The sequence below is a fragment of the Callorhinus ursinus genome, unplaced genomic scaffold, assembly GCF_003265705.2.
Source record: "Callorhinus ursinus isolate GAN/ISIS: 27379988/994484 unplaced genomic scaffold, GSC_fseal_2.0 scaffold59, whole genome shotgun sequence".
NCBI lineage: Eukaryota > Metazoa > Chordata > Mammalia > Carnivora > Otariidae > Callorhinus > Callorhinus ursinus.
The window spans coordinates 7218306-7355716 of NW_027397121.1; the positions used below are offsets into that span (position 1 = coordinate 7218306).

General features: G+C 49.5%; 9 protein-coding genes and 3 pseudogenes across 15 annotated transcripts in view; 5 read left to right on the forward strand and 7 right to left on the reverse strand.

Moving 5' to 3' along the window:
* The window catches only part of B3GALT4 (beta-1,3-galactosyltransferase 4), a 1960-nt gene extending 1460 nt beyond the window's left edge, over positions 1–500 (reverse strand). Inside the window, exon 1 of one of the 2 annotated variants that reach the window (XM_073884892.1) lies at positions 304–500. The gene's annotated coding sequence lies outside the window, so the exon portion shown is untranslated. Of the gene's footprint in view, positions 1–170 lie in introns of both variants that reach the window. The other variant, XM_025862589.2, reaches the window with a different exon arrangement.
* Positions 501–994: 494 nt separating this feature from the next.
* On the reverse strand, positions 995–6719 carry RPS18 (ribosomal protein S18). 2 transcript variants are annotated; one of them, XM_025862592.2, is made up of 6 exons: positions 6567–6719; positions 5990–6088; positions 1641–1727; positions 1452–1553; positions 1253–1344; positions 995–1113 (listed from the first exon to the last, which is right to left on the reverse strand). In XM_025862592.2, the coding sequence occupies exons 1-6, from the start codon at positions 6567–6569 to the stop codon at positions 1038–1040; spliced, it is 459 nt and encodes a 152-aa protein (XP_025718377.1). In that variant the 5' UTR covers positions 6570–6719; the 3' UTR covers positions 995–1037. The 2 variants fall into 2 exon arrangements, with proteins under 2 accessions (XP_025718377.1, XP_073740994.1); XM_073884893.1 differs by lacking the exon at positions 1641–1727.
* A 60-nt stretch (positions 6720–6779) lies between these two features.
* VPS52 (VPS52 subunit of GARP complex) lies at positions 6780–25483 on the forward strand. Of its 2 annotated transcripts, XM_025862416.2 has the most exons (20): positions 6780–7098; positions 7935–8019; positions 8169–8221; positions 8404–8479; positions 8670–8737; positions 9041–9216; positions 9822–9972; positions 10269–10369; positions 10482–10614; positions 10758–10815; positions 11168–11301; positions 11766–11921; positions 12384–12502; positions 12899–13022; positions 13304–13399; positions 13515–13622; positions 13846–13911; positions 24392–24503; positions 24709–24827; positions 25029–25483. In XM_025862416.2, exons 1-20 carry the CDS (start codon positions 7009–7011, stop codon positions 25173–25175), a joined length of 2172 nt encoding a protein of 723 aa, XP_025718201.1. In that variant the 5' UTR covers positions 6780–7008; the 3' UTR covers positions 25176–25483. The 2 variants fall into 2 exon arrangements, with proteins under 2 accessions (XP_025718201.1, XP_025718202.1); XM_025862417.2 differs by lacking the exon at positions 8169–8221.
* Positions 25484–40384: 14901 nt separating this feature from the next.
* On the reverse strand, positions 40385–41517 carry LOC112816134 (very-long-chain enoyl-CoA reductase pseudogene; annotated as a pseudogene).
* Positions 41518–49192: 7675 nt separating this feature from the next.
* On the reverse strand, positions 49193–53757 carry RING1 (ring finger protein 1). The gene is made up of 7 exons (XM_025862471.2): positions 52985–53757; positions 52728–52872; positions 51785–51945; positions 51469–51684; positions 50377–50766; positions 49920–50193; positions 49193–49618 (listed from the first exon to the last, which is right to left on the reverse strand). Exons 2-7 carry the CDS (start codon positions 52803–52805, stop codon positions 49517–49519), a joined length of 1221 nt encoding a protein of 406 aa, XP_025718256.1. The 5' UTR covers positions 52806–52872; positions 52985–53757; the 3' UTR covers positions 49193–49516.
* Positions 53758–54822: 1065 nt separating this feature from the next.
* HSD17B8 (hydroxysteroid 17-beta dehydrogenase 8) lies at positions 54823–57010 on the reverse strand. The gene is made up of 9 exons (XM_025862369.2): positions 56922–57010; positions 56519–56736; positions 56300–56416; positions 56096–56188; positions 55929–56014; positions 55730–55814; positions 55478–55520; positions 55206–55280; positions 54823–55016 (listed from the first exon to the last, which is right to left on the reverse strand). The coding sequence occupies exons 1-9, from the start codon at positions 56965–56967 to the stop codon at positions 55000–55002; spliced, it is 780 nt and encodes a 259-aa protein (XP_025718154.1). The 5' UTR covers positions 56968–57010; the 3' UTR covers positions 54823–54999.
* Positions 57011–57195: 185 nt separating this feature from the next.
* On the reverse strand, positions 57196–60875 carry SLC39A7 (solute carrier family 39 member 7). The gene is made up of 8 exons (XM_025862368.2): positions 60719–60875; positions 59995–60409; positions 59736–59904; positions 59520–59573; positions 59223–59387; positions 58936–59076; positions 58540–58736; positions 57196–58095 (listed from the first exon to the last, which is right to left on the reverse strand). The coding sequence occupies exons 2-8, from the start codon at positions 60403–60405 to the stop codon at positions 57823–57825; spliced, it is 1410 nt and encodes a 469-aa protein (XP_025718153.2). The 5' UTR covers positions 60406–60409; positions 60719–60875; the 3' UTR covers positions 57196–57822.
* An 83-nt stretch (positions 60876–60958) lies between these two features.
* Positions 60959–67689, forward strand: RXRB (retinoid X receptor beta). 4 transcript variants are annotated; one of them, XM_025862365.2, is made up of 10 exons: positions 60959–61418; positions 62097–62344; positions 62853–63009; positions 63353–63532; positions 64629–64801; positions 65225–65354; positions 65553–65685; positions 65789–65892; positions 66204–66309; positions 66407–67689. In XM_025862365.2, exons 1-10 carry the CDS (start codon positions 61181–61183, stop codon positions 66552–66554), a joined length of 1617 nt encoding a protein of 538 aa, XP_025718150.1. In that variant the 5' UTR covers positions 60959–61180; the 3' UTR covers positions 66555–67689. The 4 variants fall into 4 exon arrangements, with proteins under 4 accessions (XP_025718150.1, XP_025718151.1, XP_073741065.1 ...); XM_025862366.2 differs by having other exon boundaries at positions 65801–65892; XM_073884963.1 differs by lacking the exon at positions 62097–62344 and having other exon boundaries at positions 60961–61418.
* Positions 67690–68600: 911 nt separating this feature from the next.
* On the forward strand, positions 68601–98248 carry COL11A2 (collagen type XI alpha 2 chain). The gene is given in 68 exon segments (XM_025862391.2): positions 68601–68666; positions 69035–69182; positions 71827–71976; positions 72113–72323; positions 72774–72936; positions 74400–74591; positions 75483–75560; positions 76211–76273; positions 76931–77110; positions 79271–79330; positions 79432–79473; positions 79945–80007; positions 80341–80415; positions 81094–81180; positions 81444–81500; positions 81669–81722; positions 81811–81864; positions 81961–82014; positions 82201–82254; positions 82461–82514; positions 82597–82641; positions 82761–82814; positions 83259–83303; positions 83480–83533; positions 83725–83769; positions 83903–83956; positions 84204–84248; positions 84482–84535; positions 84646–84690; positions 84901–84954; positions 85286–85369; positions 85371–85394; positions 86436–86489; positions 86787–86840; positions 86941–86985; positions 87070–87123; positions 87250–87294; positions 87439–87492; positions 87595–87648; positions 87863–87916; positions 88296–88403; positions 88551–88640; positions 88834–88887; positions 89122–89229; positions 89368–89475; positions 89618–89671; positions 89775–89828; positions 90044–90151; positions 90356–90409; positions 90655–90708; positions 90921–90974; positions 91140–91193; positions 91533–91640; positions 92034–92087; positions 92278–92331; positions 92464–92517; positions 93063–93116; positions 93383–93490; positions 93604–93657; positions 93817–93870; positions 94168–94275; positions 94421–94474; positions 94784–94819; positions 95014–95067; positions 95181–95448; positions 96039–96151; positions 96525–96731; positions 97488–98248. Coding segments are annotated over 67 exon segments (5211 nt in total). The 5' UTR covers positions 68601–68666; positions 69035–69100; the 3' UTR covers positions 97629–98248.
* Positions 98249–107415: 9167 nt separating this feature from the next.
* Positions 107416–112410, forward strand: LOC112815988 (gametocyte-specific factor 1 pseudogene; annotated as a pseudogene).
* Positions 112411–118308: 5898 nt separating this feature from the next.
* LOC112815989 (HLA class II histocompatibility antigen, DP beta 1 chain-like) lies at positions 118309–128404 on the reverse strand (annotated as a pseudogene).
* Positions 128405–128975: 571 nt separating this feature from the next.
* Positions 128976–136080, forward strand: LOC112815990 (RLA class II histocompatibility antigen, DP alpha-1 chain-like). The gene is made up of 5 exons (XM_025862303.1): positions 128976–128981; positions 131237–131360; positions 134803–135048; positions 135430–135711; positions 135932–136080. Exons 1-5 carry the CDS (start codon positions 128976–128978, stop codon positions 136078–136080), a joined length of 807 nt encoding a protein of 268 aa, XP_025718088.1.
* Positions 136081–137411: the final 1331 nt, after the last annotated feature.

The window sequence follows — 137411 nt, forward strand, 5'->3', positions numbered from 1 at the left end:
ATGAGGGCGGTTAGCGGGCGGACGCCCCGGGTCTCCGTGACCGGAGTCCCTAACCGGCCACGCCTGGGATGGAGCGGGCGGCTGGTGCGCGCGGCCAGTACCGGCGCCGAAGAGCGCCGAGACCCGGGAGACGGGGGGTGGGGGCACAGCCAGAACTGCGGGGAAGTTACCTTGTCGGGGCCCCGCCGCCCCAAAGCTCGGCTCCATGGTGGGGTTTCGCGGCGGCGCCAGCCGCCCCTCCCCCGCCCGCGGTGGCGGCTAGGTCCCGCCCCCCTCCCTGGGAGGGTGTAGGGCGGCACGCACACCCGCCTCCCCGGAAGCTGCTCCGAAGCTTCGCTGCTGCGGCGAGCGCAATACGGCAGGCAGAGCACCCGCGGCGGGGGCTGCGCGCGAGGCGGCGGGAGCGGAATCTGGAGCAGTGTGCCGCAGTTGCAGGGGCGAACGCCGAGCAGCCCGCCAGCCGAGGCCAACTTCCTCAACCACACACCCGACCCCTCGCAGTGTTGCGGAACCCAGCTCTTCCGGGTCAACGATTTAGAGGCCTTCATCCGTACCGTTAGCCCACAGCTTCCCGGCCTCGGCGCCACCCCCCCCCCTTTTTCTTAAAGAAACCCGGCGGGGGTAAGGGTGTGAAGATCTGAAAATACTCCCCGGACCATCAACTGCTTAGGCTCAAGGTACCCACACCTGCCAAGCCGTTGGGCACACCAACGCCTGGGGGCCTTGGTTGTCTTGAAACTGCCTTGGACTCCAAGGGGGAGGAGGGGTGTTTTTCCTACCTCTTCCTTTAGAGGGCGGGCACCACAGGGTTGTTTCAGGTAGGGCGGGGAGTGGTAACATCTTTGCGCCATTGCTTTAACCCAGGCGGGTCAGCTAGTCTGGGAAGCTGAGTGAGGCGATCAACGAGAGAGGAAAACCACGCACAGGGCCCAGTGTGATAGCTTCCCCTATCAGGGTCCCCAGAAGAATGAAGAGAATCACACAGAAGGAAGCCTTAGGTGTATAAACTATTTTATTAACAGACAAGGCCTACAAATTTATTTCTTCTTGGACACACCCACGGTGCGGCCACGGCGCCCTGTGGTCTTGGTGTGCTGGCCTCGGACACGAAGTCTGCAGGTGAGAAAAGAGAAGAGTCACAGGTTATACACAATGCAAAGGAAATGTCTGGAAAGAGAAAGCAGAGCATGACAAATCTCTGGGAGTCTAGGGGCAGGGCAGGGAGGGAGAGGAGACTCCCATCCCTACTCACCCCCAAAAGTGGCGCAGCCCTCTGTGGGCCCTAATTTTCTTCAGTCTCTCCAGGTCTTCACGAAGTTTGTTGTCCAGGCCATTGGCCAGGACCTGGATTTGGAAGAGAGGGTGAGTAATGTTCTACCCACTGATCTCCTACGACTAATTCTAACTAGACACCCTGCCTCTTCCCTAATCTCTCCCATCTCAGTACACACCTGGCTGTACTTTCCATCCTTCACGTCCTTTTGTCTGTTCAAAAACCAGTCTGGGATCTTATACTGGCGAGGATTCTGCATAATGGTGATCACACGTTCCACCTGGCAGGTAGGACAAAGGTCAGATACATACAGAGGGCTTCCCTTGGAAGGCAGGCCCAACCCACAGCCCCCCTTCCTTGTCCTCACCTCATCCTCAGTGAGCTCTCCGGCCCTTTTGGTGAGATCGATGTCTGCTTTCCTCAACACTACATGAGCATATCTTCGCCCCACACCCTGAGGAGAGGTTTTGGAATTTGGGGTTGAGTCTGATTTTTTTGGTTCCCTTTATAGCCCCACTATTCAAAAAGCACACAAAGGTCGGGCCTGCAACCACCCAGTGCGTTACTTTTCTAGAAACAAAACATAACCATTGAACAGGAGAAAAAAGTTTTGGTCCCCCCAACCCCCTGCCCAGGTCTCAAAAAAAAGCACTATCTTTTCACACTGCTCGGCATATACAGCTGTCAGATGTTGGCTGTTATTAAAGACATTGCAGCAGCACCCAAGAGCAGTACCTTCTCATCTCTGCACTGTGGAAAACCAAAGGCTTGATGCTCTCAAAGCTAATACAGCACCAGTGCAGCAAGACTAGGGGCTTCTGGATTAACATGGTTGATCAAGGGTTAGGACTGTGGTGCTCTGGGTCTCTAAGGGTCATAATTCTTTGGGCAGGTGACCCCATCACAATGACCACTTTTCCAAGATCACAAACTTGGATTTGGTCAGTGCCCAGAGATGACCAGGCCACAGGAAGCTAAGTGCCCAAACCCAACTGAAAAGAACTATAATGCTTACACTGGTGGCACTGTATCAGCACCAAGACCAGTACTCCTTGCCACTTGAACGTGTCAATAGCGAAGGATGATGTGCTAGGTTAAATAGCAGCCCCCCAACATATTCTAGAATTCCAGAACGCGACCTTATTTGGAAATAGGGCCATCGCGAATATAGTTAGTTAAATGAGGTTACATGGGATTAGTGCAGGCCTTGAATCCAATGCCTGGTGTCCTTATGAAACGAGGACAGAATGGAAGGCCATGGGATAGGAGCGACACAGCTAAGGAAAACCAAGGACTGCCAGTAACCACCAGAACACAGAATTCCCAGAGCCTTCAGAGGGAGCATGCCTCTGCTGACACCTTGATTTTGGATGTTTGGCCTCCACAACTATGGGAGTAAGTTTTTGTTGTTTTAAGCCAACAAGTATGTGGTGACTTGTCTCAGTAGCCCCAAGAAATGAAAAGATATTTCCTCTGTGAAGAAGTGACCTAGAGGGGCACCTGGTAGGTTATATATCTGCCTTTGACTCAGGTCATATCTCCTGGTCCTGGGATCAGGCCCCAGGTAGGGCTCCCTGCTCAGCCAGGAGTCTGCTTCTCTCTCTCTCCCCCCCTCTGCCCCCACCCCCAATTTGTGCATGCTCTTGCTCAAAAAAAAAAAAAAAAGTGACTTAGAAAATTAAATTATCAGGTTGATTCAGAAGAGTTTGTCTTGGGACACCTGGGTAGTTCATTCAGTTAAGCGTCCAACTCTTGGTTCTGCTCAGGTCATGATGTCAGGATTGTGAGATCAAGCTTGCCCTGTGTTGGGCTCCTCTCTCCCTCTGCCCCCTCCGCTCACGCATTCTTTCTCTCAAGTAAATAAATCTTGAAACAAAACAAAACCCACAACCCCACCCCCCCACCCAACAGAAGAGATTAAGGTCTCAAATGTAAACATTTACAGTTAAAATAGTTATGTATGAGATTTACTTTTGATAGGGAACATAGGTGAAACAGGATTTCAAATTTTTGCTGGATGGTGTTTCATAGGGGCGAAATTTTCTTCCTTCTACTTTCGAATGTTTAAATTTTTCCACAATCAAGTTTTTATAGAGTTGCTGTAAGCTTTTTTTTAAAGTAGGCTCCATGCCCAGCATGGAGCCCAATGGAGGGGGGGGGCTTGAATTCATGACCCCGAGATTAAGACCTGAAGTGAGATGGAGAGACAGATGCTTAATTGACAGATACACCCAAAAGCCTCTGGCTAAGATTTCTGATAGCCCTCAGGGTGACACTGACCTGCCAACTTTCTAAGTTAGATCCCTTTTCTCTTCCAAGGAGACCACCCCTGTCTTCTCCATCCAGAAGTTAAGTATACTCAGGGGACCATCACTCATATTTGGTGGTCCAAGGGCCTTGACCATATAATAGAAGAGTTGACACCAACTTAGTATTACTCTTGGAAAGTATTTAGCAGAATTACTCACGGGACAGGACACAGATTCCTCCTAAACAAGGCCAGTGGGTACCTCCCAGGGATTATGCCCAACTCCAACCCCTTCCTCCCAGGTTTCCAAATAACCTGCAGAGGGCAGTATCACCCTGATTTAGAGGAAGGGCAGAAGATCAGCCAACCTTAAAGAATACCCATAGCAAAAGTCTACAAGTAGAAACAAAACAATTACAAAGGAATCATGGCATAGAATAATCTTATAGGGTCTGTATTACCTTTCAATATCCTCTTGTGCTTGCTGTCAACTTCCACTCCATTCTTCATCCTTCCCCAGCCAATTAATCTCACCAGTTCTTTAGCCACATCTTTTGAAGAATCCCCTCCCCATACCGTACTTTCTTCCAATTTCCAAGTATTACTCCTCCATTCTGGGTCCTTAACAAAAGACCCTCTCCTATTCGAGCTTTAGTTCTCTCACCGGAGGAAGAGCAAGCTAACTGCATTTGCTGGCTCTCCACACAATTAGCAAAAAAAATCTCTATCATCTATCTCTAGGAATAACCTCTCCCAGTGATCAGCAAAGCATCAGGATCCCTAAAAGAATTACAAAGTTAAGTACCTTAAAGTCCTTTGGTTCAATCGTTTTAAATGGACTACAGAGACTTTGACACATATTTAATGAAAGTAAATACAAAACCAGTTAATTTCAAAGAGGCAGAGAGAAAGGGTTTAACACAAGCATCCCACTGACCATGACCATCTTTTATACAGGCATCCCTTGTTTAACTGCACTATGCAGGTATCATTTGTTTTGTTTACAAGCCGAAATCTTGTGGCAAATCTGGTATCAAACAAGTCATCAATGCCATTTTTCCAACAGCATTTGCTCACTTTGTGCTTGTGTCACATTTTGGTAACTCTCCAAGTATTTCAAACCTTTTCATTATTATGTTATAGTGATCTGTGATCATGACTCCTTGAAAGCTCATGACGATTTACATTTTTTAGCAATAAAATATTTTAAAATTGAGGTATGTAGTTTTTTTTAAACATAATACTATTACATGCTTAATATCAACTACAGTGTAAATGTAACTTGCATATACACTGGGAAACCAAAACATTCATCTGACTCACTTTATTGTCTGGAACTGAACCCGTTATATAGACCTCTGAGATATTAGTGTCTGTATTCACTATTCCATTTAAGCCTCATAGCGACCCTTAAAAAGGTACTAGTATATTTTACATTGCCTTCCTAGTTTTGCATAAAAAAAAAGGAAGCAATCTTTTTATGTACCATTTAAGAACAAATGAAAGCTGTGCTTCCTCCAATAGAACATGAAAAACCAATGGAAATCTGATCAATCTTGTGACCCAAAGCTAGAAGATACAGTTTTGAATGAACAAGTTATCTATACAGTATTTATGTTTCCTTTAAATTCTTTGAAACCAGGCTACAGTATCCCTGGATCCATTCCCTAACACTGTATGAGCACCTATTATGCACCAGAAACTGGGGACTGTGAACAAGATAGGACTGTCCCTGCCCACCCCCCTCCCCGGGGTTATCACTGGCAAAAAACACGTTCAGCCATATCCACAGTTATACGTATTAACAACAACAACAACAAAATACAGTAGAATAAAGTCCCCCACTGGAAGGCCAGTTCATTAGGTTGGTCAAAGAACACACCCAAGCTTGTGCTCACGGACCTAATGCATACAATGAACCAAATACTGGTTCCCATCAACTGGAAATGCATTTCATTCACCTCTGGCATTGGAATAAATGCTCTGCTTACGATGTGGTGATACCCCTCCCACTTCCCAACTATAGGTTTCTTCACACTTGGGAGTCTGTTGGCATTTCTACCCCCCACATGCAAAATTACACAATTTCTAGGGCATACAGATTTCACAGGAAGGGTTGCTGTTATGATGCATTGCTGTGGGGGACAGAAACCAAACTTAGCATGAACCTCACAGGAGGACCATGGCTTATGGTCCAGTAAAATTTTAGCGAATTCCAGTAGACGAGGCAACCCACTCCCCATCCCCTAGGAGAGAAGTATCTTGGCTTGACCTGACTGGCTTTCATTACTTACCTTTTGGGGCAATTGTGGTAAAGGGTTAAAGGAACTAGTCACTCTTTTAACCATTCTTTATTTTACCCACCAGCTAAGGTGATCTGGTTGGAACAGGTTTCCTCGACCTTGTCTCACTTACAGCTGTCTTAACTCCAGTTTCATTTATATGCTTCAGTCCTTACCCTACTTTACCTTAATTGCAGTGATGGCAAAGGCTATTTTCCGCCGCCCATCGATATTGGTGTTGAGTACTCGCAAAATGTGCTGGAACTTCTCAGGGATCACTAGAGACTGACAGAGACAGAGGGAGAAATCAGGCACTGTGAACTACCATCCAACAGTAACCTCAAAGAGGAACGTCAAGCTTGTCATACAGGGAGCAACGACCCCCCCCCCTTCAGTTCTCTCACAACAAACTCGTCAGTCTTGCACGCAGCAGAACATGAAGCGTTCAGGCTCGGGAAAACGCAACCTCTGGGAGGGGGCGAATCTTCTGCCCGTTCCCAAACGTACACTCTGAGTGGCGGGGACCTGCTGTCCCCAGTCACACGCAAGACTTTTAGCCGCTTTCGAGCGCCCTGGGAGACTCTTCCTCTGACCCACTCGCCAGAACTGGATGTCTTCAGTCCTTCCTTCCCATGGGTGCGACTCAAAGATTCACACAGAAAGTTGCAAACCCCCAGAATAGGGCATTTCTAGCCCCCTAACAGCAGACTTTCCGTATCCCGGTTCCGATGTCGCCGGATCCCCGCACTGGTTCTAGTCTTACCATGGCGGCGGCCCCAGCGGCGGCGGCGTGTAGGCCTCCTGTGGAAGAGAGACCGGAAGTGACGTAGTACCCTTATATAGCTACCAGGCGGAAGAGGCGGGGCGACCATGCTGAAGCGCTTCCGGAAACCGCGGGGGCCAGAGCCAATTCGACTTCTGAGAATCTCTATTCGTTGCCACAACTTCCGGTGCGGTCTCTTTACAGTTCGTAAAGTTCTTGAGAGGGAGAGCAGCAAAGGTTCCGGGGTGGGATTGTGCTCAAGGCGCCCAATTCCCATTTGCAGCTGGGTGAAGTGGTTAGGCTGAAAGGGGAAGGCTGGCGTCAACAACTTAATTCAAATATCTGGGAACGGTTTCGCGCTCTGCAAGACCCTCTAAGATTTGTTGGTCCACCCCAGGGCGGACTCAGCGACTGACAGCTGCCGGAAGTGAGGCTGAGCGGAATGGCCGCTGCTGCGACGATGGCGGCAGCTGCCCGAGAGCTGATGTTGCGAGCCGGGGCCTCAGATATGGAGGAAGAGGAGGGCCCGCTGGTGAGAACGCGGGGCTATTTCTCTTGCGGAGTCTTGTCCGGTGGTCCTCGCGTCAGAAAGGCCCGGGCTGAGCTAGGCACAAGGGTGGGGGGAGCGGCTGCTACCGGTGATGCTACCTGTGTGGCTTTCCATATTCCTCCTTGGGATCGGGCCTGAGTCTGAGCGGGAATCAGAATGGCCGAGAGTCAGGTTCCAGGGGCAGAATTTCAATTAACTTCCAGATTTGGGGGCGGAATAGAGAAGCAGTGTAGTGTAAAAGTTAGTCAGATTGCCTGGGTTCTAATTCCAGCTTTGCCTCTTGAACGCTGTGTGTCTTTGGGCAAGTTGACCGACTTCTGTGTCATACTTTCCACACCTATAAGGTGAAAGAAATAATAAGACTTAACCATATAGATCGTTGGTTATGATTACATGAATGATGTATGAAAGATGGTACCTGGCACGCAGGTAAACACTGTTAGCTGACATTTCTAGAAGGGCTGGTGATCTCCACAGGGATTGTGATAGAACACCTAGGATAGCAGGAGTCTGGGTATCCTACATTCAACTGTAAGTTCTGCTCTGTTCTCTGCAACCCCTGATTTTTCTCACTGGGACACCTCTACTCTCTTGGTGGCTTGCAAGTCTCTTTGTCATATTCCCTACCCAGAAGCCCCAAGTAGTAGATTGGGTACAGTGTGAAACTCTTGGAATTTTTTAACTCAGTATCTATGGCTCCCAGTAAAATCCCAGCCTGTCCCCACTTCCCCCACTCCCTGAAGGTATTTGGATCATCCCATTATATTTGTTCTCCCTCTCTCTTCCTTGTCCTTTCCCATTAACTTGTCCCTCTTCAGGGGGGTGGTCCTGGTCTTCAGGAGCCATTACAACTTGGAGAATTGGACATCTCCTCTGATGAATTCATCCTGGATGAAGTGGATGGTAAGCGATGGCACGAGGTAGATGCAGACTGCTTCTGATGTGAGAGGCGTGGGGGCTGGAAGTAATAAGGCAGGGATTGGTGTACAGATGTTCATTTGCGGGAGAGGGCGCTGTGGAGCTGGACCCTTATGATGAACTTCTATTTCCAGTTCACATTCAGGCAAATCTGGAGGATGAGTTAGTAAAGGAAGCTCTTAAAACGGTGAGGCTTTCTGCTATACTGATCTTCCCCTCCACTTACCCTCCCCTGAAAGAAGAAAAAAAGGAAACAGTCTCGCTGTTATAATATTATCCTGGTGTCTCATCTTCTAGTCCTTTGTTATCCTGTCCCAGTGTCTCTTCACTGTGATTTTGTCCTAACCTGTCGTGTTTATGTTCTCCCAGGGTGTGGATCTCCGTCATTATTCAAAGCAGGTTGAGCTGGAGCTACAGCAGATTGAGCAGAAATCCATCCGGGATTGTATCCTCCAGTAGAGAAAAAGGGTGATGTTATTAAAATAGGGGTTTTGTGGAGCATGGTGCAGGCAGCCCAGCTGGGGCTGACACCTTCTCTCTGAGGTTTCTGTCATCGCAGGGAAAAATTGGAGTGGTCCTGCAGGTCTGAGAATCTCCACCTTTATGGTGAGCCCCCTTGACTTTTTGTGGGTCAGATATTCAAGAGAGTGAGAACATAGCATCTCTGCACAACCAGATCACAGCCTGTGATGCTGTTCTTGAGGTTAGTAACCATGACCTGTGACCCCTAATAACCCTGAGTCAGACCATGGTCTCTGCTGTCATGCTTAAGGTCATCAGCCTCAGGTGGGCATAGTTAGATTCACTTTCAAGATGACCTCAGCAGCCTCTTTTGTTGTTAGTGCTATACTAATGTTACTTGCCCGTGACCTTTGGGGCACCTCTTACCTCATCACCTGCCACCCTCATGGACTGATATCGAAGACTTCACCAATAAACTTAGGTGGCCCATTTGTCCCCTGCCAACCCTGTGGCCCTCCAGCAACATCTTCTTTCCTTCCCCCAGCGCATGGAGCAGATGTTGGGAGCTTTTCAGAGTGACCTCAGCTCTATCAGCTCTGAGATCCGGACACTGCAGGAACAGTCAGGAGCCATGAACATTCGGCTTCGAAACCGCCAGGCAGTTCGGGGAAAACTTGGGGAACTTGTCGATGGTCTGATAGTGCCCTCTGCTCTGATCACGTGAGTTGCCAGTTTGAAGAGTTACAATGTCTATAGCAGGTAGATGGGCTAGGGTGACCTCCCCTACTTACCACACGGGTTTCCGGCTTCAGGTCATCGAGTTCCTTCCAGAAACTGATGGGTGGGTTGACAACTCAACCTTGATGTATGCTTTAGGCATCCAAGATTAGGAATTATCCAGGGTTGGGCATTTAGTTGGGGGGGGTGGTTCAAGGCTTATGGGCATGGGGCAGAGAGGAGGTTTCAGGAACAGAAAACTTTGTACGTATATCCTGACTACATGATTCAGCATAAGAAAGGAGAGGCGTGGGCGCCTGGGTGGCTCAGTTGGTTAAGCGACTGCCTTCGGCTCAGGTCATGATCCTGGAGTCCCGGGATCGAGTCCCACATCGGGCTCCCAGCTCAGCGGGGAGTCTGCTTCTCCCTCTGACCCTCTTCCCTCTCGTGCTTTCTGTCTCTCATTCTCTCTCTCTCAAATAAATAAATAAAATCATAAGAAAAAAAAAGAAAGGAGAGGCGACAGGCAGGATGTAAGGGTTATGGTTTGGGATCTAGCAATGTCCAGGTCTCCCTCCTAATCCCTTCCACCCACCCCTGCTACCCAGGGCAATTCTGGAGGCGCCAGTGACAGAGCCCAGGTTCCTGGAGCAGTTGCAGGAGCTGGACGCCAAGGCAGCTGCAGTCCGAGAGCAGGAGGGTAGAGGGACAGCGGCCTGCGCTGATGTCAGAGGCATACTCGACCGGCTCCGGGTCAAGGTGCGGGGTGGGAATGATACCCCAGAGATTACTAGAACCAGCCTCCCTGACACCTTCAACCTGGGTTTCCCTGGCAGTGCACCCTGTAGCCCATCCCCAAGAACTTCACCCTGCCTTTACCTGGCAGAGCTCATCATCATGTCTCTGGGTTCCCCTGAAAATTTTCAGAAATACCAAAGAGGTATTCTCCACTCTCCATCCTCCTATATATAACATCTGGCACTTCCCTGCTCTTTCCCAAACAGTCATAAGGTTGCAGCTTAATGCCCTGTATTTCATCCCCCCCCCCCATCTAGGCGGTGACGAAGATCCGAGAGTTCATTCTTCAGAAAATTTATTCCTTCAGAAAACCAATGACCAACTATCAAATCCCCCAGACGGCCCTGCTGAAGTACAGGTCACTGCCCAGAGGAAGTGCTCGGGATGGTCTCTGAGCTGTCGAGCTGCCCGTGTAGTGTTTGCTTTTTTGGGGGAGGCAGGGAGACTGACTTGTCCCCGGCCCCCCCCAGGTTCTTCTATCAGTTTCTGCTGGGCAATGAACGAGCAACAGCGAAGGAGGTCAGGGATGAGTACGTGGAAACACTGAGCAAGATCTACCTGTCTTACTATCGCTCTTACCTGGGGCGGCTCATGAAGGTGCAGGTGAGGCCAAAGAGAGAGGCATTCCTAGGCATGTGGTCTGGGAAGAGGGACCACACCTGGTCAAGACTGGACAGTGGAAAAAAATTTTCTTATCACACCATGGGAAGAGATGGTCACCAGTTCTCTCGTTTCTTTTTTCCTAGTACGAGGAAGTTGCTGAGAAGGATGATCTAATGGGTGTAGAAGATACAGCAAAGAAAGATATCCTAGAGCTGAGGAACCCACCTACTAGTCCTTGACAGTGAGGGTGCCTCAAAGACACTGCTTTTTGCCTTTTTCTCTGGGGCCTAAACCTTTGAGAATGTGATAAAGGCTATGGCCCCCCCTCCCCAGAAAAAGTCACATGCCTTTCTGACACATAGTTTTGCATATGATGTGGGGAGGGTAGAAGCTCTCTGAAGTCCATTCCCAGGTGTCAGGGGGAGTGGGACCCTGGTACTGGGAAAGAGGGACATGAAGGCTGTGTCTGGCTGCCTGCAGTTCCTGAAGGTACTGAGCCTCTGTGTTTGTCACAGTTGTGATCTTATTGTTTTCCCTGACTCTGACCCTTCACGATTCTTCTCGAAGCCTTCCCTCCGCAGCAGGAACACCATCTTCACCCTGGGGACCCGTGGTTCTGTCATTTCCCCCACTGAACTGGAGGCCCCCATCCTGGTGCCCCACACCGCCCAGCGGGGAGAACAGAGGGTAGGGGAAGGACCAAGAGTCAGTCATGAGGGGATGCTGAGCATGGGTGGGGGGAGGCCAGACCTATAGGCAAAGCTCCCCACCCTGCAGTTCCCTGTATCAATCCCCGTAGAATTGGGAGTGGCCTTCTTGGGTTGCCCAAGTGTTCTGTGATGGGCAGAGGGTCGAGACCATTGACTTCAGGACAGACAGAGGGCGAGACTGACTGAGGGGAATGTCATGAGGCAGGTGGTGGAGGTGGGTGGCATAGTAACAGCAGGTGGGGGTGGGTTCTTCTCTTGTGCCCCTCGTCCCCCTCCCATTTCAGTACCCATTCAGGGTGCTCCTTCACAGCCTGTACTTGGGTTCGATGGGAAGGGCCTCCTGAGCTCTCATTACCCAGGCTTGTTGATTTTTCCAGCGATATCTATGGGAGTCAGTGTTGGGGGTCCATCCCTTCGTCTCTCTCACCTCTCCCACCCTAGTATCCATTCGAGGCCCTCTTCCGAAGCCAGCACTATGCCCTTCTAGACAATTCCTGCCGTGAGTACCTTTTCATCTGTGACTTCTTCGTTGTGTCCGGCTCGGCTGCACACGACCTCTTCCATGCTGTCATGGGTCGCACGCTCGGCATGACCCTGGTAAGACCCCCAGCTCCCGTGCTCTCAGATCCCCTTTGTCCTCAGTCCTCTGCAGCACCGTAGTGGGGTCATAGCCCTGGTGGTACTGAAACCAGGACCCCCTCCTTCTAAAATGGCTAAGCCTAGTACAGAGTATATGAAGCCCTCAAAGTTTGGGGTCCCTGAGGCTGCCCCTACTATTGACCCACACCCAGGCAGTAGCATCTGAAAACTAAGGGCCCCCGAAATGATGCTCAGCCTTGACTTCTACTATGATGGGCTTGTGAGCATAGATCCTGATGGGCAAGGCAGCAGGACCACCTGAGTGGCCAGTGGACAGGGAACGAGGGACCATTTCCCGAGAGCTCACTCCCTTCCCTCCCAGTGCTGCATCCCCAGAGGAACATGTGCATTTGTCCATAGCCACTGGGGATGACAGAGTTAACAAACATCCTTTTCCAATACTCTGTCCCTGAATCACAGAAACACCTGGAGTCCTATCTCACGGACTGCTACGATGCCATTGCTGTTTTTCTTTGTATCCACATCGTCCTCCGGTTCCGCAACATTGCAGCGAAGAGGGATGTTCCTGCCCTGGACAGGTCACTGAGCTCTGGTCCTTGATGCCCTTGAACCCTTGGTCTTACATGACCCTGCCCTGACCCTTGGGCTGCTACTGACCCGACACCCTGAGTCTTACTCCCGTTCATCTGCCTGGGGACAATACTGCTTTCTGACTCACCTTTCATACCAGTCCTGCCTCCCCCACCCCTCAGCTGTTAATTGGGTTCCCCCACAGAAACCCGACCACCGTCGCCCCACATTTCTTTTTGGCCTTTTAAGTTTTTATTTTAACTCCAGTTAGTTAACATACAGTGTTCTATTAGTTTCAGGTGTATGATACAGTGATTCAGCAATTCCATGTGTCACCCAGTGCTCATCATGATACCCCCCCCCATTTCTTGCCAGCTGATCTCTGATTCTGATTAAGCCTGCAGGTACTGGGAGCAGGTGCTTGCCTTGCTGTGGCCACGATTTGAGCTGATTCTGGAGATGAATGTCCAGAGTGTCCGAAGCACTGACCCTCAGCGCCTTGGGGGGCTGGATACTCGGCCCCACTATGTGAGAGAGGGCAAGGGTAACAAAGGGGTTCCTGAAAGGCAGGGCTCTTAGCTTCACTGTGGGGGTTGGCCAGGTTCCCAGTTGTGTTGCGGGCCTGGCTGGATACTGGGCACACTGTGTGTGGGGGGCAGTCTAGGTTCAGGGTGATTCGGGCACCGTTGGGTAGAGGGATTGGGGGTGGGAGTCACAGAGGTTGATTGGCTAGCTCCTAGGGACTTGGGAGATTGTGTTAGTTGGGCGAGGGGGCCGGTGTGATTTTCCTCCGACTTTCTCTGCCCCAGATCACACGCCGATACGCAGAGTTCTCGTCTGCTCTTGTCAGCATCAATCAGACAATTCCCAACGAACGGACAATGCAGCTGCTGGGACAGCTACAGGTGAGGGTGGGCAGGAGAGACTTCCTGGCAGCCGGGCTGCGGCGGTGGCCTGGGGTGTGACAAGGGCCATGTGCTCCTGCCTCCTTGTGTCACCTCTTCCTTCTGGCTTTTCCAGGTGGAAGTAGAGAATTTTGTCCTCCGAGTGGCAGCCGAGTTCTCCTCAAGGAAGGAGCAGCTTGTGTTTCTGATCAACAACTATGACATGATGCTGGGTGTGCTGATGGTACAGACATCATGTCTCCCTTCCTCCCTACCCGGAGAGTCTGGCTTCCCCCACTGCTCTGTGAGCTCCGGGAGGACAGAGATGATGTTGGTCTCGTTCATGTATTATTCTTGGTGCTTGGCCCATTGCCTGGCCAAGTACAGTAAATGTGGAAGGAAAAGGATATCCTGAAGTGAAGGACTGCTTCTCCCCACACTTGAGATTTCCCTTTGTCTTCCCTTAGGAGCGGGCTGCAGATGACAGCAAGGAGGTTGAGAGTTTCCAGCAGCTGCTCAATGCTCGGACACAGGTAGGGGGGTGGGACAGTCTCGTGTGTGTATGTTTGTAGGGAGTGGCAGTTAGAGGGCTTCAGGTACACAGAATTGGAACTATTGGTCTGCTTTATTTCCTTTTGTGTTTTTTTTTAATGGTACACATGCCCCTGAACACCCCACATACCTTGGTGATAACCAGCATCAAACAATGAATTCTTCCTCCCCCATTTCCTTGCCTGTCACTCTTTTAAATCTCTCGACCTAATACTGTGTTTACCATGCTCTTGCTTTTAAAAATACGCCTTGGGCGCCTGGGTGGCTCAGATGGTTAAGCGTCTGCCTTCGGCTCAGGTCATGATCCCGGAGTCCTGGGATCGAGTCCCGCATCGGGCTCCCTGCTCCTTGGGAGCCTGCTTCTCCCTCTGCCTCTCTCTCTCTCTCTCTCTCTCTCTCTCTCTCTGTCTCTCATAAATAAATAAATAAAATCTTTAAAGAAAAATACGCCTTTAAGTATGGCAAAACAATGATTACTTAGTTTTATTTATTTCTAAGATTTTTTATTATTTATTTATTTACTTTTTTAAAGTAATCTCCATGTCCAACATGGGGCTCAAACTCACGACCCGAGATCAAGAGTTGCAGGCTCTACCCACTGGGCCAGCCAGGAGCCGCCATTTAGTTTTATTTTTGAGTGACATAAAAACAATCACAGGATTTTTTTCATGCATAATTTTTCCAACATTATCGTATTATTATATATGGCTGCAGCTTATTCTTTTTTACTTTATATAATTTTATGTTGTGTGAATATAACGTATTCTGCAGGTGGATATTTGGATTATCTAGTTTTTTGCTACTGTGAGAATTGTTTTGTGAACAGTTATGTCTCTTAGTGCATGTAGATGGAGATAAGTTTTATAAAAATTTCTCTTTGAAGTCAGCACTGGCTTGTTGCTTAGAGGATTTGCCAGCAATTAACTTTATGAGACACTGCCAGATTCCTAAGTGGTATACCAGTTTTTCCCTTACCAGCAATGTGTAAGAATTCTCACTGAGCAATATTTTCTCCAACACATGGTATTATCAAACTATCTTTACCATTCTGGTAGGTATTTTGTTGGGGGTCTTTATTTGCATTTTCCTGATTACTAATGAGATTGAGCATCATTTCAAATGTTCAAAAGTCATACAGATTTTTCTTTTCCTGTAAAACATCTTTCATAGTATTTGACCTTTTTAAAATTGGGCTATCTGTGTATTTCTTTTTGATTTATAAGAGTGTTTTTATACTTAGGAAACCAATCTTTTGATAGGTTGCAGATATCTTTCAGTGCTTTTTCTATTTACTTTTTATTTTTTTATGTTGTTTTATGGTGGACACTTTTTTTTTTTAAGATTTTATTTATTTATTTAATTGACAGAGAGAGAGAGAGAGAGAGATAGCGTGAGAGGGAACACAAGCAGGGGGAGTGGGAGAGGGCGAAGCAGGCTTCTGGCTGAGCAGGGAGCCTGATGCTGGGCTTTATCCCGGCACCCTGGGATCATGACCTGAGCCGAAGGCAGTTGCTTAACCAACTGAGCCACCCAGGCGCCCCTGGTGGACAAATTCTTAATTTTAACATGATTGACTTTACTGATCTTTTCTTGATTTTTCTGTCTCATCTAAGAAATCTCGTATTATCCCAAGGTCAGAAAAATATACTACATTTTCTTCTTAATGTTATAGAATTTTGCTCTTTTATGTTTAAGCTCTAAATTTACCTGGAATTGGTTTTGTGTATGATGTGAGGTAGGAATCTAATTTAATATTTTATATATAGATAGTAATGGGCACAGAACCATTTATAGAAAATCCCTTTCTTTCTCCACTTGATCTACAGTGTGCCTCTATCACGTAGGAAACTATAAAGATGTATGTCTTGCCTCTGTTCTATTCCATTGATCAATTTGTCTAACCTGTAGTGCAGTTTTAATTATGCTTTGCAATTATGCAAATTCTACTTTTTTCAGGAGGTTCTTATTATTGGCCTCTTGACTTTTCATATAAATTTTATTGTCAGCTTGTAAATTTTCACATTGAGAAAACTTTAAGGATTTTGATTGGAATTGCATTAATCAATTTGAATCAGTTTGGAAAAATTGATAGTTTATGATAGTGAAACTTCTCATCCATGAACATGGGCTTCCCATTTTTTAAGATATTCTATAATGTTTTTTGATAACCTTTTGTAGTATTCAGCACGAAGACATTGCAGATCTTTTGTCAGTTATTCTTAGGCAGGTGTAATATGCAGATTTCACCCCCTAGGAGTGAATAAATCCTCTGTAACCCTTTGCCCTTAATTTCTTACATCTTTGATCTCCTACTATTCTGGCTAGGATCTCTTTGACAATGTTGAGCAGTTGAGTAGAAGGGTAATATCGAGAACCCCTATCCTGTTCCTGATTTTAGAGGGAATGCTTTCATCATTTCCCCATTAGGAGTAATGCTTCTGTGAGTGTTTTCATAGATGCCTTTTATCTGGTCAAGAAAATTCTTCTCAGTCCCTAGTGTGCTAGAAGTTGTTACTGTAGGTTATTCCTATTAGGAGTAAATCCACATTTATTTAGGAGTAATTACTAGGAGTACTAGGAATTACGAGGAATAATTATCACATTTTTTCTTTCTGATTGTTCAGGCTTTGTGATCTATTCTTTTCGAATTTGTCCTTTAAATAAACTGTTGATACTTAAATATTATTATTTTAGAAAGAAATTTTCTTGTTGTTTGAATTGCCGATAGAAATGCTATTGGTTTTTGTATATCAACCATATAGCCAGCCACCTCCTTAACTTACATTTCTAATAACATTTCTGGAGATTGTGTGTGTGTGTGTGTGTGTTTCTATATAGGCACAACAGTTTTAGTTCTAACTTTCTAATCCTTAAGTCTTTAATTTCTTTCTTTTTTTTTTTTTTTTTAAGTCTAGAATTTCTTAAGTCTTTTTCTTCCTGTACTGGCTGGTACCTCCAGCACAAAGTTGAATAATTGAGTAGAAGTGATGATCGTGAGAACCCTTATCTTTTCCTAATTTTAAAAGGAATCCTTTTGTCATTTCCCCAGTAAGAGTAATATTGCTGTTTTATAGATACCCTTTCTCAGATTAAGAAAATTTTTTATAGTCTTGTTTTATAGGCTTTTTATAGATACCCTTTCAGAGGTTAAGAAAATTCCTTTTAATCCCTAGTATGCCAAGTTATTATTATTACTATTTTTTCATTACATATCAGTAATTCATTTTTTAAAATTCCAGCATAATTTAACATACAGTGTTATATTAGTTTCAGGTGTACAATATGATGATTCAACAATTGTGAACATTTCTCAGTGCTCAAGATAAGTGTACTCATAATCCCCTTTATCTATTTCATCCGTCCCCCACCTGCCCACTCTGGCAACCACCAGTTTGTTCTCTGTATTTAAGAGTCTGATTTTTGGTTTGTCTCTTGTTTTACTTCATTTTGTTTCTTAAATCCTACATATGAGTGAAATCATATGGTATTTGTCTTTCTCTGGCTGACTTATTTCACTTAGCATTATACCTTCTAGATTCATCATGTCATTGCAACTGTCAAGATTTCATTTATTTTTGTGGCTAATATTCCATTGTATGTACATACCACATCTTTGTTCATCTATCAGTGGACACTTTGTTTCCATATCTTGGCTGTGGTGAACAAGGCTGTAATAAACATGGGGGTGCATATGTCTTTTCAAATTAGTATTTTTGTCTTCTTCGGGTAAATACCCAGTAGTAGAATTACTGAATCATATGGTGATTCTATTTTCAATTTTTTGAGGAACCTCCATACTATTTTCCACAGCAGCTGCACCAGCCTGCATTCCCACCAACCGTGCAAGAGGGTCCCTTTTTCTCCACATCCTCACCAACAGTTGGTATTCAATTCCTAGTATGCCAACAGTTATTATTTATTAAAATCATTGAATTTTTTATTAAGAATGTGTTTTTTCTGCAATGGTTGAGGTAATTATATGGCTTTTGTTCTTTATCAATTTTATGGTTTATGACATTTGTAGATTTTAGAATGTTAAACCATTCTGGATTTGGTCTAATTCATTTAGAATTTTTGCTTCTTTGTGCATAGGTGATATTGGCCATTGATTTTCTTTTCTTGTAGTATCCTTGTATGGTTTTGGTACCAAAGTCATACTGGATTTGTAGGAGGGGGAAAGGAGATGTACCTTTTCTGTTTCTATTCTGAAAGAGTTAAGCTTAAAATGATCTCTTCCTTGAAAGGTTTCATAGAACTTGCCAGCAAAAGCATCCTTGAAGATTTAAAACAATGGAATTCCCTCAGATTACTGCTTTTACTGAATTCTGCAGGTTTGAATATGTAGCATTTTTAAAAATAATCAGTTCTAAAATAATAATAAAAATAAAATAATTCAGTTCTAAGAATTTGTATATTTCAGTTACTTCTTTTTCGATCTATGAGGGTTTTTTTGGAGGAGTGTTTTAAAATTTCCAGAGGTAGTTTTCTTATCTTTTTGTTATTAATGTCTAATTTAATTGCATTGTGGATGGAGAACGTGGTTTTTGGTGCTGATTTTTGGAAGTTTGTTTAGATTCACTTGTGGCCTAGTTACATGATCAACTTTTGTAGATGTCCCATGTGTGTTTGAGAAGAATGTGTATTCTTTAATTGCTAAGTGTGGAGACCCAAGCCTTTTAATTGTATTGTTCACATTATCTACATCTTTACTGATTATTTTTGTGTGGGCTTGACTTATCAATAGTTGGGAGATATGTTTTGAAATTTATGGATTTGTCACTTTTTCACTGCAGTTCTATCAACTTTTGCTTTATAGAGTTTCAGCTTATTTTATCTAAATTCCTAAAAGGTTAGAATCGTTAGATCTTATTGGTGACTTGAAGTATTTGTCACGATATAATGACCCACATTAGCCCTAATAATTTTGTCTTAAAGCCTGTTATGTCTGATACTAACATAGCTCTGTTGGCTTTAGTTTGATTAATATTTGCCTGTTAACTTATCTCCATTCTTCTACTTTCAGTCTTTTTATGTTTTTACATTTTAAGTCTTTTATAAATTGCATATAGCTGGAACTTTTAAAAAATTGGGTTATTTGCCTTTTAACTTGTGATTTAATCTGTTTATTTTTATGATGATTAGTGTTACATTTGGACTTTTTTCTACCATTTTTAGTTTTTTTTTTTTTAAGATTTATTTAATTTGAGAGAGAGAGAGCTTGAGAACTCACAAGCTGGATGGGCAGAGGGAGAAGGAGAGAGAATCTCAAACAGACTCCACACTGTGTTTTTTTCTGTTTGGATTTCATATTCCATTCTTTTAGAATTTGTCCTTTAAATACTTCTTTGCATATTTAGCTTGACATTTAAACTTAATATTTAACCGCTCTCCCAAACATATGTAGACTTTAAAACATTGAAAATACTTTAATGCTCTAGTCGTTCCTCCCCCTTCTGCCTTCTATGCTATTAGTGACCAGTATTTTATTTCTGTTGTACTTTTTTTTTTAAAGATTTTATTTATTTATTTGAAAAACAGAGGGAGCACCAGTGGGACTGGGCGGCAGGGAGGGTATAGGGAACAGGAGAAGCAGACTCCCCGCTGAGCAGGGAGCCCTACACAGGCTTGAACCCAGGACCCTGGAATCATGACCTGAGCCGAAGGCAGACACTTAACCAACTGAGCCACCCAGATGCCCCTCTGTTCAACTTTTAATTGTTGCCATTTTATAGTGACAACTTTTATCTGGATTTCCATGCATGTTTCCCAAAAAATTCAAATTATCTTTTTGGGGTCATTTTTTTTCTTCCTGAAGTAAATCTTACAGAAATATTTTGGTGAAAGTTTGTTGGTAGTAAACTTCATTTTTGTTTTTATATAAATGCCTTTATTTTATCTTTGTTAGAAAAAGATAGTTTTGCTGGCTTACTGTCACATTCTAAATTATTTTCTCTCAACATTTAGAAACGGCAGTCTGTTCCTTCTGACTGTTCTTAAAAGATCCTCTTTTCTTTGGTATAATGAAGTTTTACCACAATATATTTAGATGTGGATTTCTCTTTATTTATCTTGTTTGGTATCTTGTGTTTCCTGGGTCTTTGAATTTATCTTTTTCATTAATTTGGGAAAATTCACAGCCATATATTTTTTTAAGATTTTGTTTATTAATTTGAGAGATAGAGCAAGAGAACACAAGCAGGGAGAGGGGCAGAGGAAGAGGGAGAAGCAGACTCCCTGAAGAGCAGGGAGCCCGATGTGGGGCTCAATCCCAGGACCCTGAGATCATGACCTGAGCCGAAGGCAGACGCTTAACCTACTGAGCCACCCAAGCATCCCTCACAGCCGTATCTTTTCTTTTTTTTTTTTCTAAAGATTTTATTTATTTATTTGAGAGAGAGAGAATGAGAGACAGAGAGCATGAGAGGGAAGAGGGTCAGAGGGAGAAGCAGACTCCCTGCTGAGCAGGGAGCCCGATGCGGGACTCGATCCCAGGACTCCAGGATCATGACCTGAGCCAAAGGCAGTCGCTTAACCAACTGAGCCACCCAGGCACCCCAGCCATATCTTTTCAACATTGTTTTTTCTCCATTCTTTCTTCTTTCTTTCTGGGGTTGGGTTAGTTTTAGGTTAAACTTTCCCATTCTTCTCTCTTAGTAAAATAAACATGTAAGAAGACCAGAAAGAAAACTTGTCCTCCCCTGCCGTTAGGTGACCAGGGGGAATGTCAGCCCTGCCTTCAGAACTGCAATTCCCTTAAACCAGGGGGCTCTGCTGAGAGCAGCTGAGGTGCTGTGAGATTGGCCAGGGAGCCACCTGGCATCAGTGCTCCTGGTCCTTTTTGCTGGGCTGCTTCTAGATACTGTTTGTGGGAAAGATTGCTGGCCAAAGCCCAGTGCACTGTTTCCCTCTGGTCAGCTCCTCAGCTATCAGAACATTCTTTTTTAATGTTTTTTTCCCTAACATTCTCTTTTAGTTGATAGCATAAAGAAAGCTTCCAAGTCTAGACCACTGCTGTCCAATAGAAATACAATATGTGCCACAAATAGGAGCCACTTAAGTCATTTCAAATTTTCTAGGAGCTACCTTTCAAACAGTAAAAAGAAATAGATGGAATGAACTTACTGTATTTTGTTTAAGCTGCTGTATTCAAAATATCATTACTTCAACATGTAACCAATAAGAAGTTGGTAATTATTTAAATTTTTTCCCATGTGAAGTCTTTGAAGTCTGGCATGTATTTTATGCTTATGGCATATTTCAGTTACAACTAACCACATTTCAGGTGATTAATAGCTACATGTGAGTCGTGGCTACTGTGGTAGACAGGACAGTTCGTTGCTCTTCGCTGAACTTCCCTTTGCAGTACACTCCCTGTGTCCCTCACTGTCTATTGTTAAGAGTGGGTTATTGCATTTGGACAACTGGAATAGGTTGAATTTGGTTCTCTAATCTCTGTTCAAAGTGATATTACAAATGAAGATCCCTCAATTATAGAAAGATCCATTCTTGGGAATATCTCCCCAGTCTCATATTAATTACCTGATGTCCCTCAGTGGCAATGGATGGTTTGTGGGAAGAGTGGAAAAAAAAATTTTTGTTTTTAATTTTTAGAGGGAAAGTGGGGGGTGGGGGAGGAGCAGAGGGAGAGAAAATCCCAAGCAGGCTCCACGCTGAGCGCCACACAGGGCTCTATCCCATGACCCAGAGATTGTGACCTGAGCCAAAATCAAGAGCCAGACGCCTAACCCACTGAGCCACTCAGGCACCCCAAAGGTTTTATTTCTTTATTTTTTTTATTTTTTTTAAGATTTTATTTATTTGTTTGACAGAGAGAGACACAGCGAGAGAGGGAACACAAGCAGGGGGAGTGGGAGAGGGAGAAGCAGGCTTCCCGCGGAGCAGGGAGCCCGGTGCGGGGCTTGATCCCAGGACCCTGGGATCATGACCTGAGCCGAAGGCAGATGCTTAACGACTGAGCCACCCAGGTGCACCCAAAGATTTTATTTTTAAATGGAAGTAGTTTGTTTCACTTTCACCCTACCAGATCTTACTATCTAGCTTGGATTTCTTGTTTTTATGGATTTCTCTCCCTGCCCCCCCCCACTTTAATTCAGCCCTTCTATTTTTTTTATTTTAATTTTTAAAGGTTTTATTTTTAAGCAATCTCTACACCCAATATGAGGCTTGAACTCACAACCCCAAGATCAAGAGTCACATGCTCTACCAGCTCAGCCAGGCACCCCAATTTTAACTTTTTATTGTGGGAAATTTTTTATTTTTTTTAAAGATTTTATTTATTTATTTATTTGACAGAGAGAGACATAGTGAGAGAGGGAACACAAGCAGGGGGAGTGGGAGAGGGAGAAGCAGGCCTCCCGCGGAGCAGGGAGCTCGATGCAGGGCTTGATCCCAGGACCCTGGGATCATGACCTGAGCCAAAGGCAGACACTTAACAACTGAGCCACCCAGGCGCCCCTATTGTGGGAAATTTTAAATGCACATGCTAATATAGAGAATGGCATAGTGGACCCCCCAGGTGCCATCACAGACTTTCTTCAGTGTGTAAGTACTCATGGATAGTTCTGTTTCATCTCTATCAGCGCTCATTGCTTATCCTCCCGTACCTGCCCCCCAATTATTTTTTTTAAAGATTTTATTTATTCATTTGACAGAAAAACAGCACAAGCAAGGGGAGGGACAGAGGGAGAGGGAGAAGCAGGCTCCCTGAGGCTCGATCCCAGGACCCCAGGATCATGACCCAAGCCGAAGGCAGACACCCAACTGACTGAGCCACCCAGGCGCCCCACCCCCAGTTAATTGGAATTAAATCTTATACATCATCTCTTCTCCTGTATCAGGATGTGTTTTAAAAACCACAACATATTACACTTTAAAAAAATGATCTCACTTAAAAGAGCTAGTATTCAGGTTTTTCCAGTTATCTCATAAATGGTTTTTTGGGGTTTTTTTAAAGATTTTATTTATTTATTTGACAGAGAGATAGAAAGAGAGCACAAGTAGGCAGAGTGGCAGGCAGAGGGAGAGGGAGAAGCGGGCTCTCCACTGAGCAGGGAGCTGGACGTGGGGCTCGATCCCAGGACCCCAGGATCATGACCTGAGCCGACGACAGCCACTTAACCGACTGAGCCACCCAGGTGCCCCTCTCATAAATGGTTTTTATGGTTCAAATCAGCACCCATGTATGGTTCATACATATGTCTCTTTATAATCTATAGAGTGCCCTTCCATCTTTGCTCCCCTTCTCTGCAATTTATCTGTGGAAGAAACAGTCACGGAGTCATTTGTCATGTAGAATAACATACAGTCTGGATTTTGCAGATCACATTCCATGGTGTGGCTAAACTGTTTCTTTTCCCCATAAGTGTGTAGTTAGATGAAAAGGTTTGATCAGATTGCAGTTGGTTTTTTTTTTTCCAGGATAATTGAGAGCTAGTGGTGTGTACTTCCATCGGGACACATACGTCGTCTTGGTTCCTTTTCTGTCAGTAGCCATCAGTGCTCACTGCCTACATCCATGAATTAGATTTCTGTACCTCTCAGTGGCTCAAAATTTTCCATCTCCTTATCTCTCTGTGCTTCATTCTAAGTGATTACTTCAATTATAAATTTCAATTTGCTGTTAACCATTCTTCGGCTATTTCTAATCTGCGGTTTAACCTGTTGACTTTTTTAAAGTTAAAAACATTTAAAATTTTTAAGTCATTTCTTAAAAATTTCATTTTGTTTCAAGTATGTCCATTCCTAATCTTGAGTCGTCATCTTTGTGTCTATATTTTTAATTCTTTGAACATTTTGTACAGAACACACAACCACTATATATCTGACAGTTCTGATGTTGGCAGTCTTTGGAGGTCTAAGTCCATTGCTTATTATCTCCTGCCTCTCAGAGTAGTTTCCTTCCTTATGTGTCTGACGATCTTTGAGATCATTGCTTGATCTTAGTCAGGGGGTGTCATATGGGCCTAAAATGGGGTTGAGGATATTTATCTGTCAAGAGGATTTGCCTCTGCTTTTGCAGTGGCTGTAAGATGCAGTCCACCTCCATCTACATCAGCACCCCTTTGAGGCTCTCGCGAGAGACCCAGGCTCCGCATCTCCACTTATATCTGGCATCAGGCTCGGTTTCCAGAGAGCAGAGTTGCCATGGCCATTTGCCTCTGGCAGCCCTGCCTCTCCCAGCTGCCCACCCCTCTGGTTCCGGCCCTGATCCCAATTTCTCGTTGCTCTGCTCCCAGCTCAAGTTTAGTTTTTTGGTTTTTGTTTTTGGAGGGACTCCTTGGAGATTTCCCCCACCTCTTGTTGAGACCAGGGGTGTCTTCAAGTATATAATTTGCTCTGGGAATATTCTGAGGACTTGGTCAGTCATGATGCCAGAAGTGGGGAAGTCTGTTGACACCAGGACACTTGACTCTGTGTGTGTGTGTGTGTTTATTTCTACAGGAATTCATTGAAGAGTTATTATCTCCCCCTTTTGGGGGTCTGGTGGCATTTGTGAAGGAAGCTGAGGCTTTGATTGAGCGTGGACAGGCTGAACGACTTCGAGGGGAAGAAGGTATGAAGATGATGTGGTAGTGGTGGGGTCAGTGGTAAGGGGAGTGGAAAAGAAAAATGAGAGGATGCAGATTCCACGGGGAGGGGTAGAGCAGGAAAATGGGGTTGGATGCTGAGGAGGGCTGTGCCTTGTGGAGGATTTAGGGGTCAGAGATCACCTAGCCAGGTCCTCCTCTGACACCCTCCCTGTTTCCTCCTGCCATCAGCCCGGGTTACTCAGCTGATCCGTGGCTTTGGTAGTTCCTGGAAATCATCAGTGGAGTCTCTGAGTCAGGATGTAATGCGGAGTTTCACCAACTTCAGAAATGGAACCAGTATCATCCAGGTGACTTGTAGCTCCCGGGCCTCACTCCCCCCTCAGCTCCCGTCACTAGTGGTTTTCCCTGGGCTCAGCATCGTCCAGGTGACCCTTGATCTTCAATATCCAGCCTGCCCAAAGTTCTGGATGAGCCCTAGCCTAATTCCTAACGTCATTTTTAGCACCACCACCCCACAGCCTGATCCTTCCATGACTTTCTCTGACCAGGGAGCTCTGACCCAGCTGATCCAGCTCTATCATCGCTTCCACCGGGTGCTCTCGCAGCCCCAGCTCCGAGCTCTCCCTGCCCGGGCTGAGCTCATCAACATTCATCACCTAATGGTGGAGCTCAAGAAACACAAGCCTAACTTCTGATGTGCTGGACCCTGGGATCCACCGGCCTTCTCTATGGACTTCTGTACCCCGTCCCAGACTTCTTCACCTGGGGTTTCCTTACCAGTTTTCCACCTGCCTCCCAGGTCCTTGACATGCCTTACCCTGCCTTCATTCTCTGGACCCTGCCTCATTAGGATAAGCTGGATCCCCTTGTTTTCAGGTGTACTGAAACCTGGGACCACTTCCCCCCGGGCTTCCAAAACAGCCTTTATCATTTTCCCAATTTTACCACCCCTCACCACCCCCACCCAAGTTCTCTTCCCCCAGTAAAACCTTCACTGTCTCAATCTTTGGTTTACTCAACTCTTGTTATCGTGTCCTGAGACGCAAAGCCTCAACTCTTGGAATTGGTGGCAAGGCAAGTCATTGATTTTTTTCCTCCACTCAGTGATTTCTTTTCTGTAGCTTTTTGACCTAAGATCTCAGAAACTTGGACACTAACCAGTTCCCTCCTGGCTTGAGAGTTACTCCAAGGCCAGTCTGCAGAAAACAGTATTTAATATGACATAAAACTCTTTTCCCATCTCCTTCCTCCCGGGGCCTTCAAGTGGCCCTCATTTCTGCTCCAAGGTCACCTTTCGGCTGTGGCTACCTCCTGGGCTTACCTCCCTTCTGGTGGGTGTCCAGAAAGAAGGGATACAGATAGTAACCTTTAACCTCTCGCTGCTTCAGGCCAAAGAAATGGCTGCATTTCTTTGGCCTGGGAGGTTTTAGGGAGGGAACTAGTTCATGAGTAACCAACGTGATGAAGGAAGGTGGCCCCTGGTTAAAATGGCAAATGCCTCAAAAAATAAATAAAATGGCAAATGCCTCCAAAGGCATTTGGGGCAAATGCCCCCAAAAGGGCTGGGAACATGGCTGTGCGGCCTCAGGCACTGTCCCACAGGCTACCTTGGTTCCCCAACGCGGGCTTTCCTTGCATCCCTCCCCACCAAGCTGACCCTGGGACTGTCCCCTCTCCTTCAACATCAGCTCTTAGCTCCTCTGGTTGTGCCTGGCACAGCCCTTGCAGGCGTAGGACGGGCAGCGGTAGGACAGGTTTCCAGAATGCCTATTTCATCCATTTCTGTGTTTTGACTTGGAGCCTTCCTGCTGCACCTATACACCTCGTTTGAACTCAAGACTCTAGACCGGAGAGACACGGAGGCGCCTTTAAGTCTTTAGGGAAAAGGCGCAGGCAGTCCGGAGAAAATGATAATTTGGGGATGTTTCCTTCTCCCCTGTGGCCTGAGCATTCCTTCCCAGGTCCCAAAGAGTTACGGAAGGAGAATGAATTCTGCCCCCCCCCCCCCCCCCGCTTAGGCCCTCTGGATGCGGGCCCAGCCCCCGAGGCAGGGAGGGGAAGGGTCTTCAAAGGCGCCCGGAGTTTGCCAGGCGCTGGGTCCGGGTCCGCCCCGCGGGAGGGCGGTGAGAAGAAGGAGGTGGGCGCGTCGGGAGGCCGAGTTGGAACGGCCCTGGCTGGCAGGCTCTCCCGATTGGCTGCCACGGGGTGGGGGCGTGGCGGGAGGGGAGACTTCTCCCGCTCCCGCCTTCTTTGGGTTCCGCCCATCTCCGAGAGCCGCGCTCTGATTGGAAGCCAGACGTCAGACCTGCTTCCTCTGCTTTGAGAGCCTTGGCGCCCGAGGCCCAAGTGCCGGGGGTGGGGTGGGGAACTGGGTGATGGGGCGGGGGGGGGGACTGTGGGCGGCTCCTGACTGGCCCAGACGCCTCAGGGGCGGAATCAGGGCAGTGTCCTTAACTGACCTCACCCGCCGTCACGGCCACTCACTCCCTGCTCTCGGCGTCCTTCCAGTATTACCCTGCCTGACTCTGCCCCAGACATTCCCTGAGGCCTGCGGCGTGCTGGGTGGTGGTGTGCTGGGCTCCGAGGGCCGCAAGCTCGCTCCGGAATCCTCTGTCCCTCTGACTTCCTTTCTCGCTTCTCATTCCTCGCCCACCTACCCCCTCCCCCAGTTCTAACTTAAAACTTTGGGGGATGCAGTTCTCACATTTGACCTGACTCCAGCCTCAGCGTGAGGTGCGCAGACGGTTCGCTCAGGGTTTGGGACCTGGGATAGGGGAGGTGCACGCTGTTTTGACCGAGAGCAGTTTCCCCACAGAAAGGGGCCTCTGATACCCCGCGAGGAAGACTTCCTCAAGACAGGCGACTTAATCGAAAGTCAATGCGGGGCGCCTGGGTGGCTCAGTCGTTAAGCGTCTGCCTTCAGCTCAGGTCATGGTCCCAGGGTCCTGGGATCGAGCCCCACGTCGGGCTCCCTGCTCAACGGGAAGCCTGCTTCTCCCTCTCCCACTACCCCTGCTGTGTTCCCTCTCTCACTGTCTCTCTTTCTCTCTCTAAAATAAATAATAAAAAAAAAAGAAAGTCAACAATGCTCCTATGGGGGAAGGGCTGTGCAGGCAGGCACTTTGATTTTAGCACAGGCACTTCTGTCCATCCCGGAACGCAAATATTCAGACGACCGATAAGCGCATTATTTTGCAGGGCTCGCTGAGGGGCAGTGCTGGAGTATGGGGAGGCTCTTGTTTAGGGAACCGGAAGGCATTCACGTTTTATTGTAGCGCACAGTTTTCGGGGACATCGCTCTCGCCGGGGATCCCTAAGAACTTACCCAGCAGTCTTTCAGGACCCGATGAGACAGAAAAGTGTGAAAGGGAACCGCGATACCCCATGTCGACCTCCAGGGGGCAGCATCGACCAGGAGATGGAGTTGTTCCCAGCTACTTAGTTTTGTTGGCGGTGGCTTGCACAGCTTCTCCCAAGCTACCATCACTGAAACAGCTGAAGGAGTTTTCCTTCAGCCTATCCCCGGCCCTTTTAAAAAAGATGTTTTTAGAATGATTTTTTAGAGAGATTTTATTTATTTATTTATTTATTTATTTATTTATTTATTTATTTATTTATTTATTTATTTATTTGAGAGCGTGCATGCGGGGCGAGGGAGAGAATCTTTAGACTCCACGCCCAGTGTGGAGCCCAAGGGTGGGGCAGTTCCTTGAACTCATGTCCCTGAGATCAAGAGCTAAGCCTAGTTGGGTCTGATGCTGAATTGACTGAACCACCTAGGCGCCCCAAGATTTTATTATTTTTTAAGTAATCTCTTCACCTAAGGTGGGGCCAAACCTACAATTCCGAGATCAAGAGTTGCAAGCTCTATGGACTGCCCCAGCCTAAAAACCCTTTGGCGTAGATAGAACCTTGTGATCTTCAGCCTGAAACTCAACTTCTGGTGAACATCACCGCCCCTCAAATTTCTCCAGCGCTGCTCAGGGATCTGTCTTTTAAAGAAATAGCATTTCCCTCTATTTCTCTACCTCTGTACCCTCGGCTTGCCCTGAGTTATTTCTTGCCGGGGCTCTCTGGGAAACACTTAGTGTTTAACAGCTCTGTATTTGTGCAAAATGGGGGTGCCCATCCCAGGATCAATTTCAGGACTATTGAATGAGGACAAAAGAAATAAGGGATGTTCTCCTTCCTCCTCATCCTATTATTGACCCACCCACCCTCCACTTAAGGTAGCTTTTTTGATTTCAGGAAATCAGTCATAGGGGAAGCAGGAAAATTAGCTGGATTCCAACATAGATTTGGGGTAAAGGTTCAAGGAAAGAAGGAAAAAGCAAGCCCAAGACAAACTTTGAGGGGGAAGAATAGATGTCAGCTCTCTTTATCCTGGGAATAATGGGTACAGCAATTCATGTTACATTTTGGAGTTCCCCGAGTCTTTCAGATATAGTATTCATTAAACCAAAGCGTATTTATTGATCCCCTTCTGTGTTGTATGATAGGCACTGGAAGGATTCAGCAGAGACTAAATCAAAGTCCTTGATCTCATAGAGTAGACCTTTCATCTCACTGAATTCACACACCTGCCCCATGAGGAGGTGTTTTTTCTGTTTCATATACTTGAATAAGTAAATGAGTCCCAACAGCACACAGCCACTCAGTGGCTTGAACCTTCTCTGTCCACACTCACCTCTTGTTCCATGACTCCAGGCTGGGAGCTGTGGGCCTGTGGCAGTAGCTGTCTGTAGAGAAATAACAAATTAATTCTAAGAAGTAAGAGTAAATTATTGGAAGACATGAAGGAAAAGCTGAACAGGCGGGCTTTGGAAAAGAGAGAAGCCAGGACAGTTCCAGGATCTAGGTAGCAGGGACACAGTGTCGCAAGGCTCACGGGCAGGGAGCAACATGGTCTCCTGGCCTGGCTCCCTTTCCACTCAGACATCGCTGGTTCCCATGCAGAACCCTTAACCAAGATCCTAAAGCTCTGTGAATGAGGATCGGGAAAAATTACATTTTATTTTCACTAACGTCGAACTGACATTTAGCATTTCCTCCAATGAAAAGTGTAAGCGACAGCAATGACAGCAGAATTGGCAGTACCTGTGACTGTCATCGATAGAAATCACAGATGTTTTTATATCACATCACCTTCCAGTTGCAGAAATTTCAAAATGTCATGTGTGCTCATCATTACTTTGTTTTTTAAGGTTTTATTTATTTATTTGACAGGGAGAGAGAGAGAGCACAAGTGGGGGGGTGGCAGGGAGAGGGAGAAGCAGGCTCCCCACTGAGCCTTCATCATTACTTTATAGTTAGGATAGTGGTTATACTTACACTGAATCCTATCATCTATCACAGATTTTTTTATTTTGATAACTGTGCAATTGTTTTCTTTTGTAATCCTATGTATTTTATTTTATGCAGTTGACACTCCATAGACTTCATCACACAGCCAAAGGGGTTCCAAACATAAAAAGGTTAATAACTCCTTGAGCTCTGATGAGATGGTGTAGTGTCCTGCATTGCATTATTTTACAACTGTAGTAATTGGGAAGGTTTTCTTTGTGTTTAAACAAAATGCCCATATTTTCTTGTCTCCATTATTACTCGGTTCAATTATCCATTCATTCATCAAATATATAGGAAACACCTCTCCTGTACAAAGCTATGCTGCTCAAAACTCTGCTAGTGTGTGCAAAATAATCCTCACTTGCTATGGCTTCTCCCAGTCTGGGAGAGGAGCTGGACTATTGACTCACATGCGTCCCCCAGGCTGCAGCTTACTGACTGCAGGGCAGAGGGAGGGAGGGTTGCCCCAGTGCAGGCAGCAAGAGGGTGCGTTGCTGTAGAAAATTTTAAGATAATACTGAAACTCACTTTTTATTGTTCCCATGCACCAGCCATTCTGCAACAGTGTTAGTGACAAAACACTCCTCCCTGTGGTGCTGTCCCCTTCCACTTCACCCTGGTTAGTTGGCCACTGCACACACGGGAGTTTAGGTGTCCAGTTTACACACACACACACAACCTCAGAGCCTTTTGAGACTTCCCTTTCCCTCTCTCAAACTCCCCATCCCAAATCTCATGTCACAACCCTCAGGGATCTGCAAACTTTTGGACCAGTCTACTTCAGGGCGAGCATCCAAGCCGCCTGTGAGCCTGGTGTCCACCCTTCCTGAGTGACAATAATGTGACTGCCACATATCAAGGGCTTACTCTGTACAAGGCACTGCTTTTGCCCCCACTTTGTCAAAGTTCTTCATTTGATGTTGCTTTTTCTATTTTATTGGTGCCATCTCTTTACTGTTTCTTTGCTTTGCTGTGTTTGAGTTTGATATGCTAACCTTTTTTTAGTTGTTAAGATGAATTTCGAATCATTGATTGTCAGCCCTGTCTCCTTTTCTAACACATGGACTCAATGCTTTAACTTCCCCTCTAAACACTGTTAGTTGTGTCTCACAAGTTCTGATATCTTTGATCTCTTTCTGTTGTTACTCAATTCAAAAGATTTCCTAATTTCTGTTGTGGTAGCTTCCATAATCCAAGGATTATTTAGGAGTATATGGCTTGACATCTGAGCAGTTCAGTATTTTCTTATTTTATTCTGATTTCTACCTCCCGGGAAACATAAACTGAATGGTTTCAATCCTTTGATATTTTTTTGAAGCTTGTTCTGTGACATAGCATGGGGTAATTTTTAGTAAATAAAATTTGATATACAAAAGAATGTGGATTCTTTTGCTGTTGGGGGAAGTGTTCTATATTTGTCAAATAGGTCAAGTTGTTAATTGTGTTCTTCAGATGTTCTGTATCCTTACTGATTTTTCCTTGTGGTTTTTTTTTCTATCAGTTATTGAGAAAGGTTCGCCAAAGTCACTCACTAGGAATGTGGATTTTTCTTTTTTTTTTCCATTTAATTTTGTCAAATTCTGTTTTGTGTATTTTCACATGCTTTGGATATATATGACACTGGGTTTGGGGAAGGGAAGGCGTCATGAGTTTATATCCTATTGTCTCTAAAATGGAATTAGGATCAGAGTTCAACTTTAAGTTCAAGATCTGGATCAGAGTCAGAGGATGTTGACACTGCTCCTGGGAGATAGCTACAGATATGATCATGGAGCGTTCAGGCTCCAGGGCTCTCACCTGGGTACCTGCAGAGCCTCGGTATAGATCACCTGTAGGAGAGGGAGAGACAGCAGCTCCTTAAAGGGAATATGGTTAGGCCGGGCCTGGGGCTAGTAGTCAGGAGGTGGGACATTCCCACGTCTACACAGAGAAGACTCGAGAAGATGTTGTATTCCCATTTATAACCCAAGATCCTATGGAGGACCTCCCTATTAAGGACAGGACAGGGGACCAGTCCTTGGCCTCTGGTTGGCCTCATTAATAGTCCAGGATAAGTCCTGCAAATTTAGCATCTGTAGGCATTGTCACCAGCTCTTCCCTATGCCCCTGTGCTTGAGCCCTTTGGCCATTGCTTTTGACACCATCTGATTTCTTCCTCATCTCCACTTGTATCCTATTCTTCAAGAAATCTCTGGGTTTCCTGGTTACTCCAAGGTTTGAGTAACTGCCTTGAAGCCTTCCCTGGTTCCAAGCTTCTTTTTCCTCCTTTACTTTCTGAAGACTTCTGATCGTTTTGAAGTCTTCTAATCGTTTTACCCGGAAGATGTCACTGTCTCCATTTTTATTTCTGAGTTTTCTCTGATTCTTTGCTCTGCAGCCCCAGGGCCTCATCCAGGACCTGCAGAGGGCAGACACCTAGGCTGAGCTGCTATAATTGTGGTATGGAAGGTTGTCTTCTTGTGGTCTTTGCACTTCTATTTTGAGGCATCGTATTCTTCCTTCAGCTTGGCACTTTGCAACCTTGACATGAACTTTGCAACCCCCAATTGCATTTTTACTTGAAAACTTTAATGCAAGATTTGCAGATCCCCTCTTCAAGTAATAGCAGAGCCCATCTCCCTTAAGATCTCTTTGGTTATCTTTGCAAAGCTTGGTATCCTTGAGCTCCTTCCAAGGATCTCTCATAATAATGCAGGATTTGGAAAAGTTGTATCAATTCATCCACTGTAATGTTTGGAGGCAAATCAGACATAAAGTACATTTGTGTTTCTGTCTTCTTCAACATGCAACCATCTTGATTCTTCCTTTCTTTTATCTCTCCCCTTTTAGGATCAGTGGGTTTGGGGTTTTTCTTTGCAGAAGTTCCTCTGCATCCCTAGTATTGATACCTTTGTACAATTCCAGAAGGGCTAGACTCACCATCATTGGAGAAGCCATAATTGGCCTGATACATAGCAATATAATCTGTGATCTCAGGGAATGAAGCCTTCTCATCCAGATCCCACTTACAGGAAGTATCAGCCAGCTGCTACCCGAAAGAATCCCTTTTTTCACTGGGATTTCTTGGTGTCTCCATATAATTCTTGCATTCCCACCTGCTCATGAAACTCATCCTTCCCATCCAAGTGGTTGCTGCTTGTGTTTTCTACCTAGCACAGGGGCAGGGTCCAAGTGGGTGAGGAGGCTGGGGCGCCAGGCCTGGGAGCCACCACCAAATGTGTGTGAGGCAACTACCCAGACATTTAATACACGAAGTCATTTAATGCCCACAGCAGCCCTGTGGGGTCGGTACTCTAGTCATCTCCATTTTACAGAAGAGGAAATGGGAGGCCCAGAGAGACCTTGTCCAACGTTATAGACAGCTGGAGCATGACAAGGCTGGGGTTTGAATGCAGTCAGCTCTGCTCTAGAGGCCACATCCTTTTTTTTTTTTTTTTTTTTTTGAGTTTATTTACTGGGGCCACCTGGGTGGTTTAGTTGGTTGAGAGTCTGCCTTCGGCTCAGGTCATGATCCCAGGGTCCTGGGATCAAGCCCCAGGTCGGGCTCCCTGCTCAGCAGGGAGCCTGCTTCTCTCTCTCTCTCTGGCCTTCCCCCTGCTTGTGCTCTCTCTCTCTCTCTCTCAAATAAATAAATAAAATCTTTTTTTAAAAAAAAGTTTATTTAATTTTGAGTAATCTCTACACCCAACATGGGGCTCAAACTCATCACCCCGAAATCAAGAGTCACATGTTCTTCCGACTGAGCCAGCCAGGCTCTCCTAGAAGCCACATCCTTAATATCACCACTTTTTACCCCTTCTGAGAGACTAAATGAAATCCAGCCTGCCTCCTAACCCTGTTTTGATCATTTAAGTGAAAATGTAAATGCCCTAGCCTACCTACTCCATAACATTGTTGTTTCCATGACGCTCTGTACTCTGCTCCTGACCCAGCCCTCCACTTGCCCCCTCCCTAAGCTACCCTCATGCCCTCTAACAAAACTGCAGACCTCCTCATACCCTTAACTTAGCGTGCTCCCTTCACTTCCTGGCTTTAGCTGAAATGTAACTCTCCCCTGGGGGCACTACCTCCTTTGCTGTCTTCTGAAATAAGAGCTGTTTATTTTCTTATAGGTGAGGGTGCATTCCTTGTTCCAGATTGCTGCCTCCAAACTACGCCTCCTCCAGTCCCCAGTTTTGTGTTTAAAATAACCCCTTGCCTCTGTGGCTCAGCCATTTGGCTAAATTGCCCTCTTCCTCTTAGCTACTGTCCGCCACCTCCCAGACCTCCTTCCCTCGAGTGCAGGGGGATAGTGGCACCCAGTGGACTGTGTCTCCCCATCTCATTGTCCACATGGAGGACCCATTCCCCACCTGGCCTCTTAACAACTTGGTGACATCGTCCCAGGACCTTCTGCACTCCCAGCCAGCCACCCATTCCCTTTGTCACACCCTGGACTTTGTCATCTGAAGCAGCTCCTCTTTGAAAATCCCTCGTTCAAGCAGCCTGCCTGACTCAGCCCCCATCTTCTAACCGTCCAGCCGTCACCCCGTCTGGCCCCTCACCACCATGTCTCAGTCTCCCGGTATCTCCTGGTCAATGGTATTTCCCTTCTTCCAACCCATCAGCCCCTCCTAGCCACTTTCAGCTGCATGGCCCTTCATTTCAACAACTGTCTTGACAACATCCCTCGCTCCCTTGCCCCTCTGTATTTTCACTCTTGGCCCCTACCTTGAAAAGCCTCACCTCCCGGGATCTGTTTTCTTTAGGAGTTTACTCTGATGGCCAAGAAGTGTTGGAGGAAGTCTCATAACCAGGAAATAGTCACCACTCCTTATTTGTGGCCACCAACCCCAGCATTGCTTAGCAACCCAACCACATTGTGCTGGTCAGTGGCTACTTTAATCTCCCCGGTCCTGGACCTATGAGGCTCCTTCTCTGTCTCACCTCTCTCAGTTGATGATCTCACTTATGTTGCATAGGAAACTGAAGCCCTCCGAGGTGAACTCCCTCCAATATGTGTTACCAAATTTACACTACCCCCTTGTTCCTCACGTTAGAGTAATAGTTCTCCAATTTTGTGTGCATTAGAATTGCCTGGAGGGCGTGTTAAGCCGTGTGTTCCTGATTCATGAGTTTGAGTGGGGAGCTAGAATTTTCTTTTGTAACTAGTTGCTGCTGGCCTGGGGCCCCCACTTTGAGAACCACTAGAGTAGAGGAGATGCCTTTCTCCCACCCAAGGCCAGTTTCTACTGTGTTCTGCATCCCTTTTCCCCTCCTGAATCTTCAAACTCTCCCTTTGAGATAACCAACCCCTCCTCCACCCTCCCTCCTCCCACTGCTCCCTTCACTTCGTAATCACCTCCTCTGGCCTGATTCTCACATACAGTCAGTGTGCCTTGATTGCATCCTGGTTCAGAAAAAATACATACAAAAGACATTTGGGGGTGAACTAGGGTGAAATTTGAGTATATTTTGCATATCAGATGGTATTAGGGACCAATGGTTATTCTCTTACTGTAAGCATGGCATTGTGGTTACATAGGAGAAAGTCCCCATTTTTAGGATGTGTATGCTGAAGTATTAAAGTGTGAAGCATCACGATTTCCTAAATTTTCACATGGCTCAAGAATATGTATAAATACTGGGGCACCTGAGTGGCTCAGTTGGTTAAGCGTCCGACTCTTAGTTTTGGCTCAGGTCATGATCTTGGGGTAATGGCATGGAGCCCCGCGTCGGGCTCTGCACTCAGCGTGCAGTCTGCTTGAGAGATTCTCTCTCATTTTCCCTCTGCTCCTCCCCACTTTGTGCTCTCTCTCTCTCTCAAATAAATAAATACATAAAATCTTTTTAAAAAATATATAAATACATAAATATTGGTATGTATGTATAAATGAGAATTGTTAAATCTAAGTAAAGTAGTGGATGCACAAATGATAATTATACTATACTTTCAACTTTTCTGTATTGAAATTTTTCATGATAAAAAGTTGGGGAAAAATTCTCTATCCGCTCACTTCCACTCATTCCTCAGCCCTTTCAGGTGGGTATCCACCTCTCATGTGGCTCAACTGCTTTTGCAATGGCTTCTGTCATTAAATCCATTTTTTCATTTTTCCCTGCTTGAATTCCTACCAGTAGTCAACTGTGTTGATCAATTCTTTCTTGAAACATTATTTTCCTTTGGTTTCCAGGACTGAGCACTCTTCTGATTTTCTTCCTCTCCTTCTGGCTGCTCCTTGCTTCTTTGTGGGCTCATCCTGTACTATCTGGCCATAGTGGAATTCATCAGGGGCAGTGAGTCCCAAACCCTTCTTCTTGTCTTATATTCTCCCTCCAGGGGACCCATCACACCTGACCCATGGCTTCAACTGCTATCAGCTGATCACTCTCAAGTTCCTATTCTTCCTCTGATCTCCAGTCTTGTGTCTCTGACTGCCTACATGGCAACCCTACTTGGATGTCTCAAAGGTACCACAAACTTAGCATATTTGGCACTTAATCATGATCTTGCCCACAAACAGTATCATCACCATATCCAGACCACGAGGGCCTAGCCCTGGCCACATACTTTGGGGGCTCTTACTTATCACACACTACATTTATTAAATGACACCGAGGCACTTGGGATCTGGCCCTCAGTGCTGGCACAGCACAACCTGAAACCCTGCACATCTGCTCTCATAATTAACACTGTTTGGGCCCTAGGGAAATGCTTCTGCAATCTCTTGCCCTGTATCCTGGAAACAAAAGATGACTACAACCGAATCCTGTGAAAGTTTAGGCCATGTCTCTGCCAGATTCGGAGGCGCATGCTGGTTTGGTGTGTAGGCAGGATTTAAGTGGCGGAAGCACTTAGGTAAGAGAAAATGCAACTTAATTAATTTGTCAAATATTACCTCTCAAATGGCATGATAAAGTATCATTTCCCAGTAGTGTTGAGTGTCCGTTTTTCTTGCTTCTCTTTGTGTTCCAGAGGTATTGATTTATGTTGTGCTGCATTCACAATAGTTGCAAATGACAACTGAGGAACATTTTGCAATATTAAATGATTTTTATTACTGTTAAACTTGTATGCATGTAGGTGTAGACAGAACTTCTGTGAGGTATGACATTGATTTTGTTTGGTAAGTGGATGAACATTGAATACTAGATTATGAATAGTTTGATTTCTATAAAGCTATCTAATAAGGATTTTTAAGGTAAGCAAAAAAATAGCTTTATTTAAATTAGTTTGATTTAGAATATTAATATTTATTAATTATAATTTTTATTTTGCCTTTTTCAATACATAATTTTGAATATTTTAGAAGAAAATAACTTTTATAACATCTACTAAAATGATTTTTAAGTTTTTTTTTTACATTTTCATATTTTGGTAAAAATACATTTAAATTTTGTAAACGTTGGCTATAACCATATATATATTTTTAAATCATAGATCATTGAGAATGAGTTTGAAATTATGACAGAAATAGAAACTATTGAAATTACGGTATAAGTAGAAACTATGGGGCACCTGGGTGGCTCAGTCAGTGGTTAAGCAGTTAAGTGTCTGCCTTTGGCTCAGGTCATGATCTCAGGGTCCTGGGTGAGCCTGCTTCTCAGCCACCCACTCCCCCTGCTTGTGCTCTCTCTCTCATTGTCAAATAAATAAATAAAAATCTTTTTTAAACAATAAGTTGAAACTATGAATGTGGAACTCAAAAATGGAACATCTTCAAGGAAGAAATCTACTGAAATTTTTATTTTTATTTATTATTTTTTTAAGATTGTATTTATTCGACAGAGAGAGAGAGACAGCAAGAGAGGGAACACAAGCAGGGGCAGTGGGAGAGGGAGAAGCAGGCTCCCCGGTGAGCAGAGAGCCCGACGCAGGGCTTGATCTCAGGACCCTGGGATCATGACCTGAGCCAAAGGCAGCCGCTTAACCAACTGAGCCACCCAGGCGCCCCTCTACTGAAATTTTTAAAAACTGAGAAGAAGGACGCCTGAGTGTTTCGGTCGGTTAAGTGTCTGCCTTTGGCTTAGGTCATGGTCCCAGGGTCCTGAGTCAAGCCCTGCTCTCACTAAGGTTGAACACGGTAGATCTTCCCTTTTCCAAATCTAATGGACATTTTTCATCTTCATTTTGTTTTTTCTTCCCTGGAGCATCTGACCTTGTTGACTACCCTTTGAAGTTCTTTTCTCTGCTGGTTTTTGTGAAACCACTCTCTTGCTCTCTCTCCCTCTCATTTGTCCTCTTACCTCTCTTCCTGGCCTTTCTCAGGCTACTTTCCATGACTTGGTCCAGGCTCCCTTCTTTCCACATCTGCATAGTTCTTTAAGGCACTCTCATACCATCACTATGCTGGTGACTCTGAAATGCGTATTTTTAGCCCCGATTTCTCCCTTAACCTTTACTCCTAGATATCTGTCTCATGAATCTTTCCACCTGAATGTCCGCAGTTGCTTAAAAATTAATGTTTCAATTTAAACTTATTGAGCAAGCATTGAATATTCCCTAACTTGAAAATTGTCTTTTCTCCCAAACCTGCTCCTTCTTCATTATTCCTGGTTTCAGTAGACAGAATCACCAACCACCCAGTTGCCGAAGCCAGAATCCTGGAAGGATCCCCAGACCACACTCTTTCTTGCCTCCCCCCTCCCACTCCCATTCTAATAACCAAGTCCTAGCGAGTTTACTGTCTAGCTAATCAGAATATCATTACATTACGAACCCTGTGGCCACTGCCTGCCTACCTACCTCTGGCCTTTCCCCAGCCCTGGGCACCATGTGCCCACCCACTTCACAGATGAATCACAAGTGCTCCCTGGGCCTTGGAGCCTCTGCTTGGGACCTCTCCTGGTCATTCTTGACCTACTCCCCCAGTCTTGCTTCTTTCCAGCTCCTACCTCTAGCCCTAGGGCTCCAACCTTCATCTCATCTCTGGACTTCTGGACTCCAGGGCTAGAGCCAGTTTCCCCCACTGGATTGTGACATGGCCTTCAGTTGTCTATATGCTTCAGAGATGGTCTTTATCCTACTTTCTGCCCCTGAACCTAATCCCGAATCAGCCACTTGGCCAGCTGTGCTAGTCCCAATGAGGAAGGAATGCAGCACTGCTCGGGTGTCCCCACCCAGACCTTTGAAGACGTCTCTTTACTGGTCTTCTGCTTCTAGTTTGCCATTCCCTCTAGTCCATGCTCCTCCCAGCTGCCGGAGGGATGCTTCTGAAGTGAAAACCAGAACCTCTCACTCTCCTACTCACAATTCCTTGATGGCTACTTCTCCCCTTCAGGTAAAATCTCCACTTGTTCACCTGGCACACAAGGCCCTTCAGGATCTGACTTAAAATATGAAGTAGGGTGGAAAGAGCACAGCTTGTACAGAGTGGCTTTGAACCTTGGCTCTGCCATTTTTTGGCTCTGTGATCTCTGGCAAGTTACTCTGGACCACAACTTCCTCAGGTACAAAATGAGAGAGGGATGTTTTGAGGACTCATGATTTATATGATTTTGTGAAGCATGTATCACTGAGCCTGGTGCATGGTAAGTGCTCAAGAAATGTTAGAGATTGTTCTCTACCTTCCCTCCCACCTTTGCGCTTTATGTTCCCATCAGCAAAACTGACTTACTTGGGGGTCCTTGATTATGTCACACTTTTCATCATCCACGCTGTGTGCATGCTTTTTCCTCCTTCTGGAAAGTTTACCACTTACCGTCCACTCCCCCTCCACGAAAAAAGCCAAGGTATGCCTTTTTCAAGAATTAGCTCAAATCTCAACTGCTATGGACCCATCTCTGACTCTTCTAGGTAGAGTGAGACCTCTTTTTTTCTAATGCTGCCTGTTTTGGTTATCTATCCCTGTTCCATAAGCCACCCTAATATTTAGCATTTTAACAGAAATGTATTCTCACAATTCTGCAAGTTGACTGGGCAGCTCTGCTTGAGTTAGTGTTTGGCTGGGGCACTGAGGTGGTGGGATGTCCCAGCCTCATCACTTGGCAAGCAACTGACACTGGCTGCAGCTGGAACTCAGCCACTGCTGGCATCTGTGGGCTTCGGGTCCACCACATGTGGTTCTCTCAGCGGCTGCTCAGGCTTCCTCACAACATGGTGACCGGGTCCCAAGGAGGCACGTTCCAGGTGCCCAAAAGTGGGACCTGCAGATCTCATAAGACCCAACCTCAGAAGTTACACGTTCACTCCTGCCACATTCTGTTGGTCAAAACAGGTCACAGGGCCAACCCAGACTCCAGGGAAGGGGGGATAGACTGGACGTCTTAATGGGAGAAGGGACAAAGAATCTGCTGCCGTCTTCAATCCCCCATGCTCCCACTGCACTCTGTCACTCACGTTTACTGTAGCTCTAATTACACTGTACTTTTAAGACCTGCTCCTGCATCTGTCTCTGTGCCAGGCTCCGACTCAGAGCTCAGAAAATGGCAACCCACTCAAGTATTTCATTTGGTTCCCAGTGTGCTTTTATGATTCTTTTGAATTAATTACAACACTTAAAAATGGAGAAATTTTATAAAAAATTTGGGATTTATAGTTCTTTTAGGAAAAAAAAGTTTTTTTTGTTTTTTTTTTTGTTTTTTTTTTTGGCAGGGACAAGCAGGTTTTATTCCAAGTGCTGGAGAATGGTAGTCCCCGCTCCTCCCCCAGAATGACGTTGGCGCAGAGGGATGAGAGCCTGGCTTGGCGGACCCTGGGAGGCGGGCAGCAGCTCAGAGCAGGAAGGGGATGATGGGCATGCACAGGGGTGGGTAGTCTCGGAACTCCTTCAGGTAGCTGCGGTGCTTGCCCTTGGCCCAGATGGTCATCTGAGTGAAGCCCACCAGGGAGAAAAGGGCCACTGGGAGACACTGTGTCATGATGGCAAAGCCAATCCAGGACCCCACCTCGTAGGTATAGTTGGGGCAGGACACCAGCAAGAAGAGCCAGGTGAAGGGGTTCTTGGTGGGGTATGGGATCTTCCTGGTCTTGGACCCAGCTGGCCGCAGGTCCCGCAGGGCCATGTGGATGGAGAAGTTGCCAAGCTGGCAGATCACGAAGATGGCGAGTGCCAGTTTAACCTGCTGAGCTCCGTAGGTGGGGGGCGTGTAGAGAGGGTGGTTGATGTAATAGGCCATCCAGGCAGCGAAGCCCCAGTAGTAGGTGCAGTTCTTGAAGATGTTGCGCAAGGGCATGGTGCCGTGGGAGAAGCGGTGCACGAAGAGCGTCTCCAGCAGACGCTTGACGTAGTGGAATGAGTGGCAGATGCAGGCAAGGTGCACCACCGTGTGCCGGCTGGACGTGAAGTCGTATTTGTGGCCATAGATGAAGGGCACCCGGAAGTAGAAGAGCAGGTAAATGAAGAGGGGCCCTGCGTACTCAGTCAGGAAGACCGTCACCCAGCTGATCTGGGCCCCCAGGTCCCGGAAGTAGAGTGTGGCCGTGGTGCCCACGGGCAGCTTCTGCAGAACATCCTCATCCTTCAGGGACTTGCCCTTGGGGTCCAGGCGGAGGGACTGGCGGGCAGGGTACCACTGCGGATGGGTCTTGGTGAAGAGGTTCTTGACCTCGGCAATGGTGGCATGGGGCTCCACCTTGTCCAGGAAGCAGAGCTTCTCGCGCGTCTTCGCATCCAGAATCTCCACCTCATAGTGCTTCATGGTTCCCTCAAACGGCCCCTACTGGGCCTCCTGCCGCTGCTGTCTACCTGCGCGCGACCAGGAACAGAATCCCTCAGGAAAAAAAAAAGTTTTAATGAGGCAATGCTAGCTCTGAATTCCTACATGGCAACACCCGACCAGGAGCTGCTGCCTCTCCAGACAACCTTGCACTTGGCAGGGCACCTGGGTGGCTCAGTTGGGAAGCGTCTGCCTGCAGCTCAGGTCATGATCCCAGGGTCCTGGAATGGAGCCCCAAGTTGGGCTCCTTGCTCAGTGGGGAGTCTGCTTCTCCCTCTGCCTCCCCCCCTACTCTTTTCATGCTCACTCTCTCTTTCTCTCTCTTCCTCAAATAAATAAACAAAATCTTAAAAAACAAAACCTTGCATTTGGCACATTACCTGCCTGGACTTTACAGAAATGTGAATTTGCCACCTTCAATTTTAGTTCCTTGAAGGCAGAGTTTGGGGCATCTCAGACACTGGGCACTTTCATTGCCAGGTAAGGTTTTTTTTTTTAATTTTAACTTATTTTTAAAGATTTTATTTGTCAGAGAGAGAGCGAGCACAAGCAGGGGGAATGGCAGGCAGAGGGAGAGGGAGAAGCATGCTCCCTTCTTAGCAGGGAGCCCAATGTGGGGCTTGATCCCAGGACCCCGGGATCATGACCTGAGGCGAAGGCAGTGGCCTAACCAACTGAGCCACCCGGGCACCCCTTATTTTATTTTCAAAGATTTTATTTTTGAGTAATCTCTACACCCAATGTGGGGCTCAAATTCATAACTCTGCTATCAAGAGTCACAATCTCCACCGACTGAGCCAGCCAGGCATCCCTATCAGAGTTATTTTAAATTTTGCTGAGTTAGTATGTGTAAAATTGTATCTCATGGTTTTGATTTACATTTTTTCATTACTAATGAAGTTGAGCATCTTTTCTTATATTTTTGGCCATTTGGGTTTCCTTTTTGGTGACTTGCTTATTCATAGCTTTTGCTCATTTTCTCCTGCCTTGTCCTTTTCCCAGTGATCTGCGAGAGTTCTTTATAAATCCCAGGTACCAAACCTTCGTCGATCGCATAGGTTGTAAATATTCTCCAAGTCTGTGGCTTGTATTTTTATTTTGTTGTGATGTCTCTTATCTTATAAAAGTTAAAAAAATTAAAGATACAGTCATGTGTGTCTATATTTCCTTTTATTGTTTGTGCTCTTTGTATCTTGTTTAAGAAATCCTTCCCGACCATGATATCGTCAGTATCTTATCTTACAGTTTCTTCAAACAGTTTAAAAATTTTGTTTTTCACATATTTAAACCCCCTAAAATTGGTTTTGGGGTATGTTGTAATGTAGAGATCTATTTTTTTTTTCTATTTGGATAGCCAATTAACTCAAGACAATTTAACAGATAGTCCATCCTTTTCCACTGATTTATGTCACTTTTGTCATATGCCAAGTCCTCAAATCTTTGAAGGTCTGAGTCCAAGAAGTTCTACTCTGTAAAAATGGTCTATTTATTTGCCCATGTGCCAGGACTATACTGTTTGATCACTCTGGCTTTATAGTAAAGTTGTGATTATGGTAAAGCTAGCCTCGTATTCTTCCACTTCAAACTTGTGTTGGCTTTTCTTGGCTATTTACTTCTTTATAAGAATTTTAAGGACAGTTTCTTCTCTCTCTCTCTCTTTAAAGACTTTATTTATTTATTTGACAGGGAGAGAGCAAGAGAGCCACCCAGGCTTCCAGTTAGCTAGATTTAAAAAAAATAATAATAAATTCCTGGGGTGTCTGGGTGGCTCAGTCGTTAAGTGTCTGCCTTCGGCTCAGATCACGATCCCAGCGTCCTGGGATCGAGCCCCACGTTGGGCTCCCTGCTTCGCAGGAAGCCTGCTTCTCCCTCTCCCACTCCTACTTGTGTTCCCGCTGTCACTGTCTCTCTGTCAAATAATAAATAAAATCTTTAAAAAATAAATAATAAATTCCTGTTAAATTTTATCCAATGTGTTCTCTGTACCTATTGGGACAATCTTTTTTTCCCTTTTAATATGACAAATTGTGCATATCATAAATAGAGTTTTAAAGTACACCATCCTTGCGTTCCTTCAATAAAGCCTGCTGGTCACGCGCGCGCGCACACACACACACACACACACACACACACACTGACTTGCACAAACTCCACCAGATTCAGTTTGCTAATATCTGATTTAGGATTTTAGTCTTTCTTTTTTAAAGATTTTGTTTATTTGTTTGAGAGAGAGAGAATGAGCATTGGGGAGGGGCAGAAGGAGAGAGAGAAGCAGACAATGCAGGCTGATCCCAGGACCTGGAGATCATGGCCTGAGCTGAAGGCAGAGGCTTAACTAACTGAGCCACGCAGGCACCCCTAGGATTTTAGTCTTATAAGTGTGATTGTCCCTCTTTTTCTGTTGTCTGCTACAGTTTGTATAAGTAAATGAAAAAAATGGTTTTTGAGAGTTGGCAAAATACGGACACCGAGCTGGCTCAGTCTGTAAAACATGTGACTCTCGGTCTTGGGGTCATTAGTTCAAGCCTCACGTTAGGTGTAGAGCTTACTTTAAAAAAAATAGTTGGCAGAATAATACATCTATAAAACCATCTAGATAAGGGTGTGTGTGTGTGTGTTAACTTCTCATTCCATTTATTAGAATTTATAGATCTGTTCAGGTTTTCTATTTCTTCTTGAGTCAACTTTGTCCACTTTTCATCGATTTCCCCACCTCTTCAGGATCAAGACCTCATCTCCCATCCTTTGGTGGCTGGTAAAACATTTCTTAGTTAATAGAACCAATTCTCTCCCAGTCCCCTTCTAGCAACCGTTGCCATGGTCAACTTATTATCTGGCTTTCAGTTTTCTCTTTGATTCTAGCACTTGGGATTTTATTTTCCTTTTGAGAACTCAGTCATGTTTACATTCCCCCCATATTTTATCCTGTATTTCCAGGTGATGGTGCGTTTAGACATTCTAAGTCCTCCATCTTGCTTGATTCTGAAGTTGTTCCCATTTTATAGATAAGAAAGCTAGGGTTCAGAGTGATTTAACAGCCTGATGAAGGTTGCACCACTAATACTTTTAACCTAGTAATTGAACCCAGATATTACGGTTCTAGATCCTGTGCTGTTGTCACATTATTCCATGCTGCCTTCTGAAGCCAATGAAGCAAGACCAGAAAGGGGCATTGCAAAGTTAAAGGGAAGGAGGGTCTCATAGGCAAGATGGAGGAGGCCTGAGATGAAGGTGGAACTGTGTAGATGAACAAAGCTAGGAAATATGGAGGAAGTAATGGTGTTAAGAAAATGGCATATGGGATTCCTGGGCCACAACTGTTGGAGGGAGAATCATGGCCTCAAACTATCCTCTCTGAGATCCTGAAATATGTAGCCCTCTACCCCAGATCCTCGCATGCATGCATCCGTTAAACCAATATTTTGACTCAGTATTTGTGGAGTTCGAGGTCCCCTGTGTATGACAAGAGTGAGCATCTGCAGTCACGATCCCTGCCCTCAGGGAGCTTATATCCTCCAGAGAGACAGACCTCCATCAAATTATGAACAAATGTTGAACTGCGACTGTGCCAAGTGCCTCTAAGGAAAGGCACACCTTGGTGTGGGAGCTCAGAAAAGGGGAATCTGACCCAGGAAGGAAGGGCAGGGTACCTTTCCTGAGGACGTGGCAGAGACGCTGAGATCTGAAGAGTGAAGAGGAGCTAGCTAAAAGAGAAATGGGAGAAAGAGGCTTTCAGGCTGAGGGCCCAGCCTGCACAAAGTCTCTGCAGGACGAAGCGCTGAGTGGACCGGAAGTGGAGCCCTCCCACTGGGAGAGTAGTGGGAGAAGAATCTGGAGAAGCAGGCAGAGCCACACCTGGCAGGGCCTTAGAGGCCAGGTTAAGGACTTGGGTCTTTAACCTAAGATCAATAGGAAACCACGGAGTGGGTTTAAGCAGGGTGCCTGAAACAATCAGATTTGCATTTCAAAAAGGCCTCTTAACTCAGGTGTGTGGCGTGTCTTAGAGAAGTCCATTCTCAAGCTCTCCAGCTACCGCAGTGATTCAGAGGAGAGCCAGATGGTCCAGATGGTGGCTGGACCAGGGAGGTGGAAGGATGGAGAAGAGGGACAGACTTGAGAGCTATTGTAGTGGATACAACTGATCAGAGTAGAGGTGGATTCAGTACTGAGGTGCTCGCCACAAACACCTCTACATCACATCCTTCGAAGGCAAGGGGCCACATCATATGCCTGTTTGTAATATCCAGATCCCAGAACAGCCCCCATTAGGTGGTGGACTTCATACACACTTCCTGAAAAGGTGAAACTGACTAGCGGTCTCCCAAGTGATCCTCTTAACCTCTAAGTTTCTTTCATTCCTTCTTGAAATAATCAAGTGTCAATATTCAGCCTCTCTGGGCGCCTGGGTGGCTCAGTTGGTTAAGCGACTGCCTTCGGCTCAGGTCATGATCCTGGAGTCCCGGGATCGAGTCCCGCATCGGGCTCCCTGCTCAGCAGGGAGTCTGCTTCTCCCTCTGACCCTCTTCCCTCTCGTGCTCTCATCTCTCATTCTCTCTCAAATAAATAAATAAAATCTTTAAAAAAAATATTCAGCCTCTCTGATACATCCATAGGGAGAACTCTGCCAAATTCTAAAGAGTATACTTTGGGGGGAGTTAATGCAAGAACTAAGGTCTACCTTATCCTTTAACATGAACAGTAACAATAATCTTACTGCAAGTGTTGTCCGAGGGAGGAACTCCCCCAACAGAACCTTCTAAAAGGGTGAATGGTAACAGCACCCTCCTCAGTGCCAGGCTGGGGTCAGGGGCGCCATCTGGAGGGGATGCTTCTGTGGGACCCCCTGCTGACTGTTCAAAACCATCTGCCCAGCACAAGAAGAGGACATTAAGCAAACAATTTTATGGAAGAAGTGCAAATAGCCAGACACGAAGTGTTTATCTTGAAGCTTGACAACACGGGGCGGGGGAGGGGAGACACAAATTGAAGAAGAGATGAGTGGTCTCCCTGGCGACATTTGTACCTGAAGGCGGTCTAAGTTTTTTTGAGATGTCTCTTGTGTGTATTGTCTCACACAGTGCTCTTTTTAAAAAAAAAAGATTTTATTTATTTGAGAGAGAGAATGAGATAGAGAGAGCCTGAGAGGGGGGAGGGTCAGAGGAAGAAGCATACTCCCTGCTGAGCAGGGAGCCCGATGTGGGACTCGATCCGGGACTCCAGGATCATGACCTGAACCGAAGGCAGTCGCTTAACCAACTGAGCCACCCAGGCCTCACACAGTGCTCTTACTTCCGTGCTCAGACGCATGATCTGCTATGGTTTGGGGACTGAGAAGCCTGAGCAAGGGAAAAGTGGGAGATGGATGGGTAAGGGAGAGAGAGGCTCCTTTCCTTCTTACCCCTCCACCAAAGACTTTCTTCTTCCCTTCTCATCCATCCTGGCCCGGTCCCACCTCCTCTGTGAGGCCCTTCCCAACCACCCTACAGGTTCCCAGTGATCCCCCTGCTCCAGAGGTGTGAGGCCCCTTCTGCATGGGACACTTGCCGTTCACCCTATGCAGAGGGAGCTAACTCTCATGGAGCATCTTACTGCAGTGCTTCTCTGCCTTGGTGCACATCAGAATCACAGGGAGGGTTTGTTAAAACACAATGCACTCCCCCGCCCCCCTCCGGAGTTTCATGTGTACGGACCTTCCATTTAAGTGTCAGGGTGAAGATTGAACTCCCAGGTCTCCTTGACTCTAGTAACCTTTCTCTGCCTTGCTCCTTTGCGTAGTTAGTTATTCTCCTGCATGTACCTAGTTCCTCAACAAAATAGTCAAGTTCTTTTTTGTATACTTTGTATCTCCTGCTTTGTCTAACCTATATCTGGGGGCTTATTTGACATGAGACTGAAGGATTTGGGCAACTAACCCAGGGAAGCTCCCGGTGCAACAGAATCTGAGCTGCTCCCCATCCCACAACACCTCCTTCTCCCAGCACTAGGGAAGAACACCTGGTCAAGGAGGGTAGTTATTTTTCCTTCCTGCGCGGGTAAGGGAGACGCCTTAGGGCAACAGTTTGGTACAGTTTGGTATGTCTCCCACATGATGTCACCGAAATAAACAGGCGCATCTTCGAAGTTCAGTCATGGAGGCAGCAGAGAGGGGACAGCGGGAGAAATGTGAGAAGTGGAGAGAAGGGGAGGGTGGGGTGGTGTTGACTGGGGAGCCGAGGAGGGAGAGACGGGCCCTAGGAGGGCAGATACCGGTACCCGGGGCCGCTGGCTGTTCCAGGGTTAAGGGACAGGGCGGGGAACAGAGACAGAGAGGCTGCGGGTCGGTCAGGCCTGGAGAGAATGAGGAAAGTGAGGGGGTGACGCTCCTGGCAGCCCCTGGCACCAGAAGAGAAGCCGGGTTCATTCCGTACTCTCCAGTTCCCACCTCGGTATCCTTCCCGACTCCTCCGCGTCTATTTCTCTCTTTTGAAACTCCGGCAGCAACGCCCACCTTCCTCCCGCCCCAACGTCCCGGGAGCGCCGCAGCCGCTGGATACCTGGGGTTGGAAAGGAGGGGAGCCAGGATCAAGGGTTCTGGGGGTATAGAAAGGGGGCTCCTGCAAGGGTGAAGTGGGTGTTGTCTATTTCTGCAGGGCAAGAGGGCTCTGGGGGTGAGCTCCAGGCCGCCAGGTCTGTGGGACTTGCCTGGGCGGGAAGGTGCCCCTGAAGTCGGTACTGAAGGTACTAGGGATCAGGGGAAAAACCGAGAAATCCCAAGCGTGGGGTGGGGTGCCCTCGGGTCTGTGGATCACGCCGAGAGGCTGACTCCTCTGCCAGCGGGCCAGAGAACTGAGCGAGCCGCAGGAATTTGGGGCGGATCGGGGTGGGGGCGCGAAGGGCAACGGAAACAGGAAGTGAGGGGCAGAGAGGCTGAAGGGGGGCTGGGTAGAGGGAGCACCAGTTACTCCGGGTGAGGCGAGTCCTCCTCCCCGACCCCCGCACTGCACGGGACGCGGCGCGCAGCCGGGCATCCCTGTACCCGGGACCCGGCTTGGGGCCCAGCCCCGCCCGCGCAACTCGAGGCCGGGGGCCAGCGACCGCTTCATTTGAGGCCCCCACCCCTCTGCTCTCGGCCGCAGCCCGACCGGGAACGGAACTACACCTCCCGTGCGGCCCTCCCTCCACTCAGCCCGCGGCTCGGCGGGCACCGGCTCGCGCACTCCTGGGAACTGTAGTCCCTGGCCCTCCCCAACCTTCTCTGGGAGGCGGCCGGGATGTCCAGCAGGGAGGTGCCCACAGCCCTCTCCACGTCCCTCCCTCTTGTCTTTCCAGCTATAGAAACCAGCTTCTTGCAGTGATGAGGAATTGCTCTGCTGCCAAACATCACGGTCCCGTTGGCGTCTACAAACGTGCCTTACTCTCTGGAGTCACTTTCCTACTTTCCCTTTGATATTGAAACCCTGGATTTCAGGCTGGGCGATTCAGGTTTTAGGGGGCAGGTTTGAGGTCTGACTTGAGATGCTGCGCAGCTCTTCACCCTGTCTCTTCCAGTATCACAGATCGTTCCCCACTATTTTCATACATATTTTGGGGTTCAGAAAATTGGGACTTACACACTGTGAATAACCTTTGACATTCCCCCCCATTTCCAAGGCTGATTTCCACATGGTTTCCAGGCTTGTCTCCCCAATCTTTTTGTTTTGTTTTTCCCCTTCTAGCATACCCCTGATAAACAGAGACACAGAACTGCAGGTTTCAAAGAAGAAAAGAAGCAAATTTGTTGTTGTTGGTAGGAGGGCATGAAGGAGAGGGTTCTTCACCTTCCCCAACATCTTGTATAGACCGGAGGTTGGGGGGGGCAATAGAAAAGGCAGTAGATGGGGGCGCATACCCCGCTCTGTACAATATAGAAGAATCTGATATAGATACTTTGTATAAAAGCCACTTGTCCTCATTTGTGTCCTCTTGCTGGCTGGCTGGGTTGGGGGGGGCACTGGGGGACAAAGAAGCTGGGGGTGGTGGACCAGGACACAGAGACACCCCAAGGTCCCCATCCTCTGGCTGTCCCCTTATGGGGTCACTTTGGATCCTTGGTGGGGGCATAGCAGAGCTCCAGTGGCCGGGATACCTTCCAGAACTTCTCATTCACCAGTTCCAGGGTCAGCGAGCCATTCAGTGTCTACAGAGGGGGTGGAAGAGAGAGAGACAGGGTAAGAAAAAAGAAAGTTGGAGAAGGGGGCAAAGGATATGAATAAGGCAGAAAGTGACCAAGGGAGGAAGAGAGAAAAAAAGAGTTAATAAAAGAGATGGGGCAAGGCAAAGCAGGGGCATAGGGAGTGATGGGGGAGGAGACAGAGATGGGAGACGCAGAGGGAGAGAGGAGGGTAGGCCAGTTAGAAGGTCAGGACCCCCGGTTCTGTGTGGCCCCAGGCCACCCTCCCCCTCTCCCCTCTTACAGCACTGCCTTCAGAGGCGCTCACCGTGAAAGCTCCGCCCCCAGGGGCGATGTAGATGGTGTACTGCTTTTCGCTGACACCTTCCAGACTGGGCAAGGCAGGCTCCTCAGGGCCGTCACCTCCTCCGGTACCCCCACCCTCCCCACCACCCCCATCAGGTCCCCCGGCATCAGAGGCGCCCCCTCCAGGCCCTCCTGGCTCCCCAGCCTCCTGCTGCTGCCTCCGCTCAAGGGCAATGCGCAGGGCCAAGTACTTGGAAAGATGGTCCACTGTGGCATTCCCAGTTGTCTTCACGTACCTGAAGTGGGAAAGAGGGCAGGTTTAGGGCACAGAAAGCCTTAAATGGCCAAGGTAAGTAGGGGACTTTCCAACAGGGCCTCTGGGTTAGGGTTTCTTGCTGGGTTTGGGTGAAGCCCACTTATGATGGAAGTCTACGTGATCTCTGGTTTCTCAGAGGTCAGGGGAAAGACAGGGCTCTCACCTAGTCTGGCAGTATTCTCCCTTCTCCACGAGCAGGGGGTGGGGCCGGAACACGAGCTCAATTTCTCCACCTGGCTCCGGGGGACTGGGGGCCCCAGGAGGGCTTGGGGGGCCTAGGGTTCCCCCTCCCAAGGTCCCTCCCCGGTCTCCAGAGTCTTCAGAACCGGCGCCCCCACCCACCCCACCAGTGCCACCTCCCCCTGTCCCTACACTGCTCCCCCCTGCGCCCCCACCACGGGGTCGCTTGGGAGCAGGGCCTGGGGCAGAGTCAGGGGCGGAGTCTGAGCTCACATCCTCTCCATCCCCCTCTCCCTCCCCAGGCTCTCCTTCCCCCCCACTCATCGTGGTGGTCTGATCTGACCCGGGCATCGGCCGCCTCACACGCTGGGCCCTGTAGAAGCAAGCGGTTGAGGTTAGAAAGCACCAAGGATAAGGGGTTTAGACTTTAAACTTATGAGAGAACAAGAGATCAGGGAAATCTTACTGATGACACCTAATATTTATTAAATACTAACCACATGCTGAGCACACTGGCTAAGTATTTTGCACTGATAGCCTCACATAGTACAAATCCTAGAAGCAGGTGATTATATTCTATTTGTGGTTCAGGAAACTGAGGCTTAGAGAGGTTAAGTAACTTGTTTGCGATCACAGCCCCTTGCCTCTCCTCATGGACTCCAAGAACCAGTAGCCTAAGTTGGTAGAAATGTGGAATTTCAGGCCCAACTCCAGACCTACTGAATTAGAATTTGCATTTTTAACAAGACCCTCAGGTAATCTGGATTCCTATTAGACTGAACAATGCTGGCCTAGGAGGTCATTTAATTCCCAGCGGTGTGAATCCAGAGTTTATGCTCACAATCACTTCGCTGCTCTAACTTCTAGAGCTATTTTCTTCTTAAGAATAGTAGTGCCAAGTGCTAACTAAGAAGCTGCAATTTATGTCCCTGACTTCCCGGTTTCAACAATCAGGCTGTGGTTAGCTATTAGGATGCTAAGGCTTAGAAGCTGGCAGGCAGCGAAGACAGCACCAGGAGTCTGACCCATGCATCTGTCCCACCAGCCCCGCTACCGCCTCTCTCCTGGCCCGAACCTGTGCATGGCCTGCATGCGCAGCCCCTCCTCAATGCTGGAGCTCAGTGCCTGCTGGTTGTGCAGGCGACTGAGGCGGATGAGCACCCGGTCTTGATGGGCCTCGTATTCCTCCCGGCTGGGATAGATCTTAGAGATCAGGGCATCAAAGTTGGGGTCTGGCCGCAGAGACCGCTTGGATACCAGCTTCTTGCGGCAGGTAGGGCACTCCTTGTTCCTGGGGTGGGAGAGAGGAGGCCATGAACAGTCAGTTGCCAGGGTATTGAGGCCCCAACTCTGTACCCTTCACCCCATCTCAGACACATCCCTCCTGTTACCCGCTCCGCAGGGCCGTGACAATACAGTCCGAGCAGAATCGGTGGAGGCACTCCTTGGTGGTCATTGTATTCTTCAGCATGTCCAGGCAGATGGGACACATGAGTTCTGAATGCAGTGACCGAGGGGAAACCGCAATCTCTGTGCCATCCATGATGGCTTCCTGGAGGCATCAGTGAGTGGAAACATGATGGTGGGTTGGGGGAAAAGGGATTTTAGAAATAAGTAGTCCATGGAATGGGAATTTTGAGAAATACAGTGAAACAGCAGAATCTGGGTACCCCATGCTGGCTACTTGAGGAAGATGGTAATTCTGAGAGAGAGGAGTTTGACTTGGAGAGAATGGAAAACAGAAAGGATTAGTGTCCGTTAACTAAAAGTAGGAGCTTCGCAACAGGAGGATTTGAGGTTTGGCGAAAGATCTGGGAGTGGGGGTGGCAGAGATTTGTTGGAGTTTGGGGAGGACTTTGTCAACAGAATTTCTTAAAGTGTGGTCCAGGTTCGACCTATATCAGAATCCCCTAGGGTACTTGCTTAAACCGCAGATTCTGGGGCCCCATCTCATTATTGTATCAAAATGTTGTGGGGTGGGGGAAGGCCAAGAGGCTCCATTTTTAATAAACTTGGGAGGAGAGTCTCATATGCACTGACTTATGACACTGAGCTGGGGAACAGTGAAGGTAATTTCTGTCTGTTTACTATCTTTCAGATGAAGGCAGTGATACTTGCCCGTCTGTGGCACTAGCTGATGTGAGGATTAAATGAGATAAATGTGAAGTGCTTGGAAAAGATTAAGATGATTCAAAGGTAGGACCAAGGGAGTCTGTGACATCGGGCAGGGTCCGCAGAACAGGGCAAAAAATGGCAAAGAAGCTGTGGGATGGGGTCAGTGGATTGAAAGGTTTGGGGAAAGGGAGTAAGCTGTGAAGGGAGAGTCCCTGTCACCTGCGGGGTCCGGTGGAGCTCATACAGACTCAGTTCCCACGTTTTGCTTGCATTCTGGGCATTCGCCGGCGTCGTCATGGTGACCGGGCACAGACCCCCCACTAGGGTTCCGCAGCGGAGGAGGAGGAGGAGGAGGAGAGGTAGGCTGGGGAGAGGGGGAAGGGGGAAGGGGTGTTAGGGGGGCCGCCCTCGCGCAGACCCCGCCCCTCCGGTGGCTCCCCCCCCCCCCCTCCGCCCCGCGCCGCGCTGCCCCTCACCCGGCTCCAGCCGTCCGCGCCCCGGTTGCCGCAGCGCCTCTCCCTGGGCCCGGGCTCCCAGCCCCAGTTCGCTCGGTCCGCAGCCGCTGCTCAGACAGCAGCTCCCGCCGCCGCCGCCGCCATGGCCCGGGCGCTGGGGCCCTACGTCACTTCCGCCTGTCCCTCCACTACACCCCCCCACCCCCGCCAGCGGAGACGTCACCCGCCACTCGGGGCTCGGGTGGGACGCGACGTGGGCGCCCGGGTACCCGGCCCTCGGGACGCGCCCGCTTCGCGTGTAGAGCCGGCGTCCCCGGAGTCCCGAGCTACTTGGGGACCCCGGTCTCAGTCCCCGGGCCGGCACCGTCGCGCTGCCAACCTTAGCCACAGTTTCCTTCCCGAGGTCCCCACCCGGGGCCTCCGCTCCGGAGGGCGGGGCCTGGGATCTCTTGGACCCCGGGAGGGGACAGAAGGGTTGGAAAAGGGGCCACCTCCCCCACTCCGCGTCCCTTAGCGGCTCTGGGGAACAGCTGCCCCCCTCCCCACAACTTCTTCTCCGTAACCCCAGCCCGGCATTCCGGGGAGGGGAGGGGGGAAGGCTGCAAAGGATCCTCGGCCGCTTCAGTCCTCCAGTCCTGTGAATGCAACTAAATCCGGATGAGCCCGGGATTCCCCTTACCACCCTGGGGACTTGCTCCACCCTCCGCTTTGGCTCTCCCTAGACCCTCCGACCTGCTCTCCCCTCGAGGTTTGGGGGCGGCGGCTCGGGACGTCCAGACTCAACTCTCGGCCAGAGCCATAGACTCGAGAATTGCGTTTGGACAATCAGGAGCCGCGGCCCGGGGCGGGGGAGGGAGGCGCACGGGAGGAACGGGGGAATGGAGACACCACGCGGAAGCAGGGACACACACACAAGATGGGGCCCCTATAGGGGAGGGGGTGTGCGTGTGTGGGTGGGTGGGGGCACAAGGGGCAGAATGTCTGGAGTGGGAAGCGGGCAGGAGCCTTCTCCAGGACTTTCCAGTAAAGGAAGGGGACGGGGAGGAAAGAGAAGAGGAAGGGGCAGAGCGATCCCCATTGAGGGCAGGGGATGAGATTCGGGGCGGGGGGTGGGGGGTGGGTGGTGGGTGGAAAGAGACCATGGTGGGCGTCCTGTCTCCTCTAGCCTGGGGTTCCCGGACTTGGGCTGCAGCTGCCAGGGGGTAGCCTGTTCTGGGACAAGGCAGCAGTGGGTCCCCTCGCCCCCTCCCCCAGTTCCCCCCTACTTCCCTGTCCTCTCCTTCAGTCCGTGGCCAGTCCTTATGTGGGCTCCAGAGTCGATTAGCGCGGACCCCCTCCCCTTCCTCCTCCTCCTCCCAGCCCCCTCCCTTCTGTTCTCCTCCAGCCCCTTTCATCGCTGGTCCATTCCCCTAATCCTGGCCCCCTCCCCTAATCCCCCCCCCACCCGACCCCAGGCCGGCTGCAGCTATTGTAAGGTGGAGAGAAGGGGGGGGGACTCAGAGGAGGGAGAGGGGTGGGGGAGGGCCACCTGTTCCAAGACCCCCTCCCAAGGCCAGACTGGACACCAGGATGGGGCCATGAACAAACCACCCTTGGGGACCATAAGGACCCAGGGAATTGGGGGGAGGGGATTGGGGCTGCAGGACCAGGGGAAGGGGGTGGGGCAGAGACCCCCTCCCTCCAAAAAGACCCAGAATGTCACGCATACACAGTGACACACACACACTCTCTCCTCTCATACCCGGCGGCGGGGGTTGCCCTGGGAGACCAGGCAGTGAAAGGGAACAATCCTTCGGGAAAGGGAAAGGAGGGGGAGGTGGGGAAGGGTCTGAGGGCTTAGACACAAGAAGAACCGGAGGTGGCAGGGAAGAGGATTTGGAATTTATTAGGGTCACAAGCACCCCTGCCTCCCATATTCAGCATTCCAGAGCCATACACTGCCACCCCTTTTGTAGCCTGGGAACTCAGAGTCCTCATCAGCAGGAGGCCGGGTGGAGTGGTGGGGGAGTGAGCAGAGTCCAGGGTCCATGAGGCAGTTACATGAAAAGACCTCCTGGAAGGGGCAGAAACATTTGGATAGATGCATAGGTGGAGACAAATGGGCTGGGGGGCGCCCACTTTGGTCCCTCGCCTATGGGAACTTCTGCTCTTCCCACAGTGGCTCCAGACTCCCTTCACTTGCTTTCTCTTACCATCTGGGTTCCACTTCTCTGCCCTCTCCCTCCCCATGATGGCCTCGTACCAGTGACTTCCACTGAGGCCCCTGTGATGTATCCACTGTCTTCAGATGCCAAGAATGCCACCACATCTGCCACATCTATGGGAATGGTGGGGAGAAGGCAGAATCCTACTCACTCTCATGGACCCAAAGTCATCACCTCCCACCAGAACCCCTCCCCACCAACACACACCCCCCAACCACCACTCCTAGTGAAACCCTCGCAGATAGGACGAACACTGGGGTCTCTTCATTCGGGCCCCCTCCCTAGGGCCTCCTCCTCATTCAGCGCTCACCCTCGGGGTCCCCCATGTGTCCCATTGGGATCATTCCAGCCACCTGTAAGCAAATATAAATGGGTGAAAGTTTCTTTTACGGATTTTTTTTTTTTTTTTTGTAGATTGTCTGTGACCCTTTTGTCTTCATTCCTTGTACACTTACCGAATATCTACTATTTGCCAGGCCCTGTGCCCAGATTCTCTCTGAAGCCCGGAAAGATTGGGTAACTGAACGATTCCACCCTCTGCCCTCTACCCACAGCCTCCTACCTTGTCCAGCACTTTCTGTGGCACTTTCTGTGTCATGGGTGTTGTAATGAACCCTGGGAGGACAGAGTTACAGCGGATCCCATGTCTGTGGAAGGGAAAGTGGCTGCTGACTCTGGAGAGGACTGAGCACTGACCTGCCCCCCAGACTTCCCACACGCCTCAGCAAATCCCTCTGTACTCCCAGGGGTGTCTGACCAACCGTCCAAGCTCCCGAGCTGCCGTCTGGGTGAGCCCGATCACTCCAGCCTTGGATGCTGCGTAGTTTGTCTGTCCCATGTTCCCCACCTATAGGTGAGTCAAGAGATTTGGGATGAGTCGGGAGTCATGCCCAACTAGCTGGCTGACCTCATCCCAACTCAATCTGACCTTCCCTATGATGCTACTGATGTTGATGATGGACCCATGGCAACCACTGGACACCAGGGCTTGGGCTGCAGCCTGAGTGACTAGAAAGATGCCCTGGTGAGGAAAGAGTAACAAGGCAGAAAGGATCAGCTGGGGAGACAGTCTTCTTCCAGCTCCCTCCCCCAGGCTGGAGGAGCCAGAAGTCACAGGTTCAGAGGTCGCCACCTTGAGATTGACAGCTATGACTTTGTCCCAGTCATCCTCAGACATGCGGAGCAGAAACTCATCCCTCGTGATCCCCGCACAGGACACAACGACAGACGGCGGGCGAGAAAAGCAGGCCTATGGAAGGGGGCGGTTACACACCAAAACCCAAGTAGAACCCGGGCAATGGAGGCAATGTCGGCTCTTTAAATTTAGAGGGTGAGGTCCTGTCGCGTTCACCTGTACTTGTTCCAGCAGGCGCCTGACCGCCCCGGACTCAGACACGTCAGCCTGGAAGGCGGCGTGGGCCCCGCCGGGCGCCACCTCCTCGCTCCCCTGCCCGCCCAGCAGCCACACCGTCTTGCATGCCGCCGCCTTGTCCAGGTCGCAAGCGGCCACGGTGGCCCCCTCTCTGGCGAGGCGCACACTGACAGCCCGGCCGATGCCGCTACCCGCGCCTGAGGTGGGAGAGAACACGCGGGAGGGGGGAAAAGGGGGGCGGGCAGGGGTCAGAGGTCAACAGGGCGCAAAGTTAGTAAAACTTGGACCGGGGGCCAGAGGTCACAGCGCCTGTAGACGCCAAGGGCGCGCCCCCGACAACACTCCGGCACCCCAACCCGCCTGGAGAGGGCATCTCCTCAACCTGTGACCAGGGCCAGCGCGGAGCGGAGCCTGAGCTGAGACGCCATGTCTGGCGGCGGGTGGGCGGGCACCCAGCACCGAGCCAATCCTAGCGCAGAGGGGGCGTGGCAAGAGCAAAGCCGCGCCAATCTAAGCCTGGCCAGCGTTGGGCCATCTGCGGCCACCAGCGCAGGCTGACCTCCCACCGTGGGGGCGTGGCCAGCCACCACCACTTGGGGGCCTGGGGAGTGGGGAGATGAGGGGCCCCCATTCTTCCAAAAAAGACAAAGACCGCGTGTGGGGCGGAAGATCCGAGGACTTTATTTCCGGTCACCACCCCTACCCCTCAATTCAAACAGTGATATCAAAAGAATAGGAAAAAAAAAAAATCAGGCCAGGAGATTAGCAACCCACCTCCCCCCTCAATCACTCCCAAATCAGGACACACGATTGATGGTTAATTGATGTACATCCACAGCTCTTCCTGCTACCCCCTCTGTCCAGGGCTCTGGTCTTCCCTGAAGCTTCCACCAACAGGTGGGAGGAGGAGGCGGACCTTGGAAGAAATCTGTGTGCGGTAGCTTGGTCCTCTGAAAACAGGCTGGGTAGGGTACACGGCATAGGCTGTCATCAACTCCTCTCTTTTCCAGCCTTCTTCATGGCCCCATTTAGCCCCCAAACCCAACAACATGGTCAGCACATGACTAACACTATGGTCCCTCTGACTTCTCACTCTCACTTCTGCAGCTCCTGTAAGACTGCAAAATCTTGATGGCCCTAATGCCAAAGTCACCACTTCCCTAGAATACAACTTCCTTTGGCAGATGTCTCTGGCCAGGGCCCCCAACCTCCACAGACCCCTGACCTGGAGGACTTACAGGCTAGAGGTTTGGGGCTGGGGTTGGGGCGGTTTACCCCACCTCTCACTCGAGGTGGGCTATCAGCACCATCATGACAACTCCCCCCAGCAGCCCCAACACCTCCAGAAGTGACTGCAATGGTGATGCCTCCCTCAACAGCTCAGGCAACACGGACACCGTTGCTACGTAGATAAAGCCACCTGCAGTGAATGGCAGAATCCAGCCAGGACCTGTACCACCTGCAACTTCACTACCCACTGCCCCTCCTTCAGTTAGGAGGGCACAGGCTGTGCCTGCCAGCGCCCCTATTGCTGTCAGGAGTTGTAGACGCATCGCCTGGTGGGCAGAAAAGACAGAAAGGTACTCAGCAACATCTAAAGATGATCAGCTGTTAGGCACGTCCGGTGGGGTATAGGTATATATGGGCAGGGTGCGTGTCTTTGGGAACTAAAGACCAAGTCAAAAGAGAAGAGGATCTAGAATAGACACTGTCTGGAAAATCTTAAAATACCAAAGAGATCCTTCCTACAGGTCTTTTGATTGAGTAGGTCAGGGTGAAAGACCCTCATAAACCATTTAGATGGTTTGTGGGCCATAGTTGAAGAAATACTCAGCCACAGGACAGAGAAACAGAATTTCTTCCCCCTTACTTCTGGAGGATTTGTTGTTCGTTACAGTACAGCCTGTTTGGAACTAATGAGAGGTGATCGTGGGTTTTGGGTGGGTGAACAGGAGGTAAAGAGTTTGAGGCAATCATGTCTGATGCACAGCATCACCAACCTGCTTTTTGCTGCACCCAGACTGAACCAGGATGGCAAAGTCCCCGACTTCATGGGGCACTTCGTGTAGCAGGACGGTCATTGTGGTCAGGATCCCTAGCCCCCGACCTCCTCTAAATGAAGCACCAATGGCCAGACCATCTGTGAAGTTGTGTGCCAGGTCAGCAGCCAGATTCAGGTACCCTGATACACGTAGGTCTTGCACAAGTGGAAAGGAAGACAAAATGATTATCACCCCTAATTCCAGCCCTGGTCAGCCCTTATCACATCTCTCCCCAGAGGTCACTTCACGCCCAGCCCCTTCATGTTTCCCAGACACCTGCCATTACCCACAGTGCACATTCCATGTGAAACACGATATCCCTTGCCCATGTTTATCAATAACTCTGGCCCTCACCTGAACCTGTTTTTTCTTCTCCAGAATTCTGAGGTCTCACTGGCCCATCTTTGAGCCCTGTGCTTCCTCCTCTCCTCTTCCGAGACCCACCTGCTTCCTTTTCTTCCTCCTCTGAGCTCTGTTTCTCCTTTGAAGTACGCTCTGAGGGAAGAAGTTAGTAAAAGTGGAGAACAGAGATCTCCAAAAATGTCCTCAAAAGAGAAGTCCCCTCCCACCTAAGAGCCATAGGATGAGGGGATTCTGAGGCAGGCAAGGTGCTTCTTAAGGAAAGTTGTTCCTGGACCTACCCTGTTTTCCATGCCCATGACTTCCCTGTGTGTGACCATGAGTGTGTCCATGTCCATGACTGTGTCCATGTCCTCCTTTCACATGTCTCACAAATTTCTCCACCACAAGAAAGGCAACAATTCCACTGAGGACCCACAGTCCCACAGACAGAATGGGGCCCTGGCCTGGAAATAGAGGCATTGAGACATTGAGGGAGATGTGGATTCCAGGCTCCTTTTCCCCAAGTACAGGAGGAGAACAGGGAGGGAAAGACCTTCCTCAACATCCCAACACATCTCCATCCACTCCCTCTTTACCACTGTGAGAGTGTCCATGCCCAGGCTGCTCCAGAGGGTGGTGAGAATGAGGTTCTAGAGAAAGGGAGAGAAAAGGTCAAATGAGAAACTACCCTGCCCAAGTGGCATGCATTTGGGGGAATACTGGAAAGTCAGGGATGACAAAGGGGAAAAGAACCCTTTTGCCCAAAGAATAAAATATATTAAGATTTGCATAAGTGGCCAAAGATCACTTACCGAGGGCATGAGGGATGAGGTGCAGAAAGGCATCTCCCAAGAGCCCACCCGAAGCAAAACTGAGTAAGATCTGGAGCAGAGAGCGGTGCCGGGGGGAGTTTGATTCCACAGGGATAAGGAAGAGGACAAAAAATGGAGCTGCAGAGATCAGAATGGTGGCCCCCAGTGCCTGGTGAGGAGAGAGTCAGGGGTCAAGTGGTGCGAGGTTTCCCAAAAGTCCAGAACCGGCCCCTCTCTCCCCCATCCCTTAGGGACTCACATAAGCCCAGAGAGTGACAGTGTCCAGGTCCTGCTTGTTGCCTGGAGCCCCAGACTCCCTATTGCCTCCATGGCTGTGCTCATGGTCATGTCCATGTCCTCTGTGGTAGAGGCTCTCATGTGATTGGCCATGGCTATGGCCATGGTGCAAATCCTCATGTGAATGTCCATGTTCGTGACCGTGGGTATGCCCGTGCCAGATGCTCTCGTGAGTGTGGCCATGGCCATGAGCATGACTGTGTCCATGGTGGAAATCCTCAGGTGAGCGCCTGTGGCTGTGGCCATGGAAGTCCTCGTGCAGGTCCTCGTGCAGGTCGCCATGACCCCCGTGTCCGGCCACTAGCAGCCCCAAGGCCGCCCAGGTCAGCAGTCCCATGGCCACCCAGTGGGGGGCCCCCAGGACTCTGGCCATCACGCTGACCAGAGGGACAGAGACAGTGACTCCACTTGACCCTCAACTCTACACCTATGAGGGATCAGCTTTACTCCGTTCGTGCCCTCCGTCCACTTCTATGGGCCGCTACCCCATTCCACTGTCCCCACCCACATTGTTCCCAAGACTCGGTCTCTTTATCTCAAAACCCCTCCCGGATATAGGAACCCCGGGACACCGCTCTAGGCTTTGATCCTTCACTTTACGGACTCTCTGGGCCCTCGTCTCTATGATCCACTAGGTAGTGGGAAAGGACTGGAAAGGACGGTAGGGTAAAGCAGGGAATTCTCACCGGCTTCGGGATCCTCTCCTTTCCCGGTTTGCTCGGACGTGGCAGTCCCACCCCTGGCTCCCGCGAGAGCAGGAAGTTCCGTTCCACCTCGGTCCCGATACCTTTACCAATATGGCGGCACTCTGGTGGCGGCCTAGCCGCCCTGCTCTGGCGCGCATGCGCGGGCGTGGAGGTTATTTGAGGGGAGGCTGGGCGAGGCCCGCTAACAGGGCCGAGGAGACCGCCTCCTCCGTTTCCAACTAGACGAGGGGGCGGGAACTAGCGCGGAGACTTCCCGTCTATACCAAGATGGCTGCCATATCGGCGCTGTCATTTTGGTACAGAGCAGAGCGAAGCGCTTAATTCGACCCGGTTCAGGCCAGAGTCTTTTTCTCTGGGGCTTCCTCGTGCTCAGCTAGTCCCCTGGTCAATATTTGGGAATCCCTGGTACCTCTTCGGTATCCTTACACTCAGCCAAGAATCATGTCTTGGGCTGCTCGCCCGCCCTTCCTCCCCCAGCGGCATGCCGCAGGGCAGTGTGGGCCGGTGGGGGTGCGAAAAGAAATGCATTGTGGGGTCGCCTCCCGGTGGCGGCGGCGACGGCCCTGGCTGGATCCCGCAGCGGCGGCGGCGGCGGCGGCGGCAGCAGCCGGAGAACAACAAACCCCGGAGCCGGAGCCGGGGGAGGCTGGACGGGACGGGATGGGCGACAGCGGGCGGGGTGAGTGTCCTAGCGGACGGACGGGCGAACCAGTGACCGCGTTATCTGCGACCCCTCCCCCGCGTCCCCTGGCGCTCTTTCCCTGGCGCTCCCGCCCCCTTGTTTGTAAACATGCGTCCCCTCCCTCCCGAGGGCCTTAGCGCCCTCCCCCCCCGGGGCGGGGCGGGGAGGGGGAGCTTCCGCCCTTCTAGCTGTGGCTATTTGAGGCCCTACAATCTGGAGGTCCCGGGCGTGGGACACGAGTCCTCGAGTTTGGGGACTGTGGACGTTTGAAGGCAGATCCTGCGTCCTAGGAGGGGGTCTCTTCCGCCTCTTTTTCTTGTACAGTCGGGCTACAAGCTGGGAATGGAGGGGCCGTCAGTTGCACCCCACGTGCTGCCCCACCCACATAAGACATGACTGGCTTGGGGGTGACCAAATGCATTGCTTGGAATTCTCCCTTGCCTGAACTAGCCTGTCTTTTTTGTCAAGCCCCTCCTCTCACCACAATTAGGAGTTAAGCCCTTGTTTGACAACGGGGTGTTTCTGGACATGAGGGATGAGTGGGGTGGGTTGGGGTGGGGTGCGGTGGGGGATTAGAGAGAGAATTAAAGTCTCCAGTTGGATGATCTATGACTCATTTTCTCTTTTTGTCTTTCTGTCTGTGTGTCTCTGTGCCTGTATGTACCCCTCCCTCAGACTCCCGAAGCCCAGACAGTTCCTCCCCGAATCCCCTTCCCCAGGGGGCCCCTCCCCCTTCTCCTCCTGGGCTACCCCTACCTCCGTCAGCAGCCTCATCCCTTGGAGGTTCCGGGGCCCCACCCCCACCCCCGATGCCACCCCCCTCACTGGGCTCCCCTTTCCCCGTCATCAGCTCTTCCATGGGGTCCCCTGGTCTGCCCCCTCCAGCTCCCCCAGGATTCTCCGGGCCTGTCAGCAGTCCCCAGGTGAGAGGTCACGGCTCACTGACTGCCTCTCCACTTTCATTTCCTTGTTCTCCTTGTGACCCCAGATCCTTGTGTGAACTTCCCCATGGTCCACTGACCTTCCAGTCCTCTAATCCTGGCAGGCCTGTGGTCCTTGTGAGACCCTTTGCCCTTCCTGAGGTGACTGATCTTTCAGTGCATGCTTCCTCCCCAGCCTGTAAAAGAACCCTGAACATTCTGATGTCCCTTTCATCTGTCAGTTATTTTTGCCCTTTTTGTCCCATCTGCCATCCTGAGATACATGCCCTTCAGGGCTCCTGTATTGCACAATTTCAGGGAGAACTGTATGTCTAATCTCTTTGCGGTTGTGCTCCAGGGGTGGCCCTTCACAGACTGCAGTGTAAATAATGTCCCCTGTAATGTGCAATGCAGGGCCCTTTCTAGGTGGTAGGGGATGATTTCCATGACCTCTGAGAGATTCTCCTTCCCAATGAGTCTCCCTGTGACTTCCCTATTTCCCCCATCCCAGATTAACTCAACAGTGTCGCTCCCTGGGGGTGGGTCTGGCCCCCCTGAAGATGTGAAGCCACCAGTCTTAGGGGTCCGGGGCCTGCACTGTCCACCCCCTCCAGGTGGCCCTGGGGCTGGCAAAAGGCTATGTGCCATCTGCGGGGACCGAAGCTCAGGTATGGGGCTCATTGGATCACCAGAGAGGAAGAAAGAGGGTGTTTGTGGGATTCCCAGGGGCTCACGGGGTTGCACTGGAGCAAGTGGGTGGGGGGAAGCCTGGTGACAGGTAAGGGACCTGAAGCTCAGATATGGGATGGGGGACGGTCAGAGGAAAGCGGGGGCTAGTATAGGGTTTTTGAACAGTGAGGAGTGTGGGACTGGATCATCCCTTGTGTCCGGGTTCCCCCATCTCTGGATTTGGCAAGGGATTTAAGCTAAGTTTGCTGGGGGGAGGCTGGCAAGAGACATAGTGGCAAGGGACCCCCGTGCAGCCTTGTTGCTCTTCCCCTCGCCTTCTAGGCAAACACTATGGGGTTTACAGCTGTGAGGGCTGCAAAGGCTTCTTCAAGCGCACCATCCGGAAGGACCTGACCTACTCGTGCCGGGACAACAAAGACTGCACCGTGGACAAGCGCCAGCGCAACCGCTGTCAGTACTGCCGCTACCAGAAGTGCCTGGCCACCGGCATGAAGAGGGAAGGTAAGGGCCCGCCAGCCAGGCTTCCCTGGGCTACCCTGCGGGAGAGGAGGGAGGTGGTGGAGGGAGACTGCAGGCAGGGCGCACCTGCGCCTCTCTCGGGAGGACGGCACTGTTCCCTCTCCTCCTCCAGAGGGCGGTATTTGACTTCTCTCTCCCGTCATCGGTTCTTGGCCCTGGTATCCTGCTCCGATCTCGAAGAGTTTCCTTCTTAGTGGGGGCCTGCCCCTAGGACCCGTCCCCCCGTCCCTAGTGCTAGGGTAGGCTAAGCTTTCCTTACCCACGAGCGCCTTCTCTGTCTCCCCTTCAGTTACCTGAATAGTCCTCCTCTTTGACCCAATGGTTGCGTATCTGTGGTCGGTCCTCCAAAGTCTGGGCCTCTACTCATTTAGAAAGTTACAGACTTTACTGAAGACCTCAGGGATGCCTTCCCTTTTCTTTTTCTTATCTTCTTAAGTCTGATTCTGGAATTCTCAGACACTTTGAGGGTCTCAGTCAAGTCCCTCATTTTCAAATGCAAAGATGAGCCTGAGGCCTGGTTTTCCCAAGGTCATGTAACAAAGGAGGGGCAGGGCTGGGATCAGAATCCATCCTTGAAGACTCAGGCCAGTGATCCTTTCACTGCTCTTTGTTGTGTCAGAAGAGCAGCAGATTTCCAGTCAGGCACCCTTGGGTTTAGATGCATGACTTGCCGTGTATTGTGTGAACTTGGGCAAGCTATCTAGCTTCCCCGAGCCCTGCATTCTTCATCTTTAATAACAGAGATAAGAGCTCCCAAGATTCTTACAGTAGTGGACGGAACATTAAAATGTGTTTTCACGTTTCTGAGCGTGTAGTTGGTCCTCAGTTTAAACGTTAACTTTCTCCCTCATCCTGTACCTTCCCTTCTCCTCCTCCTTCTTGGTTTATTTATCTGCCCCTTTTATAAGCCCTGCTTCCAGACTGCCCCTAGTCCACCATTGCTAGTGACTTCCCCAATTCCTACAAATATCTCCTAAGGGCCGTGAGAACCCTGTTAAGACCCTAAGGACATTTCAGAACCCCTCACGGCTGACTGTTGACTTTCCCCCTTTTCTTTTCCTCCTCTTCCCACCCCCAGCGGTACAGGAGGAGCGGCAGCGGGGGAAGGACAAAGACGGGGATGGGGAGGGGGCTGGGGGAGCCCCGGAGGAGATGCCTGTGGACAGGATCCTGGAGGCAGAGCTTGCTGTGGAGCAGAAGAGTGACCAGAGCGTTGAGGGTCCTGGGGGAACCGGGGGTAGCGGCAGCAGCGTGAGTGATGGGGTCAATCCAGTCTCTTTCCTGATGGGGGTGGGGGATGGGAGTCTAGGTTGGTTCTGTTTCCCTCTCCTCTCCCTTTCCCTCCCAACCTCCTCCCCCCCCCCGCCCCCGCCCCAAACACGGCCTGGGACTGGAAGTGCTGCCAAACGAGGTCTCTCAAACATCTGAGGTGGGTGTGATAGTTTTCTCTGTCCCCATCCCAAAACAACCCAGTGGCAGAACCACAGGCAAGTCCTAAATACGTAATTGTTTTCACGAATGCCTGAGGAGAAGCCTGACTTACAAGGATTGGTTCAGATGGTTTTGAAGGGAGACTCCTTTAAGGAGGTGGTATCAGAAACATCTTACAAGGGGGGGGGGTGTTCCACTGTACCTCCAGACCGTCCATAACTCTTACCCCCCCATCCCCTGCAGCCAAATGACCCTGTGACGAACATCTGTCAGGCAGCTGACAAACAGCTATTCACGCTTGTTGAGTGGGCGAAGAGGATCCCACACTTTTCCTCCTTGCCTCTGGATGACCAGGTCATATTGCTACGGGCAGGTCAGTGACCTTGGATCCCCCTGAGCTCTTGACACATGATCCCTACTCTACCTTCTGACCTTCAGTGACCCCAGTGCATACTTACATACCAAGGGGGCCAAGTTCATTGACCTCACCGCTTCTTCTTCTCTTCCCCTGATATGCTTTGAATCCCATGGTCTGCTCTCTGGCTCCTGACCCTTGCTGCCCCCAACCCAGGCTGGAATGAGCTCCTCATTGCTTCCTTCTCCCACCGATCCATTGATGTCCGAGATGGCATCCTCCTCGCCACAGGTCTTCATGTGCACCGCAACTCAGCCCATTCTGCAGGCGTGGGAGCCATCTTCGATCGGTCAGTGGCCCTCGGCTGGGCTGGCCTGTAGGTAGAGGGGGTGGGGCTATAGGCTGGTCCGTGTCCAAGGCTGGCTGAGCTGTGACCTTTGAGTGACCTGCAGGTCCCTCTCCAGGGTGCTGACAGAGCTAGTGTCCAAAATGCGTGACATGAGGATGGACAAGACAGAGCTTGGCTGCCTGAGGGCAATCATTCTGTTCAATCCAGGTAAGAGGAGGATCACCCCTGTCTCTCAAGACCAAGGCAACCTTGGAGCCTCCTCTTCTCCAGAGACTCCTAAGTTTACCCAGCTATCCCCCTCAACCCGGAAATCTCCCAGCTGACCAAGAAAAACCCACATCCACTGATACATTCCCCTTTGACCCCATTCCATAACTTGCCCTGCTTCCCTTGCCAGGCATCTGGTAAAGGGCCAGTAGGTGGGGCCCAGAAGGGACATTGTGTGGGCCACATCTCCACGTTTGTCCTGACTTGATTTGTCTTCCTTCTTCTTCCTCCTCTTTTCCCTGCCATCTCAGATGCCAAGGGCCTCTCCAACCCTAGTGAGGTGGAGGTTCTGCGGGAGAAAGTGTACGCCTCACTGGAGACCTATTGCAAGCAGAAGTACCCTGAGCAGCAGGGACGGTGAGAAGGAGCTGTGGGGGTGAGGGGTTGTGGGGTGCCATGAGGGTGTGTTCAGGGCCCATGTGGTTCCATCTGTCTTCTCCCACCTCTACCTCAGGTTTGCCAAGCTGCTGCTACGTCTTCCTGCCCTCAGGTCCATCGGCCTTAAGTGTCTAGAGCATCTGTTTTTCTTCAAGCTCATTGGAGACACCCCCATTGACACCTTCCTCATGGAGATGCTTGAGGCTCCCCACCAGCTGGCCTGAACCCAAACCCAAACGTGGTGCTCCTCCTCATACCTGAGGAGTACACATCTGAGGGGGACTCCAGCCTCGGGGCATGGTGGGGAGGGGCCATGCCCTAGAATCTTGGTGGGGTGAGGAGTACAGGGCAGAGCTGAGACTGCCAAGGGGACCCATAAACCCTCCAGGGGGTTTCCATGACATCCCAAGTCAGAGGGGACCCCAGATCCTTGTGAGGGCTGGACCTCTCCCTTCAGTGGCCTTGAGTCTCTGAATTTGTCTGGGTCTGCCATGATTTGGGGTGATTTCTCACCCCCTGCCTGGAACGATCTCTTCTTCCCCCAGCACAAAGCACTGGCCTTGCTCACAGGACCTTGCTTCCTTCTCATCTTGCCTCACTTAGCTACCCATGCAAAGAGAGAAAATGGGAACTTGCCCAGAGATGGACATTGGGGGGCAGGCCCCCCAAACTGACGGACATGGGAGTAGCACTCTGACAGGCCTTCCTTGAGGTCTTGACAGTAGCCCGGCAGGTGGGGGCTACTCTGGAAGGGGGAGGGGCCCTGTCACTGTCTCCAGTCCAGAGTCCCTCTCACACCTCACCTCCTGCTGCAGTCAGACTGAAAAATAAAAAGGTGGTGGTGGTTAAGGGGTGGGTGGAGATGTAGGAACCCATCTGCTATTTTTAATTTCCTCTGAGGATAGAGACTTGCAGTTAGACTCAAAGAAGTACTGTACTTTCCCAGGTTGACTAAGAAATGCCAGCGGTGGAGGTGGTGTTTGGGAAAGGCTGGGCCTTGAGATGGTCTGTCCCTGGGGCCTTTCAAGCACTGGCCTTCCCAACCCCCTCCCCATCTCTTCTTGTCTAACTAGGGGAAGGGGCCTGGGATGTGATGGCGGGGTGGGGCAGGGAATGGTTTGGTGAGTAGTCCTCTCGGGCCCTTCCTTTCACAGCCTTCTCCCAGACCTGGGCACACACAGTGTAACCTGGGGGACACAGGGCCCTGGCCTGAGAATTGAGGGGGGACGGTCAGCCTGCAGAGATGGGGTGCTGGGGCTGCATGATTTTTGCCCTGCAGCTCTTCTCTCTGGGATTCCTTTCCCTTCTCTTTCACTCACACATAAAATAGCTTTCAAATTAAAATCGCTGTTTTCTGGACTGCGGTGACTGTATTGGGGGGGGCAGCACTGCGTCGGCCGCGCGCGCGTGCGGGGGGGGCGGGGGGGGCGGGTATCCGGTCGGGAGCTCCGGACGCGCTCCCTTGACGCCGCCGCTGAGGTTCCCTGGGGCCCGAGAGGCGGGCACAGGGTGGGGGACACAAGGCGCGCTTTGTCGGGGAGGGGGGGAGAAGGTGTGCCAGGCTGGGGGCGGGGCCGGCCGGAGGAGGAAGAGGGGGGCGGCTGATTCTCAAAGGCGCCTTGTTCGCTTGCGCCCTCCTCGCGCCAGCGGGCGGCGGCGCCTCGGCTCGCCCCTGTCTTCTCCGGCCGCGCCGCGGGCTCCGGGCAGACCCGGCGCCGTGCCCGTCCGTGGGGGCGCACTGGGCGCTGAGCGGGGCGGCCTCCTCAGGCGTTGCCCGCCCGGAGGCGGCCTCTCGTCCCTGAGTGACCCTGTTTCCCCGCATTCTTCCAACTAGCTTCGACGGCCCTCTCATCTCACCGCTGGGCCCCTTGCCACCTGGGCTCCCAGACTCCCTGAACTTGTCCCCTCGTTTTCATCTCCTTGGACCTGATTATCCTGTGTGTGTCGGGCTGTCCAGTCTCTGTCTCTCTCCGCCCCCCACGCCGGGTCCCTCTGCCTCCCTTCTAACCACCTGTCCCCCGCCCCTTGAAGCCGTCGGGTAGCAGGTCCCCAGTCGCTCTCCATAGCCTAGTCTATAAATACCCCCGCCCCAGGCCGGCTCTGTAATTACACTGGGCGGGGCGAGGGGAAGTAATTATGGAGACCCGATGGGGGGAGGTAGAGACCCCCCCAGGCCCGCCTCTCCCCTCCCACCGTGCCCTAAGTCCCGCCCAGGACTGCTGAAAAGGAGTCTCTGGGCCCCCAGGTGGGAGGGAGTTGAGGTGGGGGCTTTGAGTGGACGTCTGGGTCCTAGAAAAGGAAGGGGCAAGGGAAGAGATATCGGGGTTCCCGAAAAGGTAATCTTGGGTACAGGCTACTCAGTCTCTGCAAGGAGCAGGGGAGAGCAGTCTGAGGGTCAGGGAAGGAGGGCTCCCGCCCCCCACCCCCAACCAGGTGGAGATCGAGGGTGGGGTTTCCCCTCGGTGGCTGTGGGCGGGCGGCTGGAGGCGGGGGCTGGGCCGGGGGCGGGGTGGGGGCTGTGGGCCGCCGGGGTGGCCGGGGACACACAGGAGCGGCGGCCACCGAGGAAGGAGCAGCGCCAGAGCCCCGACGGCGCCGTGTTGCATGGAGCTGGGCTGCTGAGAGCTGTCGCTACCCGACAGCCTCTGACCTCCGCGGGACCCCAGCGTCCGAGGCTCAAAGCCTGCTCATTCTCTCCCGTCAGCCTTGGGGCGTTCTGCGCCTCTGGCCGCCCATAGATCCCTGGGACCCGGCGTTCGGGTCGCCAGCCATGGAGCGATGCAGACGCTGCCATCGCCTCCTCCTGCTGGTACCGCTGGTGCTGGGGTTGAGCGCGGTCCCCGCCAGGGCAGGTAAGAGGAATCCCGACACCTGCGTCCTCGGAGTCAGGCTGCAGCTCTCAGAACCCCCTCCGTCCCCCTTGCCCGCCCCCCCCCCCCCGCTGATGCCTGCGGCAGAGCTTCCAAATCCAAGAAGGGCTGGAGGGAAGGTCACCTGGGTCCCTGGGAACCAAGGTAGGGATCTCTTTGCCTCCTTGAAGTGACTTGGAGAGGGCAGGGAAGGCTGAAAGGTGGAGGCTCACCTTAAAGAATGGGACTGGATGCTGGGGTACTCCAGGGAGAGCCAAAGGTGGCCGGGGCTGCTGTAGTCCAGCAGATGCTGGGGTGGGGAGGTAGATGCCAGTGTTGATGGGTGAGGATTGTGTATCTTCTGGGCTTTCTATCTCTATGTCTGGGGTGAGAGGGGAGCATCTGTGGGTCAGCGCAGAACCTAGTAAGTAGAGAAAGGAGGGACGCCTGGATTATTTGTCCCACTGGCGTCCCGGACAGGATCCCCTTCCCCCTCCCTGTGCCCTCGATGCTGCCACGCGGCTGGCTCTGGGGAGCACCGGGGCTGGCTGCCAACAGGACGGCTGCTGGACAGGCTGGGATCAGGTGTCTGAGGCGGGAGCCAACTCTTTGCATTCCTGCCCCACCCCTCCCCCTCTGGCCAGCGGGGCTCCCCTGGGACCCTGGTGTCCACAACCCCACTCGTTTCCTTCTTTTTCCCAGGATCCAGAAGTCCTGGCACCTAGGAAAGGGATTTGATGCCAGACAGGAGGGGGCTGGGTGTACCTGGGTCCTGGGCAGCAGGAGCAAGCCTCCCACTCCTGGCAACACTGAAGGCTGATTTGCGTGTAACTCCACTATTCATTTCTTCTCCATTCTGGAGAGAAAATGGTCAGAATAGCAGCATAAAGGATTTAGATTAGATTACAGAAAGAAGAACTTCCAAGATGCGAGGAGCATGAGGCTGAGGGACAGGAAATGGAAGTGTGTGATGTCTGTGGACTCTTGGAGCCTTTCTTAGGGAGGAAAGGAATCTTCTAGCATGGAGGCTGAGATGACTGTCTCTTATTTTGGGGCTGAGTGTCTAGAGATGGGACTCTATAGGGAAATGGGCTAGTGTGGAATTCATGAGTAAAAAAATGGGGCATTTGGGGGCCAAAGGCAGAGTGGTGGGGCTGATGGGGCTACCAGTGAGGAGCATGTGGGGCAGACTGAGGTCGGAGTCAGTGGGCACATATGTGGCCTGAGGTGGGCAGATGGGTGGGTAGACCTGTGGGTAGGTCGTCTGTAGGATAGAACTATACTCCTGTGGTGTTTGGAGAAGGGTGGGGGCCTCTGAGGTCTCCTTGGCCTGGGGTCTCTGTGAGTCTCTGTGTCTCTGTTTCACTCACCCTTCGTCTCTCAAAGCGGTCCTTGTATGTTGGTGTTTGCGGAGCTGCCACACTCAGGGGCCAGGCTAGGGCGAGGGGGTGGTGGTGAAGGGGAGGGCAAGGCCGTGGTTTCCCGGCTCCTGGACTCAAAGGGCCTTTTTTCTGCCTGTCTGCCCCACCTCACCCACCCCACCCAGCTCTACTCTCCTGATCGCTCTGGCCCCTGCCCTGCCCCATGCTTCTATGAAAATTTTGCTGGACTTTCTTTGGGATTTTTCCAATCTGGACCTGATGGCGTGAGGAGTGTGTGTACCAGGGAGCAAGTGAAGGAAAGGTGACCTTTGTCTTCCAGGGAGTTTGAGCCTGAGGAAGCCGAATTCTAGGTGGATGGGGGGGATGGCCTGGGTCTCAAATCTTTGGATCCAAGAGGTGGGGGTAGTGGGGCAGGGTTGAAGTTCCAGGTGTGGGGAACTTGCCCGGGTTTTGGGCAAGGACTCTGATGGGATCCACAGATGTGTGGCTCAGGGCCCTGGACCAGCTCCGGCTCCTCGTGGCAGCTTCTGCCCCCCCCCACTGCCCCGCCCCCAGTCCATCTCCCAAGCCAGGGGTACAGGCTCCTGGGGTGGCTCTTTCTGCTCTCTCCTTCCTTAGCATGGTCAGAGTTGTCCCCACCTCCCCAAATGCGGGCACTGAAGCAGTTTGGAGCCCCATCCCCTTAAGATCTGCCTCTCTGCTCCCTCCCGAGTGGCCCCCCTGCACCTCCTGTGCCCAGGATGATCGATTGCCCAGATGTTGTTTGTGCTGGAGATAGGGGAAAGAGGCCAGAGACCCAGAGACCCAGAGATATGGAAAGGGAGTGAGAGAGGGAGAAAGACAGGGGAGAGAAAAGCGTAGAAAGAGCATGAGGGAGGTGGAGGAAGACAGAAGAGACAAGGAGACATAAAGATCAACAGATCCAGAGACAGGAAGAGTTAGAGAGACAGACAAGAGGAGACGGTGGAGAGTAGAGAGAAATCCATAGGTTGAAAGACAGAGATGGGGAGAGACTGAGCGAGACACATTGGGAGGGAGATGGGCAGGGGTCAGGTGGAGCTGAACACAGGGCCAGTGCTGCCCTCTTCCAGGTGACTCTGGTTTCCTATCCATTCAGGGCCCATTCAGGGGAAAGTAAGGGAGAGGTGACCTTTGCCTTCAGGGAGCTTGAGCTCCAGGAAGCTGAGTTCTGGACTCCAAATGCCCCCATATCTTGGCCCTCCTGAAGGTGTATCCCTTCTCCTGATCCTCATGGACTCTCCCAGGTGCACGCCCCGTGGATGTGCTCCGGGCCCTGAGGTTCCCCTCCCTTCCTGATGGTGTCCGGAGGGCGAGAGGCATCTGTCTGGCTGATGTGGCCTACCGAGTATCCCGACCCGCGCAGCTCAGTGCACCCACCCACCAGCTCTTCCCAGGTATGGGTGACATGCTGGAGTAGCGAGAGCTGGGGGAGGCCATGGAGTGGGGTCTAGAATCAGACACCGGAAGGGAAAGGTTTTATGGCTCTTTTTGCCTCTCATTCCACCTGGTTGTGTCTCTCTCGGGTACCAGGAGGTTTTCCCAAAGATTTCTCATTGCTGACTGCTGTCCGGACCCGCCCTGGCCTCCAGGCTCCCCTCCTGACTCTCTACAGTGCCCAGGGTGTCCAACAGCTGGGCCTGGAGCTTGGCCGACCCTTCCGCTTCCTGTATGAGGACCAGACTGGACGGCCTCGACCCCCGGCTCAGCCAGTCTTCCGAGGCCTCAGCCTAGCAGATGGCAAGTAAGTCAGTTTGCTCCTCTGGTCTGCCTGGACTGCCCTTTCAGGAGCTCCCCTCTGGCCACTGGCCCCAGAGCCCCCACTCCCTGAACTAGGAAGCCTTTTGGCCACACCTCACCTACCTACTGCCCAAACTTCAGACACTTCTGGCCCAGAGTGTGGGCTTTAGAGTTTAAATCCTTGCATGTAGTACTAGCCCGTGCCTTGGGCAAGTTAACTTTTTTAAGCCTCAGTTTCTATGGCTATAATATAGGGATGATAGAATCACGACGATCAAATGAGAAAAGTGTTGCCTGGTGCCTGGTGCTTGGTGCATTGTAAACGCTCAATAAATAGCCACCATGATTCCTACTATTATCATTGGCTCCAACCTTTCCATCATCTGCTCTCCAGCCCTGTTGATTCCCCCCCACCCCCTCAGTCAGTCAATTGAACCACTCCCCCCATGACCAGGTGGCACCGTGTTGCTGTGGCTGTGAAGGGCCAGTCTGTCACCCTCATAGTTGACTGCAAGAAGCGGGTCACCCGGCCTCTCCCCCGAAGTGCTCGTCCACTGTTGGACACCCACGGAGTGATTATCTTTGGTGCCCGTATCCTGGATGAAGAAGTGTTTGAGGTAACCAGAACATAGAACAGAGTGATTTCTGGTCGCACATCTTGTGCCTATTCTCCTTCTGGCCCCAGTACTCCATCTTCTTATAGCCTTGCCCTTCATTTGAACTCTCACGAATCTCTATTTCCATTTCCTATCCTCAGGGCTAATTTTCTCTGTAGGACAATTAGGTGCCCGCTTATATGGCAGGACAGCTGTCTTTATCAGTCTTCATGAGTCCGCCTGTCCATTCATCCCTCAACCAATCTCTCTATCTGCACCCACCCATTCATGGACTCATCTAATACCCATCCATCCATTTATGCACTCACTCACCAATCAAGCATTCAGGTTTGTATCCACTCTCCTGCCCATCTTCCTCTGCCCAGCCACTTTCTTCTTCACTCATCCATCAATCTCTCATCTTTAACCCATCCATTTATTCACTTATTCATCCACCCACCCAGCCCATCTACCCATGCATGCGAGGATGCATGTATTCATCCATCCCCTCCTTCATCCACCCATCTCCTCACCCACCCACTTTCCATCCAACCATTCACTCATTCATTCACATATTCACTTCCATCCATCTGTCTACCAATCTGTTTCCTCTACTCCATACCTCCATTTATCTACCCACCAATCCTCCCATTCATTCATTCACCACCCACCAACTCTCCCATTCAGTCAGTCATGCATTTGAGCCCCCATTCATTCACCCACTGACCAATCCATCCATCCATCCATCCATCCATCCATCCATTCATCTATCCATCCACCTGTCCATCCATCCACCCGCCCAGCCAGTCAATGTTCTCTGAATACCTGCTGTCCCAGTGTCAAGGGGAACACAGAAGAATAATAGAAGGTCTCTATTATTCTCAGGAGCTCCCAGTATTCTCATTGAAGATGAGACAATAACCCCAAACTAAAATACAAGGCAAGATGTGCTAAGTACCATGTGTGGGCACAGATAAATGCCATTGGAATTCAAAAGTGGCTTCCCTCTCCCCCATTTCTAGAGGTCCTGAGAATTCTCATCATCACTGCCATTGGAAGGTCAAAGCAACTAAGGCTGGGCCACTGTTTCCAGAAGTCTTTGCGGAAAGGTCCATGCATTACCACAGTGTGGGATTTAGAGTTGGAATGTTTGAATTCTAGTCCCGAGTCTACCATTGCAAGTGACCTTGGGCCAGTCATTGCCTCTTTGAGCTTTCCTGAATGGAATATTTGAACAATAGGCATAAATATCCTTGTCCTACTGATTTTTCCAGTTGTGGTGAAGGTCCAGTGGGATTATGGATGGGAAGGTCCTTTGAAAATGAAAAGGGCTGTGTACATGGGAGGGCTGATAATGACTTTCTCCCATTATGTCCTTTTACCTAGGATTGGCTCTTACCCTGTGTCCCAGACTTGACCCTCTGTCTCTCTCTGAAACCCTCTCTGCCTCCCTCCATTGATGTTCGTTCCCCATGTCTTTGCAGGGTGACATCCAGGAGCTTGTCATTGTCCCAGGGGTGCAAGCTGCCTACCAATCCTGTGAACAGAAGGATCTGGAGTGTGAAGGAGCTTGGAGGGAGAGACCTCAGAAACAACAGTCTCACAGGACCCAGAGATCTCCAAAGCAGCAGCCATCAAGACTTCATAGGCCACAAAACCAGGAACCTCAGCGACAGGTGAGGGAGCTGGGCGAACCCCAAACCGCAGCACACTCCAGGGAGGGAAGGTACCCGGACACCTCCCCAGGGGAATTTCCCCAGTGTTCCAGAGCTCCGCATCCTATTTTGGGCTCCCGTCCCCCCCCTTCACTGGAGCCACTCCAACCATACCTCCCTCTCCCAACCATCATTCCCTCCTCCCAGCCCTCATTCATCAACCTTTTTATTTTCAATTAAAAATAAAAAGAGTCATTATGAAAGACTTCATGGCTGGGCGCTGTGTCCCCTGCTCGCGTCTCCTTTCCTCTGCCAGTCTTTCTGGAACTGTGCCCTTGGGCTTCCCATCCCTTCCTTGAATTAAGAGATTGGGGGGCAGTGTGTGTGGGGGGGGATAAGATGCAGGGACAGAGGATGGGAGAGCAGAGTACGGGAGGGACAGAACCAGAGAGAGAAAAGTTGAAATGGTAAGACCTAGGAGGAGAAATGGGGAGGAGCAGGAGATAGAGAAAGTCCCAGAAGAGTGCTGGGTCCATGCAGTTCTGTGTTGGGGCCCAGTCTCTGGCCCCCTGCTTGTGGAGGTGCAGAATAAAGGGCTGGGTGGCGGGGGGTGGGGAGGGAGGGAAAGGAGAGTCTGGATTGGGTGGGTTCCAGATGGTTAGGGTGACAGGTAGGATCTGGGGTCAGTGGTGTGAAGGTTAGAGGGTCAATCTCTTAATCATGTCTGCTTCTGTTCCACACGTGGGACCCACGCCCCCACCTCCCCCATCTCTCTCCTGACCCCCAACCTCTCCTTTCATCCCCGACTCCTACCCCATTTCCAAACTCCCACACCATCCCGTCCTCCCCCTCTTCTCACTCTTATACCCCTACCTCTTCCTACTATGCCCACTGCCCGTTCCCGAACCCCAGCCCACTGAGTCTTTCTACTCTGACTACGAGACCCCCTATTATGATGCGAGGACTTCAGGGACGACCCCTAATTATCAGGTAAACTTGAGGGACCCCTTCATTTCTTCCCTTCCTCCCACCACTCCTTGTAAGCATCTCCTACGGCACCTTCCTCCCCTCTTAACAAGTAGGGAGAGACATCATCTATTTAGATCATGGGAGTGTCCTCACTGCCCCCTCCAATGTCTCTCTGCTACAGAGGCCACCGAGCCCCAACCACAGGGCTCCCCCTCCCCCCAGGGGGCATCGGACCCCTCCCAGAAAGCCTACCCCACCTGCTAAGAAGTCAGCAACCCGGCAGGCGCCCCCCTCACCAGGCCGGAGGCCCTCTCGAATTGGAGGTTCCAGCCCAGCACGGGGCCTGCCTCCCCCCTTCCGACGCCCAGCTCGGCAGGCAGCTCCCCCCACTGCCCGGGCCCCCCCCAGGACCAGAGGAAGCGGTTACCGGCAGGTAGAGCCGGGGCATCCAGATCTGTGCCCCCAAACCTCTATGACCTTGGAGATTTACTCTCCCCAAACTGTACCCCCTCCAAAGGGGCTGCAAGATCTGAGATTACCCCCACCCCCCCCAGGACAGACAGATACTGCCCACAGTGGGGGACAAGGTGCTGCTTTGCCTCCCCTCCCGCTAACCTCTCTCCTTCCTTTCTGCCCCACGTTACTCTTCTCCCCCTTCTCCTTGGGGTTAGGACCCCTCCCCAGGTGAAGAGGAAGGAATCCTGGAATCAAGCCCCTTGCCACCCCCTGAGGAGGTAACTCCATCCCCCACCCTCACCCCAGCTGGGGGCAGTGGCCATCTGTGACCCACTCCCCTTGCCCCCTGTCATCTCGGTGAATTAGCTCTTCCTCTGGCCGGAGGGCTCTTTGTCATATCCAGTTGTGGTCTTCCAGTCACTCCAGACCTATCGGCCTGCTTGTCTTTCTAAGTACAGTGTCCATGTCTCCTTCCATTATTCTTTGATTCTGGAACAACTTCTCCCCCATGTTGGTGTCAAAATGTTTTCATCATATTTCTGTCCCCAGGAGTTTTCTGTCCATGTTGTCACTTTTTCTGTTCTCTGTTTTTCCATCCATTTCTTTGATTATTCTCTGGACTCCTTTGTCTACCATTATCTCCACAGACTGTCTACTCTGTGTCCAGCCCTCCGGCCACCCTTTGTCCTTCTTGTAATTCATCATTTCTTCCCACCAGTCCCATTTTTTGGGGCATCCCTCCTCATTTGGGGCCTTTGATGGCCCTCCCCTTTCTGTACAACCCACTTCCCTCGCTCTTCTTGGGAGAAAAACTCCAGTCTCAGTTATCCTCAGAATCCTTTGGGCCAGAAGTTGCCACACAGTCGGGTCCAGGGAAATCCTCCTCTCAGCCCTAATGCCCCCATCTACCCCTCTCCCTCCCCATCCCCGGGAAGGAGCAGACAGATCTCCAGGTCCCCTCCACAGCCGACAGGTTCCTGACAGAGGAATATGGGGAGGGTGGCACAGACCCCCCAGCAGGGCCCTACGATTACACCTATGGCTATGGGGACGATTATCGTGAGGAGACGGAGCTTGGCCCTGCCCTGTCTGCGGAGACAGCCCCCTCTGGAGCCGTAAGTGAAAGGAGCTCCTCTTCCATTCTTGACCTCCAGTGGGAGCTGTAAGAATTGCTTTCTGTTGTTTCTGATTATTGTCTGTTGGCTGCAAGCTACTTCCCAATGATGATTTGCCTTTTTCTGTTCACATAAGATGTATATGCTGCTTGAAAGGATGACTTTCTGCTTTCCCTTGCCAAATATCTTGCCCTGTGACACCTCATGGATCCTTCTGCCCAGGGCAATTGGGATTTTTTTTTTTTTTCTTTTTTAATCCTATGGCCACTTCCTGTCTTTCTTGGCTACTTTCTGTCTCAATCAAGCTGTATTTCATAAAGCTTTTGGCCAATAATCCCCTACTTTTTGTCCATTGTCAGTTTGTCTCCATCCTTTCTTCTTGGTAAAAACAATTTCTTATCCATGTTGCTGCCAAATGATCTAACTTCCTATGTCATGTTTTCTAACTTACAGGTCACTCCCTGTCTGTCCTTTCCTGTCTTCCTTGGCCATGGCATCCATCTTGGTGACTGTGACAGTTTGTACTGAAAGGGACTTATTTATGTTTTGGCTCTAGTTTTTCGTGCTGTCTTGTAACAATTTCCTTTGCTAATAAGCCACTTCCTTTGTGTCTCAGGTCATCCAAATCATAAAATCTCCATTGTGGGCCTAGATATTTATCATGGCTACTTCCTGTGTGTACTAGCCTTGATGTTCGTGTTTTCTGGAAGAATTGCCTTTCGTTGTCCTAATCCCCTTTCCAGGAGTCACTTTTTGTCTGTTTTGTGAACTTCTTCTTTCTCTTGGTCGTGGTAGCCATGTTGTTGTTGAAGGTCCACTTCCTGGATCTTCTTTTCTTGGCTGCTTCCTGTCTGTCCAACCATTTCCTGTTTGTCCAGTTCATTTTCTAGCCATCTTGGCCATGTTTAATTTTTCTTGGCCGTGGCATCATTCTTGCTTCCAAGTGTTTGTCCCTTTGAAATGTCTCCCTTAATTGTTTCCCATGTCTTCAACCACTCCCTCTCAGTTGGGAAATTTCCTATCTACTCCATTCATCTTTTGCTTGCCTTGCAATTAGAGCTGCCTCCTCTACCCTGCTGCCTCGTCCCACAATGTCCTTCTCTAATATTGCCACCCTTGACCCTAGGCTGCCTTTCCCCTTTGCTGCTTTCTGGAAATTTGGGGTTGATCTGGGATATGGGAGAGTCTGGAAATTCATCATTGCTGTTTGGTCAGGATGGAGGTGGAGGGGTGCATTCTGAAGATCTTTGTTGGGAGAGGTGGGGGGGGTGGGGAATGATTTCCATTCTTCCCATCCTAATCTTGGTTCTGGCTTTATTGTAGGGGGTGGGCATCTGAGAAGTGTGGAAAAGAAGGAACTGGTGGGCTCAGAGTATAAATGAGGGCCAGAGGAAGGGTGTAGTGTCCTTGCTGGGGGAGGAACTGGGGGTCTTCTCTGGGGCTTGAGCAATAGCCCAAGAGCTGTATTTTTCCAAACACCAGTTATGAGGTCTGACTTTGGGGTATCAGTGGGGACTGGCCTCCAATTCTACTTAGAGTATGGATGTTTAACTCCTGGGGAGAGTTTTTAACTTGTGAACCCCTTGAGATTCTAAGAAAAATTCTGTGCACAAGGGTATATACTTTTTCTTTCCCGGAAAAGCCTTCTTGGATTATATCAGATTCTCCTATGGATCCATGCCCTCCCTTCAAACCCCAATAAAAATCAATCCACAACCTTAGAGAGATGCTTATTTGGTGGATTGCAGTAAGGGTGAGGTAGTTGATAGTTTCTTAAAGTTCTAAGAATTCCTGGAGTCAGAGAGCATTTGGGGAGTAGGGTAGGGTCCTCCAGAAGAGGGTTTGGGAAGGTTGGGGGGGGTTGGAATTCCAGGAAGGGTGTGAAGACCTTCCTGAAAGAGGTCGTCAGGGAGATGAGGAAGTTTGTTTGCTAAGATGGGGCTGGGAATTGGGAGGTGGAGAGCCCTGAGGTCTCCTTGGAAGGCCTGGAAGGTCTGCGAAGAGGGAGTCTTAGAGGAGGCCTGGGAGATTTTACACGTAGGGTTGGGGACGTCTCCAGAGAATCTGAGAGTGAAAGAAGGTGGGAGTTGGGATGGGAGCAGTCCTGGTGTCCTGGCTGCTCACAGGCCCCACTGGGGGTTACATGTGTGTCTCCTTCAGGCTGCCCGTGGACCCCGGGGGCTGAAGGGAGAGAAGGGGGAGCCTGCGGTGCTGGAACCTGTAAGTCACTGTTGTTCACTGAACTGAAGGCAGGGGGAAGAAGAAAAGGAGGTGGGGGTGCTAGCCCTGTAGCCTCTGACTTTTAACCTTTGGCTCTACAGGGTATGCTAGTGGAGGGGCCTCCTGGCCCAGAAGGCCCTGCGGTAAGTGTAGCTGTGGCCCATTAGCCTCCATTCTTTTCTCAGAGACCCTTCTTTTTTTTTTTTTTAATTTTTTATTGTTATGTTAATCACCATATATTACATCATTAGTTTTTGGTGCAGTGTTCCATGATTCATTGTTTGTGCATAACACCCGGTGCTCCACGCAAATGTGCCCTCCTCAATACCCATCACCAGGATAATCCATCCCCCTCCCCCCCTCCCCTCTAGAACCCTCAGTTTGTTTTTCAGAGTCCATCATCTCTCATGGTTCGTCTCCCCCTCTCAGAGACCCTTCTTACAAACTCATCTGTGCCTTCTCCACATATGCCCAGGCCTCCTTCTCAGAACTCTGGAGAATCCTTCCAAAGCTTCCCAGATCCTCAAATCTCTTTTGTAGAGACCACCCCTCAGCCACATACCCCTCTTCTATCTGAATGCCCACACCTGACCCACTCTTATTTTGTTCCTCAGGGGTTGATTGGTCCCCCTGGCATCCAGGGCAACCCAGGCCCAGTTGGAGACCCTGGCGAGAGGGTAAGGGAGTAGCGTGTGTGTGGGAGGGGGGCGGGGGGAGGACTGCAGAGGAGCCTCTGGTACCCAACAGGGGCACCAAGCTCAGTAATTCCTCATTAACTGGCTGACTAATGAACAAGGGGCTGGTGTGCTCCCCAGCACCCAGAAAGGAGGACAGGCTCTGGTTGGGGAGCGGAGTAATCTGTTTTCTCACCCTCATTTTTCTGTATGGGGGTGGGAGGGTTCAAGAAAGGTGTAGGGAAGTCTGTATTTGTTCTGTAGAGGATTTCACAATGATGCCAGGACCCTAACATTCCCTAACTGTCACCTATTCTCATTTTCTCCCTATTCCAGGGCCCCCCTGGCCGAGCAGGGCTCCCTGGATCAGATGGGGCCCCTGGCCCTCCTGGCACATCTCTCATGCTCCCAGTGAGTTGTCTTCTGGGCTTTGAAATGGGAAGGGCAGGGGAATTGTGTTCTGTCACCAAGAACCAGAAGACCAGGAAAGCTAAGGAGGCGTCTCTAAAGACCATCAACACAAAGAGATTGATCTTTTTTTTTTTTTAAAGATTTTATTTATTTATTTGACAGAGACAGACATAGCGAGAGCAGGAACACAAGCAGGGGGAGTGGGAGAGGGAGAAGCAGGCTTCCCGCTGAGCAGGGAGCCCAATGTGGGACTTGATCCCAGGACCCTGGGATCGTGACCTGAGCCGAAGGCAGACGCTTAACGACTGAGCCACCCAGGCGCCCAAGAGATTGATCTTTGAGGTGGATGGGCTAGGGTCTCATTAGATGACCTAGAACCAAACGTGGATCATCTAGAACTGGGCAGAAAATCCTACATTTCAGGGACTCTAGAACCAAAGGAGAGTTTTTTTCTGGAGGAAGAAGCCAGAGAGTGGGGGAGGGAGACAGGAGAGAGTTTCTGCATGATTATCTGAAAACCTTCCATGGGAGACACTGGAGGAGGGCATGGGGTGGGGGTGGGGGGATGTCCCTGAACCTGGGAGATGGGGCAGAAGTGCTGGATGAAGACTTTGGCTGGGAGGGTCCCATGGGTTTCCTGGAAGAGAATCTAGACCTTTCTTTCTCTCTACCCCTCAGTTCCGGTTTGGCAGTGGTGGGGGTGACAAGGGCCCTGTGGTGGCAGCCCAAGAGGCTCAGGCCCAGGCGATTCTGCAGCAGGCACGTGTAAGTAAGCCTGGAGGGGGTGTTGGTGAAGGGAGGGGTATGGAGGGCAAGTGAAGGCTTCAGGAGGGGTTGGAAGGGTAGGTTGGAGTAAATGTGGGGCAGGGTAAGGTCTGGGTTGGTTTGGGGCTGAGAGGGGGGTTGGTGAGAATACAAGGCAGTAGAATGAGGATTAGGAGTGGAAGGGTGAATGTGGAACGTGTACTGGGGTTGGGAGTTCTCCTGCTGCCTCTTCCTCAGCTCTGCTATGTCCCCTGCTCCCCTAGCTGGCGCTCCGGGGACCCCCTGGCCCCATGGGATACACAGGCCGCCCTGGACCCTTGGTGAGTGAGTTGGATATTGGGGTAGGGAGTTCTTTAATTGTGTGGGGGCGGTACAGATAGTTCTGGAAAGGGACCAAGTTGAGAGTTATTTTGCTACTTTGGGGGAGGGCTTTGAAGTCATTGTTGGGTGTGTCCTTCAACATAGCCACTCTCTCTTCTCTGTCACAGGGACAACCTGGGAGCCCTGGCCTGAAAGGAGAATCAGGAGACCTAGGACCTCAGGTGACAAGCCCCACCCATCTGATCCCCCATCCAGTGCTTCCCTTTCCATCTATGCCCTTTAACTCTGCCCCTGACTCTCTCTCACCAGGGCCCCAGAGGACCTCAAGGCCTCACAGGCCCTCCTGGCAAGGCTGGGCGAAGGGTGAGTGGGTGTGTGGTGGGTGTGGATGGGAGACAGGACCCAGAGTGTGGGGGACTGTGCCTTCTGTTTGCTCTGACACTTCCTTTGCACCCCCAGGGCCGAGCAGGTGCTGATGGAGCCCGAGGGATGCCTGGAGAACCTGGAGTGAAGGTGACAAGCATGGGTCCCTCTCTGATGCCTGGGACTTCTAGCCCCATCTAAGCTCATTGTTTTCTGGGCATGACCAAGTTCCCAAGGTTTCCCCATGAAGTGGCACCTCCCCACTCAGGACACAGTAGGGAGGGATGGGGTGGATAAAGAGCTGGGACCTCACTCGGGCTGCCGCTCTTCCTCTAGGGTGACCGAGGTTTTGATGGACTCCCAGGGCTACCTGGGGAGAAGGGACACCGGGTGAGTATATTGGGGGTGATGCATTGTGATGAGGGGGTAGACCTTCTGTGGAGGGGTGGGGAGGTATGGAGCTCAAGGCAAGGGAAGGAAGCTGAGGGTCCCTGCAGGAGCTCAGTGGGTGAAACCGGTTGGTTAATTGAGGAGGGTCAGTTTCTGCCTGTGCTGGGGGCTCTGAGGCCCCTCTTATCTGTTCCCCCATTTTCCAGGGTGATACTGGTGCCCAGGGCCTTCCTGGCCCCCCCGGTGAGGACGGAGAGCGGGTAAGTATTGTGGCCAGGGCAGGGGCTCAGTATGGGAGAGGCGTGGAGGATGACGCTGATTCACCATATCCTCCTCCTCCAGGGAGATGATGGGGAGATTGGGCCTCGGGGACTGCCTGGAGAGTCGGTGAGTGTCCAGGGGGTCAAGGGTAGGGCTCTGGGGATGCCAAGGGAGAGATATGGACACAAAAGGGACATATTAGCTCTTGCCCGTGCATGTCATATCTTCCCCTCACCTGATTGCAGGGACCGCGAGGTCTCCTTGGCCCCAAAGGCCCACCTGGTATTCCCGGACCCCCGGTATGTGACCATCCCTGACTTCTGACCCTGACCTCGCCCCCTGACCTTTCCAACTCTCCACCCTTCCTAGCTGCCTCTCCTCCCCTACCTTTAGTTCCCCCTCCCTGCCCCCCCCGCCCCGCCCCCAGCTCTGCTCCAGCCTTTAATCCCAGGTGCCCTTGCAGGGTTCTATGGTACAATACACCAAAGGCTCTGAGCAATAGCTTAAAAAAAAAATCCTCAAGAAAAACAAAACAAAAGCCCACAAACCCACAGACCCACAGACCCACGCCCTGTGGATCTGGGCTGGCTATGTTCGCTTAGGTTTGGGATGGACTGGAGGTCTGACCAATGTGAGGTTGCCCCGTCCCACCCTCTGGAGTGGCTGGGCCGCCCAGAAACCACAGGTCCTTCCAGGACCCAGGCCCCACCTTCCAGCCTACTCACGCCCCTCTCATGTTTCAGGGAGTCCGAGGCATGGATGGTCCCCATGGTCCCAAAGGGAGCTTGGTGAGTAACGGGCATGGAGAACCTTAGCCAAGGTCCTGTTTCCTTGGTGACCATTTTGACCCCCTGCCTGCTTCCGGCTCTTGTGCTCCTGCTGTCTCAGCTAGGACTCGGCTCTCCGCCCTAAGTTTGTTCTGTCACCATCTTCTTTTGACCTCTGCCTGATTGCCTATTTCTAGGGACCCCAGGGAGAGCCAGGACCTCCTGGACAACAGGGCACTCCTGGAACCCAGGTGAGTTGTCCTGTCCAACCCCCCGCCCCCATCTTGAACAACTTCCCCTGGGCTTCCACAGTGGGTCACCCCCTGGATGGAAATGAAGCGTCTCCAGCTCCACCACTCATGCTCTGAATGGGGATGCTGGCTACAGGAGAAAGCAGCCCACCCCTGTGGAGCCCCTGTGACTTCTTTCTCTCTCTGCGTAGGGTCTCCCCGGGCCCCAGGGTGCCATTGGGCCTCATGGAGAGAAGGTAAGTGACTGACTGGGGGACAGGGGATGTGCTGGGGGGGGCTGAAGGGAGAGCCTTAAATATGTGGCTAGGACTTCAGTCATGGTCTGATCTGGTCCCTCTTGTGGCCCTGTGCCTCCTCGTCTTCCTGCAGGGTCCTCGAGGGAAACCAGGGCTCCCTGGCATGCCTGGCTCAGATGGACCGCCGGTGAGTGGGTACCCAGCTCTTAATCCAAATTCCACTTGACCCTCCACCCCAAGTGAATGACCTCCAGCTGCCTTTGGTGACTATCCACACAGTGTGTCCCTCACACTGGGAGGTCACTGGTGGTGCCTGCCCCTGGTCAGTTGGCTTCATTAGGGTCACAAGGGGGAGACGGGTTAAAGAAGTGAAGGGAGGGATGCAGGGAAGGTGACAGTGGCCAGTGGTCACATTCTCCTTCCTCTACTCCCAGGGTCACCCTGGAAAGGAAGGTCCTCCTGGAACCAAAGGAAACCAGGTGAGATCTTCCATACCTGCTTTCACCCCTGAGGGAGTTTCCACCCAGGCTCGGGCCCCAAAGTCCTTGGAATTTCCTTGTCTTACCGTTCACGTGGCTCTGAAGTATTCTGGGTCCCGTGGCTGTATCCCTATTCAGGCTCCAATGTTGTCTCAACGTTTCTTCCACCCCCCCGAGGCCTCCACAGTCACACCCTGAGACCCCTTTTTAGATACCTTTCTTTCTTCTTCCAGGGTCCATCTGGACCTCAGGGTCCTCTAGGATACCCGGGACCTCGAGGTGTCAAGGTAGTGGACAAGCAGGCTGGGAGATAAAGGACTGTGGTCGGGGGAGCCAGCTGGGGTCTCAGGAACCTCTGTCCCCGATCTCTCTGTCTCTGTCTCCCTTCTAATTCTAGGGTGTGGACGGAATTCGCGGTCTGAAGGGTCATAAGGGTGAAAAGGTGAGAGATGTGCCCCCATCTTCCTAGCACCTCCATCCGGTCCCACACCACCCCTTCTGCCCAGCTCTTCCCCACTTTGTTCCCTCCGGCCTGCCCTGCACTGCTCTCCAGCTCCGAAATCCACCCTTCCACCCACGTTTCCTGAAATGCTCCATTTTACCTCCTGGCCCCCCATCATCTCTGGGGACCTCTCATCCCCATCTTTCTCAGGGCGAGGATGGCTTTCCTGGGTTCAAAGGCGACATGGGCGTGAAGGGTGACAGGGTGAGTAGAAACCCACACACTGGCCCTCCAACCCTAAGTCCTGATGTTCCTCCATGTTGGAGCCCCCAATCACCAGCCTATTTCCTGAAACGCCAGACTCCCCATCTGCAGGGCTCTTCTCCCTTGGAGTCTGACCCCAGCAGGACGACAGCCTGCACAGTCTGCATCCCATCAGCCTGATGGTCACAATGCTCTCCCTGTCCCTGTGGGGCTCCCTCTCCTGCAGTAGCTTCCGGGACCCCACTCCACCTCAGCGGGGTCCACCTCTCCTCCTGGGGCCCAGCCCGCACCACCAGTCCCTGACACTCCCCTGTTCGACTGTCTTACCCAGGGAGAGGTTGGAGTTCCTGGATCCAGGGGAGAAGATGGTCCCGAGGGGCCGAAGGGACGCACTGGACCCACTGGAGACCCTGGCCCCCCCCGGGCTCATGGGCGAAAAGGTGACGGGGGACGGGAGGGGATGAGGGCCTGGGCCCTGGGATCAGGATGGGTTTGGGGGTGCCAACAGCTGGAGTCAGTGAGTCATTTGAAGACCACTATGCATTAATTATGCTCCTCTCTGTAGAACGCACCCCCTGGCCACTGACAGTTGGGGGTGGGGGTGGGGATATATAAGAAGTCAAAGAAAAATCCCTGTCGTGAGAATTTACGTGGCCTAGAGGTGGGGACAAGGCGTGAGGCTGGCATAAGGAATGTAGGTACAAGGCAGGGTGAAAATGTGTTCAGACTCAGAGCAGCAGGAATTGCAAGAAGGGAGAGTCAAAGAGAAGGTGAGCGCCTATCCTGCAGAGCTAACTCTCCGTGAGCCCTCACCAAGGGCCAACACTGCGCCTGGTTGTCCTAAGCCTCCTGTTGCCGAGAGCGTTCACTGAGGCAGCAGGAGGTGAAGAGGCTTGTCAGTAGCACCGCCAGCGAGGGGCATGGTGTGGGTTTGAGCCCAGGCAGGCTCCCTGCTGGGAGAGCCTCTCCTCTGCAGAATCCCTGCTCCCCACCTTGGCTTCACCGCTGTCTGGGCAAGGCGGGCCCTAGAGCATCAGGAGGAAGGGGGGGGATGCCAGGGGGCTTGGGGTGGTGCAGACATGGGGGGGGGGGGGGGAAGCGGTCCTGAGTGTGGTGTGTGCGAACCTGCAAGGGGACTGGTCTTGGTGGCACGGGAGTGTGTGCTGGGGCAGGAGAGCTGAGGTTGACGGTTAGGAGGGGTTGGATCACTGTCCTGAGGAACTTGAAGGAGCTGCGAGTTTACAGACACAGAGGAGGCAAGATCCCAGCACCAGAGGTGGGGAAAACCCGCTCTCAGGAAGGAGAGATGAGATGACAAAGGCCAGGCAGCCTGTGGAGTAGGAGATGAGGGGCCAGGGGCTGGAGATTTGCTGGGGAGGCTTGCTGGGTGGGGGCTGGCTCCCGTCTCTGGGGCTTGGGGTCTCCAGGGATGGTGTGGTGTCTGACTCATCTTGCTCCTAACTGCTCCTGTCTCTCCACAGGGCAAGCTGGGTGTTCCTGGTCTGCCTGGCTACCCTGGACGCCAGGGTCCCAAGGTGAAATGGTGCCCCATTGTGACCCCTCCTCCTCTTCCCTTCTCTGACCCCCGATTCCAGGAAGCACAGACTGACGGAGCCGTGGGGGACCCTAGAACGAATTTAGCCCAGCTCCATTCTACAGATGGGGGAACCGAGGGCCAGGCAGCAGTGGGGGGTTGTCCAAGGTCACCTAGTTATTGGAAGAGCCCAGGCCTCCCACCCTACTGCCTCCAGCACCTCTCCTGACCCCCGCTGGCTCTTCTAGGTCCTCCCTTTTTGTGACGTCTCAATTTTCTCCTTCTCCATCCTCCCCAGGGGTCCCTGGGATTTCCTGGTTTTCCTGGTGCCAGTGGAGAGAAGGGAGCCCGGGTAAGCTGGGGCAAGGGAGAGGGTGCGGAGGGCAGGCGGCGTGCCCTGTGGGTGGAATCATGCCCTGGGTGATGTGTTGTTTCTGCTTCCTTCCCACCAGGGCCTGTCGGGGAAGTCAGGGCCTCGGGGAGAGCGGGGCCCCACGGTGAGTGCAGGGAGCAGACGTGTGGCTCAAGATCCAAGGAGGTGCAATTGGGTTTTTCTGACAACTCCTCTCCCCTCTCTCTAGGGTCCCCGGGGTCAGCGGGGACCCCGAGGTGCCACTGGGAAGTCTGGCGCTAAGGTTAGTGGTCTCGGCAGGGTTCCATCCGCCGTCTGCCCCTTAGCCCAGCTCCCTGTTGACTCCTCTGACCTCCAGCAGAGCTAGAAGGCACTGCCTCTCGTCCTCTCACTCTCTTCCCCCCAACAGGGAACATCAGGTGGTGATGGCCCCCATGGGCCCCCCGGAGAAAGGGTGAGTACAGCTTGAGTCTTCTGTTCCCCAGTGCTCCCCAGGGATCCTGAGTGGAGCCCTCGCCCTTTCACCCTGGTGGGGGGGGAGGTGGGGGGAGCTGCACCCCGTGACCATTCTCCTGATTCAATCCGGCTCTGTCTCTAGGGTCTCCCTGGACCTCAAGGCCCCAATGGATTTCCTGGCCCCAAAGGACCTCCGGTAAGCTAACCTCTGACCTCTGACGCGCTTGGGTTCTGTGACTCCTTCTTCTCCATCCTCCTTCCCAGCCCAGAGTTCCCTTGACACCTGAATCCCTCCTAGGGTCCCCCTGGGAAGGATGGGCTGCCAGGACACCCAGGCCAGAGAGGAGAAGTGGTAAGTAATGCCCCGGGGCCCCGTCAGACCTTCCAGAGCTGTCTGGAAGGCCCACCAGGGAGGTTCTGCTGGCAGAGTGATCATCCTGGTGCTGCTCAGACCCATGGCCAGGGGCTCCGTGGTGACTCTGCCCTTCCCCCAGGAACCTGGGGTCCGTCCCACAGTGTCCATGCCTGACATACTTTGACCGCTCTCTCTCCTCTTCCTCTCTCAGGGTTTCCAAGGGAAGACTGGCCCCCCTGGCCCTCCAGGGGTGGTGGGACCTCAGGTATGTCTGCGCCCTGGGGAGAGTGGGCCCCAGACCCTGGAGTCAGTTTGTCTGCCCCTCTTCTCCCTTGTCCCAATCACATGCCCCAGCCCCCGCTTTGCCTGACCTGGGCCCTGGGGCTGGGATTTGGAGCAGGATCCCAACTGGGCCAGTTCTCATCTTGTGTCCCAAAGGGGCAGCTCCCCAGTGGGGATGCAGGGTGGTGCAGTTACCCCAAACTGGGGAATTACACGCCGGCGCAGTGGCCTAGGAGAGCCCCAGGAATTCCCCGGTAGCTTTGGGGCAGGGATAAAGCGGGTCCAGAGGGGTCATTTTAGGGTGGCAGGGTGGCCTCTTTGGGCAGGGAAGGGGGCAGAGAGTCTTTCTGTCTCTTTCTCAGGGAGCAGCGGGAGAAACAGGGCCCATGGGGGAGAGAGGTCACCCCGGCCCCCCAGGTCCCCCGGGAGAGCAGGGACTGACTGGAACAGCTGGAAAAGAAGGAACAAAGGTCAGTAAAGGGCCAGGCAGAGGGGAACTTGGGAGACCAGGGTTGGGGTGCTGAAGGAAACAGATAATTTGGGAATTGAGAAAGGCCAGAGACCTCTGTCCAATATGGGAGCATGGCTGTGGCTCATGACCTTTTGTTTCATCGTAGGGTGACCCTGGTCCCCCAGGGGCTCCAGGGAAGGATGGGCCTGCTGGTCTGAGGGGCTTCCCAGGGGAGAGAGGCCTCCCCGGCACTGCTGTGAGTGTGATCCCGGTCTCCCAACAAGTCACGGGGCATCCCAGCGTCGCTCCGCGTCACCCCCGCTCCCATTCCTCCGAGTCTGTCTCCTCTCCCCTCCCCTCATCCTTCCCTGCATGTCTCTTGGACCCTCATTCTTGTAATGTACCCCCTGCCCGTCTCACATCTGTTGCTCCAAATCTCTGGTTCCTAGGGTGGATCCGGTTTGAAGGGAAACGAAGGTCCGGCCGGTCCCCCTGGCCCTGCAGTGAGTCTGGAGGTCCTGGGGGGCAGGAGGGAGGAACTAGGAAAGAGTGGGTGAGGAGGGATGAAGAGTGGCACCTGGATCTAGGCAAGGCTGGGGACTGGGCAGAGGGGGTCTAGGATCAGCCATAGTGTGTTCAATTTTGGGCTATTCTCCTGGGAACCAGGGTCAGAGCTCCTCTGGTGTGGGTGGGCTATGGTGTCCTCCTTGGGGGTCTGACTCCATTTCCTGTCTCAGGGCTCCCCTGGGGAGCGAGGTGCAGCAGGATCTGGGGGACCCATTGGCCCCCCGGGGCGCCCAGGCCCACAGGGTCCCCCTGGAGCCGCAGGAGAGAAAGGTGTCCCGGTGAGTGTGGGGTCCCCGGGGAGAGACACTGGGGAAGAGTCTGAGCTGTGAGCTGCTGGGCTATGGAGGGTTTCCTGTGACGGTGTTTGAGGGTGAGGGTCATCTTCAGGTCATGACTCCTTTCTTCTTTTCCTACAGGGTGAGAAGGGCCCCATTGGTCCAACTGGCCGAGATGGGGTGCAGGGTCCTGTGGGGCTCCCTGGTCCTGCTGGACCCCCGGGTGTGGCAGGAGAGGATGGAGACAAGGTGTGGAACCTACAGACCCTGGGCCCAATCTTTCCAGATGAGATCGCTGATCTGGGCATGCCGCCCGCCCCCCATCCCTGTCTTATCTTCCCTGCCCCACCCAGGGCCTTCCTCTAAGATCTCATCTGCCTTGTCCCTGCAGGGTGAGGTAGGAGACCCCGGACAGAAGGGCACTAAAGGGAACAAGGGTGAACATGTAAGTGACCATGACTTTTGACTTCTGACTTCTGGCCTTTAGCCTCGTTTCTACCTGGTTTCTCTCCCTGCCTTGGTGTCTCTGACTCTCCTTTTTCCCCCAGGGCCCTCCTGGACCCCCTGGACCCCTTGGTCCTGTGGGGCAACCTGGAGCAGCGGTGAGTGACTGATGTCCCGTCTGCCCCTTCCCTGCCCCGCCCGCAGGGGGCGCTGGCAACTTCCAGTCTGTCCTCAGTTCCCCTTTGCCCTCGGGGTTGAGCGTGGGAGTGGGGGCTCTGGGCCTGGTGTCCGGGTCGGTGCGGGGTTTGTGAAGAGAGAACTCCTGACCCACGACCATCTCTGGGTCCTTGTCCCTGCCCTTCCTCCACCTCAGGGAGCAGATGGGGAGCCCGGAGCTCGGGGACCCCAGGGACACTTTGGAGCCAAAGGTGATGAAGGAACGAGAGGATTCAATGGGCCCCCAGGACCCATTGGCCTGCAGGTGGGTTGGGGGGTAGAGGCAGGGGCTGAGAGGTGGGGTCAGGCTGGGTCTGATGACCATCCCCTGCTGCTGAGGACTGGGGAGATGGGGCAGAGGACTGGGGGGCATATGGGATCGGAGGGAAGGGCGCTGGAGGCTCCGTCTACCTGGAGCTGTGCGCTGGCGGGTTGGTTATCGGGGTCTGTGCCGTGTGCCCCTGCACAGGGTTTGCCAGGCCCGTCGGGTGAGAAGGGAGAAACAGGAGATGTGGGGCCTATGGTGAGTGAGACCCCACTGACGGTGTGTGACCCTCTGGCCCCAACCCCACCTACTAGTCTCCCCCTATCCAGCTCCCCCAGCATCCCCTGCTCCTTGCATACTGCTTCCTGGCGGGGCTGCCCCCCTCCCCTGCTCCCCCGCCCCTCACGATGTCTGCCCCACCCAACCCTCTGCCATTCCTGTGTTGCCTAATGCTCTTTCTTTCTCTTCCGTTCCCCATCTCTGCTGTATCTCTTTTTCCCCAGGGACCACCCGGCCCCCCAGGACCTCGAGGCCCAGCTGGACCCAATGGAGCTGATGTGAGTCCTCTCAGCCTCTGTCCCTTCAGATCACTTTGGCCAGTTCTGCCTCCGTTTCCCCAGACTACAAACTCTAGTCTCCTCTCAGCTGCCATTGAGATGTCACCGGCCCTGGAAGGCCTCCCACCGTCTCACTGCTGTGACCTCAGGGTGCTCATTCAGGCTCTACCTCCTCCCTTAAGCAATGACTCCTACTTCTCTTCCTCTTCCAGGGTCCGCAAGGTCCCCCGGGAGGGGCTGGGAACCTGGGTCCCCCTGGAGAGAAGGTAACTGGGAAGGGGGTGAATGAATGGACCTGTCCTGGGGGGGGTGGGGTGTCAGGGTTGGACTTCTGCCAGTTTTGATTGGGGGTGGGGCAAAAGGGAATGAGATGTGGGGAATATCAAAATTTTTCGGGGGAAAGGAGGGTTTTGACCCGAGTCTCGTTGCAGGGGGAGCCAGGAGAGTCAGGATCTCCAGGGGTCCAGGGCGAGCCAGGTGTCAAGGTGAGTGAAATCTCTGAGGCCTTGCTCCCTAATCCCCATCACCCTCCTCAACACCAGCTCCCGGTTGCTGTGACCTCCCAGAGCTGGAGCTTCTCCACAGCCCAGGAGCCTGTTCTCCTAATCCTCCGTGAGGCTGGACCCCTGGGTCTGAGTGAGCCCCATGCTCTTTCTTTGAAGGGAAGCAGGACCAGAGGACTCCCTATGGGCTTGACTTTCTGTGTGCATCCCCCTGTCACTGAGGGGGTGGAGGGGAGGCTGAAGGAGTCTTGGAAGCAGGGGCTGCGTCCTTGATCTTCAAGACCCCTTTGGGACCATCTGTACCCTCTACTCATCCTTCAGGGCCCACGCGGGGAGCGTGGGGAGAAAGGAGAGTCGGGGCAGCCAGGAGAGGCAGGACCACCAGGGCCTAAAGGCCCCGCCGGGGATGATGGCCCCAAAGGGAACCCTGTGAGTTTGGGGGGAGGGGCTGGGAAGAGGGCCTTGTGAATGAGAGACCTGGGAATGTGGGTGTGTGTGAGTGGGAGGGTCTTGCAGTAGGGGGAACCCAAGAATGGGGGGCTACTTGGGTGGAAGGCTCTGGGAATGAGGTCTCCTGGGAGGGATGTTTGGGGTCTGAAATCCAGAGAGAGAAAGTGAGAGATGCCTTCTAATTAATTCCCTGAAAGCATCAGAAAGCATGAAGTGCATGAGGTGGGGAAGAGAGAGTGCGGGAGACTGCCTTCCCAGGGTGTGCAGGTGGGTACTGCCTGCAGAGAGGGAGAGTGTGACATGTGCCCTGGGGCTCTGTGTTGGCTCCGGGGGCTTAGGGGGTTGTGACCTTGACCCTGTTCTCCGCATTAGGGTCCTGTTGGTTTTCCTGGTGATCCTGGCCCTCCTGGAGAAGGTGGCCCTCGGGTGAGTCTTCCCCAGGGAGGAGAAGGGGGAGAGAGGGTGGGCTCCTGTACACGGCCTTCGTGCGGCTGATGGGCTTGAGTGGGGGAAGCTGGGGGTATGGCGGGGCAGGCAGAGGGATGAGGGGATTGGCAGTTTTGGGGGTGATGCCAGCCAGGTTGGGGCAACCCCTGACCTTGCTTCATCCCTGCAGGGCCAGGACGGTGTAAAGGGTGACCGAGGAGAGGACGGCGAGCCAGGACAGCCTGTGAGTGACCGGTGACCCCTCCCTCCACCACTGAGCCCAAGCCTTCAGGCCCATTACCCCCTTTTTATACCCTGCTCCTGAAGGGTCCATTGGCTGGAGGCTAAACACCCACCCCTATTCCTCCTTCCATAGGGATCCCCGGGTCCCACTGGGGAGAATGGACCCCCTGGACCACTTGGAAAGCGGGTAAGTGAGGTGGACATCCGGGACCTTGAGGGGCGGTGCTTGGGCAAGGTGGATAGGGGCTGCGGCAGTGGCAGATGGGATGGGCAGGGAGGTGCCTGGGGATGGGGTGCATGTGCGTGAACATTTGTATTTGTAAGTGTGCCGTGTGTAAGTGAGTATGTCTGTTCCTGGGTGTGTTCTTGCCGGGGCGGGGGGGGGGGAGGGGATAGTACTCATCAACTGATCAGAATGGACACTGGAGGAAGGGGCTAGCTTTCCCCGGAGAGCCCCTGCTAGGCTAAGGATTAACCCTCTAGTTGCTCGGGTAGAAGGTGGTGCACTAGATGGTGTGTGGGCCAGTGACTCTTTGCCGAATACACAGAACTCCTCAGTATTTTAACGACTGGTACAGCTGTACCAGCTCATCTGTGAATCAGCTTCTGTGACTCTGTTGGTGCGTGCACAAGTGTGTGTGTGTGTGTGTGCGCGCGCACGTGTGTGCAGGGGGAAAGTAGCTGAGCCGGGAGGCTACCTCATTGACTTTTCCTTCCTGTCTCCATCTGCAGGGTCCTGCCGGCTCGCCTGGTCCTGAGGGGCGGCAAGGAGAGAAGGGAGCCAAGGTGAGGGCGAGGCCATTCTGGATGCTGGAATATTCCCTCCACCTCCTGGCACCTCTGCTTCCTCATGTTCCTCTCTCCAGATGTGTGCCCCATGTGGAGCCTCTTGTCTCGAGGGAGGTTCCCTATACTTATCCTTGTCCCTGCTCTAGGAGCTCCTGGGGTTTGGCCCCTCCTCTCTGCCTCATCCTGTCCACCTTGGGCCCCCCTACTCCCGCCCGTACCCCTTTCCTCTGCCCTTTAAGATGCATTCCTTGTACGTGTTTCAGGGGGATCCTGGTGCTGTGGGTGCCCCAGGGAAGACAGGCCCTGTGGGTCCAGCAGGCCCAGCAGGGAAACCTGGTCCTGATGGTCTAAGGGGACTCCCGGGCTCAGTGGTGAGTCATGGAGCGGAGAGGCTTGGCTGGGGGTAGGAGGGGTCAGGGGCCTTTGGAGGGGTGCCCGTGTGGGGACAGTTCTCCTGATTTCTGTGGTCCCCTTGAATCTGCAGGGTCAGCAAGGCCGTCCTGGGGCCACAGGCCAGGCGGGGCCTCCAGGTCCTGTGGTGAGTGACTCTGGATTAGGTGGGGTGGGTGGGGGTGAGGATGGTGGTGCCCTTGGGCAGTGGGCATCCAGCTGAAGCCCTGGAGGAAGTGGGAAATGGCAGTGGGGAGAGCTTGGTCCCACCTTTCCATGGAGAGAGTGACTTCCTGTCTCCTCACAGGGACCCCCAGGGCTTCCTGGCCTCCGAGGTGATGTTGGAGCCAAGGGCGAGAAGGTGAGTGACAGACATGCGGCCAGGTTATCTCCCCTCAGCCTCACCCTGGAAGCCTATGGGGACCCTGAGTGCCCACCACTGTGCTCAGGCCTCCAGCACCGAGGGGGGGGTCTTACTCAGCATCTTACCCAGCATCTTTGGGGGTCCTTACTCAGTGAAGATTGTTCACAGGCCCTGCTCTGTCCTCAGACCCCGTGCCCAAGCCTCTCTTGTCTTCTGGGCTCTGACCCCTGTGCTCTTCTTCTGCACCCACGTGTCTCCTCTCTGCCTCCCCTTGACCACCTGTCCGTTCTCCAGGGTCACCCAGGCCTCATCGGACTGATCGGGCCCCCTGGGGAGCAGGGAGAGAAGGGTGATCGGGGACTTCCTGGCCCTCAGGGCTCTGCTGGACAGAAGGGAGAGACGGTGAGGACATGGTCCTAGAAGGTCTGGGAGGATGAGTGTGGGGATTTGTGTTGGGGGTGGAAGGGAGGAGGTGGAGACTCAGCTGGGGGATGAGGGAGGGGGTGTGGAGGAGGCCCCAGTTGAGCCATGCCCCTCTCCTTCCTAGGGTATCCCGGGAGCATCCGGTCCTATCGGTCCTGGAGGGCCTCCTGGCCTCCCCGTGAGTACCCCATCTGTTCCTCACTAAATCCCCTCAACCCCACTGCTCCCCCCTCCATAATCCCCCAGTGGCTTCCATGGCAACCACCAGCCTAAGCAGAATAGGCCCCAGTGTCCTTCATATGTCCTCACACCCGCAGTGTTCCCCCCCGATCCTTCCAGGGCCCCCCGAATACCCCCATGGTCCCTCACGCCTGCCCCTCCTGTAGCAAAGCCGGGGTCCTGTGGACTCAGGACTTAGCCTCTCCATTCCTCCACGTCCCAACCGTCTCCTGTGGTGACCATCTCTCTCTTGTTCCTCATTTCACAGGGACCTGCTGGCCCCAAAGGAGCCAAAGGAGCCACAGTGAGTGACCCCCAGCCAGCTCTGAGCTCTGCCCCCTTCCCCCAGCTGGACTTGACGCTTTCTCTCCAGGGCAAACATGCTCCCTCCAGTGGAGCTCCTCATTCCCAGCCCAGAGACTGACTTGACCCTTCTGGGGCCTTGATTGCATGCGCGACCCCTTGACTCCTCCATGACCTCGTTTACTCCTTTGGCAGGGCCCAGCCGGACCCAAGGGAGAGAAGGGCATCCAGGGTCCTCCAGGACACCCGGTGAGTTACATGTCAGGGCCTGCTTCTCTGCCTCGGCCTCTCTGTCTCCGTGTTTCTCGGCTTCCCCCTCCTATCAACCTTGTCTCTCACCCTCTCCATCCGTCCCCACCCAGGGCCCCCCGGGCGAGGTGATCCAGCCCCTGCCCATCCAGATGCCCAAGAAGACTCGGCGCTCGGTGGACGGAAGCCGCCTTATGCAGGAGGATGAGGCCATACCGACTGGGGGTGCTCCGGGCAGTGCTGGGGGGCTGGAGGAGATCTTTGGCTCCCTTGACTCCCTGCGGGAGGAGATTGAGCAGATGAGGCGGCCGACAGGGACCCAGAACAGCCCCGCTCGCACCTGCCAGGACCTGAAGCTCTGCCACCCGGAGCTGCCTGACGGTCAGTGCCCACTTCAGGGAACAGCGTAACAACAGAATGAAAAGCAGAATGGACGCAGGGACTTCTTGGGGAAGGTGTGGGGTGGGGGTGAGGGTCCAGGGGCTTGGAGCAGCAGCTCTTTACCAACTAGGTCGGAGGGCTTTCAACATTTAACAATGATCTGGTCCTACCGGTGCGTACCGGCTCATGATCAGCCCGCTGCCTGCAGGAAGTGACAAACATACACACGTGTACACATGTGCTTGCATTTACACAGACGGGCATGCATGCGAATCTACGACCACATATCGTACCGGCGTGAGGGAGTCAGTGCTCCTGCCTCCTCCGTCGGGAGCCTGGGGGTACTGCTGCGGGGAGGGGTGCCACAGGGGGGCAGGGGTGTAAGGTGATGACGGAGTGCGAAGTAGGGTGGGTAGCGTTGTGGGGTTCTGGGGGACAGTGGGGCCTGGAGACTGAGGTCATGGTGGGGAGGGGTGGTGGGGAGGGTGGGGGGTTAGAGCAGCGGGGTGGGGAGTGGGAAGGGGGGCAAGGAGAGCGTCTTGGGTCCCACCTGTGGGGGCCCTGACCCCTCCCTCTCCCTCACCCAACAGGAGAATACTGGGTCGACCCCAACCAGGGCTGTGCTCGGGATGCCTTCCGGGTTTTCTGCAACTTTACAGCGGGGGGGGAAACATGTGTGACCCCCAGGGATGACATCACGCAAGTGAGAGCTGGCCCCTGACTTCCCTCCCCTGCCCCACTCGCAGCCCCAGTAGCTTCTGGGATTCTGGGACAGGCGCCCTGGCCCTACAGAACCTGCTGCCCCTTCTTTCCTTGACTCTGCACTTCTCACCACCAGCCCACTGGCGCTCACTTTGTCTCCTTCCCTTGACAACCCAAGACAAAGCTTGCCTTTTGTTTACCCTCAGTCAGTCCCCGGCTGCCGCTCTGGCCCCTCATTTCTCCTGCAGCCCTTTCTGCCCGCCCATTCCCTGCCCGTGACCCTGCCTGTGACCCTGGCCCGGGTTCCCCGCTTCCATAGATGCTCTGCAAGCCCTGCTCTGTCTGCCCCTTACCGCTGGCCTCTCTCCTGCCAGTTCTCTTACGTGGACTCAGAAGGCTCCCCAGTCGGTGTGGTCCAGCTCACCTTCCTGCGGCTGCTCAGCGTCTCAGCCCACCAGGATGTCTCCTATCCCTGCTCTGGGGTGGCCCAAGATGGTCCCCTGAAGCTCCGGGGGGCCAATGAGGATGAGCTGAGCCTGGAGACCAGTCCTTATGTCAAGGAATTCAGAGACGGCTGTCAGGTGGGAAGCAGGAAGAGCTGGGGGAGGGGGGCGGTGCATCCTGGAGTCAGGCTGCAGGAAGACCCTTTGGGCAGAGGCACCCAGGAAGAGCAGGAGGAGTCCCGCTTCTTTGTGTCAGATATACCCGTGGGAGCGCTGGCGGGGGCGAGGAGGGTGGGGTTCACCTTTGGGCACACACCAGCATCACCCAGAGTGAGCCATGCAGGCTCGTGCACACGTTTACATGGGTTGCGTGACAGAGGCATGCAGGGGTGCGATCACCCCCCGGGGCCGTGAAGGCACGGGAGCACACAGACACCCACAGTCTGTACATACACCCCCAGCATTGCCTGGCCAGGGTCACACAGGCATACACATGGGGAATCATTTCAGATATTGTCACAGTTACACCACAGACACCTGTTTACACATCCCTGTGGAGTGATCCAGACTCGCACAACCACCACAGGTGGATAATCTCAAAGACAAACCCAAAGCCGCAGAGCCTGGCTTGTGAGCACATGTGCCTGTGTGCATACACACGTGCACACGTACACACATATCCAATCTTCCTAGCTTTCCCAATCTTGACTCTCTGGAAGGAATTTGAGGAAGAAAATCTAACACGTCTGACCACATGACAAGGATTGGGAGGAATAGCATCTCAGGGCGCTCAGAGGAGAGGCGAGCCTGGGCCTGAGGTTGGGGCATCCGTGGGGTGTGCACGCGCCTCTACCACGCTCACTGCTCCCTCTCTCCCTTCTTCCCCCCCCCAAGACACAGCAAGGCCGGACGGTGCTGGAGGTGCGGACACCTGTGCTGGAGCAGCTCCCAGTGCTGGACGCCTCCTTCTCAGACCTGGGGGCCCCCCCTCGGCGGGGAGGGGTGCTGCTGGGGCCTGTCTGCTTCATGGGCTAGGACCTTCTCTGTCTGACCCTGTCCGCTGAAACCAGGCCCACCTGGAATCCCACAGCATCAGCTCTGTGCCGTCTCCCAAGAGAGCTCCTCACCATCTAGGGGGCTTTGGGCCAGGGCGCCGAGAGCCCCCAGTCAGGGGCAGACCAGGGGAGGGGTGAAGCGCACGTGTCGGGCACCCCAGGGGAGGGGTGGCATCTGGGGCTCTTGGGCCTCCCACCTGGAGCCTGTGACCTGTTAAACAGCCGGGACCCTTATTTAAAACTCACCTCCCAATCATCCCCAAACAAGTGGAAGAGAAGAGAAAGGACACTGTGTATTTTGTATTTAAAAGTAATTATATTAATTATTTAAAGAGTGGAGAACAAAAGAACAAAAAAAGATAAAGAGAGAAATGCCAACAAAAATCAGCAGACTTTGGAGACAGGGCTCCCCAGGGGTGAGCCCTGGCACCCTCCTCCTTGCCTCAGGGCTTTCCTCAGTGACTGTGGGGGGACGTTTTCAGGCCAAACCCCACCTCCCTCACAGCCCCCTGTAGCACCCACTGTGAATGTTGGAATATATGGTCTCCTTTGCCTCAGGGTCTGACTCTCTCTGCCCAGGGTGGGGCTTTCTCCGCTCCCCCCCCCCCCCCCCGGGGGTTTCCCCCCCCCCCCCCCCCCCCCCGGGTGTTTGGCTCCCTGACCCACACACCGGCTGTCTCTCGCTTGTCTGGGGCTTGCAGGACCTGCCTGCGACTTGGGGAGCACGTCGCACCCCCCCCCCAGGGGGAACCGGAAGGGTGAGGGGTGAGAGCAGGGCCTGTATTCAGTACTGTTGAAAAATGGAAATTCATCCTTATCAACTCGTCAATCCCACGGCTCTGAGCCCCTGAGTATCCCACTGCCATCCTGGCCACCCTGGTCCCACCCCTGAGCACCCCCACACCTTCCCTGATCCCGCTATGGAAGAGTTAATGTGTGGCATCTGGATGGAAGGGACTCCCAGGACCTTGTCTAGCCCTATGACCAGTGTCCTTTCTGACTGATGGTTAAATAATGTGATCATCTCCACCCGGGGCACACGTGTGTGGTGCTTGTGTTGTTATTTCAACCCCAGACCCGACCTGTACCCCTCTATGCTGGCTGAGGCTTTACCAGAAATGGAAGGCTTAATCCCTTTCCCCAGGGGGCCTGTCCTTTTGTGGTATTAGGGCCCAGGAAAAGTTCATAAAACCTGGCTGACAAGACTCACCAACTGATCTCCCAGTGGCGTCAGGTGGAGAGCCAGGGTTCTGTCGGACACGGGTGCTGGATTGTTTCTGGGTGAGGGTGTGCCTGTCTTCCTTGTGTCCAGGTCAAACATGGCCTTCCTGCACCCCGGGTCCCCATCTTTAGGGACCTCGGGGCTGGAAGGGGGCCTTACATGGTCTAGTCTAAACTGAGGCTCACGTCCAAGACAACGTTTCCTGCCCCTGTGCCTCTGGTCACATCATCCTTCCCCTTCAAGTGTGCCGTGGTCCTGGCTGCGGGTTATTACCGGCTATGCCCTTCCAGGCTTCTCTCTGGGTCAAGTGCACAGTCCTCGGCCCATCGCGAGCTGTGCCGCCCCCACTTACTCCTTCCCCCAGCGGCCCCTCTCCGGGCTTGTTCAGTAGCTCTGTGCCCTCTGGGTCTGGGTAGGGCCCTTCTGTTCAGGGCAGCTGCTCAGCCAGGCATCCCTAGCTGGCTTCCCCGCCTCTCCTGGGGTTTCCCATTCTCACACAGCGTTTCCTGGCTCCCTCCCCTCCCGCCAGTAAAATAAAACTTACTCCAGGGCTTCCTCCCAATCCTCGCTGGAGCTCGCAAGCCCATGTGTGCTTGCCGGCGGCCTCAACCCCCACCCCCCGCCTCAGGCGGGCCCGGGAGGGACCCCGAGTCGCGGGAAGCAGCGCCCCGCCCCTCCTGCTGGATCCCTGAAGAGGACAGAACTCCTTTCTCTGAAAGCCTAGAGTGGAGGAGCCAGCTCATTGTCGATCCAAGGAACCTCTCTTATGGGGTCTAGAAGCCCAGCCTGGCATCGACGGTGGGCAGGAAAACCGTTTGCAGGTGAAAACAACAACAAAAACAACCCCTCCCCAAACAAACAAACAAACAAAACCCTTCTCCGCGCATCTCTCCGCCTCTGCTGCCCCCTGGTGCCGGCGCCAAGACCTCGGCCCGGCAAAGGGCCGGCGGAGTAAGACACCCCTAATACGCTGCCCCTTCCTTCGTCACCCAGGGAACTCCCACTCTCCCAACCCAAGAGGAGGCCGAATGGAGGGGAAGCCCCGTGATCTCGTCTTTTCGGGGTCAGGCGGTGGATGGTTTTTTGAGATCACTGACGCCCTCGGTCTCAATCTCCAAGTCCCAAAGGCTTCGGGCAACCCCCTCCCTTTCCTCCTGGGCCTCAGCTCAAGGGAAGATCAGACCTAAATAGATCCTTGCCCACACCCACTCCCAGCCAGGCTGGGCCAGAGCTGAGGCTTTTCCGGGCTCTCTCTGCAATTGGAGCCAAACCCACAGAGGTTGCCCCCAGAGCACAAAGGGGAGTGTCCCCAAAGGTCACTTTTGGTCAGATGCTCTGAGCTCAGAGGGCTTTTCTCCGTGAAATAATGCCATACATTCACTCAAATAACATTTATACACGGCAGTTGGGTCCCAGGCCAGTCCACAAAAGCCTATTTAGCTAGAAGGCCCAACCAACCCCAGACAACAGTTCTGGAGCGATTCTGTGCCAAGTTGCAGCCGAGGATGTCAAAAATCACAGACGTCTCCTTGCAGCGGGACTTTTGCCTCCCGTGGGACAAGCGAGAGCCTGGCCCGAAGGAAAGATGGGAGGATTTGAAGGGCAGAGGTGGGAGTTTGGGGATGGCGCTCGGTGGGGGTAGCACAGGGACCCTGATATCTAAGCATGTGGGTGCTGGTAGCAGCCCCAGTGGCTGTGGGCAGTGGAGGCTTCTGGATGGAGCGGGGAGTCGATAAAGAGGAGAGAGGCAGAGACTTTGGGGAGTTACTTTGGGTTTGACTGGGTCAGAACACAAACTTGCGAGAAGGGCTGGGTTCTGAAACTCTTGACTGCCTCTCAAACAAGTTTAACTTGAACCCAGTAAGGAGGAGGGAGTCACTGATGATGTTTGGAAAGATAAGTGATATGACAGATGTGTGCATTAGCAAGGCCCCACCCAGGTTGGATGAGGCTGTGAAGGACCTGGACACAGGCCCACAGCCAACCAACCTCAGGCCGGTAGTGAGATTTAGCGCGAAGGCTGTGGGGATGGGTGCTCTAGCCCTTCACATTCTTGGAGCTGCTTCTTAACCTTGCGCTGAGATTTTTGACATCGTAACTTATGGTCAAAAAACAACTTTTAAAATTCGGACCACCTGGATCTCTGTACCTGGGAGCACTACCTAACCCAGAAGGCCTCCAGCTCCTTGGCTGTGTTGCATGCTGGGATTTGTAGTTTCTGCATGGATCAGGGTAGGTCGGGGTAGAGAGACAGGGAAGGGAGTGGGTCAAGGTAAGGCTGCAGTTGCCTCAGAAAAAAGTGCCTGTGCAGTAGGGGGTGGGGACCCAGTTTTGTGGGTACGTAGCCCCTATTCCTTCAAGTCTGGTGTGGTCAGCAGGGGGTGTTAGGGCCATATCTTAACAGGCCATGGTAACGTTTCCCAGCTCAAACCTGTGCAGCTGAGCAGAAATCACCCTTGGGTGCTTGCCATTGGCTTCCTTTTATTTTTTTATTTTTCTCACCTTCAGGGTAGTTTCATGGGAACCGGCACTACCGGCTGACTGCCTTCTCAGTTGGGAAGATCTGTCCCGCCAGTCCCTGAACGAAGACTGGGGACATCTGTAAGGGCACCTCCTTTAGGGCTACCCTCAAGCAACCAAGATGGATTTAGAATAAGCCTCAGTGAGAGCCAGCCCACCACACTGCCTTCCCTCAGGTAACAGGGGCTTGACAATCCATTGGTTCACTTTGCTCTGCCTTCTCTTTCTAGTAGTAACATCTTTTTAAAAGACTTTATTTATTTGAGAGAGAGAGTGCAAGAGAGCACGAGAGAGAGAGAGAGAGAGAGAGAGAGAGAGAGAGAGCGTGAGCCAGCATGAGCGGGAGGGAAGGGGCAGGGGGAGAGGGAGAAGCGGATTCTTTGATGAGCCAGGAGCCCTACGCAGGGCTCCATCTCAGGACCCTGGGATCATGACCTGAGCCGAAGGCAGACACCCAACTGACTAAGCCACCCAGGTGCCCCTCTATTAGTAACATCTTACTTCCAGGTGGAAGGCCTTTTGAATAGGTGTGTGGTTTTCTAAAGCATAACAGATAAAAGCCACACTGGATACTATGGCAGCTGGTGTAAAGGTCATGTTCCAGGTCTTGCCACTTCACCTCTACAGCGCTGGGTCACGGTGACATATTCCTATGTTATGTTCATGTCTCCCCGCGGTCTAGGCCGTATTGGTGGGTCACAGAGTGGAGCAGTTCTTCGCACTAACTCAGGTACAATTAGTGCTGGTAGGGATTTCTTATAACTCTGCAACTTCCCACCACCTGCATTTTTAACACCTTAATATTTTCCCTACCTTTCAGAATTGAAAATCTATAGAAATAAACAAATAAAAATTAAAAACTAAGAAACATGTTTCAGAGATATTCGGGTTAGGGAGAAGATGGGAAATAGCACCCCATTTGATTGGTGCCCTGGTGGCAGAGGGCATCAGACAGAAAAGTCTGCTGTGGCAGTTGGTCTAGGCCGGGTAGGGTTGAGCAGACTTAGGGCGGAGGAGGGTACTGACTGATGCTAGCTGGCAGATCTCTCTGCATTCCTCACCAGGGCTTCTCCTGCATGTAACTTGCCAGTGGTGTTTTGCTTCTGGTGGGGCTACTTCTTTACTATGAGCATCAGTTTTCTCCTCTGCAAAATGGGAGAGCACTTGCTCTATCAAGTAATAATCCCCCCGTTAGTGACAACCTTTGCACTGGAAAGAGAAGGGAGGGGAACTGGCCACACTGCCCTGGTTAAATCTCCTTGCCTTGATCACTGCTGACACACTGGGTCTGGGGCACACTGCTCCCCTTCAACTTCTGATCTTAGTGCGGTCAAGACCCTGTACTTCTAAAGTTTCTCTTCTATTCTTTCTTTCTTTATTCAATTTTTTTAAAAAAGGTTTTATTTGTTTATTTTTGCAAGACAGAGCATGAGTAGGGGGTAGGGAGAGAGGGGCAGAGGAAGAAGCAGACTTCCCACTGAGCAGAGAGCCCGATGTGGGGACTGGATCCCAGGACCCTGGGATCACGACATGAGCCAAAGGCAGACGCTTAACTGACTGAGCCACCCACGTGCCCATCTATTCTTTTTTTTTTTTTTTAATTTTAAATAGGTTCCACACCCAATGTGGGGCTTGAACTCGCGACCCTGAGGTCAAGAGTCACACGCTCTACAGACTGAGCCAGCCAGGCGCCCCTAAAGTTTCTTTTTGTTACAAACATAAAATCTGATTCAGAACAGCTTAAGCCCCAAAGGAAACTTATGATAAAAATGTCGGGGTACTCAGGATTTGAAGGAAGGGAAGAGCAAGGGCAGTTCTGAGACCTCAGGTGTTCATAGACTTTGTCCCTAGTGTGGGACAAAGTCTACAAACACTGCTCCATCAGTCCACTTTCAACCTCTGTGTGTCTGGGCTCTGTGGTTCAGGTTCCTGGAGCTCCAGTCCTGGTGAGCTGTCCCCCTGAGAACCAACTTTCTATGTCTGGTGGCCCAGTGTGACGACAGAATTTATATGAAGCCCTAGGGGGGTATAAGGGAGGTGTTGGGGGCACTCTTCACACATACGGTGGGATAACTGTGAAGACACCCCAAGAGGTGCTTGCTATCTTTCCCTCTATGCAGACCCCTTTCTGTAAGTTTGATCAGCATGATCCAGCCGGCCTGTTCTTGACCATATTGGCACTCCCTGACTCACCCTGTCCCCAAGGGTCAACCAAAGTCACGTTCAGCGGTTGTAGACACAATGTCATGAGCTGTCTAATCCCAGAGTCCAGCATCTCTGTTGTTTGCATTTTGCTGCTTTTCTCTTCAGCACATAAACATCCATGACCATGATACCCAGGGATGCATTATGACTTCTGTAGGCCCTCTGCACATTTGCCTTTCTGGACCTTTTCCTTTCTGGACGTTTTCCTCAAAAAAAAAATTCAGAACTGTATTTTACGACTGTGTTGTTATACAGATAAATATATTCATATTATATATTTATATATTAAGATATTTTCTTCAATCTAAAAGTTCATTTTCTATTTTAAAAAGAAATGTAAACATTTTCATGAACCCCCCAAAAGACTGTGGACCCTACGCCCTGTGTCTGTTGTGCCAAATGGATAAGTGGTCTCACTGTGTCTTCATTGAAGATTTTATGCTTTATTAATAAAAAAAGGTCGGGGCGCCTGGGTGGCTCAGTTGGTTAAGCATCTGCCTTCAGCTCAGGTCATGATCCTAGAGCCCTGGGATCGAGTCCCGCATTGGGGTCCCTGCTCAGCGGGGAGTCTGCTTCTCCCTCTGACCCTCCCCCCTCTCATGTACACACACTCTCTCTCATTCTCACTCTCTCGAATAAATAAATAAATAAATCTTAAAAAAAATAAAATAAAATAAAAAAAGATCCCTCTTCCTGTTTTCTGAATTTTATCTTGATCAGGATATTTTGTCTAATGTTAAAAAACCCTGCTTTTTCTCATTTGCTTTATCTGGTTTCTATGTGATGCCTATCATCTATTTTTAGAACTTTCTTTAATGGAAAATTTCAAATATACAAACAGAGAGAGAATGGTAAAATGAATCTTCTGCTATCCATCAGCCATGAGTTGATAAAAATTTTCAACTCATAGCCAATCTTGTTTCATTTCTACCTCACTGACTCCTTCCTCCTCATCTGGATTTTTTTTTTTAAATTTTATTTTATTATGTTAAGTTAGTCACCATACATTACATCATTAGTTTTTGATGTAGTGTTCCATGATTCATCGTTTGCGTATTATAACACCCAGTGCTCCATGCGGTACGTGCCCTCCTTAATACCCATCACCGTGCTAACCCATCCCCCCACCCCCTCCCCTCTAGAACCCTCAGTTTGTTTCTCAGAGTCGATAGTCTCTCATGGTTCGTCTCCCCCTCCGATTCCCCCCCGATTCCTCCCCTTCATTTTTCCCTTCCTACTATCTTCTTCTCCTTCCCTTTTTTTTTAAACACATAATGTATTATTTATTTCAGAGGTACAGGTCTGTGATTCATCAGTCTTACACAATTCACAGTGTTCACCATAGCACATACCCTCCCCAATGTCCATCACCCAGCCACCCCCTCCCTCCCACCCCCCTCCACTCCAGCAACCCTCAGTTTGTTTCCTGAGATTAAGAGTCTCTTATGGTTTGTCTCCCTCTCTGGTTTCATCTTGTTTCATTTTTCCCTCCCTTCCCCATGCTCCTCTGTCTTGTTTCTCGAATTCCTCATATCAGTGAGATCATATGATACTTGTCTTTCTCTGGTTGACTTATTTAGCTTAGCATAATACCCTCTAGTTCCATCCACATCGTTGCAAATGGCAAGATTGCGGGGGTGTTTTTTGATGGCTGCATAATATTCCAGTGTGTGTGTGTGTGTGTGTGTGTGTGTGTGTGTGTGTGTATACACACACCACGTCTTCTTTAGTCATCTGGATTATTTTGAATCTGTCCCAGATATCTTATGATTCCATCTGTGAACTTTTCAGTAGGTAGCACTGAGATAAGGACTCACAAATATGAGCACGATTCTATTGTCACATCTAAAAATTAATAATCATTCCTATCATCGAATATCCACTCAGTGTTCAGATGTCCTAGATTGTGTGTATGTGTGTGTTTGTTCAAATCATGATCCAAATGGAGCAAATAAGACTCTTTGAAATCTTCAAAAACATATTTCCTGGGGCACCTGGGTGGCTCAACCGGTTAAGCATCTGACTCTTCATCTTAACGCAGGTCTTGATCTCAGGGTCATGAGTTCAAGCCCTGCACTGGGCTCCACGCTGCGCATGGAGCCTACTTAAAATAAAACCAAACCAAACCTTATTTCCTTAATTTTTGTTTACTTTTTTTATTATGGAAAAATTTAAACATATGAAAGCAGCTTAGTTTTTTTCTGTTTTTAAAAGAATTAATAAGTATTACTTTTCTCAGTTTTCATTTTGAATACTATAAATATCCATAACATAAGACATACAAGGAAAGCCTTTTGGGTTCTCAATAATTGTTAAGAGTCAAGAGAGTCCTGAGTTGACGGAGGAAACATTGCAAATCACTAATTTAAAAGAACTCTTAAAAATTATTCATGCCCTCTCCACACTCTTAGAGATGTGGATTCAGTTCATCTGGCATGGGGCCTAGACAAAGGTACTTTTATAGAAGTTCCCCGGGGTGATTTCAAAGTGCAACCTGGCTTGCGAACCTCTGCTCAGAGACCGTAGGAAATAAGAAGAGGGACAGAGTAAGAAAGGCAACCAAATGCCCTAGGTCTGAAAGGGCCTCCTGGGACCTGCTGCATCCAGGAGACCTGCTTGCAAGAATCGGCGCAGAACACCCAAATACCAGTGGCTAAAAACAAGTAGGAATTAATTTTTCTCATATAACAAGAAATCTGAGGAAGACAGCGGGTGGTGTTGGTTTGACCCTTGTCGATGTTATCGGAGCCCAGACTGTATCTTTGTACTCCACCATCTCACAACGTCACCCTTCTTTCCGTGTACGTGTCCCCTCGTGTCCCCAAAGTGGCTGCTACACACTCGCTATCATGTCAACAGTCAAGATGGAAGAAGTAAGTCATAGTGACAGCCGCATCAGTTCCTTTAGCAAACAACTGCTTTTGGGCCACACAGCCGTCCTTACTCTCAAGGAAGTCTGGGAAAGGGAAAGAAGGGTCAGGATAAGTGTGGTGTGGGGTCAGCCAAACCACCGTGTCTGCCGCACACTAGCAGGACCGGTATGTGGGAAGTCAATATCCAGCTTCCTTCCCTGGGCAGGCCTTGTGCAGCTGAACAATGGTGTTAATTTTAGACCGAGTTAGCCATTAAGTCAGCAAAGTATGGCACCACGGGGTGAGTTCTGACATTTTCTTTGGCTAAACTACAAGCACATTATTATTATTATTATTATTATTATAGCTGCTGTTCTGTTTCTGTCACTGTCAAACGTGACATTCATCAACTAAGAAAAGATGCGTTAGAAATATCTGACACCATTTAGCTGCAAACATGCCCAATACCGCATCGTTGTGTCTTTATTTATTTATTTTTTATTTTTTTAAGATTTTATTTATCTATTTGACAGAGACACAGCAAGAGAGGGAACACAAGCAGCGGGAGCAGGAGAGGAAGAAGCAGGCTTCCCCCCCCCCCCAGTAGGGAGCCCGAGGCAAGGCTTGATCCCAGGACCATGGGATCATGACCTGAAGACAGATGCCTAATGACTGAGCCACCCAGGCGCCCCTTGTTGTGTCTTTAAAGAGCAACTTTATGGTATTGCAAGTATTTTGGAGATACCAAGGCTCATATCTGGCCCGTGATGATGCAACATGGGAAATTGAAAAGTGTAACTGCCACTGAGTCGTGATATTGATTTATTACTACAAAGAAGTCTCTGTCAGGTCCTTTCTGAAATCATTAGAGATGGCCCCACACTCACCACGTGCCCAGTGCCTGGGGTCCTTCCCCATACTGTTTCTGGGGCTCACAGAACCTCACTTGCTCCTTACTGACAAGCACCATGGAGGTGTGTGATGTTGGACAAGGCACCATGAAAGGTGTGATTACCAAGAAGATAAACAGCTTGTGAGCTGAGCTGTTAGTGAAAGCCCTGTGCCAGGACTGGAAGAAACCAGTCCGTCATTTTACCGTGTCTGATGCTTGAGGGTGGTGCACACACTGGGAGCTCCATTTTATATTTTGGTGAGCCTACTCTTGCTACGTTTTGGCTGGGAAGCAGAGATGCCATCATATTATATAGGATTAGGTTGAGCTGGGAGAAGCAGAAAATCCTGAGAGCAACAGTGGCTTAACCAAGACAGACGTTTTTCTTTCTCATGTAGAACCCCAGGGCTGGTACGGTGTTTAACAGTCAGGGTTCAGTTTCCTTCTATCTTGTTCCACCAACCTCAACATGGCTCTTCCCGCTCAGCTCCAATATGACCTGCTTGAGTTCCAGCTTTCATGTCTCCATTCCAATCAGCAGAAAGGGGCAAGAGGGAAGAAGGACCCATCTCCCTTTTTATAAGGGCACTTTCTGGAAGTTGCACACAGCAGTTCTACATACAGCTCATCGGACAGACTTTATGTGTGGCTGTATATAGCTGGAGAGGAAGATGGGAAACCAGTACTTATTCTGGAAATCCATGTGCCCTTGTGAAATGGAAAATCCTATTAAGGAATCAGGGATTATGGATATTGGGGAACAATTAATGGTTTCTGCCATGCCATGTCTCTAAACAATTTCTTGAGTAAGATCCAGAAGTGGGGGATTGTGCAGTGGCTTTTACCAATAAAACAGTCTCGTAATTCCCATAAAAATCATTTGTTTAAAAACGTGTTTTTTGCCTTAATGGGGGGAGTAGTTCCAATGTAATCTACTCATTGGTGCTGGCCGAAAGGCCAACAGTTCGAGGCAAAGCATTAAGCAGAAGATTAAAAACAAATAGACTGTCTATTTTGTTTCGCTGACAAACCTCCTGCTAGGGATTTCTTGAAGTTTTTGGAGGCTGTTTTGGAGGCACCTAAAGCAGCACGCTTTCCTCCATGACTCCGCCATGAGTTACCTCTATTGATATGCCTGTCTCTGAGTATCTGAGAAGGTCATTGGCCTTATTGGAGTATCAGTAGAATAGCTACACTATGCATCCTTTCAAGATGATTTTAATTTGTTAGCAATGCCAGCCAGTTGAATTCTCAGGGACGTAGGCCATATAGTTATGTATGTCTTACTTAAATCATTAAACTCCAGTGATCTGTGTACCTTTTTGGCCTCTAAAACAGTATTATCCAATAGAACTTTCTGGAATGATGGAAATATTCTACATCTGCGCAATCCAATATGGTGGCCACTAGCCCCAGATGGCTACTGAGCACTTGAAATGTGGTTAGCGCCCCTAAGGAAATTTATTTTTAATTTTATTTAATTTTTATTAATCTAAATAGCCATATGTAACTAGTGGCTAATGTATTAGCACAGCTCACAGGCATCTTGCTGTTTAAGGACCGTCTAAATTTGGATCCATTTTTACTAATTGGTGAAGAGATCCAAGTTTAATATGGATGTGGGATATGCAGTTTTCAGAATTCAAAAATACTAGTTGATTCTTATTCCCCTTTCTTGGGTAGGGAGTTTGAAGGGCAAAGGCTTTTGCCTGATCTTGGGAAGAATTTTTCTTCCCAAAAGTTTACTGAAATTTTAATCATAAAATCAATAAGGGAAGACAGAGTTTTTGGGTGCAGTACTTTTTAAAAAACCAGTATTACTGAGATATAATTTACACACAGTAAAATTTATCCTCCTTAGCTGAATTGTTCTAGGAGTTTTGACAGACATGCATTGTGTAATCACCACAATGATCAAGATAGAGGATATCCCCTCCCCCCCAGAAAAAGTTCCTCACAGGCACAATTGTTTTCAAGTGACCCCTGGTTAATGTGTCATTAGTATAATGAACAATTTTAATACTTGAATTGGATTTAGGTCATCTGTTTATTTTATTTCTTTTTTTTAATTTAAATTTTAGTTAGTTAATATACAGTGCAATATTGGTTTCTGGAGTAGAATTCAGTGATTCATCACTTACATATAACACCCAGTGCCCAACACAATGAGTGCCCTCCTTAATACCCATCACCCATTAGGTCATCTGTTTAAATTCTTTTTTATTGGATTATGCCTCAGGGTGGAAGAATTTACTGTGGTGATATAGTCCATGTGGCTTGTTGGGGCAGCCGAGTGAAAGCAAACTGTGGCGGTGAACATAATTTATTGGTATTAAAAAGAATACACCAGCCAGATGGATGCATGTATGCTAATCAAGGATCGATTTAGCAAGATCTTTTACTGAGGAAATGATAATCAGGTACAGTGCTAACCACATTTTATATACATATTTTTTACAACTAGATGAGTTAAATATATGTACTTTAGACAGTCCCTGGCACTTAGTAAGCACTACTTAAGGATTAGCTAATCTTTCTAATCTTGCTGTAACTTCTAAGATCCACCTACATTTTTTTTAATTATTGTGTTTTTTTGGATTTTTTAAAATTAACATATAATGTATTATTTGTTTCAGTCCACCTACCTTTTGACTGTCAACGAGTTCTACTGGTGGGATGGGTATCTCCAAGTTCTCTGACTATTTTATCATAATCGTTATTTTACATATTCTCCTAGAGACTTGACACTTTCATATTATTATTATTATTATTATTGTTATTATTATTTTGTGGGGAAGTGGAATTCCAGAGGTTCAAAGTGGTAGCTTTTCCAATTTCCAGAATTGCATTAGTAAATTCAAATAACATACCCAGGGACAGGTGAAATCATCACTGAAACTTTTTTGGTTTTCTGTAAACTCCTTTAATGTCATCTCAACTGCTATCACCTTAGATACTTTCTCCTCCACATCCCCAATATTCAAAATAGCCCTCTTATTAGATTAGGTTTTCCTGATTAAAAGTTGCTGGTGATCCTGTACCCCAAGGTTCCTAGAATTCTGGGATATTTTCCTTGGTCCAAAGTGTTTTAATAGAGTCTAGGGTGTCTCCAGATAGGTCTACCGTTGCAACAGGTCCGGAAGGACAGACCTTGGGGCTATTTGTGCTGTTCTACGAGAGGATCTCGCTTGATCTTTAGGGCAAAACTCTTTAAACTCACATGGCGAATACAGGAGGTGTGCTGAAGTGCCCCCTTTCTGTATGTACCAGGAAAAATGTGTTCGTAAAGTTTATGAGCTCTTTGTTTTTGTGATTTCCTTTGGCTTGGTTCCCAGAACTTTTCAATTGCGCGAGTTGGAAGTTTGCCAAGATTATTTCTATGGTTGAAGGGTCTGTATGTGGTAGATTTGGACTGTTGGTGCTTCCTTAACTTCTTTTGTAATTTTATTAACTTGCTAGTGGGCCTGTTATGTTTCTGAGATTCGGATATCCTCAAATCTAATGAGCTGTGACCAGACAAGACACTTTATTTCCATCTTTCCTTGCTTGTCTAATTCTTTTTCACTTTTCAGTTCTCTAGCAGTTTCACCTGCAGATGGTTCTGCCTCCACTGAAAGCTACTAAGAGAGGGACTACATGTTTTTAGAGAAAGATTGTAAACTCTTCTCTGCCTGCCCAGTATGGTAGCTACTAGTTACAGGTGGCTATGATAATTTTAAATTTAAATAATTTAAAATTAAATGAAGATTTCAACTCCTTAGTTGCATGAGCCATTAGCATTTTCAATGCTCAAAAGTATATGTGGCTAGTGGCTACTTTATCCGACAGCTCAGACACAGAACATTTCCACCATAGCAGAAAGTTCTGTTGGATAGCACTGCTCTAGATGTTTCCTGATGCTCACATTCACTTTCCAGGTACTAGCACTCTCTAGTTATGTAGGCCTTCTTTCCAAAGTTGATGTTGAAGGGTCTCTGCTGTCAGTATGTTTTCTTTATATTCAGTTATGTAAAAATATAATTAGGGTTTGTTTAGTGACAGAGCAATGAGTAGCATATTTTCCCGGCTGTTGCTGAAGGCATAGCCAAACCACAGAAGCCCTGGCGCTGCCAAAGCCTCTACATTTGTCCATATTTATTTTGGCTTTTGTATGCCTAACTTTTTCTCTAACTTTTTTTGTTAAAAATGTTGGAGTATTCCCAAACGGACAAATTGCCTCACTGCTTGTTCCAAGTGTAGATTCCACTCTTTGCCACAAGGTGGTGATGGGATCCTACTTAATATTCTTGACTTCAACGAAAATTTAAAATTCAGATCCTTGCAATACTGCTTCCTCAAAAAACTGAGAACGTTTCTCATGAGGATTAACAATACCCTACAATTTCAATTCCCACAGTTGTTCAATAACAAAGGAAAGGATAACCCCCCGGAAGTGAGCGTAGCTGGGGCGAGAAGGCGACTGTGGGGTGGGGGGCGGATCTGCACCGAGCACTTGGATTCAGCTCCTCCATTTCCAACCTGGAAGAAGCTTACACCGAGTCCCTGGAGCCTGAAAAGCTATTACAATGCCCCTGCGATATAAACCACCAGATCAGGGCCTGCAGGTTTCCTTATCATCTTATCGAGTACAGAAAGAATCATCCTGATGGCTCAAATTAGTTGCTTGTCCCTTCAGTGCTCGCCACCAGGGATCTTGGGCCGAAATCAGTCATCATATCCCAAGCTGTGATGATAAAAGTTGTACTGAGCAGGATGTTGTGAACCAAATCAGGAACCTTGGACAGGAGACTCTGGCGGAAAGCACATGGCAGTGCATCCTTGCGATGAAGACTGGGATAAAGATCTGTGGGAACAGACCAGCACCCTATTTGGGTGGGCCACAGCCAACTACTGTGGCAACAACAGCCCTGCGGACAACAAGAGTTACGGGTATGGAACAGGCGAGTAACCCGGCTTCAGGCATGCGCGTTCCCAAGGCTCTGCCATATACTCTGCCAAAGAAAAACAATGGAAATGCACAGTAACTGAGTATCTCATCAAATGGCAGGCCCTTGAAGACTTTGCTTCTTCCTGCTACCAGTGGGTTCTTCATTTTTTCCCCTCTTAATTGTAGAAAGATAAACTGTGACTTTCAAACTGACAAGCCTTTCTTTTCTCCGCCCCCCGCACCCCGCTTTGAGTTCTCACTCGTTTAATACAAGAAAGAACCTTTGCTGCCTGGCTGGCTCGGTTGGTAGTTCCTGGCTGGCTCAGCAGGTGGAGCACGGGACCCTTGATCTCAGGGTTGTGACTTCAAGTCCCACGTTGGGTGTGGAGTCTGATAAAACAATTTTTTTCTTTCTTAAAGAGAGAACCCTTAAACTCAGAAGAACTGTTTCAAATAAAGCATCAATGTCGATTAAAAAAAAGAGGAAGGGATGAAGTACTGAGTAATTTATGTGTTATGAAAAAGAAATTTCCCTATTATGTTTCCACATGGCAATCCTCTACTCTCAAGAGGGCAAGCTTCAAAACGGGACTCAATGGTTAGAATTCTGAGTTAACTCACAGCTTTCTGACTGTCATCTGATGACACCATGTTAGGAGGAATTCTTGACCAAACAGAAAATCAGGGAGACCCTCTTCTCCTTATCAAATCCTAAATTAATGTATTGGTTCTGCTTTATAAGGATGCTAAGGTAACAGGCAAAATTTTTTTAATCAAAAAACGTTTTAATTTGAATTTTATCTAGAAAAATTAAAGTAAGATTTTCTATTTAATGGTTTATATTATAACTGAAACTGAATACAAATTTTCACCACAAAGAGTTTAATAATAATTGGTGTGCAGTTGCAATTCTAACATAAATTATTGGGGGAAGAGGCATGTTTGATAAATTAGGTGACAGCAAAATATAACCTCTGTTACATTTCATTTAATTTTTGCAGAACAAGTACAAATAGGGTCATTTTTGCAAAAATATTAGGAAACTTCATCAGTGTTCCCAAGAGCCTCTCCTAATCCTTTGATACTCAAATAATAATCTTTGGAAGTACCCTCAGTATCATCATTCCTGAGTTTCTTTCAGATTCTAATTTGTCAGTGTCTTTGCCTGGTATCCTGGCAGTTCATCCATCACTTGAACTGACTTCAAGAAAGCCTAAATGTTTTGCAAGATTTCTATCCTTCTCCACCTAGCAACTGTTTTGCATGGTACTTGCATTGTACTGTAATATAAGTACCCAAAAATAATGGAAAGACTGACATCAACAGGTATTATTGAATGATGACGGGGTGTCTGAATAGGGACTAATTTTATACACGGTCATTTAACAAGGAATTGTAAGACTTTATTTTTAAGTAATCTTTACACCCAACATGGGGCTCGAACTCACCACCCCGAGATCAAGAGTAGCAGGCTCCACTGACCGAGACAGCCGAGCACCCCAACAAAGAATATTTTTATTCCAGGACAGTTCTTGTTTCCTCACCAAATCTAGTAACTGCAGAACTCCTATCATAACTGCAAACCTCTACTGAGTGTGCTAGGCATTGTTCGAGTAATTTTAATGTATTAACACATGTATTCCTCTCCACAACCCTCTGATATAGGTACAATGATTATCACCTCCTCTTAAAGACTGAGAAGCACACACAGAGCAGTGAGGGAACTTCCCCAAGGCTACACCACCTTGGGGTGTGATGGCAGATATGGAATATACGCCCAAGCACACTGTTCCAGAGCCCACCTTTCATTCAATAAACTGTCTTTCGGTAATGTTATGAATTCCCCCAAAATAAGACCCCCCTGACCCGTATCTAGGACAGAAGTTCTCACACTTCAGGAAACGTTAAGAATCACCTGTGGCGCTTATGAAACATACAGGTTCAATGACACTCCTTTGGTTCTGATTCAATGGGTCTGGGAAACACCTGACCTCCCCACTGTTACCCCAAGGTCATCCTGACAGAAAAGGCCACACTCAAGGACTGATCTAAACTCCCTATTTCCTATCCTGCCTCTTCCTGCTCAAACAGAGCCAAAGCCAAGGGCTCTGGGTTTTCCTGTCCCAAGCAGTGGAAGAAGCAGTGGAAGACTGCCTCCCTCTCCTGCAGAGTTCCACACACCAGCTTTGACTTCAAATGGTAATTCCAGTTCTTTCAAGGCATCTTTCTTTAAGGGCAAGTTTTCCAACTCAACGGCACCTTTCAGAAGCGCAACAGACAGCTGATCAGTGTTCAGGTTATTGACGTATTTTCCCAGATAGGTATTGAGAACCCAGGCTACAAGACCTTCCAACATGACTATATCCTCAAGATAAGGTGTTTAAAATTCATGGATCATTCTTTACTTCTCTCTCTCGTGGTCATAGAAGAATCTGTCTGTGTCCCGGGTCGCCCGCCTAACCCGGCACTGTGCGACGCTTCCTCTCCAGGCAAAATGTTTTTAAACTAAGTTCCTTTTAATTATGACTCAAGATAATATTAAATGAACTCTTAGGCATATAAATGCTGGTTTATCAGTCCTCTGCCGACAAGGCTTGTTTGTTTCTTATCAAAATCCGAAATAGTGAAGTCTCTCTCATTTTAAGCAGTGCAGGCAATGAGAAGCTCATTCATAGTCAGACTTCTTGGATGTGAAATTCTTTGGGAACTAAGTGGATTGCCTCTCTCTTTTTTCCAAGGTGTTGGACAGTGGACATAGGAATTGCAACTTAACTTTCTCATTCGGGGCCCTGAAAAGGGGGCTACTATACTCTCTACTAGAAATATCACAGGCTAGAAAGCATGTGTAATTTCTCATGGCATTGAACAAAAACCAAAAACGTCAAAGAACAGAATACTTTCCTCTGCATCCTTTCAGCTTTTCAAAAACTGTTAAATCCAAGGGCACCTGGCTGGCTCAGTCAGTGGAATGAGCAGCTCTTGGTCTCGGGGTTGTGAGTTTGAGTCCCCTGTTGGACATAGGGATTACTTTTAAAAAACCTGCTTAAATGCTAATAGGATTCATAAAACATTTGTAATAATAATTTCACATAATAATAATAATGAAACCTAATTATATGAATTTAGCTCTATGTCTTCTACAATAACCCATGTTTCCAGAAACCTAGGCTTTAAGGGTGTTTTCTGTATCAATATGTCTTTCTTTGATAAAAATGGATACTCATATTATTTTGAAAATTGTCAGCAAAATGGATGGTTTGCCCCCGTGTGGAAAAGAAGTAACAGCAAGTTTGACCACCACCTTTTTGGCCTGCTTACAAAGTTGGCCCCTGCCTGGCATCTGGGAGCTTGGATTTTGAAAGGGTTCCCACCATTCTCAGACCTGATAAGAATGTGCCTAAATTGTACCTAAACTGTACAAATATATGGTTTATGCTGAACACCTGCTTTCCTTCTGCAAGTCTGGAATTTTGGTATGTGCTAGACAGATGGTGCCTACGTGACCAGACCCCAGCAAAAATCCAGAGAGCTGAGCTTTCCTGGCAGACAGTATTTCACACGTGTGATCAAAACTCAGGGCTGGAGGAATTAAGTGCGTCCTGTGGCTCCAATGGAGAGAGGACTTTGGGAAGCTTGCCCCTGGTTTTTCCAGGCTTTGCCCCATGTGCCTTTCCCTTGACTGACTTTGCTTTGTAAACCTTTGCCATAATAAATCACAGCCGTGAATACAACTATATGAGTACAACTATATGATTCCTTCTAGTGAATCACCTAATCTTGGTGGTCTTGGAGACTTCCGACACAGCCCCTTATTGGATCACAAGATGGTTATCTTGTGGTATTTAAAATAACAAAAAACTAACTTAAAGTTATAGTTTATGATGATATTTGGTCAAATTGGTTTTAGGTAGTCACATGCAAGAAGGTCAGTTAAGAAAGGAAAGCTCTTGGGGCGCCTGGGTGGCTCAGTCATTAAGCATCTGCCTTCGGCTCAGGTCATGATCCCAGGGTCCTGGGATTGAGCCCCGCATCGGGCTCCCTGCTTGACGGGGGGCCAGCTTCTCCCTCTCCCTCTGCCCCTGCTTGTGTTCCCTCTCTCACTGTGTCTTTCTCTGTCAAATAAATAAATAAAATCTTAAAAAAAAAAAGAAAGGGAAGCTCTTTAAACTTGGTTAAGGCCCTGTCGTTTTTGAAAAATGATGCTAATCTATAAATGTTACAGGAATTAGAAGTTTTCCTGATTACTGTTATATGAAATTTGGGCTTAGGTGGCATGCCATACCATGAAATGATGGAAACAAATATGATTTCTGTCTTGGTCTGAAACATTAATTAAAAAGATTTATAAAGATTTATAAAAATAATAATAAATTGTATTCTAAAAGCAGACCCATGTCTGAAAATTCTGGTATACACATATCTTTGACCCTTTTGGAAATAGAGATATACTTCCGACTGAATGACTCAGAAGGGAAGGAATTTCGGGTGATCTGATAAACAGAGAGTCATGGGGTAAGTCTGTTTATATACCTTGATGTTAATAGTATAAAAAGAGAACTATAATATTAACATATTATACCTGTTATTTACAGTTCTGATCTTCTGTTGATTTTGATACTTGGAAACCATATTCTTAGTGATTGACATGCTTTATCAGTCCTGTATGAATGCCAATGCCAAAATCCAGGCTCAGCATCTGTTCTACCATGGATTTCTAAGAGTAATGGTTCCCCCCTCACTGGTAAGAATGCAGCATGAACTTGGTCATCTACGATAAAGTAAAGCAAATTTTAGGAGGTCCACTACCAGTTGGTTCAATAGGGAGAACTGATTACCATCAAGTTTATTTCTCCATGCCTGGGTAAAACAACAGTGACTTGGCCGGTGATCACCAAACCCTTCAAACATAAGCATGGCCACATGACCATCTCCTTCCTCCCAAAAAGAAAGAACAACAACATCTGATTTAGATGGTTTATGTTCCTCAGAAAAGGTCACTCTATAGACTGGAAGAACTTGAGAAAGAGGAAGTACATTGAATTAAAATGCAGAGACTCAGAAACTGACATCAGGGGGCACAATTTAGCCGTAATGTCCTTTCTGGAAGTGGGAGGTTGCTGGACAACAGGCGTATCAGAACCACTTGTTCCAAGGCTATGTGTGATGTTTGAGATCAGTTCAGGAGCCCTGTGAAGAAGAAGAAGAATTTATTTATTTTTATCTATTTTTAAAGATTTTATTTATTTGAGAGAGAGAGCATGAGCAGTTGGGGGGTGGGAGAGAAACAGAGGGAGAGGGAGAAGCAAGTTCCCCACTGAGCAGGGACCCCGATGTGGGGCTCGATCCCAGGACCTGAGCTGAAGGCAGACGCTTAACCGACTGAGCCACCCACGCACCCCAGGAGACAAAAACATTATAGAGAGAGGCTGAACGTTGGCCTGATGAAAAATAGAAGAGAGTTTCTGGAGTTCCCTTCAGCAATGGGGCAAAGTCATGCTCTGTGGCCACACCCACTTAAAGAGGAAAATGGGATCAAGAGTTGGGGGCAATTGGCTCAACTTGAAAGAAAGGAGCAGCCTCTGAGAGTTTCTCCTATTCTCAGGACACTTCCTGTGATCTATCCTGAACACAGCATACTCATTGAATGCTCCCAATCTCATGTTGCAGTGAAATGAATTACATCCCGATAAGGAAGAAGGGAGCAGAAATACCACCTGTTGGCTGAGGTCCCTGTCATCCTGAAATGGAAGTAAAAAGGAAGATGGATTCAGTCATTGAGAGAGTAAGGAGCAACATCATCTTGGAAAATTATCAAACATTTCCACCGCAGTCCCATGTCACTGGGAATGAAAGCGAGGCCCACTCTGTAGGTCTGAGTTCCCAGGCTGAAAAGGACACCTTGCCAAAGAGGGTGACTAGCAGTCTGGGGTATCTTAATGGGCCAGATCTCGGGCTAGGCAACTTCCTGCCCACAGGGCTGTCTTTGCCTCATCAGAGTCTGATTTCAGTGGCCTCTTTTTGCTCTGTTGTTTTGCTTTTCTGTCACAACTTCATCCCTGAAAAATAGCGAGACAGTGGACAGTATCAACCACTTTCCAGAAGTTTCTTACCTCGCTGGCTTCTTCTACAAAGGAGAATGAAGCTTGCTCCAAGGGCGATGAGCCCTAGCACAAAGCCTCCGACTCCAGCCAGCATCTTGCTCCAGGCAGAATCAGACTGTGCCTCTGGGGAGAACAGAAGTCAGGGTGAGTCTCCCCTCCCCCTGCCGCCACCCCAGGGCCCTGTCTGACAGGCACCTGATCTAATCTACCACAGAGAGAAAAGGAAGGGGATGGGGTCAAGCTTGGAACCACTATGGAGAAAGAGTAGATGTGAAAAGCACTCTAAAGTTTTGGGCCGCAGAGTGATGGCTTCCACAGGAGGCAAATGTTGGTTTTAGGTCAGCCCATTAGGTCCAAGCTTAAGGGACTGAAGGGAGACTGAAGGGAGAGGTGTTTCCATGTCTGAGCGCCAGTCATGAAGGTGATGGCATTTCTGAGGTTTTTTTTGACAAGGGGAGATTCTTTAGACTTCCCCCAGGGCAGGATAAATGTGTTCGAGGATTGCCAGACCGTCACTGCTCCCAGCCGAGACCACAGTTAGGTTGATGAGGAACATGGGGTAGTGTCATGTAGTGTCGTGTAGTGACACAAGACAAAATGAGCAGACCTCAGAGCCTGGAGGGTCATCAGGGAGTAACTCACTCCACTCTACGGTGACAGGAGTGTCTAGGCTGGGGTGCTCCACTTGGCAGGCGTAGACGTCTCCCTGCCGGGGAGTCATTTCCAGCATCACCAGGATCTAGAAGGTCCAGTCTCCGTTATGCATCGAGTTGGTGGATAAAACCCCAGCTGTTTCCTCCTGTCCATTCAAGAACCAGCAGACTTGAATGTGGCCTGGGTAGAAATCTGACACGTGGCAAACAAGCAGGTTGTGGTGCTGCAGGTGCCCCTTCTTGGAGGGAGAGACATGCACTTGAGGCTGGACTAGGAGGGGAAAAGACTCTTTGTTATGACAACTGAGACAGCCAAAGTAGTACATTTAGTGATTTTCTTACCAAACTGACTTCTCAGATGTTAAAGACAAATCCTATCACCTATTAAGCTATTTAGAGGCAGGAGATGGGGAACACAGTAGGAAAAACAGAATAAAACATTCAAATGTTCTAAGAATGACCTTGTCATACCCAATAATGAAAGAGCAAAGAACAGGAGAGGGTCAGAGTTGGTGCTCTAGAACACTTCTGCCACAAATGTAGGTGACAGTGACTAATATTCTTTGAGCAGAAATGTTGGACCAGCTATGAAGCTACCTGAATTTACATTTTCTCATCTTGTTTAAAAGGATGTATAATCCTGCCAGATATTATCTTGGAATCAGAATATAGTCAGCCAATAGATTTCCTTTGATCTAGCAGTCTGATATTCTCCTTTAAAAAAGAGGAGAAGATGGGATGCTTGGGTGGCTCAGTTGGTTAGGCATCCGCCCTAGGCTCAGGTCATGATCCCAGGGTCCTGGGATCCAGTCCCACATTGGACTCCTTGCTGGGTGGGGAGCCTGCTTCTCCCTCTGCCTGCCGCTCCCCCTGCTTATGACCGAACTCTTTCTCTCTGAGAAATAATAAATAAATAAATAAATAGATAGATAGATAGATAGATAGATAAATAAATAAATAAATAAAATAATAAATAGGAGAAGAAATGAAGTAGCTTGATTTGTTCTTCATTTTAACCTATCTCCTGGCTTCCTCTACCGGGGCGGGGGCGGGGGGTGAAGTTTGTCGCCAGATCCACAAACCCAATGCTCCTGGCTCTTTCCTGTTTGAGGAGCAGGGAGTCCAGCCCCTTGAGTCGCTGGTTTGGTCCCTGGGCTCCGCGCGGGCTCCAGGACCGGGCGGCCGCTCCCGCCTCTACTGCCCAAGTCCACCCGGTGCAGAGTGTCCGCTTTAGATCCGCCCTGTCACGTGGGCGCTTCAGCGTGAAACCCTCGTCCAGGTCGAAGTTGTGCTTGCACAGGAGTCCACGGCGTTCCGTCTCAGAGCCAGGAACTCCCTCTGAATGTTCCAGTTCTTGGCCGTGATGCCGCCTAGCTCGGACACGGCGGCGAACAGCCCCACGGCGCTGTCGGACAGGACGAGCCGCTCTCGGTTGTAGGTGCATTGTTCCAGGAAGCGGTGCGTCCCGTTGGAACTTGAGGCAGGTACTCCGCCTCTCGTAGACGTGAAGCTCTGCGGGGAGTAAACTAGGAGGTGAATATAAGAATGTATAGAAGTGGGGGGGGGCGGCCCTGGGTGGCTCAGTCGTTAAGCGTCTGCCTTTGGTTCAGGCCCTGATCCCAGGCTCCTGGGATCGAGCCCCGAATCACGCTCTTTGTTCACCAAGGAGTCGTCTTCTCCCTCTACCTCTAGCCTACCCCTCCCCCTGCTCATGTGCCTTCTCTCTCTCTCTCTCTGCCAACTAAATAAAATCTTAAAAAAAAATGTATAGGAGAACATAATAATGAGTATGGGGGTGAGGAAGCATTTCTTAAGCAAACATAAATCACAAGGCAAAAAGATAATGAATTACATTAGAATTCAGTGCTTCTGTTATGCAAAGGACACCACTAAGAATTAATAGATGGAATAGAAATACACTCACAATGTCTAAAATTGACATGGGATCAGTATCTAAAATATATAAGCAATTCCTAAAAAACAAGCAAAATAAAGGACAGTGATAGAGCAGTGGGTAAAGAGTGGGAATGGGAATTTATAGGAGAGGAAACTTGCAAGGCAGCGGGCAGCTCACCAGTGGAAAGAAAATTCAGAATGAAATGAGACTGAGATCTATTAGACTCAAGCATCATATGGAGTGTAGTGCCCCCACCCCCATTGTCAGAATAGCACCCAGAGGACACTTGGTCAAACTGAAGAGATGTATGCCATATGACCCAGCACTCCCACAACTTGTTAGACATCAAAAATGTTCACACTCAGGTCCATAAAGGGACAGGTAGGGGCTGCTGTTGACTGTGGCATTATTTGTGACACTAAAGAATTGGCGGGAATCAGTTGGTGTGATCATCCCTGGGACAGCAAACACCTAAAAACTGTTGTGGATGTACACCGTGGAATATTTTTTTAAAGATGTTATTTATTTATTTATTTAGAGAGAAAGCATGAACAGGGGGAAGGGCAGAGGGGGAAGGAGACAGAATCCCAAGCAGACTCCCCACTGAGCATGGAGCTGGCATGGGGCTCGATCTCAGTACCCTGAGATCATGACCTGAGCTGAACTCAAGAGTTGGATGCTCAACTGACTGAGCTACCCAGGTGCCCCTGGACCATGGAATATTATGTAACCATTAGATGAAACCAAATGGTTGTACACTTTATAACATTGTGTAGGAATGTTAAAAATATAGGCACCGAGAAATACGTATCTTGAAAGAATGCATAGGAACAAAATTATTTAGGAAACCCATTACAAAAATGGGTGGGTGCATTTTCTGTGTGTTTTAGAATCTTATCACAATGGTCACATTAGGGACATGCAGACAATATGATTTTTCCCCATGTCCTGTTCTGTTTTTTACATTTGAGCATTTTAAGGCAAGTTACTCTTCTATTCATATTTGTATACAGGACCTAACCTAAGCCTTCCTAAATACTTTCTGGCTTTATTGACATATATTTGATAATAAAAAAAATCATATATATTTAAGGTGTAAAACCTGATGGTCTGATATACGTATACATTGTGAAATATTCACAAGCCAATTAACATATTCATCATCTCATATAGTTACCAATTGCCTTTTTTAATCTTTTTTTTGTGGTGAGAACACCTAAGATGTACCCTCTTAAATTTCAAGTACACAATACAATATTGTCAACTATGGTCACTTTGCTGTACACAGTTCTCCAGAATTTATCCATAACTGAACGTAGTACTCCTTGAAAAATATCCCCCCGTTTTCATCTCCCTCAGCCCCTGGTAACCACTTCTATGAATTTAACTATTTTAGATTTCACATATAAGTAAGATCATGAGGTATTTGTCTTTCTACATCTGCCTCGTTTCACTGAACATAATGTCCTACAGGTTTATCCATGTTGCAAATGTCAGGATTTCCTTCTTTTTAAAGGCTGAAGAGTATTACATTGTGTATATATACCATATTTTCTTTATTCATTCATCTGTCCTTGGACATTTAAGCTGTGTGCATATACTGGTTTTGAGAATAATACTGAAATGAATATGGAAGTGGAGGTATCTCTTCAAAATCCAGATTTCATTTTTTTTGGATATATACCCAGAAGTGAGATTGCTGAATCATATGGTAGTCCTATTTTTAATTTTTTGAGGAACCTCCATACCGTTTTCCATAGAAGCTGCACCAACTTACATCCCCACAGCAGTGTATCGGGTTCTCTTTTCTCCATATCTTAGTATCATTAATCTTCCATCTTTTGATACTAGCCATTCTAATAGGTTAAGATGATATCTCATTGTGGTGTTAATTTGCATTAGTAAAGTTGATAATTAGTAAAGTTAATTAGTAAATTAATTAGTAAAGTTGAGCACTTTTTCATATACATGTTGACCAACTGAGAAATGTCTATTCAGGTCCTTTGCTGTTTTTTTAATCAGGTTTTTTGTTTGTTTTTTCTATTGAGTTACATGAGCTCCTGTATTTTGAATATTAACCTCTTATCAGACACATCGTTTGCAAATATTTTCTCCCATTCCATAGGTTGCCTTTTCAGTATGTTAATTGTTTCCCAAAAACCTTTTATTTGTCAGTTTTTGCTTGTTGCCTGTGTTTTTGATGTCATATCCAAAAACATCATTGCTCAGACCAATGTCAAGAAAGTTTTCCTCTATGTTTTCTTCTAGGAGTTTTATAATTTCAGATTCTACATTTAAGTCTTTAATCAATTTTGAGTTGATTTTTATATACGGTATGAGATAAGGGCCCTATTTTATTATTCTGCATGTGGATATCCAGTTTTCTCAGTATGATCTATTGAAGACAATCTTTATGTTCTTGGCATACTCTTGTTGCATATAAGTTGAATGTAGATATGTGGATTTATTTCTGGGCCCTCTATTATATTCCACGGTTCTCTGTATGTCTGTATTTATGCCAGTATCATACTGTTTTGATCACTGTAGCATTGTAATATATTTTGAAATTGGGAAATGTGATCCTTTGTTCTTCTTGCGCAAGACCATTTTGATCATTCAGGGTCTTTTCCATATGAATTTTAGAGTTGTCTTGTTCAATTTCTGTAAAGAATACCACTGGGGCTTTGTAAGGGATGGCATGGAAACTGTACGTAACTTTGGGTAGTATGAACATTCTTCTAGTCCATGAATGTGGATGTCTGTTTATTTATCTGTGTCTTCTTTGATTTCTTTAACAATGTTTTATAATTTCCAGAGTACAAGTCTTTGGTTAAGTTTATTCTTAAGTATTTTATATTTTTTGTTGCTATTGTGACTGTGATTGTTTTCTTAACTTCTATTTGGATAGTTCATTGTCTTTGTATAGAAGGGTGATTGATGTTTGTATTTTGATTTCATATCCTGCAACTTTACTGGATTTGTTGATAAGTTCTTACTTTATTTTATTTTTTTGCGTATAAGTTCTAAAAGTTTTTTTTTTGTTGTTGAGTCTTAAGGGTTTTCTGTCTATATGAGCATGTCATCCACAAACAGGGATAATTCTACTTCTTCTTTTCTGATTTGGATATCTTTTATGTCTTTTTCTTGTCTAATTGCTCTGGGTAGGACTTCTATAATTATGTTGAAAAGAAGAGGCAAGAGTGGGCATTCTTGGCTTGAACCAGATCTTGGAAAGCTCTCAGTTTTTCCCCATTGGTAAGATAGGCTGTGGTTTTTCATATATGACCTTTATTGTGTTGAGTTTAAGGTCCCTCTATACTTTTGTTGAGAGTTTAATCATGAATGGATGTCGAACTTTCTCAAGTGCCCTTTCTGTGTCTGTTGAGGTGATCAAGTATTGTTAATGTGGTGTATCACATTGATTGATTTGCTTATGTTCAAATATCCTTGCATCCCAGGGATAAATCCCACTTAGTCATGGTGTATAATTCCTTTTAATACACTGTTGAATTTGGTTTGCTTGTATTCTTTTGAGAATCTTGAATATATATTCATTATGGGTATTGGCCTGCAGTTTTCTTTTCTAGGGTTGTCTTTGTCTGGTTTTGTTGTCAGGGTAATGTTAGCCAACAAAGAATTGATTATAAATTACTGGCTGCCTGGAATCTAATTGGGGGTCCACAATTGTCTGTTGAAGGAGTCTTTAAATTGCAGCTTCTCTGTGTGACTTAAAGTTTATCAGAAATGGAAAATCCAGAATGAATTTATCACACGACTCCCCAGACCACAGAAATGAGGGCAGTGCTGCACAGTGGCAGAAATAAAGGATGTTTGAAGAATATGTCAACACAAGGCTCACCCTGTCATTTCAGGGTTGAGCTCAGGGAGCCCAAGCTCCAGGTGAAGCTCCTTCCCCTGCTCAGGAGCCTTTCCGAGTGGCTGTCAAGGGGCCTTAATGGACCATCCTAACAGTAGGAGGAGGGTGTGAGGGGATCTGACCATCATCTCTGTGACTGCAGAGATGACAAGAGTTGATTTGGGTGGTCTTGTCAGAGTCCTTGTCCTTTCTCAGGGCTCCACGTGCCCCAACTTGAAGTCGCTCAACTGGTTGCTCAGGCAGGGAGGGAGCCACCACACAAACCTCAGGGAGCCCTATACAACTTGTAGCTTGCAAGGGCTGTGCTGCAGCAGCACTTCATTTCTCTCCGATATCCCAAGCCTGTCTTCTTGCTCCGTGCTCTGCCCCTCAGCCTCGGAGCCCCTGGCCCCATCCAGTTTGGAGTCTGTGCTATCTGTCTTCTACCAGCCCTGCCTATTCTACTCCCCCACATCCAACTCCATTTCCTGTTCCTCTAAGAGGTTTCTCCACCTGTTTTTCAATTAGGACACAGTTCTGTTAGTTCTGAATAGTGGTTTCAATTTTTTCCTCTTTTAAAGTAGTTGACTTTTAAAAAAAATTTTGATGTAGTTCCAATAGTTTATTTTTGCTTTAATTTCCCTTGCCTCAGAAGACATCTAGAAAAACGTTGCTATGATTGTTGGTGGGAATGCAAACTGGTGCAGCCACTGTGGAAAACACTATGGAGGTTCCTCAAAAAGTTAAAAATAGAAATATCCTATGATCTAATAATCACACTACTGGCTATTTACCCAAAAAATATGAAAACACAAATTCAAAAGGATATATGCATCCCTGTGTTTAATGCAGCATTATTTATAGTAGCCAAATTATGGAAGCAGCCCAGATGTCCTTCAATAGATGAATGGATAAAGAAGATGTGATTTATATACGATGGAATGTTATTCGGTAATAAAAAAGAATGAAATATTGCCATTTGCAATAACATAGATGGAGCTAGAGAGTATAACGCTAAGAAAAATAAGTCAGTCAGACAAAGACAAATACCATATGATTTCACTCATATGTGGAATTTAAGAAATAAATGAACAAAGGATAAAAAGGGACAAACCAATAAACAAACTCTTATCTATAGAGAACAAAATGGTGGTTACCAGAGGGCAGGTGGGTGGGGGGGATGGGTGAAATAGGTGAAGAGGATTAAGAGTACATTTATCTTGATGAGCACTGAGTAATGTATAGAATTGTGGAGTCACTATATTGTACACCCAAAATAATATAACACTGCATGTTAACTGCTGGGATTAAAAACTTAAAAACAAAAAGTAAAGTAACTGACTTTTTTTCATAATGAAATCTTATTTTCAAAGCAGACAAATGTCACACAAAGGTCTCTCAAAACTCTTTCTTATGTGCACTTGAGAAATATTACAGACTTTCTAAAACTCTTGAAAACATCTGAATTTTCTAGAGTAGAACTTGAAAACTTCAGGTGTAAAATACATCATCTTTCTAGACTAGGACATATTAAGAATGTGTAATTACCATCGGATATAAGGAAGGTAATGTGGACAGAGCAATAAGGATGTCCGCAGACCAGCTGTGTGGCTTTGGGCAAGTAAAGCAACTTGTTAGAGTCTCAACTTTTTCATCTGTAAAAAAGGATGTTATTATCATTATTATTTACCTTGAAGGACTACTGTTAAAATTAAATAAAATGATATAAGTAAAACCTAGAGCATAGTGTCTGGCCCTGGTCATTGGAGGTTAGAGCCCTTCCCCTTCTCAAGCTATGATGGCTTAGATTATGTGGAGACAAAGAGAAACACAAAGGACAGTGCCCTAGTTTGTTCAGAATGGCTCAAATGGAGCTGCCCTTTGAGGCACAACATTAATGCTTGAAAAGGAGCTTTTATTAACTTAATACTGATAATTTCTTTCTTTCCACCTCTTCTTTCACTTGGGAAAGGGAAATAGAAGAAGTGGAATAAACAAAAGATTAAATCCCCAGGTGTCTTCTGCCTCCCAGGTGTGTGATAGCATAGAGTCCCAGGGCTTAAATGCCAGAATGGTAAATGTCATGAACAAAGGGTGTTTCAAGCGGCTGTTGGAGCTACAGTTCTGTTTCATCCATGAGTTGGATACTTCCTTTCTCCAGTTTTCTTCATGGCTCAATAGTCTCTAGTATTTTCTCAACAACTTCAGCATCTCCCCTTTTGTCTCTTTTTATTTTTGCTCTGTTAAAAGTTGAAGAAATCCTGAGGAGTTGGAGGCATAAGAAGTTGGAGGAATGTGCCCAACCCATTGGGTCCAAGTTTTCAAGGACTCACATTTCACTCAGAACTCAGTAATGAGTTCCTCAGCATCAAAACTGTGCAGAGAGCTCCTGGTCCACCTGCTTGCTCCCTACAGTAGTGTCTCACAAGGCAATGAGACTCTATTCATGCCTCTTAAATCTGAACCCACTGGCTTCATCTCGCCCACCCCTCCCACCACCCACCACACTGCTCGCTATTCACCCCAAAGGAGACCCCAGCTCTGATTTCCAATGTACTCATATCAACACCACTGCCCCTGGACCCCAGAACAGCATTGCTTCTCCTGTCACCTCCTGTGGGACACTGTCCCATCTCACCAGCTACTTCCACAGTTCCTCTGGCTGTCTAGGACCATCACTCTCCATTTCTTCTCTCATGGCAGGCACGAGCACACAGCTGAGCTGCCCTGTCTAACTCTCTGCCCTTCTGAGGCAGAAATGTCTGAAATTTTCCCTTCCCCCTATCTGAGAAATGGGTACATTGGGATGGAATTTGAGCAGATAAATTTGGGAGTTTCAAATGCTATTATCCCTGGAAATTGAGGAAGGGACCTGAGAATACCTGATCCTCAGGAGGAATTGGGGCTGGCCTTATGGATGGGGATGAGGAGGCTGGGAAATTTTAACGTAAACTAATTCACCATTCTATCACTAATGGTTTCTTGGTGGTGAACTGGAACTAGAAGAGGCCTTTTCCTGTTTTTCACTTCTTCTCTGGTCCTGTCCCGATGTGCCCTGATCCGATTCCTAATGTGAGAGACAGTCAGCTGCAACTGGTATCCTGTCGGCCTTAACCACAGCTTGTCGTCACCCTCCTCTGCTGCTCTGGCCATCACTGGTCATGGAATGAGGGTTTCTGCCTGATTCTGTGGAAGGGACCCCTACCTGGAGCACTGATTCTACAGAGTGATCTTCAGATCTTGGACAATGCAGACTAACCATAATTTCCCCCTTTCTGATCTTTGATGTTAAAATGTCATTTTGATGACCCTTTTGTGAGAACTTTGCCCCTCCAAAATCACTCCAGGCCACAAAAGACCATTGTCCCCATCACACACACACCCTGATCTCTTTTTCTCTCTGCTGAGAATAGCAGCCCCTGCGCGATGTCAGAGCCCTGAAGCTTTTCTCAGGGAGTGAACCCACATGGAAAGCCCCCTAAGGTCATTTCCCTGAGCTGGATCCTCCAAGAGGGGCAGCTCTGCACTTACCTGGGGTGTCTCTGCTCTGAACCAAAGGGGAGCTTAGCATCACCAAGGACATCATGAGAGCGGCCATCCCTGGGACCCCAGTGATCCTCGGGACCACCATCCTGGAACCTGGGAAAGGATGGGGGCTGAGAGACTTGCAGTCAGAGGAGCTCTCACTCAATGGGCCCCAATCCTAAAATATCAGAGAAGATGAGCTTGGGCAGCCTTCCTTATCCCCGGGTGTGACCAGATTCTGAAAAAGGAACCACTAAGCAGGAATTGTTACCAGACCGAAGTTTGGTGTAAAACATATGATTCTTTAAGGTGTAAGATTCACTGGACAGTATAAGGAAAGGGATCTTCATTTTGAGCAACTGGGTGAGTCATAAGTCTTGATTGTTTTATATACTTTCCTCCCTAGGAACAGATCCTAGGGAATGTCATTCCTTCTCCATGGTGAACGCCATCCCCCTTGCACAGACATGTTCTGGGACAGAGCAAGTCGTAAACAGTGTGTTAATGACTTGGGGGGATTAGACTGTCCATCCCAGAACTCAGAATTAGCCCTGGGAGCCGTACAAGCGGTCATGCAAAATATGCGGTGTATATCTTTTCCTCTCAGCGGTTCTGTAGCTCTTAGAAGAAGAAAGGATATGGACTAAGGGTCTCTGTGTTTCAATACCAGATAAGGCATGGAAGTAGGTGTACAACTTTACACAAATTACTTGTCTTTTCTGGGCCACCATTTCTTCATTTTTGAAATGGGGATGGTAGCACCTGCATATCAATAATTCTTGAGGGTGAAATGGGAGCACCGTGTAAAACGCTTTAGAAACTTACAGATCTGAGAGTTTTGAGTAGATCAATGAAGTTATCAGGGACCATCCTTTTTTTTTTTTTTTTTGCAATTCAACATACGTATATATTTTTGGTAACTTTTAAACACCAAATAGTCCCAACCACAATACAGATGGTTCCTGAAATGAGGTAAATATACTCCCCCAGAACACACAACCTAAGGAAGACAACAAAACAAATACAATTTACAACAAATATATTAAGTACTTATATAAAATGTTGATGAATTGAATAAAAACATATAAAAATATTTAATTTAGGTTTTCTATTAGGTATAAAGATGCATTATAGAGAAGTGGTCAGGCATAGGTTTAGAAAGCCCCTTTATACTACTTCCAGAATTTTTTTTAAACCACTGTGGCTTATTTCCTTTCATGTAGAATGGAGATTATTATGTCATTGGTTTTGGGAAATCTAACTGGGATGATACTCAGAATTTGTGAATCTCTTAAAACAAAGCCTTGCACACAGTAAGGAATCAAGAAATGTTAATTATTATAATGCAGGACACTTTATCCAATACAATGTATTATTTAATCCAATAATATAAATTCTATAATTTTAACAATAAACACACACAGAGGAATTTCTGCAGTTCCCCATCCCTTTGGTGTAGTTCCAAACCCCTCTGTAATAAAATAGCATATCAGCAAAAGATCTACCATTAGACTTAATGTGAACTGATTAGGGAAATTGACCTTAACGGTAAGATTTAGAGGCGCCTGGCTGGCTCAGTTGATAGGGCATGTGACTCTTGATCTCAGGGTCCAGAGTTCAAGCCCCATGTCAGGCATGGAGCCTACTTAAAAAACAACAACAACAAACAGTGAGATGTAAATAAAGATGCCTTATATCACCAAATTCTGTAGAAGAAGAAATAAAAGAACAATAATTAGAAATGAAACAATTAGGCATTTTTTGCCTTCTGTTTATCTGCCTGGGAACATCAAAGAATTCCTGTAAAATTATCAGAGGTATAAAATGGTAAATATAATATCATTTGATAACAAATGAATTACTATAGGATACTAAGAATCAACATGAAGGGGCCCCTGGGTGGCTCAGGCAGTTAAGGGTCTGACTCTTGATTTTGCCTCAGGTCGTGAGATTGAGCCCCAAGTCAGGCTCCACCCTCAGAGGGGAGTCTGCTTGAGTTTCTCTCCCTCTGCCCCTCCCTCCACTCAAGTGCACGTGCTCTCTCTCTCAAATAAAGAAATAAATAAATCTTTAAAAAAAGGAATCGGTGCAGAGAAAGACAATTATCATATGGTTTCACTCATATGTGGAGTATAAGGAAGAGCACAGAGGACCATATGGGAAGGGAGAGAACATGAACGGTAAGAAATCAGAGAGGGAGACAAACCATGAGGGACTCCGGACTCTGGGAAACAAACTCAGGGTTGCAGAAGGGAGGGGGCGGGGGGATGTGGTAACTGGGTGATGGGCATTAAGGAGGGCACGTGTTGTGATGAGCACTCGGTGTTACACGCAACTAATGAATCACTGAACACTTCATCAAAAACTAAAGATGTACTATGTGTGGGGCTAATCGAACTTAATAAAAAAAAAAGGAGTCGACATGAAGTTTTGAAAAGTTATCCATTCATAAAGGTCACTACCCATAAAAAACACAAAATCAACTTCAATGACATATTTCAAAACAATCTCATTAAGAGGAAGATGATTTGATTTGATCTTTTTATTTTAAGTAGGCTCCACACCCAACATGGGGCTTGAACTCATGACTCTGAGATTAAGAGTTGCACACTCCACCTGACTGAACCAGACAGGAGAGGAGGAAGATGGTTATGATGTCTCTATTGTGGTTTTCTTCCTCTTATTCTCAGATCCCACATAGATTGGGACTTTCTGGGCCACCTTGGTCCTGACAGCTCTCCCACCCCCTCTCCCAGTGGTTCTATCAGTTTCTTTCCCAACCAGAGATACCCCTTCTGACATTTGCTGGTTGGCTGAGCCCCATTGAGCAGTTTCACCTCCACCCCTTCTCCTTCCGCCAGATAGGGAAATAAGTCCTGGACTCAGAGCTCCTCCCTGCCCTGCTCTGCCTCATTCTTTCCTCACTGTCCGCCTCCAGCGGCCACTGCAGATGCACCTGGAGGACATAAGGAGCCGGACTCAAGTCATGATCCTGGGAGCCATCGCCCTGGCTGCCCTACTGAGCCCCCATGGAACTGGGGCCGTGAGGGGCGAGTGCTCGGGTGGGCCAGAGAAGGTGGGAACTATAAGGAGATTTGTAGCCCACAGGTTCTGTTTTCTCTTCCATTTCTCTTCTTTCTTCTTTTTCTCCCATGTGAGGTCTTTTGCTTTTTGTCTTTCTGACAACAGGAAAAAGCACTGTTTATCAAACACTGACCAAGTGCCAAATCTCATTTCATTTTCACAGCAGTCTTTTCAGAAGGGTGTTTATTACTCTCATTCTAGAAATGAAAAGACTGAGACCTGAAGCGATGTCTCCTGAACCCCATGTCACTGCGCCATGGCTCTGCCTCCTCTGGAGTGTGTCTCTCTCTGTCGCTCTTAAATTTCAGAAGTAAACTTCTTGAAATTGGAGTCTGAAATGCCTGTTTTTTACTTTCTTCTGCTTCATTCAGTCCTCAGCCCGCTGCGTTCTCCCTTTTGTCTCCTCACATCTCTGCTGATGCTCTCAGTGTGGCCACTAGCTGCTTCCTTACAACCAGAACCAGTGGTCACTTCTCTGTATATCTTACTTGTGTCACTAGTAATATTTGCAATGTGACCACTTCCTCCTTTCTGGAATTTTTCTCTTGTTCTTTGTCTTTGGGGAGCACACATCCTCCTTCTTTTCTTCCTACTCGTTAGTCCTCTCCTTTTCCGCCTCTTTCTCAAAAAATTTATTTAAGTGATCTTTACACCCAGCATGGGGCTCGAGCTCACAACCTGGAGATCAAGAGTCACCTGTTCTTCTGACTGAGCCAATCAGGTGCCCCCAGCATCCTTTCTTAAATGTCCGTGTTTGTCAGGTTGCAGGACCACACACTCTGACCCTGCTACGATGACTTTGTACAGTTCTTGGGTGACCCAATCCAAGCTTATAACTTCGTGTACCATGTGGACTCCTAGTGTACATCACTAGCCCAGTCTAGCCTGAGATCCACCCATTATTTCAACTGCCCTCAAGTCAACTCCACTTTGTCCCCCAGAAATTCAAACTTGTTATGTCCTCAAAAGAACATTTTATCTTCTCTCACTTCCTTGTCCTTCATTACTTTTCCTGTCACTGACACCACAATTCTCCACGTTGCCTGGATATTCTGGACTCCTTCATATCCCTACTTCCACCATGGCACTTAATGATTCCTGTGGCTTCTCATCTCTTCACTGCCATTCCAATCCATCCTCCCTTCTCCTTACCCTGTGTTACGGCCCCATCTACACCCTCATCACTTGCCACTTGCTTGCTGAAGAGTCCTACTGGTCTCGCTTGCAAATGAGCTGCTTCCAATCTATCTTCCCTACAGCTGCCACCTTCAAGTACAAATCTTATCCTCTTGATTAAGATCCTTCAATGATCTCCCTGGGGCTGTGGATCAAATTCAAACACTTGCAATTAGCACATAAGGCAGGTCCCAGTGTAGCCCCTCCACACCCTTTGAGCTTCAGTCATATCCAAGGACTCTTGAGTCCTCCAAGAAGTCCCATGCCTCTCTGCTCCTGTGTCTCCTCTTAGAGACACCACTTCCCTCTATTTCTGCTTTTCTACCTCACATAGAGATGATCTCTAGGAAGCCTTACTTCAATCTCATTTTAATGCTCTCCTTTTGCTCCCAAATAGCATCTGAATACACCTTGTGATAACACAGCAGTGATGAAACCACATATATACTAATCGTCTTTTCTTTGTCTTTCTCGATTTCAAGTAGCTTGAGGATAAGGACCATGTCTTCTGAGTTACATCCTTAAGTGCCTGGAGAAGGAAGGTTCACAATAAAGGCTTTTTTGACTGAATGAAAATAACATCTGTAAGAGTGTAATTTGCTTCACAATGCATAGGCCTTTAGTTTTAAGAAATTGCAAAAACAATAAAAATGAGATGTCCTAAGGTGAACAAACGGTGTCCATGTAGCCAGGTCTGTACTGTTTTTTTTCTTTTTTTCTTTCATCTTCTTTTCTGTAGGTGAGTGATTTCCCCCAAGCATTCATGTGAGACAATGAATCCTGTCACTAGAAGTGTCCCAGGAGAGGATTAGTTCTCCACGCATTGGAGCTGCAGGGCGAATCTTTGATTCGGGAGTTGGACCAGTGGGCCCCAGAGTGTCACTTCCTCTTAGTTCCTTTCCTTTTCTCAGCCCCAAACTCTCATTTTTATTGTTTTACTGTAATACTAATAGCTTTTTTCTGTTGTCAATCTTTCTTTCTCTCTCTTTCTTTCTCTCTCTCCCCCCTCCCTTTCTTTCTTTCTTTCTCTCCTTCTTTCTTTTGGAAAAAGTAGACTTTTAATAACTGCTTTTATTACCAGGTTAAGTCATGCAGTTACAAAGTAGTTAGAAATTTCTGAAAGGATTTTTTAAAAATTTAATTTAATTTAATTTTTTAAAAAAGATTTTATTTATTTATTTGACAGAGAGAGACATACAGTGAGAGAGGGAACACAAGCAAGGGGAGTGGGAAAAGGAGAAGGAGGCTTCCGCGGAGCAGGGAGCCCAATGCGGGGCTTAATCCCAGGACGCTGGGATCATGACCTAAGCTGAAGGGAGCAGCTTAACGACTGAGCCACCCAGGCACCCAGGATGGTTTTTTTCTTTTAAAGCTCATTCTTACATAAACAATATCTAGTACTTCATTGGGACACCGCTGTTCAAACTTTCGCTGCTTCTTACACATCAGGTAAAACTAAGATGCTATCCCATAGGTGTTTCAAATCCAACAACCTTTATTTCCAGGGGAAATTACCTTTAAAAGCATGAAGTCCACAAGAAAATTTGTGAATGTTGTGTAAATGATAACACTTCAAAATTTGATTTGCCTTAAATGAAGGTGTTGTGGACAAAATTACATAATCTACCATTTTTATTCTAAAGTTAAAAAAGTAACTAAAAGTCTATAAAATGGCACCAAGAATCACCTTTTCATTTCCTTCACAATTTAAAAGATTTTCCACTCTGAAAGATTTTTATTCCATTCTCCCCTCTCCCCCACCTCACTCTGTGGCTTTATCACTAATTTTATATGTCTGGTCCTACAGGGATTCTGAGATATTATGTGTGTGGGTGGGGAGATGATTCAATCTTCCTTCTACCAGGAGCCGTGCTACCCTGGGCCAGTTACTTAACCTCTGTGGGCATGTCCCTAATATGCAAAAGAATGCTTTATGTGGGGGTGTGAAGATGCAAAGAATAAATTGAACACATAGTAAGTTCTCCATAAATATTACCTTATTATTGTGTTCAGTGTGATTGTTACTGTGCTGGAGTGATGGATGCTTAAGTTTTTAGGAACAAGGGAAACAAGCTGAATTCTCAGTAAGTCATTTCTTTCATAGTTTCTTCCCATTTCTCTTCTTTCATTTTGCATTTCTCATTTTCTATGTTATTCATTCATGTTATTACTGTTTGCTTCCTGTGTTCTGTTTACTTTCCTACATAATCACCTGTTCTCCAATCTCCCTTCTTCTTCATGCAGTGGGCCACGTGTCAATGTATGCCGAGTTTGTCCAGACACACAGACCCTCTGGGGAGTACATATTTGAGTTTGATGAGGATGAGCAGTTCTATGTGGACCTGGATAAGAAGGAGACTCTCTGGCATCTGCCAGAGTTTATACATGCCTTTGACTATGATGCTTGGAGGGGTATTGCTGACATCGTCGTGGCAAAGAAGAACCTGAATACCCTGATCCAACGGTCGAACCACACCAGGGCCACAAATGGTACTGCTTGCTCTTGCTTATTTCTCTACCATCCAACTGTGGAGATGGGAGAGCCCCTCTGCTGCATAGAGAATGGGAGACTCAGATGTCCACTCATGAATGAACCTCTCCTCATGAGTGAGCAATATTCAGTCCACAGAGCTGGGTACTTAGGCCATCAAAAGAGTCATTCTCTTATTCAAGAACAAGGTTGGGCTGGGGGAGGCCAGTCAGGAGCATGACAAGCCATGACTTTGATCTAGAAGCCATGGGTGGGGGTGGGGGCAAAGTGTCAGCATGAGAGAGATGTCCCCTAACCTGGAGAATATAGGGGTTAGGATGGTGGAGACCTTTGAGATTCAGCCAAAGGTAGCAGACTTACCAGGTCCTGTCCCTTCTCAGAGCCACCTGAGGTGACTGTGTTTCCCAAGGAGCCTGTGGAGCTGGGACAGCCCAACACCCTCATCTGTCATGTGGACAAGTTCTTCCCACCTGTGCTCAATGTCACATGGCTGCGCAATGGGCAGATGGTCACCGAAGGTATAGCTGAGACCATCTTCCTGCCCAGCACAGAATTCAGATTCCACAAGTTCCACTACCTAACCTTCCTTCCCATGGCTGAAGACGTCTATAACTGCAAGGTGGAGCACTGGGGCCTGGACCAGCCGCTCCTTCAGCACTGGGGTATGGAGCCCCGGCACTTTGCCAGCACTGTCCTGACACCATCTTTATTTCCAGGATCCATCTTTCTGCAGCACCTGCTTTCCTTAATCTCGTGTGTCTTATAGTCACTTTATCCAAACTTCACCGGTGATCTCACGCTTCCTAACTCTTCATACTCCTACACCTGAGGCCAGCTCCTGCTCTCTGTGCCTTCTAACTCTGTCTTTCCTTGGTGCCCCAGAGGCCCAGGAGCCAATCCAGGTGCCTGAGACGAAGGACGGTGTGGTCTGTGTCCTGGGCCTGGTGGCAGGTGTGGTGGGCATCATCACTGGCATCATTGTCCTGAAGACCAGGCGGCCCAACAGCGTGCCTGGGTGCAGGGGCTCCTGAGTCATCCCAGAGCTGGTACCAGGGACATGGTGCAAAAGAGGAGGCAGCCCGGTATGGGTGGCGGATAGGAAGGAGAAACACTTCAACAGAGGTTCTTTGAGCACTTTGTATTGCAGAATCACTGACTAGAGGAAAACAATACCATGATAAAGAACATCAGTTGAGTTGCTTACTACTTACCAGGCACTATTCTATATGCTTCATATGTATTCACTTACTTATGTCTGGAGGTTGGTACCATTGTTTCCCATCACACAGAGGGGGAAGCAGACATGAAGAGGGGTGAAGGAGCCTGTCCAAGGTCACACAGCTTGAAGGTACAGAGTCTGGATTTGAACTCAGGCCTTGGGGCTCCAGAGGCTCAGTCTTATCCAGTGTGTATATTATATATATCATCTGCAGTCATTTTATCTCTCCCTGACAATCTTCATAACCTTGATTTTCTTCTGTTGTCATAGTGATGTCTGTGAACCTCCAATACTGTGTTAAACATTTGTAATTATAAAGGACATCCTACCTTTTGCATAATCTCAAAGGGAATGCATTTAATTTCTCCATAAATATATTTGCTATAGATTTTTTGCTAATAATATTTACATGTGGTAAAACTGATCACATTGTTTATGCACTTATTGAGTTGAATTCAGTTGAAATTAATATGAATGTTCTTATTTGGTCTACTGATTTTTTTTTTATCAACATATTATTGATTTTCTGACTTTGTGACTTCACGGCATCCCTAGGTGTTTTGTGTGGTCTCAGCCTATCCATGGTGATGCGATCAGCTAGGAATGCCTGGGGGCACTCACCTGGGTCACTACTACTTGTGGGAAGTCCCTACAGACATTTCCCAGACAGGCCCTTGTGGTTCTTATGACTGCAAGACACTCCCCAGCAACAACCATCAGGGAACTTCGAAAAAAACAAGATTTATTAGCTTATTACTCACAAGTCCTGGAGGGTACATGGCCTGCCCAGAGCCACACAGTGAGGTTGTGGGGGGTGGGAGAGACCTGGGGATCTGCCATTATTGGGGTTGAGGAAAGGGTGCCTTCCTCTGCAGTCACAGGGTCACTCTTTATTGGTGAATTTAAAATGTAAGAACTGGAATTAAAGTGCAGGAAGGGAAAAGCAGGGTCACTCAAGCAGTCCGTTATTGTTATCTAGGTCACCCAGGGCTTTCTAAAAGGGGAATTTCATGGGGGAGTCGGGGGAGGGCAGCTGGGCTCTTTATTCTTTATCTAGTTGTATATCAGGCAATATGTGTCTTTTCGATGGATATCTTTGAGATGGATGCCTTGGCAATCAAAAGCTTAATGTCAGGCACTTAC

Excerpts from the sequence above, each read along its gene's own strand:
- RPS18 (XM_025862592.2), bottom strand. Across the intron at positions 1,728-5,989 it reads TTGCCATCACTGCAATTAAG|GGTGTGGGGCGAAGATATGC; the intron begins GTAAAGTAGGGT and ends ACCTCTCCTCAG. Across the intron at positions 1,114-1,252 it reads GGGCTGCGCCACTTTTGGGG|ACTTCGTGTCCGAGGCCAGC; the intron begins GTGAGTAGGGAT and ends TCTCACCTGCAG.
- VPS52 (XM_025862416.2), top strand. The coding sequence starts at position 7,009 with ATGGCCGCTGCTGCGACGATGGCGGCAGCTGCCCGAGAGCTGATGTTG. Across the intron at positions 9,217-9,821 it reads GTGCCCTCTGCTCTGATCAC|GGCAATTCTGGAGGCGCCAG; the intron begins GTGAGTTGCCAG and ends CCTGCTACCCAG. Across the intron at positions 11,302-11,765 it reads CCCAGCGGGGAGAACAGAGG|TATCCATTCGAGGCCCTCTT; the intron begins GTAGGGGAAGGA and ends CTCCCACCCTAG.
- RING1 (XM_025862471.2), bottom strand. The coding sequence starts at position 52,805 with ATGACGACGCCGGCGAATGCCCAGAATGCAAGCAAAACGTGGGAACTG. Across the intron at positions 50,194-50,376 it reads GGAGAATACTGCCAGACTAG|GTACGTGAAGACAACTGGGA; the intron begins GTGAGAGCCCTG and ends TTCCCACTTCAG. Across the intron at positions 49,619-49,919 it reads CTGGGGGCGGAGCTTTCACG|ACACTGAATGGCTCGCTGAC; the intron begins GTGAGCGCCTCT and ends CCCCCTCTGTAG.
- HSD17B8 (XM_025862369.2), bottom strand. The coding sequence starts at position 56,967 with ATGGCGTCTCAGCTCAGGCTCCGCTCCGCGCTGGCCCTGGTCACAG. Across the intron at positions 56,015-56,095 it reads TCAGTAGCATCATAGGGAAG|GTGGGGAACATGGGACAGAC; the intron begins GTCAGATTGAGT and ends ACTCACCTATAG. Across the intron at positions 55,815-55,928 it reads GCAGCTCGGGAGCTTGGACG|ACATGGGATCCGCTGTAACT; the intron begins GTTGGTCAGACA and ends TCCCTTCCACAG.
- SLC39A7 (XM_025862368.2), bottom strand. The coding sequence starts at position 60,405 with ATGGCCAGAGTCCTGGGGGCCCCCCACTGGGTGGCCATGGGACTGCTG. Across the intron at positions 59,388-59,519 it reads GCATGGACACTCTCACAGTG|GCCAGGGCCCCATTCTGTCT; the intron begins GTAAAGAGGGAG and ends CTCTATTTCCAG. Across the intron at positions 58,737-58,935 it reads AGAAGAAAAAACAGGTTCAG|ACCTACGTGTATCAGGGTAC; the intron begins GTGAGGGCCAGA and ends CACTTGTGCAAG.
- RXRB (XM_025862365.2), top strand. The coding sequence starts at position 61,181 with ATGTCTTGGGCTGCTCGCCCGCCCTTCCTCCCCCAGCGGCATGCCGCA. Across the intron at positions 63,533-64,628 it reads CACCGGCATGAAGAGGGAAG|CGGTACAGGAGGAGCGGCAG; the intron begins GTAAGGGCCCGC and ends TCCCACCCCCAG. Across the intron at positions 65,893-66,203 it reads AATCATTCTGTTCAATCCAG|ATGCCAAGGGCCTCTCCAAC; the intron begins GTAAGAGGAGGA and ends CTGCCATCTCAG.
- LOC112815990 (XM_025862303.1), top strand. Across the intron at positions 131,361-134,802 it reads CGTGAGGGGCGAGTGCTCGG|TGGGCCACGTGTCAATGTAT; the intron begins GTGGGCCAGAGA and ends TTCTTCATGCAG. Across the intron at positions 135,712-135,931 it reads GCCGCTCCTTCAGCACTGGG|AGGCCCAGGAGCCAATCCAG; the intron begins GTATGGAGCCCC and ends TTGGTGCCCCAG.